Below are 144179 nucleotides of genomic sequence, written 5' to 3'. Positions count from 1 at the left end.
AAAGAAAAGAAAAAGAAATAAATAAGTACAGTGAGTAACAAGCAAATTAGTGAAAATTCTATCTCCAATAAGGTCATTGAGTCATTGGCAGAAGGTTTAGTAAGCTCTTGTTGCAAGCAGACCATTCTGTAATTTCATATTTTCCATATGTTAAGTGATCTCAGGTACACATTGGCATCTAAATTGGTGTGTTTGGAGGTTGGAGTGATAGCACAGCTATGATAGCACGAGGCAGACCTGAGATGGGCCCGGGTTCAATTCCCAGCATCCCATATGGTTCCCTGAACCTGCCAGGAGTGATTTTATTTTATTTTTTTTCTTTTTTTTTCTATTCCACTCAGACTGCATCCTCTCCCTCTATCCTTTCCAGAGGAAAGGGAGAATGATCATCAATGACCAAAAGGCAGTTGCAGAAACAACACCTCACAGTCAGGAGAGGACACTCTGACTTCTCGTGGCTTCGAGTGCTCTACACGATCAGAGAAACTTTTCTAGTTACATCAGGGGTCTCAAACTCGAGGCCCGTGAGCTGTTTGCGGCCCTCCGTACAACATTTTGTGGCCCGCGGCCAGCCTTCAAATATCGCAGTATTCGTGATTATTCGCTTACCAAATAATCTCAATAAAAATCGCATTAGTAAGGAAAAAAATCACATTAAACATTCGCATACCCCAAGCTGTTTCGTTCAGGGTATGCAAATGTTTGATGCGACTTTTTTTTTTTTTTTTGTGGTTTTTGCTCAGGGGTTACTCCTGGCTCCATGCTCAGAAATTGCTCCTGGCAGGCACAGGGGACCATATGGGACACTGGGATTCGAACCGATGACCTCTTGCATGAAAGGCAAACGCTTTACCTCCATGCTATCTCTCCAGCCCCTGATGCGACTTTTTGTGATTTTTTTTTCTTACTAAAGCGATTTTTTTATTGCGAATATTCGGTAAGCGAAATCCCTTATGCAGCCCTGCCTCACCCCGACTTTGCCTCCTGCGGCCCACAGGTAAATTGAGTTTGAGACCACTGAGTTACATACTATAGAAATGATCCCTGAAAATATAGTCCAGGGGCCGGGCAGTGGCGCTGGAGGTAAGGTGCCTGCCTTGCCTGCGCTAGCCTAGGACGGACCGCGGTTTGATCCCCCGGCGTCCCATATGGTCCCCCAAGAAGCCAGGAGCAACTTCTGAGCGCATAGCCAGGAGTAACCCTGAGCGTCACAGGGTGTGGCCCAAAAACCAAAAAAAAAAAGAAAAAGAAAAAAAAAAAGAAAATATAGTCCAAGGGTGGCGAACAAGTTTGACACAAAGAGCCAAAATTTTAAACTGTGAGAGTCAGAGAGCCACGCCACGCAGTGACCTGCCAAAACAGACAAACACTCACACAAAAACATCTGATTTTAACAATAATTTATTAAACACATATTGCATTTTGCCATTTTGAGTGAGGGTAAAAATCCTGCTGTGATGGTGAGGGTGTGCTGCATCCTCCACACTAAGAACTAACAGCAAGATGTGACACCACATGTGACACACGGGTCCATTCCCCCCACCTCGCTGGCCCGTGCCACTGTTTCCGAGGGATGGGAGACAGGATGACGCAGCCAGGGGGTGGGACTCCGTGCTCAGAGATCTCTCCTCAGAGGTCCCTCCTCAGAAGCAGTATAACAAAATCCAAACTTGGCAAAGAGCCACAGTATACAAAATGATAAGAGGCAAAGAGCTGCATTCATTTTGGCCGGGAGCCTCGTGTGTTCACCATCCCTGATATAGTCTTAGGAGTGATTTCTGAACCCAGAACCAGGAGTAATCCTTAAGCACCGCTGGATGTGACCACCCCCCCAAAAAAAAAACCCAAATAAATTGGTGTATTCCTATGGGAATGACAGCATCAAACTTATGAAATAAGCTAGGTACATGGCTCAGTGGTAAAACCATGCCTTGCATGTATGATGACCTGAATTTATAATATAATATATACTTATATATGTAATATAATATATATTATATATAATATAATAACCAGCACCATAGGGGAAAAATGATGGAAGTAAAAGAAAGTAATTATAAACCCCAGATTGGTACTGGATCAGCCAGGCAAATGGCCCTACCCTCTGTACTATCACTCCAGTCCCATATGTAACCTAGGCTCAATCCTTGCTTGCATTTGGTTCCCCAGGTACTGCCAGGAATAAGCCCTGAGCACTGCGGAGTGTGGCCCAAAAAACCAAAAAGAAAAGCCAAAACATTGAATAACCAGCATTGTTGTGATTCATTGTGATGTTACCTTTTTTTTGGGGGGGGGGGGGGTTTTGAGCCACACCTGGTGACCCTCCTGGCTATGTGTTCAAAAATCGGCCCTGGCTTGGGGAACCATATGGGACGCCAGGGGATCGAACCACATTCCTTCCTAGGTTAGTGTGTGCAAGGCAAATGCCCTACGGCTTGTGCCACCGCTCGGGCCTCTGATGTTACCCTTTTTAATATTTCTTTTTATTTATTTGGTCAGTTTTGCTGTTGTTGTTTGGTTAGTTGGTTTTGGACCATACCAGGCAATTCTCAGGAGTTAGGAATCCATTCCTGGCGGGCTTGGGGGACCATATAGAATGCCAGGATCGAACCTGAGTTGACTGTACCCAAAACCCTACCTGCTGTACTATTGCTCTGGCCCCACTATTTTTATTTTTAACAATTTACTTTTAAAATTTAAGATAAAAGTTTAAAAGATTTTTGGGCCGGAGAGATAGAACAGTGTTAGCCTTGCACACAGCTGATCCAGGATGGATGGTGGTTTGAATCTTGGTATCTCATATGGTCCCCTGTGCCTGCCAGGAGTAATCCCTGAACCCACTGCGTTTTGATACCCAAAAACCAAAAAAAAAAAAAAAAAAAAAAAAAAAAGAAAGTTTAAAAGATTTTTTTTTTAATTTAGTGGTTTTCTGTCTTTTGTCCTGTCTGTGCTCAGGGCTTATTCCTAGCTTTGTGCTCAAGGACCACTCCTAATGGTACTTATGCTGTGAGATCAAACCTGAATTGGCCATATACAAGGCAAGTGCTATATTAGCAGTACTGTCTCTTTAGCCTCTTTATGACCTAGAAGTTCAAGGTGAATACATAGCTCACTATTTTTCAGACTTTTTCATTTCAAATTGTGTGTTAGGGCTGGAGAGATAGCACAGTGGTAGGGCATTTGACTTGCACGCGACCGACCCAGGATGGACCTGAGTTCAATTTCTGGTATCCCATATGATCCCCTGAAACTGCCAGGAGCAATTTCTGAGTGCAGAGCTAGGAGTAACCCCTGAGCATCACCAGGTATGACCAAAACAAAACAAAACAAAACAAAACAAAACATCAGATGTGTCATACTAGGATATCTGTTTTGATTCAGTAAAATAGTATTGTTCAGGGTAGAGAAAGACTACAGAAATTAAGACTTACTTTGTGTGCACTTGGTCTGATCCTCAATGTTACATGTGGTCCCCAGAGCAGCAACCAGAAGCGATCTCTGAGCACAGAACCAGGAGTAAACCATTAGAACTACTGGGTATAGTCCCCAAAACAAAACGAAATATGTAATTTAGGACCACATTCATATACTACACTATGCCCCTAAGACTCAGATTCTTTTTTTTTGTTTGTTTGGGTCACACCCGATAGTGCTCCTGGCAGGTTATTCCTGGCTCTATGTTCAGAAATTGCCGCTGGCAGAGTCAAGGGACCATATGGGATGCCGGAATTCGAACCACCGTCTTTCTGCATGAAAGGCAAACGCCTTACCTCCATGCTATATCTCCGACCCAAGACTCTGATTCTTGAAGAACTTTTTTTTTGTGTGTGGTTTTTGGGTCACACCTGGCAGTGCTTAGGGAGCAAGGCTGTGGAGTTGGTAGATAAATGTTTCGACTTCAACTCTGAAGTTTTTTGTACTTCCAACTCCCAACTCCAGGTACCCAAAATTAATTTTATTTCATTTTTGGGTTTTTGGGCCACACCCGGGTGATGCTCAGGTTACTCCAGAAATCACTACTGGCTTGGGGGACCATATGGGACACCAGGGGATTGAAACCCGGTTCGTCCTGGGTCAGCCTTGTGCAAGGCAAACACCCTACCACTGCGCAGCACTCCAGCACCACAGTGGAATCATTTTACATTTTCTTCACATCCTCACCATTTTTTTCTCCTGCTTATATTTATTATAGCCATCTAGAGGATGTGAAATACTATCATGGTTTTGATTTAATTTTCCTAGGAAAGATGATCTTTAGAGTGTTATCATGTGCTTATTGAACATATGTAGATCTTTAGCAAAGTGCTTTAAATTCTTTACTTTTTGAGGGAGGGTACACCCAGTGATGCTCAGGGATTACTCCTGGCTATGCGCTCAGAAATCGCTCCTGGCTTGGGGGATCATCTGGGATGCTGGGGATTGGACTGAGGTCCGTCCTGGGTCAGCCGTGTGCAAGACCCCTAAATTCTTTACTCTTACATTGATGATATATACCTTTGTCTTTGAGTTGCAGTACTTCATTTGAATATGAAACTACCATCTATAAAGCTGCCGATGTTACTTCCAGTTACATGGGTTGCCTTATCACTCTTCTTTTGGTGTACAGAAAGAAATTCCTTTTCTCCCTCTTACCCTTTTTTCCTTTTGCTCTCTCCTTTTTTCTCTTCTTTCCTTCTCTCCCCTTCCCAACAATGTTCAAGGGTTACTCCTGGCTCTGCGATATGGTTGTGGTGTTTACGGGGTAGTGAGTTCTGCCCACATGTGTGCTGTCTCAGCCTCCTGCTGCATGACCTTAAGGTCACAGGGATCCCAAGATATCTTTTAATTTTTTTTTAATGATGGCAAATTTATGTTTTGTAATTTTCAGATTGTGTGTGTGGGGAGGGTTTGTTCTTTTGATGTCATATTCAAGAAACCGATGCCAAAATCAAGATCCTGAGGATTTATTCCTATGAGCCACCTAAAATTTTAGCTTTTAAATTTAGGTCTTTGATCCATTGTATATTTTTTTTGTTTTGTTTTTTTTTTTTTGTTTTGTTTTTTTAGTTTTTGGGTCACACCTGGCAGTGCTCAGGGGTTACTCCTGGCTGTCTGCTCAGAAATAGCTCCTGGCAGGCACAGGGGACCATATGGGACACCGGGATTCGAACCAACCACCTTTGGTCCTGGATCGGCTGCTTGCAAGGCAAACACCGCTGTGCTATCTCTCTGGGCCCGATCCATTGTATATTAATTAATTTTGTGAGGTAAGGTTGGTAGCTTGATTATTTTGCACATGAAAATAAGTTTTCTCAGCACAGTTTACTTCCTTTGTAAGTTGACAGGGCATCCTTATTTGAACCAATTGACCATAACTATAGCTCTATCTGTATAGACTCATTTTTGGATTTTTTGTGTCTGTTTTTGAATTGAAGTTTTTTTTTTTTTTTTTTTTTTTTTTTTGGTTTTTGGGCTACACCGGTCACGCTCAGGAATTACTCCTGGCTATGAGCTCAGAAATCGTGCCTGGCTTGGGGGACCATATGGGACAGCGGGGATCGTCCTAGGCTAGTGCAGGCAAGGCAGGCACCTTACCTCTAGCGCCACCACCCGGCCCTGAATCGAAGTTTTGTAATAAACTTTGTTATCAGTAAGGGAATTCTTTGCCTTTTCCCTTCCCTTCCCTCCCCTCCCCTCTCCTCCCTCCCCCCCTCTCTTTCTTTTTTGTTTTTTGGGTCACACCCAGCGGTGCTCAGGGGTTACTCCTGGCTGTCTGCTCAGAAATAGCTCCTGGCAGGCACGGGAACCACATGGGACACCGGGATTCGAACCAACCACCTTTGGTCCTGGATCGGCTGCTTGCAAGGCAAATGCCGCTGTGCTATCTTTCCGGGCCTCCCTCCCTCCCTCCCTCCCTTTCTTCCCTCCCTCCCTCCCTCCATCCATCTCTCTCTTTCTTTCTGTTTTTTTGTTTGTTTGTTTTTGGGTCACACTGGCAGTGCTCAGGGGTTACCCCTGGCTCTGTGATCAGAAATCGCTCCTGGCAGGCTCATATGGGATGCCGGGATTCGAACCACTGTCCTTCTGCATGAAAGGCAAATGCCTTACCTCCATGCTGTCTCTCTGGCTTTGGTTCTTCAGAACCTCTTGTAATTACATAAGAAATTGAGATTTGGATTTTCTGGTTTAACACACAGAGCTTTTGGAATTTTGTTAAGTATTGCATTGAGTCGCTCAATCACTTTAGATATGTTAGCATTAGTGGGGAGCACACTCAGCAGTGCTTGGGGTTATTCCTGGCTCTGTGCTCATAAATCACTCCTGGCAGGCTCAGGGATGCTGGGTTTGAACCCAAATCAGCTGCATGCAAGGCTGCAGCTGTTCCAGTCCCAAGATATGTTAGCTTTTTTGTTCGTTCTTATTTTCAGGCCATACCCGGTCTTCGGATAAGTGGCAAACTCCCCATCATGATAGGAATATGACCTAAATTTCTTACAAATTTTTTTCTCCCAAAGACAGTGATTTTTCTCTCCTGGGGAGCACAGCAGAATATGTACTCACCTCCATGTCATGCCCTCTGATATCAGATGAACTTTCTATGTGTAAAAGCAGAATCTGTGCAGTGGTTTTGAATTTCGGAGGATTGCCCATTAATTTAGGGAATGTTTTTTGACCACTCAAACCCATATCCTTGAAAAATAGTGAAACAAATACTTGTTACCTGAGTGAAAGGAAAGATAAAAATAGTATTATTTCAGTATTTTAATAAAATCTATAGTGATCATATATTTTAAATGTGTGGGCCAAAGAGATGGTGCTTCAGCAGAGGCAGGGTGCTTGCCTGCAAGCAGTTGATTCTGATTCAATCCCTAGTACCATCTATGGTACCCAAACCCTGTGTGGGATCATCCCTGAGATCACAGACCTCTGAGCACCACAGAGTGTTTTACCACCCTCTCCCCCCCGCCCCCCAAAATAGATGCAACTGGTAGAGTTTTCTCCCCATTCCCTGTGACTCATTGATTTTTTGTTTGTTTGTTTTTTTGGGCCTCACCCGTTTGATGCTCAGGGGTTACTCCTGGCTAAGTGCTCAGAATTTGCCTGACTCATTGATTTTTTTCAAAGGTATCACAAAAAGAGAAAGCCCAGGGGCCGGAGAGATAGCATTGGAGGCAAGGCGTTTATGGTCCCCCATGCCTGCCAGGAGCAATTTCTGAGCACTGCCGGGTGTGACCCAAAAACCAAAGAGAGAGAGAAAGAGAGAGAGGGGGGGAGGGGAGGGGGAGGGGGAGGGAGGGGGAGAGGGAGAGGGGGGGAGGAGAGAGGGGGAGAGAGAGAGGGAGAGCCCAATTTTTGGTATCTGGAACATAGAAGAAGAAATGAACATATTTTAATGACTGACTTCCACTTTAAATAAGTTTTCAAGTTCTCCATCAATTTTTAACATTTTGCTTCTGGAAGTTTAATGAAGTTAGTAATATGCTTTGTTTCTTTTTAATTTATCTGACAGGGTAATGTTCTTTACAAAGTTCGTTGGAAGGGTTATACTTCAGAGGACGACACCTGGGAACCAGAGGTCCACCTCCAAGACTGTAAAGAAGTTCTTCTTGAATTTAGGAATAGAATCGCAGAGAAAATGAAACCAGTCAAGAGAGACGTTCAGGTAGTAGATTTTTAATATCAATTTTTATTTTTATTGCAGTATTATTTTGGTTGATAAAGTATATAGTAAAGAACTTAAAATAGAAAGTATTTGTGTTATAAATTCCGCATCACCAGTTGGGTATCACTGACTGTATCTTTAAAGGCTGTTCTTGCATCACCAGGGTCACACATGGCTGTTCTTGAGGGACTGTCCTGTGTCTGGGATTGACTGCAGGGCCTCTACATACAAAGCACATCCTGGCCTCTTGAGTTCTCTTCTGGTCCCACAAGTTCTTTTATTTAAATTTTTTGCCACTTTTTTCTGTAGTATGCTGTGATTATAGCTAACACATCTGTGTGATTTATATATACTGGTTAATATTTTTCTTTAAGCATCACTGTAACCAGTATGACCCTACAGTAGGCCTGAGCAGTCTCTCATTTCTGAGTTCTTTTTTTTTTTTTTTTTGTTACCGGGCCACATCTGGCTGCACTCGGGTTTGTTTGTTTTTGGTTTTTGGTTTTTGGGCCACACCCGGCCACACAGCTCAGGGGTTACTCCTGGCTGTCTGCTCAGAAATAGCTCCTGGCAGGCACGGGGGACCATATGGGACACCGGGATTCGAACCAACCACCTTTGGTCCTGGATCGGCTGCTTGCAAGGCAAACACCACTCTGCTATCTCTCCGGGCCCAGTTTTAGTGTTTTTGCCATTTGAAATAAAAGAGATCAAAGGCACTCAGATAAATCAAACTTTTATCAATACTTTGTTTTTGTTGCTTTGGGAGCCCACGTGCATGCATCAGTGCTCAGTGGCTTGTCCCAGGAGTGTAGGAGGCTCATGTGTCTGAGATTGAACCAACCTCCTGCTTGTAGGACATGGACTGAGTCCTCTGAAAACTCTCTAGCCCATCATCAGTATTTTGGGAAAAAATTATAATGGGATAGTGTGTCCATTGTTTTTGCTTTGATTTTCTTTCACAAATAACTGAGTTGACTTGTCTAAAAATTTCTGTTTATTTTTCATGGACTGTTCTTTGAATTTTATTTATAAATTGAACAAACTCTTGATTCATAATGCTTGATTTTGCCATTTTTCATTAATCATATGTTAGGTTATTGGCAGATCTTGAATTTAGAACTATATAATTTTATTATTTTTTACATTCAAAAAGTGAACGTTTCTCATCAAAAATAAATTTCTATTCTTTAATTTAACAGAAATATATTGCTTTCCTAGTTGGGGAGAGAGAACAGGAGTTACAGCGCTTGCATTGCAAACACACAAATCCAGTTCAGTACCTGGCACACATATGGTCCCCTGAACTCTACCTGGATGATCCCAGAGAGCAGAGCCAGGAGTAAGCCCTGACTGGTGTTACCAATCCTCCCCACTAAAAAAACACACAACTGTTATTGTTGTTATGGAAGGTCATTCTGTGGCAAGGCACATACCTCACTCACATGCATAACAGCTTGCATTCTCTCTATTCCCAGCATTGGGAGGTGGGGGTTGGGGATTGGGGCCAGATGGATAAATTTTAAATTACCTTACCAATGTAAAGGCTGTTTCGATTGACTATGTATAATAGTTGTTAGTGATAGTAGCAATGTTGAATGTATGCACATGCCAACACTTCAATGGTCTGAAATCAGTATTGATGAGTAAACTCAGTAACTGATTTTACTTTCACCAGCAAGTAAAGATATTGCCAACTGTTCTCTTACCTATCCTAATAGGTCGCCTTTTAGTTTGGGCTTTAGTTTGATGTTAAATGGATAGCTTCTCGATATAAGAGAGGAATTACCTGGTTTTTAAATTTTATGTTGTAATTCTAGTATCTTTAATAAATGATGCTTTTTAATTTACTAATAAGCAAAATACTCAGAAAAAAATTAAATTCTTTACAGAATGAATTCAGTAACGAATGACCAAAAACAGTGGAAGCAAAGAACGTGAGAACTGGTCTTCAGTAGGAAACCTGCCACTTGGGACTGGGGAATATAAGGACAGGAAGGGGCAAGGACTGTGGTGGAGGGAAGCATTCAGCTGGGAGGAGGAGACAGTGCTGAAAGGTATTAAAGAGCTACATATGAAACCCTATCAGCAACAGTTCTGCAAACAGTACAAAAAAAATTTTTTTTTTATAAAATTTTTTTTTTATAAAGTACCTTAGAGGCAGACTGGTATTAGATGGGAGGCCAGGGAGGCCTTGGTGGAGGGATATGGACATTGTTGAAAGGATTGGTGCTGAAACATTGTACTCCTGAAATGCAATAATGAATAACTGTGATTTTATAGTGATTAAATAAAAATAAATAAAAATTTTAAGATGAATCTTTCAAAATGAATTAAGATGAAATTAAGATGAAACACTTCCTTGTCAGGCCCAAATTCTTTTGCTGTAGTAGTAACACTTTACTAGAAAGAATGTTTCTCTTTGCATGGGTTTGGATTTATGGCAGGTCCGTCCCCCTGGGCCTCTCATAGTGTTCCATGCCATAGCAAGCTGTGGCCCCGAACCATTGCCTGGCTCTATCAGTGGGCTTTGTGCACTGAAGCGGGTCACACAGTGGAAAAAAAAAAAAAAAGAATGTTTCTCCCTCATTCTCGGTTCTCCTTCAAATACACCTTTACCGAATGGTTCATATTAAAAATTAAGAGTTTTGGATTGAAAGCTTGACTATTTTCCACTTTACTTTGTTAGCTGTTGTTGAACCTTCTCCCAAGAAGTCTTCATTGTGTTCTTTTCACTTTATAAACCTCTGGTTGTACTTAGTGTTCTGTTCTTTTGTTTTAAAACTATTGGACCTTGGGGCCGGAGAGATAGCATGGAGGTAGGGTGTTTGCCTTGCATGCAGAAGGATGGTGGTTCAAATCCTGGTATCCCCTATGGTCCCCTGAGCCTGCCAGGAGTGATTTCTGAGCACTGCCGGGTGTGACCTGAAAACCAAAAAAAAAAAAAAAAAAACCCAAAAACTATTGGACCTGGCATATGACTCAAACAACTGGAGCTGATGCTTTCCATGTAGGAAGCCCACAGTTTTAATTCCTAGCACTTCATGGTCCCTTGAGCACCAAGCCAGGAAAGATCCCTTAATACTGCCATGCTAAAAAAAAAGAAAAAAAGCAAAAATGATTGATGAGAATGCTGCTTTATTGACTGATGTGTTTGAGACATATTCTTTATTATTTTTCCCCCCAGGGGCACACGTGTGTGTGTGTGTGTGTGTGTGTGTGTGTGTGTGCACGTGCGTGCGCGCGCAGGCAGGGTGGTGATGGCGGACTATACCAGGCAGTGTGCTCTGGCTATGCTCAGGAGTCAATGTTTTGGAATCATACATGATGCTGGGGATTGGAAATAGTCCCTGGTAAGCAGTGACATGCAAAATAAATGCCTTCTGCTCCTATGCTATCTTTCTATACCCTGAGATATTCTCAACACATTTATGCTGCAGTTAGTGTTAATTCAGCCACATTCAGGAGTGAACCATTAGTATACATGCAGATATTAATGTATTAAGCTTAAAAGGTTTTTTTGGGTTTATTTCAGGGGTCTCAAACTCTTGGCGGGCCACAAATGGCCCTTCGTACAACGTTTTGTGGCCCTGCCCTAGAGGAATCTTTTTTGTTTTATTTTAGTTGTTTGGGTCACACCCCCCTATATTCAAGGCTTACTACTGACTTTGCACTCAAGGATCATCCCGACTTTGCCTCCTACGGCCCCCAGGTAAATTGAGTTTGAGACCCCTGGTTTATTTGCTTGTTTGTTTTGGGTCACACCCAACAGTGCTCAGGAGTTACTCCTGGTTCTGTGCTCAGAAGTTGCTCGTGGCAGGCTCGGGGGACCATTTGCCATGTCGGGATTTGAAACAGGGTCTGTCCTGTGTTGGCCACATGCAAGGCAAAATGCCTTACCAATGTGCTATCGCTCTGGCCCCCAAGCCCTTTTTTTTTTTTTTTTTTGGTTTTTGGTTTTGGGGTCACATCCGGCAGTGCTCAGGGGTTACTCCTGGCTCTACACTCAGAAATTGCTTGTGGTAGGCTCAGGGGACCATATGGGATGCCAGAATTCGAACCACTGACCTTCTGCATGAGAGACAAACACCTTACCTCCATGCTATATCTCTGGTTCCCGCCCCCCCAAGCCTTTTAAATTTTTAAAAATCTTTTAAGGGGCCGGCGAAGTGGCGCTAGAGGTAAGGTGTCTGTCATGCAAGCGCTAGCCAAGAAAGGACTGAGGTTCGCTCCCCCAGCGTCCCATATGGTACCCCCAAGCCAGGGGCAATTACTGAGCACTTAGCCAGGAGTAACCCCTGAGTATCAAGCGGGTGTGGCCCAAGAAAAACAAAAAAAAAAAAACCACTTTTAATGTTTTGGTAAATATGTCTCTACTATAAAGACTTTTTCTCAGCAGTTTTTATATTACTTTATAACAAAATTACACAGTCTGATAAAATTGTGTGTGTCCCCATGTTAGACCTCTGATTGTACTTGTGCAACCATATGTGGTGCTAGTGATCTTACCAGGTTGGTAAGCATCTCAACTGCTATATCATTTCCCTAGCTGCTCGAGCATCGCTCTGCATTATCAGGCCCAAATGTCACGTGACTCTAAGCTACCTGAGTCTTGCTTGGAAAGTCCCAACATGAACACAGCACAAATTATAATTATATGATAAAGTGAGACATCTCAAAAGATAATAGATAAAATGAAATTGTTAAAACACAAACATTGGGCCTGGAGAGATAGCACAGCGGTGTTTGCCTTGCAAGCAGCCGATCCAGGACCAAAAGGTGGTTGGTTCGAATCCCGGTGTCCCACATGGTCCCTCGTGCCTGCCAGGAGCTATTTCTGAGCAGACAGCCAGGAGTAACCCCTGAGCACCGCCGGGTGTGACCCAAAAACCAAAAAAAAAAAAAAACCCCACAAACATTATAAACATTAGAGGGCCGAATCTACAGCACAGTGGGTAGGGCCTTGCAAGCAGTCAACCCAGGTTTGATACCCGGTAACCCGTATTGTCCTCTGCGCACATCAGGAGTTATTCCTGAGGGAAGAGCCAAGAAGTAATCCCTGAGAGCTGCTGGATATGGCACAAACAAACAAACAAACAAAACTCAAAACATGACTATTATTAACCCTCCTCAAAAGTTGATTCCTTACTTTCCAGTATGTTTACACTCTCTCCTATGTATCTCAAAAAGAACCACCCAAATAAAATTTGTCTGTTATTTGGGGGTTTTGGTGGGAGGTTTGTGGGGATGTAGGTACACTGGCAATGTAGAGGGTTACCCCTGGTTTAATGCTTGGGGGATCATGTGTCAGGGATAAGATACAGGGAGAAGTGTCATGATCTTTAAGGTCTTAGGAATGTGCTTTTTTCATCAGAACTTTGTGACTAGCCAGTTTGATATGGGCTGCAGGTATGGGTTGGGCTGTACCCTGTCTGCTCCGTGACCCCTGGCCATGCTTTAGTTTCATATGTGGTACCTAGATTTGTATCATGATTATTGCCTTCACAGCCATACGCAAAGCAATGGTACTTCTAGTATTTTCTCTCAGGTCCTTTTGTTTGTGTGTTTTGGGTCCATACCCAGTGGTGCCCAGGAGTAACCCTGGCTCTGGACTCCAGAATTACTCCTGGTGAGCCCGGGAGATCATATGAAGTGCCAGTTTCCAGTCAGGTCAGCTGCATCTGAGGCAGCTCCAACCCCTTCATTGTTTTCTGATTAAGGTAAGTTCTAAAGACTTACGACATTTCTTGTAGCTAACTTGAAACAAAGTAGGAAGGATGGAGAGATAATATAAGCGATCGTGCACTTAGCTTTACATGGATAACCAATCCATGTTTGGTTTCTGGCATCCTTTATTGTCCACCTTACCCCACCAGAAGTGGTTTCTGAACACCACTAGGTATGACCCAAAAAACAAACAAAATACAACAAAACCTTGAAGCTGGCACTTACTTTGCACACAGATGACCTGGATAAATCTCTGGGTTCTTTAAGAAATTGGAGCTGACTGAGTTCCTGCCTTGCCAAAGGCCTGTTCCACCCATCCGCATTTGGCCCTTGCTGCAGCTGGAGAAAAGAGGCCCAACTTCATAAGATTGATCTTGGGGAGCCTGAGCAATATCACAGCAGTAGGGCATTTGCCTTACATGCCATGCCGCTGACCCAAGAATGGACCTGTATTGGATCCCCAGCATCCCTTATGGTTCCCTGAGCCTGCCAGGAGTGATTCCTGGGAACAGAGCCAGGAGTAATCCGTGAATGCCACCAGGTGTGTCCCCAAAACCAAAAAAAAAAAAAAAAAAGACTGATCTTGGAAAGATGATGGCAGCTATCCCAGCTCCAAAGTCCTGACGCTCACAGCCACATAAACTGTACAACATGTCCAAACATCACAGAGCCAACAACCCAGTAGGAGCACAGAAAATTAGCTGGGAAAGTTGTTTGGGAACCAATTAAGTTCAGTGATCGAAAACAATAATACAGAGCCCTACACTTGCACCTAACAGCTATGTAAATCCTCAGATGTTGACTTTTTGTTGTTTAGGGGCCACATTTGAGGTGCTCCTGGCTCTGCACTCGGTTTCTTGCTTTGGTTATTCCTGGCTCTGCACTCAGGGATTACTCCTGGTAGTCTCAAAGGACCATATGGACTTCGGGGGATTGAACCCCGTTTGGCCGTGTTTAAGGCAAAAGCCCTACTTGATGTACTATTTCTCTGTGGACCTCCAGGTTCCATATAACGGTTTCCCTTTCCATTTCCACTTGCATTTCCTTTCTTTGGTGAGAGTCATACTGCTCTAATGTTAAGGGCTCTTAGTAATTTATCTCTACCTGCATATGTTTGGCTCCTTGGGGTACTTTGCAACTTTTTTTATTGTGAATGCTGTCTCTTGGGCTTTTCTTTTTTGGGGGGAAGAGGGATCACACCCAGCGGTGCTCAGGTGTTCCTCCTGGTTCTGCACTCAGAAGTCGCTCCTGGCAGGCTTGTGGGATGCCAGGAATTGAACTGGGTTTGCCTGGGTTTGGCTTCGTGCAATCTCTCCGGTTCCTCTTGGGCTTTCTTTTGGGGGGACACCAGATGGTGTTTAGAGGCTTATATGTGGCACCAGGGTAGGGCACATAACAGCAAACACTATCACTTCAGTGATAGACTCTGTACTCCAGCCCCAATCTGTTTTTGTTTTATTGTCCTAGTTTGCTTTATCTTTTGTTTTCAGTGGATTTTTTTAGTGGGATGGCACACCTGATAGTGCTTGGGGCTTATTCCAGGGATCACTCCTGGTGAGCTTGGAGACCATATGCGGTGCTGGGGATCGAAGCAAGGTTAGCCGGATCTAGGGGTAGGGGAAATGCCCTACCCACTGGTACTACCTCTCTGATCCCGCAGATATTTATTTGGTTTTGCCTCCATTTCTACACTGGACTACATTTTTTTAAAGTAGCAATTCAGGGAGATTTTACTGTAAGGAAGCTGATTTGTTTTAATAATTTTTCTGAGTCATTGAGAAAAGACTTTACTTTGTTTTGGGCTATACATGAGTAATTATAATTTTTTTTAAGTAGGAAAATATGGGGCCAGGTGGTATAGTGGGTAGGGTGCTTATCTTGCATATAGCTGACCCAGGTTTAATCCCTAGCACTCCATAGCCCAGCTATGAGTGATTCTTAAGCACAGAGCTGGGAATAAACCCTGAGTGTTCCCCCCTCCCCCAAGAAAAATAGGAAAATATTTTTCCATATGAACTATATAGATAACTATAGAATCTATCCATAGACTATATAGTACAAGTTATTAAAGTAAGACTTGTGTGCACTCCTGTTCATTTTATATATAATTGAAATATATTGATAAATCTGAGGACATTTTGAAATCCAGTGTGCCAGACGTTTATTTGGGAGTATGGTGGTACCTGAGTATGGTGGGTAAGGCACTTACTTGCCTTACACAACACACTTACTTGCCTTACACAACGCATCTGGACTTGGTACCTGTCATCCATACGGTTCCCAAACCTGCCAAAAATGATTCCAGAGTCTAGAGTTAGAAATAACCACTGAGTGCTGCCAGATATGGCCCCCAAACAACAACAACAACAACAACAACAAAATTTTAGATTAAAAATTCCTTGTTTGAGGGGCTGAAGAGATAGCATGAAGGTAGGATGTTTGCCTTGCATGCAGAAGGATGGTGATTCGAGCCCCAGCATCCCATATGGTCCTCTAAGCCTGTCAGGAGCGATTTCTGAACATAGAGCCAGGAGTAACCCCTGAGCTCTGGCAGGTGTGATCCAAAAACCCAAAAAAATAAAAATATTCATTGTTCGGGAGCTGGAGAGACAGTACAGTGGTAGGGTGTTTGTCTTACACAGGGCTGACTCAGGACAGACCTGGGTTCAATTCCCAGCATCCCATATGGTCCCCCAAGCCTGCAAGGAGCAATTTCTGAGTGCAGATCAAGGAGTAAGCCCTGAGCGGTGCTGGATGCGACCCAAAAACAAACAAAAATTTCCTCCTTTGGAAAAAAATAATTTTATAACTACTGTTATTTATTTATTTATTTATTTTGGGTTTTGGGTCACACCCAGCAGCGCTCAGGGGCTACTCCTTGCTCGATGCTCAGAAATTGCCCCAGGCAGGCTCGGGGGACCATATGGGATGCCGGGATTCGAACCACCATCCTTCAGCATGCAAGGCAAACGCCCTACCGCTATGCTATCTCTCCAGCCCCAGTAACTATTTTTATAGCCAGTAAGAGTCAGGACAGGGCTGGAATGATTGCACAGCTAATTGGACCTTGCATGTGGCCTTACTGGGTTCATTCCCTGGCATGGTCCCCTGAGCCCACCCCGAGTGATTCCTGAGTGCAGAGACTGGAGTAATCCCTGAGCATCGCTGGCTGTGGCCCAACCCCTCCGGCTACAAATAAAGAGTCAAGACAAATATTTTAAATGATGTTTTTAAACATTTTAAAGTTTAAATTATGCATTAGCTTCCACACACAGGATTGTAATTGTTCCTTTTTTAGTTGGGTACCTTTTTTTTTGGTTTTTGGGTCACACCCGGCAGAGCTCAGAGGTTGTTATTCTTGGCCCTATGCTCAGAAATCACTCCTGGCAGGCTGAGGGACCATATGGATGCCAGGATTTGAACCAGATCCTTCTACCTGCAAGGTAGATGCCCTATATCCATGCTATCTCTCCATTCCAGTTGGGTACCTTTAACCACACTGACATTTGCTGTCCATCATGTTTATCTGCTTTATTAAATTGATACTCATTCTTTTTGTTTGTTTGTTTTGGGGGGTCACACCCGCCGGTACTCGGGTTACTCCTGGCTGTCTGCTCAGAAATAGCTCCTGGCAGGCATGAGGGTCCATATGGGACACCGGGATTCGAACCAACCACCTTTGGTCCTGGATCGGCTGATTGCAAGGCAAACGCCGCAGTGCTATCTCTCCGGGCCTGATACTCATTCTTTTTAAAAAATTTTTTATATTATTTTATTGTGATCAAAGTGAATGACAAGTCTTTCAAATTGATACTGATTCTTATACCAAGACCTAGTTAATAAATCAGAGAAATTTAAGGAATATACAACTTCAATTTAGGAAAATGAGTTGAAAGGTGCTTTCCACCATATTTTATTAGAACTACTTTTTAAACCTTTTAAAACATTATGCATATCTTTTTTATATTTTCTAGAGACTCTCTTTAAATAATGACATCTTTGAGATAAACTCTGATAGTGATCAGAGTGAGACAGAAGATGATACTTCACCAAAAAAGAAAAAGAAAAAATTAAGGAATAAAGAAGAAAAAAGCCCAAATGAAGTGAAGAAGAAAAGAGCAAAGACTGGAAAATTGAAAGATAAATCTAAACCAGGTCTTGAGAGCCCCTGTAAAAGTCCTGTTTCTGATGTAAGGACAAAAAAAAGAAATTTGGAAGTCAGGGAAGAGATAAAGGTATCCAAAAAACAAAAAAAAGATGATACGAAAGAAACAAAGGAAGTTAAGAATGTTAAAAGGTGTGAAGTAAGAGACTCAAAGACTAAAGTAAAAGAAGTTTCCAAAGAAAATAGAAAAACACGGAAGGAAAAATGTGTGGACTCTCACTTGGACTCTGAGTCAAGTGTACTTAATGATTCCTCTGCTCAGGAGGACAGTGAAGATTTGCCTGTGGATAGCAGGGATCAAAGTAGAAAAAGTGCAAAAGAGAAAGATATAATTCATGAAAACATTTTTGAAAAACAGCTGTACATCTCCTTGAGTGCTGATGAGGATTTAAATAATAGAGCAAAAAGGAAAAATGCCAAACCCAGAAAGACTGAGGAGCTTAAAGAGAACAAAAAGCAAGAAAACAAGAGTGTTGTTTTAGAAAAGAGAAACATACAGAAGAAGCAGAAGATTCAAGAGAAAGGCAGAGGCATTCCAGAGGGAGATAAGGTTGCTCCTGTGGCTGCCCAGACTCCTAAAAGTGTGAGACCAGCTGGGGAAGAGAGAATCCTCCAGTCCTCAGACCCTACAGGGGAGGTGAGTACTTGGGGGCAGAATCATAATACAGTAAAGAACACAGAAATAGGGGCCGGGCGGTGGCGCTGGAGGTAAGGTGCCTGCCTTGCCTGCGCTAGCCTAGGACGGACCGCGGTTCGATCCCCAGGCGTCCCATATGGTCCCCCAAGAAGCCAGGAGCAACTTCTGAGCGCATAGCCAGGAGTAACCCCTGAGCGTCACAGGGTGTGGCCCAAAAACCAAAAAAAAAAAAAAAAAAAAGAACACAGAAATATTCAGATCCCTTCAGTACTCTAGGGAGTAGCCAAGAAATTTAGCATTTGAAGAGAAACATTGAAACAGGATTGTGCTCAGTGTGTCCTGTATTGAGAGGAGTAATAGATGCTAAAAATTCTGAAGGGGATTGAGCTTTAAGCCCAACTTCTTTGTCTTCACACTTGTTTTCAACTTTCTCTTTTAACTTTCTTTCCCCTTTTTTTTTGTTTTGGTTTTTGGGCCACACCCAGGGGTTGCTCCTAGGTATGCACTCAGAAATAACTTCTGGCTTGAGCGACCATATGGGACGCCCAGTATCAAACCGAGGTCTGTCCTGGGTCAGCCACATGCGAGGCAAACGCCCTACTGCTGTGCTATCGCTCTGGCTCGTTTTCAACTTTATTTGGAAACAGTCAGGCTTTCTGGTTTGAAATATTCAGATGGTATGTCACATAGAGTAGGCAAGCATTATCAACTTATTTTTTCGTCTTACTGTTCTATCCTAAATATATCCTGTTTGGGGATCAGAGATGGTATGTGCCATGCAGCTGTCCTCAGTTTGGAGTGGGGGCAAAGAGATGGTACAATGGGTAAAGCCAATCTGGGTTTCATCCCCAGCATCCCACATGTCCCCTAAGCAACATCAGGAGTAATTCTTGGGAATAGTTAGGATGCCAGGTATTCCCCACTTCCAAAAAAAGGGAGAGGAAAACGGATGAGAACAAAAGCACAGTGTATGCCAACACACAACATATCTGGGTTTGATCTCTGATATCCCCATATGGTCCCCTATGCCTGCCAGAAGTATTTTCTGAATGCAGAGCCAGGAGTATAACCTAAGCGCTGCTGGGTGTGACCTAATAAACAGTTTGGTCCCTGGTTCCTCATGGTCTCTCTAGGCCAGTGGTCAGCAAGCCACGACTCACGAGCCACATACGGCTCTTTATATTTTGGGGGGGGGGTTTGGGGGCCACACCTGGCAGTGCTCAGGGGTTACTCCTGGCTGTCTGCTCAGAAATAGCTCCTGGCAGGCACGGGGGACCATATGGGACACCGGGATTCGAAACAACCACCTTTGGTCCTGGATCGGCTGCTTGCAAGGCAAACGCCGCAGTGCTATCTCTCCGGGCCCTCTTTACACTTTTTAATGCAGCTCTTCTGTGTGCCGGGCGGCCACTCCAGGAGTCAGGACTCTGCTCCTAGCCTCTGTCAGTGCATGCCCTATATGGGGCTCAAAATAAATTTCAATTGTGGTTTTGGCGAGATTTGGCTCAGTTGAAAAAAAAAGGTTGCCCACCATTGCTCTAGGCATCTTGTAGTGCAATCCTGGAGGTTCCGAAAGGGTGCTATGGTGACTGTACAGGTCGAACCTTGTCCCCAGGGTCATTCATGAGGCCACCAGCCCTGTTGACTGAGTGGAATCGCACTCCGTTTTCCTCTCCCTTTTTTTGGAAGTGGGGAATACCTGGCAATGTTCAGGCTTTACTCCTAACTATTCTCAAGAATTACTCCTGATGTTGCTTAGGGGACATGTGGGATGCTGGGGATGAAACCCAGATTGGCCCTACCCAATAATAACATGGGGACCATGGAATGTACTAGCATTGTATATACTATTTCTTAAAAATACAGGGGCTGGAACAATAGCACAGTGTATGCCATGCACACAGCATATCTGGGTTTGATCTCTGATATCCCCATAAATAGGTTAGCCCATTATTACAAAAATTTTTTAAAATGTTCAGAATAGAAATATTCATCTTAAGAAAGTAATTATGGTATCAATCAAGGACTATTAAAAAGTTTTGTTTTTGTTTTGTACTTTGCCTTTTTTTTTTGGTTTTTGGGCCACACCCGGCAGTGCTCAGGGGTTACTCCTGGCTGTCTGCTCAGAAATAGCTCCTGGCAGGCACGGGGGACCATATGGGACACCGGGATTCGAACCAACCACCTTTGGTCCTGGATCGGCTGCTTGCGAGGCAAACGCCGCTGTGCTATCTCTCCGGGCCCCTGTACTTTGCTTTTCAATCCTATGTTTTTTATTAAACACTTAGCTCCCTTGCTTGTCTATTTCTCTACTTGCTTATTTCTACTCTGGAGAAGTCTTTCTCACCCCTAATATCTTTCTAAATAAATTTCACCGAGAATATTTTTTTAATCCAGTCCCTGGTGATGTGTCTTAAGGAAATGAGTTGAAAATATTTAATCATCATTCACCAGTTTAGAAAATATGCTTCCACAGTAGGTTGGTGCTTGTCTTTTCTATACTATTGCTCTTGTCCCTGGGTTTGGGTTTTGACTTTGATTTTTTTGTATGTCATTCTACTGGGGTTCATCTTAATTGAGGAAGGATCAGATATAATAACAGACTTGGCATTCAGGGGTCCCATGTCAAGGCATGTAGGAAGCACCAGGGACTGCAGAAGCACATCAGCTTGTGATATGTTGCAGTTTTGGGTCTTATGAATGAATATTTCAGGAGAAAGACATCAAAAAAAATGAAGCCCAAGAAAAATGTATACAGAAAAGGCATGACTTGGACAAGGAAGAAAAAGGAAAGAAAGAGCCAAAAGGATTGAAAGGTGAATGTGAATACTTAACACTTATTATTTATCATAGCCATCTTTTGTTTTGTTTGGGGTTTTATGTTTTGGGGGGCTACACCCAATGGTGCTCAGGTGTTGCTCCTGGATCTATGCTCAAAAATAACTCCTAAGAGGCTGCAGATGGGACCATGTGGGATGTCCGGGATCAAACCTGGGTTGGCCTTGTGGAAGGCAAACACCCTACCCACTGTGCTATCTCTCCAGCCCTTATAATAGTTTGTTTCTGGGCCACATGGGTGGCACACAGGAGTTACTCCTGGCACTGCACTCAGAAATCACTCCTGGGGGCCAGGCGGTGGCGCTAAAGTTAAGGTGCCTGCCTTGCCTGCGCTATCCTTGGACGGACCGCGGTTCGATCCCCCGGTGTCCCATATGGTCCCCCAAGCCAGGAGCAACTTCTGAGCGCATAGCCAGGAGTAACCCCTGTGCATTACCGGGTGTGGCCCAAAAACCAAAAAAAAAAAAAAAAAAAAAACAACCAAAAACCAGAAATCACTCCTGGCAATCTTGGGACGATATGGGATGCCGGGGATCAAACGGGATCGGCCATGTACAAATGCCCTACCTGCTGTGCTATCACTGTGGTCCTATTCTTTCAAATTGTTGAGTATAATGATGGTGGAGTACATTAGAATTCCAACGAAATGGGGCCCGGAGAGATAGCACTGCGGCGTTTGCCTTGCAAGCAGCTGATCCAGGACCTAAGATGGTTGGTTCGAATCCCTGTGTCCCATATGGTCCCCCGTGCCTGCCAGGAGCTATTTCTGAGCGGACAGCCAGGAGTAACCCCTGAGCACTGCCGGGTGTGACCCAAAAACCAAAAAAAAAAAAAAAAAAAGAATTCTAACGAAATGAGGGACTTGGAGCCGGAGTGATACAACAGCAGTAGGGTGTTTGCCTTGCACACAGACAACTGGCAACAGACTTGGGTTAAATACTCTGCATCCCATATGTCCTCCAAGCCTGACAGGAGTGATTTCTGAGTGCAGAGCCAGGGGTAACCCAGGAGCACTGTCCAGTATGGCCCAAAAACCAAAAAAAGAAAGAAGGGCGGGAGGAAGGGAGAAGGAGAGAGGGAGAAAGGGAGGGAGGGAGGAAAAAAATGAGGGGCAGAGAAATAATTTGGGAACTAGAATGCTTGTCTTGCATGTAGATATCCTCATTTCAAATTTTACAACCTCCACCAACACTACCACAGAGCCAGGAGTAAGTTCTGAGAATTGCTGATTATGTCCAGAAAACTAAAACAGGATATGGTGGGGCCAGAGAGAGAGCACAGTGGTGAGGCATTTGCCTTGCACACAGCTGATCCAGGACAAACAGCAGTTATAATCCCGGCATTTCATATGGTCCCCCTTTGCCGCCAGGAGTGATTTTTGAGTGCAGAGCCAGGAGTAACCCCTGAGCACTGCTGGGTGTGACCCAAAAACAAAACAAAACAAAAAAGAAAAGAAAAAAACTAAAACAAGAAATGGAATTACAGAGAAATTACATTAATTATGTTAGAAGATAGAAAAATGGTGTACCATAGTTGAAAATCTACAGCATATGTCAGTATTGGACTAACTGCTATACAAGTCACTTACCACTACATTGTTTGCATAAGTCTTAGTGGGTCAGAGATTTTTGTTTTTGTTTTGTTTTTGGACCACATCCCTCAGTGTTCAGGGGTTACTCAGGAATCACTCTTGACTTTGTACATAGGAATTACCTCTGTGCTACTGCTCTGACCCCAGCCAGGGTTATTATGTAAATTCTAATTTCCCCTGAGATTTTTTTTTTTGTTTTGTTTTTGGGCCACATCCATTTGACGCTCAGGGGTCACTCCTGGCTATGTGCTCAGAAATCACTCCCGGGGGGCCGGGCGGTGGCGCTAAAGGTAAAGTGCCTGCCTTGCCTGCGCTAACCTTGGACGGACCGCGGTTCGATCCCCCGGTGTCCCATATGGTCCCCCAAGCCAGGAGCAACTTCTGAGCACATAGCCAGGAGTAACCCCTGAGCGTTACCGGGTGTGGCCCAAAAACCAAAAAAAAAAAAAAAAAAAGAAATCACTCCTGGCTTGGGGGGGACCATATGGGATGCCGGGAGATCGAACCACTGTCCGTCCTAAGCTAGTGCTTGCAAGGCAGACACCTTACCTCTAGCGCCACCTTCCCAGCCCTTCCCCTGAGATATTAAAAGAATTTAGGACCAGAGCAATAGTACAATGGGTAGGGTTTTTGCCTTGAACATGGCCAACTCAGGTTTGATCCCCAGTATCCCATATAACCCCCCCCCACCAATTCATAAGGAATAATTCAAACCCCCCAAGCACTGCCGGTGTGGTCCAAAAACCAAACGAATAAATAAATAATAAATAAATAAATACGGTGGATTTTAATTCTGTTTCAGCCAAGACTTAAACATTAAGTAACAAAATAATGGAAGCTAAGAAGTAGCAGTTGTGGGCCCGGAGGGAGAGATAGATAGCACAGCCGTGTTTGCCTTGCAAGCAGCCGATCCAGGACCTAAGGTGGTTGGTTCGAATCCCAGTGTCCCATATGGTCCCCTGTGCCTGCCAGGAGCTATTTTTGAGCAGACAGCCAGGAGTAACCCCTGAGCACCGTCGGGTGAGGCCCAAAACCCCCCCCCCCCCCCAAAAAAAAAAAGAAGTAGCAGTTGTGTTAATGGATCATACATAGAGTGATATTTCTTCTTCTACCCATCCCCTTTTTGGGGGGTTAAGCCCCCATTTGGTCGTACTTAGGGTTTCCTCCTACTGTTCTTGAGGATTATTCCTGCTGGGACTAGAAGAGGTGCTGGGGAATGAACCTGGGTTGGTCATGTTTATTCTGTTCTTTTTAGTTTTCCTTTTTAGTTTGTTTGTTTAGGTTTTGGTTTTTTGGGCCACACCCAGTTGAGGTTAAGGGTTACTCCTGGCTGTCTGCTCAGAAATAGCTCCTGGCAGGCACAGGGGACCATATGGGACGCTGGGATTTTAACCAACTACCTTAGGTCCTGGGTTGGCTGCTTGCAAGGCAAACACTACTGTGCTATCTCTCCGACCCCTAGTTTTGCATTTTTGCCAGCGTTGAACCCACACTTTCAGTGTGCAGAGCATATTCTCGGCCCATTGAGCCAAATTAAGCCCATAATTATTCTTTTTATTTTTTTTGCACTTGGGTTACTCCTGGGTCTGTGCTCATAAATCGCCCCTGGCAGGCACAGGGGACCAAATGGGATGCCGGGATTTGAACCACCGACTGTCCTAGATTGACTGCATGCAAGGCAAATACCCTACCATTGTGCTATCGGGCTCCCCATAATTATTCTGTTCTTTATTTAATTTTATTATTTTTTGGGTTTTGTATCACACTCCAGGATGGTAAGGGCTCACTCCTTGCTCTGCACTCAAGAATCATTCCTGTTGGTACTCTGGGGACCTATGGGATTTCAGAGGTTGAACTCTGGTTGGCTAGGTGCAAGGCATGGATTCTTCCTACTGTACTACTGCTCCAGGCCTAATCATTGCATTCTTCTTTGTTTTTTGTTTTTGGATCACACCCAGCAGTGCTCAGGGATTAATCCTGGCTCTGTGCTCAGAAATCGCTCCTCTCAGCCTTGGGGGACCATATGGGATGCTAGGATCAGCTATGTGCAAGGCAATTGCCTACCACTGTGCTATCTCTCCAGCCCCCAATCATTGCATTCTTAATGATTCTCTGAGATTCTAAATCCTAGCATTCCCTTTAATAAAAAACCTATGTGCTCTGTACCCAGTTTATCATGAACTTTTTTCTACTTTTGTCTTTTTCTACATGGTTAGTTTTTCACTGTATCTGATTGCTAGTCTGTCTTCTCTGCACTTCCAGTTCTAATTAACAGCCGGGTGGGGAAATTTTCATTTCCCCAGACTCTTTTTTTTTGTTTTTTTGTTTTTGGGGGGGGGGGGTCACATCCAGCAGCGCTCAGGGGTAACTCCTGGCTCTATGCTCAGAAATCGCTCCTGGCAAGCTCGGGGGACCGACCACATGGGATGCCGAGGTTCGAACCACTGTCCTTCTGCATGCAAGGCAAACACCCTACCTACCTCCATGCTATCTTTCCGTCCCTCCCCAGACTCTCTCAGTGTGCTGATAGGCTCTCATTTCTCCTACTCACCACCAAAAATTGTTTGCTATAAACAAGGTTAACTTCAGGATAAAGTTAGCTGCTGATGGCATCACTAAAGTTCTTCTGAGACACATTGTCTTCAGTAGGACTAGATCAAAACAGGAAATTATTTGGGATGCCTGGGTTATTAGCTGCTCACTTTGACCTTTATAAATATTGAATAGCTGCAGAAAGAGAATTCAGTAGATTTGATAGTAAATCTAATAATGTTTTTCTAACCACTGAATATTTTAATAAAAATCAAACAACCTGTTTAACACTTAAGACTTTCTTTAGGTTGCAACAAAAACCTTTGAATCATATCTACCTTTGATTTTTTTTTTAAATAGCATATAAGGAAATCAGAAATGCATTTGATTTATTTAAATTAACTCCAGAAGACAAAACTGATTTTTTGGAGAGTGATCAAAAAAAAGAAGATACATCACTGGATTCTAAAGTCACAGAAGATCACAAAACCAAGGAAAATAAGCTGTTACTTAAGGAAAAAAGGAATTCAAGAGAAGAAACAAATACATGGGCATTTATAGCTGCAGAGGGTGACCAAGAGGCTCTAGACAGAGCATGCCAAGCAGAAGAAAATGCTGGTGAGTCTATTTGTGGTCATGTAGAATTTCTTCAGGATAATAATAAGATGTACTGATGGCATCTCCCATTCTAATTTTGATCTCAGCATCACAAAACAATGAAATAAAGATTTTATTTGAATCTTACAAATGAAGAATTTCTTTATATTGAAAACAAGTGTCCTAAAAATTCCTTAAATATTGTTTTAGTTTTAAATTGCATGTTCATTAAATTTCTAACTCAGAATCTACTGTTATAGAAGCATTCCAAACAAGTTTTTGGAGGTAGAATGAGTAGGTGTGGGCCACAATAGCATTGCACAGGGGCTGTTCTGGCTCTGCCCAGAAGTGATCCCTTGTAGCGCCCAGGGATGCTGGGAGTGAAACCGGGTAGGCCACATGCAATGCAGGTGTCTTTATTGAATAATACCTGAGTAATAGAGGAGTACTGTCTCCCTGACCTTCCCATCCCTGCCTCAATTGATAAAAAACAGGATTTGAATTCTCCCTTTTAACTTGGAATAAGCAGACAGTTACATATATATTGAAACCATTGTGATTTACAAAGTCCTTCTTAGTTGGGTTTCAGATATGAATCAGGATCAATCCCACCACCAGTGTCCACCTCCCTCCACCAATGTTCCTTAAGTTCCCCAATGTTCCCATACCATTCCTCTGCCTCCCTGCGATTATAACAGGCCCGTTTTAAGTTTAGGTTACTAGTTTGGGTCTCTTGATTCCATTGTTGTTGCCTTTGGCTTGAATATTAAGTTCTGTCCTTTTTTTATTCTTTCCTTCTTGCTATACTCTGGTGTCAAATTATTATTATTATTATTATCATCATCATCATCATCATCATCATCATTATTATTTTGGCTTTTGGGTCACACCTGGCAGCGCTCAGGGGTTCCACCTGGCTCTACGCTCAGAAATCGCTCCTGGCAGGCTCGGGGGACCATATGGGATGCCGGGATTTGAACCACCGTCCTTCTGCATGCAAGGCAAATGCCTTACCTCCATGCTATCTCTCTGGTCCCTGGGGCCAAATTTTTTTCTCTCTTTTTTTTTTTCAAATTATTTATATATTTAATTATATTATACTTCATAAGCACATTGTAAGCGTCTTCCTCAGGATATTGTGATTGGCTGTGAACCACTGGGTGGGAGTAAAAACCTAGGCTAGCAGAATACAGAGGTGATGCTGAAAGAACTTATAATTTGTGAGACACGAGAAAGAGAAAAGAATTCCAAATAGGGGCTGGAGAGATAGCACAGTGGTAGGGCATTTGCCCTCCATGCAGCTGATCCTTGGCTGACAGTGGTTCGAATCCTGGCCTCCCATATGGTCCCCGGTGCCTGCCAGGAGCGATTTCTGAGCACTGAGCCAGGAATAACCCTTGAGTGCCGCTGGGTGTGACCCAAAAAACCCAAAAACAAACAAAAGAAGAATTTCACATACAATACCTATTGTATGAGGTACATAGGAGATTGGTATTTTGTATGAGATAGGCAAATATAATACCTATTAGTACAAAGAATGAGCTGGTTAGTTGGGATGCTGAGAAATCAGTCCCACAGAGACCCTGGAGACCTGGAAAGCTGGTGGTGCAGCCGCACTGGAGGGCCAAAAAACGTGGGTTTGAATTTTTTTTTCTTGGCTCAGAATGGGTTTGGTCTTTTCTGCTGATTCTTTTTTTTTGGGGGGGGGGCACACCCAGCGGTGCTCCTGGCAGGCACGGGGGAACCATATGGGACACCAGGATTCGAACCAACCACCTTTGGTCCTGGATCAGCTGCTTGCAAGGCAAGCTATCTCTCCGGGCCCTTTTCTGCTGATTCTAATGCCAATCTTCTGAACCTTCAACACACCTGGAAAACAGCTCCTGGGTCTAGTCAGCACTGAAAATTAGCTGCAAGGTTACTGAAAAACCAACAAAATAGCAGACTGGGGTTGGGGTTAATATGTTTCCTTATCAAAATGCTTTTCAGAAAATGAGGAATTACAGCTCCAAATTCTGGGTCTCCTTGGTCTGATTTCTTGGAGCTGTTAAACCGGAAGGGTGGAGGATCAAATTGCTCTGTTATGGGGTAAGGGAAGGGGCCATTGCTGGGGAAATTAACATCCTGATGAGTTTGACCTTTCTGAGCTCCTTCCCAAGCCCCAGGGGGAGGAAGTAGCTCTGTGGGTTGGTTTAGTCTGTGACCCTGGATTTAATCCTGGCTGGTTTTGTAAAGAAGTCACTCTAAAAGTTCCAAAGGAATGAGGGCCAGAGTTTCCCGCCCTATGCACCGGAGCATTCAGGGGAGCCATGCCCAGCAGCCCTCTTCCTGGGCCAGGCGTGTGACTTCATGGGCTGCACCTGAACCATCACCGCTTGTAGCAAATCCGTGGTCCAGTAAGTAAGATGTTCAGGCTAATCAGCCAGTCCCCCCAGCAATGGGCTGTGAGGTGCACAGGGGTCCCCTGCACTTGGGGCTCTCTTCTGGACGGGGCCTGGGAGGGACTGGGCGCACCAAGGCCCCCTCCCCCATGTCCTGAAATTTGATGCCAGCGTTTGGGGTATGTTTGTGTTGGGCTGTGTCAGAACTGTTGTAACTTTCACCAAACCTGCTGGTTGTCTTAGTGTTTTCTGTTGAATGTGAGTGATTAGCGGCCCCAAAGAAAGGAGACATGGGTGAAGGGCCACAGGGAGACTCGAGTTCACAAGGATTTCTCTTAAAAATGTTAGCATGTGTCTAGTAGTTTTTATCATAGAGGAAGTATTAGAAGTTGAATCTAGGCGATTGTGAATCAGAGAGTTAAGATAACACCTGGGTGAAGACTAAGACCAAGTGGTAGTTCAGTACATGGCGGGGCTGGCTCCAGAGCAGAAACAACAAAACAGTAAAGCTTTGAATTCTCAGTCAAAGATCTGAAGCACTGAACCAAACTCCTGTTGAGTGAGGGCTTGGACGCCGTTATCCTGCTACTTTGAACTGGTCTGAGTTTCCCTGAATCCTCCCCTGGATTTTCTTTAATTGTGGTGTTGCTTGCGGTGTTGCTTGCTGATGTGGAGTCACATCTTGCAGTATAGATATGGCTTGTGGTCATATCATCTTTTGTGGTCCCTAGGTAGGGAGGAGAGGGTCAGCTGGGTAGAGTTAGGATTAAGTCTGCTGTGAGCCTCTGCTGGGCAAATATCAAGTCCTGCCAGTCCCACTATAGCTGCATTTGTTGTGCTCCATGCTGGGCTTAATACCCAGCACCCATGAGATTTCTCTCAGAAAGGCTGGATCGAGAAATTGCTCTTTGTAGAAAGGTATCAGTCTTAGACCTTACTTACCCAGGTGGTCACCTTCCCTCACAAAAGAATTTCAGAAAGGGATGGGCATTGGAACAAAAATAGATGATTCAGTATTGAGGAAGGAGACAGAACGGATGAATGTCAAGGGAGAAAGAAAGCCCTGGCCGTACATACCCTGGAGTTAAAGTCTGAAAGTCCACCTCTCAAGAGAGAAGGTGAGACGAATGTATCCAGGCAACACCTGTGCACCTCTCTTTTGTTCCAAGTTGGCTTTTCTAATGTTTCTCCCAGCATGCACTTGGATTTTTGATCACACCCGGTGATGTTCATGACTTGTACCTGGCAGGCTAGGGGGATCATATAGGATGCCAGGGATCAAACCCGGGTTCGTCCAGATCATCTGTGTACAATGCAAATGCCCTACTGCTATGCTAGCACTCCAGCCCCGGCACTATATATTTTTACAGTCCAGAAAAATTTGTCGAAATAAGTCTCCTCTGTATTCCAGATGGTAAACAACAGATTTTGAGTTTGGGCATGGACTTGCAGCTGGAGTGGATGAAGCTGGAAGATTTTCAGAAGCATCTTGTTGGTGAAGATGAGCAGCTTCCAGTGACATACACAGTTCCAAGTAGTGGGTAGTTTTGAAGTTGTAAGTGCATCCTTTCTAACTACAAAAATCTAACTACAAAAACTTACTTGCTTTTTCTTTTCTTTTAGATTTGTTAAGAGATGCTGTGAAAAATGGAGATTACATTACCGTGAAGATTGCTCTTAATTCAAATGAAGACTTTAACCTAGACCAAGAGGTAATCTTTTGAAAGATAGAAAGTAGCCCATTTAAATGAAATTTTTTTCTCTTAATTTTTAAATCTATGTTCACCTTAGAGAACTAGAAATGTAGTGTAGAAAATTGAGGACCCCATAGTTTCAGCCCACATGGATACGCACCATGTGGTTAAGATATGTCTGCTTTGGGAGCTGGAGCAATAGCAAAGCAGGTTGGGTGTTTGCCTTACATGTGTCTGGCTGGAGTTCTGTCCCCTCCATCCCAGATAGTCCCCCATGCCTGCCAGGAATCCAAAGTAGCGTTAATCGAATTTCTTAATTCCTAATTAACTCATTAAAAATGTTCCTAGTAGCACAGTGGGTAGGGGGTTTGCTTTGCTTGTGGCTGACCCCAGGTTCGATCCCTGGCATCCCATATGGTCCCTGTGTCCCTTTTTTTGGTGATGGTGGTGGTGGTGGTGGTGGTGGTGAGGGTGAGGTCACACCCAGCAGCACTCAGAAATTGCTCCTGGCAGACTCAGGGGACCCTATGGGTTGCTGGGGTTGAACCCAGATCTGTTTCGGGTTGGCCGCATGCAAAACAAACACCCTCTCTTGCTGTGCTATCACTCTGGCCCTCCAGGAATAATTTCTGAGCACAAAGCCAGGAGTAACTGAGTGCTGCAGGGTATGACCCTCCAAAAAAAAAAAGAAAAGAAAAGAAAACAACCCTCAAAATTCTGCTTTTGTGTATGGTTTATCTGCAGCTTGACAAATGGTTGTTTTAGTGTCACTGTTTATGTTTCTGAAATAGTTACCTCCTTCCAGCCAGCTCCTCTTCCTTTCATTGCTATTGGTTTTATAGTATTCACTTTTAAAATATATGACTTTCTGGGCTGGAGCGGTGGCCCAAGCAGTAGGTCGTTTGCCTTGCACACATACCCCCTCACCCGCTTCCCAGTGTAGCAGGCTGGCACATTAACCCTTGAACTACCTTTCCAAATCCTACTCTGATCATTTTTAATTGATTGACTTTGGACTTTCTAGATAAAGAATTTGATTATCAAAAAAACAAAATAAGAATTTTGGGGCCAGAGTGATAGCATGGAGGTAGGGCATTGGCCTTGCATGCAGAAGGATGGAGGTTCCAATCCCGGCATCCCATATGGTCCGTCAAGCCTGTCAAGAGCGATTTCTGAGCGTAGAGCCAGGAAGAACCCTGCCGGGCGTGACCCAAAAACCACACACACAAAAAAAAAGAATTATTATACCACTTTTTCCCCATGATAGATATCTTCAAGCCTTTTAAGATCTTTGATTAACAGAGATGCTACATTTGATTATATTGTTACTTATTGGTATTGGTATTCAATTCTGATTCACTGATAAGACTATCTTTATTCTAGTACCAGGCAGTTTTTTTTTTTTTTTTTTTTGGTTTTTGGGCCATACCCAGCGGTGCTCAGGGGTTACTCCTGGCTGTCTGCTCAGAAATAGCTCCTGGCAGGCACGAGGGACCATATGGGACACCGGGATTCGAACCAACCACCTTTGGTCCTGGATCGGCTGCTTGCAAGGCAAACGCCGCTGTGCTATCTCTCCAGGCCCATACCAGGCAGTTTTAATACAGTTCCAAATAAGGTAATGATACCTCTGCATTTCTTTTTTTTTTCTCTCTCTCGTTTTTGGGTCACACCTGGCGGTGCTCCAGTTACTACTGACTCTGTGCTCAGAAATCACTCGTGGCAGGCACAGGGAACCATATGGGATGCCGGGATTCGAACCACGGTCTTTCTACATGCAAGGCAAATGCCCTACCTCCATGCTCCATGCAGAGGCCCCACTTCTGCATTTCTTACATTTCATATGGCTTTGGCTATTCATAGTCTCTTCTAATTCCATACAAACTTTATTACTGACTTTACTAGGTCCTCGAAGAGTGTATTTGGATGGGGATTGCATTGAATCTATATAATAATAGCTTAGGTGGGATAGTTGAATAATACTGGCTTTTATTGGGGCAGGAGTGGTAGCGCAAGTGGTAACGGACTGTGATTCCCTTGGTATTCCATATGGTTCCCCAAGCCAGGAGCAATTTCTGAACACAAGCCAGGAATAGACACTGAGCATCACCAGGATGGCCCAAAAGCAAAAAAAAAAAAAAAAAAAACCCACCAAAAAACAATACTGTTTTTTTCAGCCCAGGGGAATGCAATATTTTTCCATTTCCTAAGATCTATCGCAAAAGTTATCTTTTTTTGGGGGGGGGTGGGGGCACACCCTGGGTTACTCCTGGCTGTCTACTCAGAAATAGCTCCAGCTCCTGGCAGGCACAGGGGACCATATGGGACACTGGGATTCGAACCAACCACCTTAGGTCCTGGATCGGCTGCTTGCAAGGCAAACACCGCTGTGCTATATCTCTGCTATATCTCTGGACCCTCAAAAGTTATCTTAAGGTGCCGGAGAGAGAGCACAGCGGTAAGACGTTTGCCTTGCATGGAGAAGAACAGTGGTTTGAATCCTGGCATCCCATATGGTCCCCCGCACTTGCGTAGAAGTAACCCCTGAGCGCTGCTAGGTGTGACCCAAAAACCAAAAAAAAAAAGTTATCTTAGAGTTATCATGGTATAGATCTATCAGATTTTTATTTCTAGATGCTTAGTGTTTTTGGATACTATTTAATGGAATAGATTCATCTCTTCTGATTCACTTTTTGTACATAAGAATGCTGCTGATTTTTCTTGTTTTGTTTTTTTTGGGTCACACCCGGCAGTGCTCAGGGGTTATTCCTGGCTCCAGGCTCAGAAATTGCTCCTGGCAGGCACGGGGGACCATATGGGACACCGGGAATCGAACCGATGACCTCCTGCATGAAAGGCAAACGCCTTACCTCCATGCTATCTCTCCGGCCCCTGATTTTTCTATATGTACTGTTTAAGTATGTACTGACTTTGGAACCTTCTAATTTGCTGTAATTTATTGTTTCTAGGAGGATTTGGGGTGGATTCTAGGGTTTTTTATGTATATTATGTCATCTGCAAATAGTGATAGACTTCTTTTCCAACTTACTTTAATTGGATTCCTTTAATTTCTCATTTTTGCTTGATTGCTCTAGCCAGGACTTCTAGTACTTTATTGAATAAAAGTAGAGTTTGTGGACATCCTTTGCTTGTGCCTCAAAGGAAATAGTTTTCTTTTTTTCACCATTAAGAATGATGCTGGGGACGGGCAGTGGCGCTAAAGGTAAGGTGCCTGCCTTGCCTGCGCTAGCCTTGGATGGACCGTGGTTCGATCCCCTGGTGTCCCATATGGTCCCCCAAGCCAGGAGCAACTTCTGAGCGCATAGCCAGGAGTAACCCCTGAGCATCACCGGGTGTGGCCCAAAACCAAAAAAAAAGGAATGATACTGGTTGTGGGTTTCTTATAAATCCATGGTTGAAGAATGTTTTGGTTTGTTTTGGTTTGGTTTTGGGGCCACACCCAGTGATGCTCAGGGGTTACTCCTGGCTCTGCGCTCAGAAATCCTGACTTGGGGGACTATTTAGGATGCCTGGGCAGATAGACACCTTATGACTGTGCCACTGCTTTGGCTCCCATGGTTAAAGAATGTTCCATCCACTCCTGTTTTGTTTTGTTTTTGAGTCACACCCGGCAGCGCCCAAGGGTTACTCCTGGCTCTACGCTCAGAAATCACTCCTGGCAGGCTCGAGGGACCATATGGGATGCCAGGATTCGAACCACCATCCTGTGTCTAAGGCAAACGCCCTACCACTGTGCTATCTCTCCGGCCTCCTGGATGTTGAATCTTATCAAAAAGCTTTTCCTGTGGTGGCAGAGAGATAGTATGGAGGTAAGGAGTTTGCCTTGTATGCAGAAGGACAGTGGTTTCAATCCCTGCATCCCATATGGTCTCCCATGCCTGCCAGGAGTAACCCCTGAGCGCTGCCGGGTGTGACCCAAAAACCAAAAAATAAAATAAAATAAAAGCTTTCTCTGCATAGATAAGTATAATCATATGGTTCCTATCTTTCCTTTTATGTGGTTTATATGTTGAACCACTCATTTACGGGTATTGAACCACCAGATTGAACATTAGTGTATTTCTTTTTATTGTTATTTTGTTGGATTCAATTAGCTAAGATTTTGTTAAGGATTTTGGCACTGATGTTCGTAACAGATATCTGAAAACTTCTTTTCTGGAAATGCCTCTGTCTGCTTTGGATATTAGTGTAATGTTAGCTTCATAGGTGTTAGGAGGATTCCCGTGTCTTCAGAGTCTTGGAACTGCTTAACAAGTAAAAGTTGTAAATTTTCTTTGAAGGGTTGATAGAACTCAAGAGTCCATCAGTCCAGGACTTTTGTTCTTTTGTGTGGGGGGTGGGGGGGTAGGGAGTGGGGGGCGGTTTGAGTTTTTGGGCCACACCTGGTGATGCTCAGGGGTTACTCCTGGCTATGTGCTCAGAAAACGCCCCTGGCTTGGGGGACCATATGGGATGCTGGGAGGTCAAACCGTGGGCTTTCCTAGGTTAGCACTTGCAAGGAAGAAGCTTTACCTGCAAGGCAGAAGCTTTACCTGTAGTGCCACCTCTGCTCTCTGCCCCAGAACTTTTGTTCTTGAGATTTTTTTTTTTGTTTTTTTTGGGCCACACCCGTTTGACACTCAGGGATTACTCCTGGCTATGCGTTCAGAAATTGCCCCTGGCCACAAAAAAAAAAGAAAAAAGAAAAGGGGCTGGAGAGATTGCATGGAGGTAAGGCATTTGCCTTTCTTGCAGGAGGTTGAATCCCAGCGTGCCCCATATGGTCCCCCGTGCCTGCCAGGAGCAATTTCTGAGCCTGGAGCCAGGAATAATCCCTGAGCACTGCCGGGTGTGACCCAAAAACCACAAAAAGAAAAAAAAGAAAAAAAAGAAATTGCCCCTGGCTTGGGGGACCATATGGGGTGGAACCGCTGTTTGTCCTACGCTAGCGCTTGCAAGGCAGACACCTTACCTCTAGTGCCACCTTCCAGGCCCTGAGAAAAAATTTAATTACTGTTATAATTTCCTTGTGGTTGGCCTGTTCAGGCCTTTTACTTCCTTATTCAGCTTTGAGAGAATATATTACTTCTATCCATTTTTTTTTTAGGTTCTCCAGTTTAAAATCGTAAAGTTGTTCATAGTAACCTTGCATTTTATTTTAAATTAATGAAGGATTATCTTAATGAAGTGTCCATTGTAATTTTTTCCCTTTCATCTCTGGTTTATTGGAACATTTCACTTCTATTTTTCTTGTGAGTCTACTATTTTATTTTTATTTATTTATTTATTTTGTATTTTGGGCCACACCCAGCGGTGCTCATGTTACTCTTGTCTCTGTTCTCAGAAATCGCTCCTGGCGGGCACAGGGGTCCATATGGTATGCCGGGATTCAAACCACCTTCCTTCCTGGGTCGGCCGCGTCCTACTGCTGTGTTATCTCTTTGGCTCCAATTTTTTTTTTGGTCACACGGGGCAGCGCTCAGGGGTTAATCCTGGCTCTATGCTCAGAAATCGCTCCTGGCATGCTCAGGGGACCATATGGGATGCGGAGATTCAAACCACTGTCCTTCTGCATGCAAGGCAAACAAATGCCTTAACTCCATGCTATCTCTTCGGCCCCTCCAGCTCCAATTTTTATATATTTTTTAAGAAACAACCCCTATTTTCATTGATTATTTGAATTGCTATATTGTTAATTTTTGATTTCCTTTCTACTATGTCTCTCCTGTTACCTTTTGGGTTTGTTTGCTGTTTTGTCTCCAGATTTTTGAGATATATATATTTAGGTTGTTTTGGAATTTTTCTTTCTTCTCTTTCAGTGCTATGAATTTCCTCCATAGTACAGCTTTTGCTGTATCTGTCATAGACTCTGCCAGTTTGTATCTTCATTGTCATTAGTTTCAAGTAAATCTTTTCAAGTATTCCTTGAGTTCCTCTTTGATCCAGTTGCTGTTTAATAGTGTTCTGTTCTGCTTTCACATGTTGGAAGTTTTGTCCATCTTCTGTGGTTAATTTCTACTTTCCTGGTATTATAGTCCGAAAAGGTACTTTGTATAATTTCTGTATTGTAAATTTACATAGTTATGCTCTAATTTGTAGAGTATCTTAGAGAATGTTCCACGTGTGCTAGAGATCAGTGTGTTTTCTTAGAGTTCTGGGGGATGCCATTCTGTCTATCAATTCCAGTTCTTTTAGTTCCTCCTTTAGGGCTCTTGTCTCTTCACTGATAACCACTGGTTTGTTAAGTGGTGAAAGGAGAGTGTTGATGTGTCCACCACTGGTGTGTTCCACATGTTTAAGATTTGCCAGAAGCTTTATGAACTTTGTTCAAGCTAAGTGTTGATGATGGCATTTCTCGATCTATTGTTCCCTTAACTAATATGTAATATCACTGTCTCTATTTAGCTTCTTTATATTGAATGCTGTTCAATAGTCTGGTATAAGTATGACTGGCCAAGCCTTTTATTTTCTTTTGGCTTAGGTGGATTGTTTCCCATCCTTTCACTCTGAATCTATATTTTTATCCTTTAAGTGTCGGTGTTTCCTGTCAGCAGCAGATGAATGGATTTCCTTTTCTGATACTCTGAGCCCTTTTTAGGGTAATTCAGTCCACTAACATTGAGAAAGATTAATGATGTATAGGTCTGTGTTGCCATCTTTGTATATGTGTGTGTATGTCTATTTTTGTTTTGACTTGATTTTAGTAATTCTTGGAGGATTGGGTTAGTTGTTGCAAATACTTACATTTCTTGTTTGTTTGAAAAGAATCTTATACCGCCCTAAAGTCTAAAATGATATCTTCACAAGGTAGTGAGTGGACTCTAGGTTGGAAAACATTTTTTCCTTTCAATACTTTGAATATGCTGTTCTTCTCTTCTGGTTTGTAAGGTAATATATGCATGGTACATTGCTGGCCTTATATTGTTTCCCTTATATGTGTAGGGCATTTATTTTCCTCTCTTGCTGCTTTAAGTAGTCTATCTTTCGATTTTGCCATTTTGATTACTGTGTGTCTTGGTGTTGTTTTATTTACTTTATTTTGTTTGATACTCTTTGGACCTCTTGAATCTGTAAAGATCAGGAAAGTTCTCGGTGATCATTTGTTCTGCCAATCCGCCTCCTTTCCATTTTTCCTCTAATTCTGATATTCCTATGACTCATGATCCCCTTTGCCTAGAGGGTCATTTGGAGTTAGTAGGTAAAAGAGATGAAATTGTCACATCTGTACAAGTTTTATTTATTAATCTTTTTTTGGTGTGGTGGGGGCATACCTGGTGTTGCTCAGGGCTTACTCTTGGCTCTGCACTCAGGAATCATTCCTGGCGGGCACAAGATGCCGGGGATTGAACCCAGGTCTGTTTTATGCAAGGAAAATGCCCTACCTGCTGTGCTATCACTCCAGCCCTGTCAACTGTTTTGATTTTGTCAGTTTTTTACAGATTTATTCTTTTGGGTGTTTGGGCCATACCAAGTGATGCTCAGGAGTCACTCCTTGGGGTTCTGGGTACTCAAGCACACTACCCATTTTACCAGCTGGACACACTGGCCCCTTACGCAGATGTTAACCTTAGTCAAAGTGCTTTCTTGGGGCTGGAGAGATGGCACAGTGGTAGGGCATTTGCCTTGAATGCAGAAGGATGGTGGTTCGAGTCCCATATGGTCCCTCGAGTTTGCTGGGGGCGATTTCTGAGCGTTGAGCTGGGTGTGACCCAAAAACAAACAAAAGTGCATTCCTGCAAATTTCATTACATTGTGCTTGCTTGACATAACATATGGGTTCTGTTTCTCGCCTGAATTCTCTAAGAGGTCACTTAGCAACAGCTGCAACCTCTACCCATTGTTTTGTCTTTAATTTTGGATCATACTGAGCACATACAGTATTTATAGGCCAACATTTATTGAGTCCAAGAGTTAACCTTTAAGATTAATTTTCTTGGGGCCGGGCTGTGGCGCTAAAGGTAAGGTGCGCCTGCCTTGCCTGCGCTAGCCTTGGACGGACCGTGGTTCGATCCCCCGGTGTCCCATATGGTCCCCCAAGCCAGGAGCAACTTCTGAGCGCATAGCCAGGAGTAACCCCTGAGCATTACCGGGTGTGGCCCAAAAACCAAAAAAAAAAAAAAAAAAAAAAGATTAAGTTTCTTTATCTGCACAGTGTCTTTGGACACCTAAATGGAGATGATTAGATTGTGAATTTGACCTTTACCTTGAATACAGGGAGACTTTTGAATGAAATAGAAGATAGATAAGTACCTTTAGCCTACTTTACCTTGACTATCCACTTTGTATTATGCTTGTGATTGCGGGGGTGTTGGGCCACGCTGGGGGGAGCACTCAGATTACTCCTGGCAGGCACAGGGGGACCATATGGGATGGCCTGGATTTGAAACACTGTTTGTCCTGGGTGGACTGCTTGTAAGGCAAATATGCCCTACCACTGTCTCTCCCACATCTCTCAGGTCCATGCATGTGATATTTTAAGACTTAAAACGTGGGAGCTATAAAATTTTCATGGCATTATACGGGGTAAAAAGGGTGTTTCAGAGTTGTCACTGAGCTTCAGGGATTACACAGTGGAGTCTGCTATGTGGAGACATTATTTCTAAAATGTTTCTGGAGCTAGAGAAATTACATAGAGGTTAAGGCCTAGCATGTGGCTGTGACCATTATCCTGGTTTGTATATCAATACCACACTTGACTTCCAAGCACCACTAGCTATTGGAATAATTAGTCATCTCCTGAATCAGTATGGCATATTAGACTTCACCTATCAAAAATCCACTGGGCAGGAAGAACCTCTGGATAGGCTCTTTTCCTCAGCCTGTTCTCCACCATGGGCTGGTTCTCTTTTCCCAATAAAGACCATGGGTCTTGTGGGCATTTTTCTTTTTCTCTCCACCTGGTGGGCAGGTCCCCAAACCTTTCTCCAGCTGGTTTGGATTATTTCCTTCATAGACCCTGTTCTGTTTTACCCCAGGCATGGCCCAAAACAACTACAGTTTCTGGACTAGGGCTTGAATACCTGTCAATCCAGACTCAGATCTCTAGCACCATACATGGTTCCCTGAGTACCACCGGATATATATAGTCCTATATCCCACCCCCCCAATAGGTAAATAAAATTTTTTGTTTTTGTTTTTGGGCCATACCCATTTGACGCTCAGGGGTTACTCCTGGCTACATGCTCAGAAATTGCCCCTGGCTTGGGGGGGGGGGGGGAACCATGTGAGATGCTGGGGGATCAAACCATGGTCCGTCCTACGCTAGTGCTTGCAAAGCAGACACCTTACCTCTAGCACCACCTTCCCGGCCCCAAATAAAAATTTTTAATAATATGCATTTTATTTATTTATTTATTTTGGTTTTGGGGCCACACCTGGCAGTGTTCAGGCAATTCTCCTGACTGCGCTTAGAAATTGCTCCTGGCAGGCATGAGGGACCCTATGGGATCCCGGGATTCAAACCTGGGCCCATCCAAGTCAGCCACATGCAAGGAAAATGCCCTACTACTGTGCTCTATCTCTGGCTCTCGTAAAATTTTTCTAATTAAAGGCTGACATGTTTCCTTAAACAAAATTAAGGATTCCAGTGGGATGACACTGGTGATGCTCGCAGCTGCAGGGGGCCAAGATGATCTGCTCCGACTCCTCATCAAAAAAGGGGCCCAGGTGAACGGGCGACAGAAGAATGGGACCACAGCCCTCATCCACGCCGCTGAGAAGGTTGGTACTGCCATGTCTTGGCCCTGTCTAGTGAAGCACAGCCAGGTCTTGTTTGGTTTGGAGCCACGCCTGCAGTGCTCAGGGCTCACCCCAACTGTGTGTTAAGCCATGTCTCAGCCACATGCGAGGCAAGCTTCTGTCCACTGTATTACCACTCTGGCTTCTGTGTAATTTTTTGTGTCTAGTTTGGGGAGGTGCTCAGGGAAGACACAGTGCTGAGATGCAGCCCAAGGCTCCTTGTGGCCTGGCCCACAAAGCTCTTTGCCCTGCCTTTCTGTTCAGAAAGGGCTGGGGGCCCCGAGGGAACCAGTGTTCAGTCTTTCCCTACAGAGTGGCAAAGCCTGTGTGACTGTGGTGTGTAGCAGGGTGCTGGAGGGCACTGGCAGCTCTTAACACTCATAGCACCGGTGTCCAAGGTGTTTGGGAATTACAGTTGATTTCCTTTCCTTTGTCAGAACTTTTTGACGACAGTGGCTATTCTCTTGGAGGCAGGCGCGTTTGTCAACGCTCAGCAGAGCAATGGTGAGACAGCCCTGATGAAGGTAAAGGCCTGCTTGATTGTCACCCTGTCAAGTCTTCAAGGTTCCATGCCAGGAGCAGAACAGTCTGGTTTCAGCATGTCTGCCCTAAACAAGTCCTCTAGGGCTAATTCATGTGTAGCTGACCTTGGTGCCACCCACTGCAGGGTCAGTTGGGAAGGGAGGAGCTGAGCTTGATAATGGAGGTGACAGTGGTGATAGGAAGCCAGCAGAGGGCTGAACTGTCCTCAGAACTGGGCTTGGTGAAGGCTTTGAATACTTGCTATCCCCTGCCAGTCAGTGCCTTCTCAAGTTTCCAATGTTGGATGAAGATGGTTGTGGGTGTGTGCTTTATTTTTTTTAAATAAGTTGAAGTCTTCTATTCTCTGCCCAAGCTCCCTCCACCCACTTCAAACTGACAACTTACTTTACTTTTTAGAGGTAGAGCCAGCAGAGCCCAGGGCTTACTTTTGTCTCTGTGCTACGGAGTCACTCCTGGTGGAATTCAGGAATAGGGAATACTGAGGGTTGAGCTGGGCATTGCCTTCCCTCCTTTACTGTCTCCCTGGCCTCCATTACCCTCTTCTCAACTTCCCTTGGTGGTATCCTTGCATTTGATCCCTGGGAGGTTTCTGGTTCCTCCCATGATTACTCCTTTGAAGGACTTTCCCTCCCCATCCTCCTCCTTCCCCCTCAATCACTCCTAGCAGGCTTAGGGATCATTTGGGATGCTGGGGATTAAACCTAAGTCCTTCCTGATCGGCTGCATGCAAGCTGTGCTATCACTCAAGCCCCCAGAGATAACAAATTTTCAAGTGTCGGGCCCCTTTAATTGTCTGGGGCCTCTGCCACAGGAGGACTCAGAAAGGCTTGTTTGTATTCTTCTATGAAAGAATCTTTAGTGATTTATTTGATTTTGTTTTTGTTTTCTTTTTAGTTTGTTTTGTTTTTGGGGGGGTCACACCTGTTTGATGCTTAGGGGTTACTCCTGGCTATGCAATCGGAAATCACCCCTGGCTTGGGGGGAACCATAGCTCTTGCAAGGCAGATGCCTTAACTCTAGCGTTACCTCTCTGGCCCCTTTTTTGGTTTATTTTTGTTTATAATCAAATATTCATGATCTAGTTAGTCATACAACTACATCTAGAGGTGCTCAGGGCTTATTCCTGGCTCTGCTTTCAGTAATCACTGTATGTTACCACTGCCAGAGTGCCCAAGGTCTCACCCACTTTGTTTTGTTTTGGTGTGGCACCTAACAGTAATCAGAGGTTCCTTCTGGCTCTCCTCAGAGATTATTCCTGGCAGGCTCCTATGACCAGAGGAGGCAAGCACCCACCTGCTGTACTCCAGTCCCAGAAATACCTTTTTCAATAGCAGCTCTTCATGCAGCAATGAGTTGCATGTAGGTGGTGGTTTTCAATATCAAAATCAGTGAACTCTGTCTGACCCTGGGACCCTCTTCCACTAGCCCTGACTCAGGCCGAGAAAGGATGGGCACTGATGCCAGTTGTCTTATTCTACAGTGAAGAAGTCCTGTTTTCTTGTTTCTTGTTGTAACTGTTTTTCTTGGCACAGGCTTGCAAAAGAGGGAATTCAGACATTGTGCGACTTGTAATTGAATGCGGAGCTGACTGCAATATTCTCTCAAAGCACCAGAATAGCGCGTTGCATTTTGCCAAGCAGTGTAACAATGTGCTGGTGTATGACTTGCTCAAGAGTCATTTAGAAACGTAAGTCTGACATGCATGTGCCATGGTTGAGTCACAAAGTCTGAGATAACTGTAGCAGGACACATAAGTCCAGAGTGACTCATGTGTTATTTGTTTAAAAAAAGAAGCTCAGAAAAGGGGCTGGAGTGATAACTCAGTGGGTAGGATGTCTCAGATGGTCCACCGAGCCCACCAGGAATGATTTATGAGCACAGAGGAAGGAATAACTCCAGAGCATCACCAGGTATGGCTCAAAATAATAATTAAAAAAAATGCTTAAAAGGATTTGTGAACTCGGGCTGGAGAGATAGCATGGAGGTAAGGCCTTTGCCTTTCATGCAGAAGGACGATGGGTTCGAATAGTGGCATCCTATATGGTCCCTTGTGCCTGCCAGGGGCGATTTCTGAGCGTAGAGCCAGGAGAAACCCGAGTACTGCCGGGTGTGATCCAAAAACAAAAAAAAAGAAAAGAAAAAGAAAAAAAAAGATTCTGAACTAAACGTCCTAGTGATCTGTCCTCATGAACTTAGTATGTGGCATAAATTTGTCCGCAAGTTGTTGACATATTGGACACATCATTGTATGTAGAAAGTATTTTTTTTTTTTTTTTTTTTTTTTTTTGGTTTTTGGGCCACACCCGGCGGTGCTCAGGGGTTAGTCCTGGCTGTCTGCTCAGAAACAGCTCCTGGCAGGCATGGGGGACCATATGGGACGCCGGGATTTGAACCAACCACCTTTGGTCCTGGATCGGCTGCTTGCAAGGCAAACGCCGCTGTGCTATCTCTCCGAGCCCAGAAAGTATTTTTTTTTTATACTATCCTGTCATGAACAAGGATTGTACTTCCTGGTATGCTGCACACCCATCTGTTTTCAAGTGCAGTACTTTATTGAGGACTCCTCTCATACTCAGACATACCTTGCTTCAGTGTCAGAAATGCTGCCAGAGGTTTGGTCATGTAGTTGAGTTCGTGTGCAGCTAGTTTGTGAGCAGAGCATGAAGCTGAGGGCTGTCCCTGCCATAGATTGAAAGATCTCCCTATCTAACTCATGAATTTCTTAACTATAGTTTTTCCCTAAATCCCAAAGTATGAGACATGTCTCATATATATATAAGAACCCATTCTGCCAGTGGACTAAATGCAGAACCATTGGAAAGAACATCCTTTAAGACTCATAACTTGACACCAGCTCTTTCAAGGGTCAACTATTTACTTTTACCTTAGCTTTTGGTGTTTTTCTCCTGGGATTTGTTGGTTAGAGGTGTGCGCACCCAGCAATGCAATTATTCCTGCTCAGAGATTACTACTGGCAAGCTCTGGGACCTTATGGGATGCCCAGGATTGAATCAGGGTTGGCCATACACAAGGCAAGAGCTGCACCCATTGTGCTATTGTTCTGACCCCTCCCTTGGTTTTACTATAAATTTATTCAGAGGTTTTTTTATATCTGTATTTTCATGTTTTAGTAGCTCATTTCTCTTTTAGTTAGTGGTGCTAGGTTTTTGTTTTTATTTTTGGTGTGTGGGGCCACACCCTGCATGACTCAAGTTCTGCGCTCAGAAATCTTTCCTGTCAGTCTTGGGGGACCATATGGGATGCCGGGACTTGAACCCAGGTTAGTCCCGGGTTGGCTGCATTCAAGGCAGACTTCCTACCATTGTACTATCACTCTGGGCTCTACAGTTAGAGTTGTTGTACCAATTCTCTGGGGACATTGTGGTGTTGGGATTTTCTGCATGCAATGCAAAGGATCTTTCCAGCCCAGTTAAGGCAGTCTGGGAGGAGGGAGGTTGCTGGGGTGTGGGGGTGGGGCTACATCCACCACTGCTCAAGGCTGACTTATAGCTCTGCTCATTGAATGTATGTTCTCAAACATTCACAGGAGTAATGTATGCAGCTTTTTATCCATGAATTATTTTGGTACCAGAGTAATATTTGCTTAACAGTAGAGAAAATAGTTTGTCTTTTTGTGATATGGTAAAGGTGTGTTTCGCAGTGTAAATTTTTTGTTTTTTTGGGGGGTCACACCCGGCAGCGCTCAGGGGTTACTCCTGGCTATCTCTCCGGCCCCTCGGAGTGTAAATTTTATTTTTTTTAATATCTATAAAACAATTCACTCTATATTAGACTTTCAAGAGTAGCAGAAGAAACCATAAGGGATTACTTTGAAGCTCGCCTTGCTCTTCTGGAGCCTGTCTTCCCAATAGCATGTCACCGTCTCTGTGAGGGGCCTGATTTCTCCACTGATTTTAATTACAGACCCCCACAGAACATACCAGAAGGTAAGCTTGTTTTTGTGTGGTAAATGTGACACTATAAATATTTGTTGGTTTTTTTTTGGGGGGGTGGGCGGGTCACACCTGGCAGCGCTCAGGGGTTATTCCTGGCTCTATTCAGAAATTGCTCCTGGAAGGCTTGGGGGACCACCATATGGGATGCCGAGATTCGAACTAATGACCTGCATGAAAGGCAAAGGCCTTACCTCCATGCTATCTCCATCTCTCTTCTTCCTCTCCTGTCTCTCCTTTCTCTGGCTCTGTCTCTTTCCCCCTCCATCTCTGTCTCTTCCTCTCCTACCCCCCCCCCCCCGTCTCCCTCTTCATCCTCTTCTCCCTCTCTATCTCTATCTCTGTCTGCCTTCCTCTCCTCCCCACTCTATCCTCTCCTTTCTCGGTCTCTCTTCAAAAAAAAAAAGAAAAAAGAAAAAAAAAGATTCCCCTCTAGATTAATGCTCTCAACCATCCAATAGCAGAGCCTTCTATCTTGCTTCCTTTCTTTGGCTCCCCCATCCTAGTTTCAGACGCCCCATTGTCACAGTATCATTGCAGTAATATATAAGATGTGTGATATGTTAAGTAACATAAGATGTGCTATTAGCCTCCAATAGAAAAACACTTGCAGGGCTGGAGTGGTGATGCAAGCTGTAATGCCTCGCATGCCCTAGCTTAGGACAGACCGTGCTTCGATCCCCCAGAGTCCCATATGACTCCGAAGCCAGGAGCGATTTCTGAGCACAGAGCCAGGAATGACCCCAGAGTGTCACAGGGTGTGGCCCAAAAAGCGAAAAAAAGAAAAATAAATTTACATGTAAGAGCCCAAATAGCGGGGCCGGGCGGTGGCGCTAGAGGTAAGGTGCCTGCCTTGCCTGCGCTAGCCTAGGACGGACAGCGGTTCGATCCCCCGGTGTCCCATATGGTCCCCCAAGCCAGGAGCAACTTCTGAGCGCATAGCCAGGAGTAACCCCTGAGTGTCACCGGGTGTGGCCCAAAAACCAAAAAAAAAAAAAAAAAAAAAAAAAGAGCCCAAATAGCTTGAAATAAACTCATATTTAGCACCAACAAGTTTTACACACCTGCACATCTCTTTACGGAACCACCTGTGAGCACCACCAGGTATGGGTCCCTCCAACACAAAAAGTCATGATCTTTTTACATCTTCCTTAGGTTCAGGGATCCTGCTTTTTATTTTTCATGCAAACTTCTCTGGAAGAGAAGTTATTGCTCGGCTTTGTGGACCATGCTGCGTGCGAGCTGTAGTTTTAAATGATAAATTTCAACTGCCTGTTTTCCTGGTAAGATGTTCATTATTTTCAGTGGTCTTTAAATAATGTTCTTTATAATTCGGTTATATGAAGTAAAACTGTTGACTAAACTCTAAAAGGTAGTATTTTTTTATTTTCAATAAAACTAATATGTGCCACCACCACCACCACCGCCAAAATAACAGAGGAAAAAAAAAAGAAAAAAAACTAATATGTGGTACAATATATTTCCTGGTTTTAATACTGGTGGCTTTTGTCCTTACCATTAGAACTACAGGTATCTGGGCCAGAGATAATATGGAGGTAAGGCGTTTGCCTTGCTTTCAGAAGGTTGGTGGTTCGAATCCCAGCATCCCATATGGTCCCCCGAGCCTGCCAGGAGCAATTTCTGAGTGTGGAGCCAAGAGTGACCCCTGAGCACTGCCGGGTATGACCCAAAAACAAAAAAACAGAAAAAAAAAAGGGAAAGAAAAAGAAAAAAAGGAACTACAAATATCTGGGGCCTGAGAGATAGCAAGAAGGTAGGACTACAAATAACTAATTATAGTCCTATATAAGCTGAACCATCTATTATAGGTAGCCTAGAAACTGCATGTGATTTTTTGTTTTTGGGTCACACCCAAGAACTCGGGGGACCATATGGGATGCCACCAACCTTCTGCATGCAAGGCCTTACCTCCATGCCATCTCTCCGGCCCCGCATGTGAATTTTCTGCCTCTTTCAGAATTCGTAGGTTGAAATGACTGAATAACATTAACTGGTTATTGGCATTTATTTGGCTGTTAATTTGGAACCTTGCTTTATCCAGATTCTATCCTTAATAATTCAGAGGTAAATCATAGCATACTTCCTTATTAAATTTAGAATTTGTGAATCAGTTTTCTTTCATGCCATTGGACGGTTTGTGCTGATTAAAGTAACTGCATATTATCTCCTCCCATGCAGGACAGCCACTTTGTTTACTCCTTCAGCCCTGTCCCAGGCCTTAATAAACTGTTTGTAAGGCTAACAGAAGCACCCGAAGCTAAGGTGAGAACCTCTCCTTGTTGATGATGTCATCTCTGTAGCTCATGAGTGGCTTGGCTGATCCACAAAAGAGCTAAAGCAACATGTCATCATATGCCTTTGTACTGAACCACTAGTTCACTAGTCAACCACTAGTTGACTAGTTTTCCTGGGCGAGCTCCGGGAACAGTTGCTTGGGACCCTGAAAAAAAAGAAAATACTAGAGTGGCTAAGGTACTTGCCTTGCACATGGCCTCCCTAGCTTCGATCACTGGCCACATTAGTTCTCAAAGCATACCACGAGTAGAGTGACAGATGAATTTTTAATAAAAGAAAATGAGGGAGCCAGTACAATATAATTTGCCTTGCAAACCCTGCCAGGGGCGATTTCTGAGCTTATAGCCAGGGGTAACCTTAAGCGTCACACGGTGTGGCCCAAAAAAGAAAAGAAAAATGAAGTCTGGTGTGTCTGTTCTACAAAGTACTTACCAGTTCACCTGAATCAAAGATGTTAAAAGACTAGGTGGAAGCAAGTCTTGAAAGAAGGAGGCTCCAAGTTTGACCTAAAGTTCCACTGTGTCAAGCCCATATACTTGTGCTAATTGTTTCCCTTAACCACTACCAGGGCATTGTCCTGTCCCTCCCCTTGGGCAGAGTGCAGAGTGCTTGTTTTACATGTGGCTGACCAGGGCTCAATCCCTGGCACCACATAAGGTCATTATCCCACCCCACCCCCACATACAGTTCCTGAAGGAGTGAAATGACACCAGAGCCAGGAACAAGTCCTAAACATTGTAGGTCTTGTGAAGAATAGGAAAAGTGTCATTCTGGATTGTGGAATTACCAAGCAAAGTAGGGTTATTATTAGCAAACATGCAAAACCAGAGAAATGTGAGCCAAACTGATAATACAGCAATTGCATAGGGTGTTTTGGCCTTGCATGTAGCTAGCCCAGGTTTCATCCTCAGCATTCTATAAAGTCCCTCATGTGTCACCAGGCACGTGATTCCCTGATTATAACTGGATGTGGACCCCACCCAAAAAACAAAATTTTAAATACTTGCTAACAAATAAGATTTAGGGCCATAGCACAATTTGCTTGCACATGGCTCACCCAGGGTGGACCTTGGCTTTGATCCCCAGCATCCCATATGGTCCCAGGAGTAACCCGAGTGATACTTGGTGTGACCAGAAACCACCCTACCCCCCCCAGCTCCCCCCCAAAAATGTCTTTTTGGGGGGGACGGGGAGGGTTGGGCCACACCCAGCAGCGCTCAGGGGTTCGTCCTGGCTCTACGCTCAGAAATCGCCCCCAGGCATGGGGGACCTTATGGGATGCTGGGATTTGAACCACTGTCCTGCATGCCTTACTTACCTCCATGCTATCTCTCTGGCCCCATCTTAGATCCTGAAGTTGTTTTCTTTTTCCTTTCACTAGGTCAAGTTGCTAATCGGTGCATACCGAGTGCAGCTGCAGTAACCATACAGAACTGGAATGGGGTTATTTCTAAGTGCCCTGTTTGGAGCAGTTTGGAATTCTTGCCTAGTAATACTGCTGGTATTTGATTTTCACCTGAGAACAACTGTCAATTTGAGCCTGTCATCTTGTCGTCTAAGAGAAGACCGTGATCTGAATATTATAAAATACTAGATGAATCTGCTGCAGCGTTCTTCAATCTCAATGTTGTGTCCAGACTACATACTTGTATTTTTCCACAATGTGGGATCCTTATAAAAATGACATTAAAGGTTGTTTTCTAACTTAAAATTTTCTACTAACCAAACATTACTTTTACAGCCAAGGAAATGTTAGGCCCAGCCAAAGGGGAGAAATGGATAGTGGTGGCCATGGGTCACCTTGAAAAATAACAAATGGGGCCCGGAGAGATAGCACAGCGGCGTTTGCCTTGCAAGCAGCCGATCCAGGACCAAAGGTGGTTGGTTCGAATCCCGGTGTCCCATATGGTCCCCCGTGCCTGCCAGGAGCTATTTCTGAGCAGAAAGCCAGGAGTAACCCCTGAGCACTGCCGGGTGTGGCCCCCCCCCCCCAAAAAAAAGAAGAAAAATAACAAATGACCGTCAAGAGCCTTAGAGTTCTGCAGGTTGTTCATAGGTCTAAATTTTCACTTCCATACACTTTGAAGAAAATCTGAGGGGCCTGAGACATCAGGGAGACTGAGAGTGGTTCCTCTGAAGCGATGCCTGGGACACAAGAAAAAGGAAGTCTGACCTAAATTCCAGAAATACATAGTTTTATTCTCAATGTCACATTACCATGAGCCAACTTTTCCTGTCTGATTCTTCCTCAAATCTTTTTTTTTTTTTTTTGGTTTTTGGGCCACACCCAGTAATGCTCAGGGGTTACTCCTGGCTATGAGCTCAGAAGTTGCTCCTGGCTTGGGGGACCATATGGGACGCCGGGGATCGAACCGTGGTCCGTCAAGGCTAGCGCAGGCAAGGCAGGCACCTTACCTCTAGCACCACCGCCCGGCCCCCTTCCTCAAATCTTAACGCAGATAAGGAGGCAACTTTTTTGACTGAAGCAGATCATATGTAAACATATGAATGTGAAACGTAGGAAATTTCTAGGCTATTAAAGTCATTTAATATGCTGGTCCAAGAATCCCATACTGCACTGATACACCAAGTATTTGCATCAATTTTCTGGAACCCAGGTTGCAGTGTTGTAACCCCCATCCTGCACAACCATTGGGCTTTATCGCCCTTCTCAGGAACTAGGATCACTCCGGCAGACCTACTGACTCATTAAAGCAGTTATTGGGACCATTCAGGTATTGCCTGCCCTACTAAGAGACAAGTAACTCTGGGGTGGTGGGGAGAAAGAAGGAATCATTTTGTTTGCTCTGTTTTGATTCTCAATTATGGTTCAGTAGGATCAATTTAGAATATATAAGACTAAACACTCAGCATCCAAAGTGTTAAATTGCCAAATAGCAGGCCTGGATTCAATCTCTTCACCCCTCTTGGTCCCACTCATGAGCATCACTGAAAATCAGGTTGTAAAGGGACACGGTAAGAGGGGCCGGTGAGGTGGCGCTAGAGGTAAGGTGTCTGCCTTGCAAGTGCTAGCCAAGGAAGGACCGCGGTTCCATCCCTGGCTTCGCATATGGTCCCCCCCAAGCCAGGGGCAATTTCTGAGCTCTTAGCCAGGAGTAACCTCTGAACATCAAATGGATGTGACCCTCCCCCCAAAAAAGACTTACCATAAAAACAAGGAAATGATTGGTAGACTAGAGGAAATTAGATATCAACTTTATTTTGTACACAATATAGCAGTCATCCTGAACTAAAAATCCCCCAAACATTGTGTGCTGGGTTTCCTCCAAAACTTGCTGCTGGAGGTGGGCAGAGAAAGAAGTAGATTGTGTTCTGTGTTTGAGCTGTTCCAAGTCCACTTCACTGGCACAGATAATAATATAGCCATGGTTCTGATTATCAATTCTGTTTTCTGGCTTTCTCCTGAATCAGCATTTCTCCCCACAAAATGATCTGGGCGAGGGGGAGAAGAAGTCTAAATTAGTAAATATATTCATATTGCATTTTCTTTTATTTTTTTGTTTTTTGGGTCCCACTCGGCTGCTCTCAGTGGTTACTCCTGGCTCTATGCTCAGAAATCGCCCCCCGCAGGCTGGGGACCATGTGGGATGCCAGGATTCAAACCACTGACCTGCATGCAAGGCAAACCCCCTACCTCCATGATACCCAGGCCCAAACCCCCTCCCCCAAAATGCTGAGGATCAAACTCAGGTTGGCCAAGTGCAAGGACGCGCCCTACCCACAATCTACCAGTCCTTTGAAATCAACAAGCTACAGCTGCCTCTCGCATTATGTCCACTCACTACTTCACAGGAAGATGATTTTATGTATGAATAAGTCTGGAGGAGCTGAAGAGAGCACATAAACCTATGATCTCTGGGATATGTGTGACCAGATATTAGAAGTATAACCAAAAACTCTGCTCAAAACGTTACCAAAAAAGGAGAATTGCCATTTACTGATTAATTTCTAAGGGAGTGAATCATCTGAAGTGAGCTTTTTTTCCACATAAAATACATAATGAAAGGTGGTTTAGGTTCCAGCTTGAAAACCATGTTACTAACATTGGTTTAGAGAAGCCCAGGGTTAACAGCACACAACAGCTTTCCCATCAATGTTCTGCCTAAGGCCTCTGAGGTAAAACTTTGGCAACATACAGGGCACAAATAAAATGTGCCTACAGATTTCTTACATAATGTGTCGATAATTTGTTAATGCCAGAAAAGAGAAATGGAGTTGATCTTTTTCTTTTGGTTTTTGGACCATACCCAAAGTACTAGCTCTGAACAGGGATTATATGGTGGTAGGGATCAAACCCCAGGTGAGCCTGTGCAAGCCAAGTGCACTTCCTGCTGTACTAGTACTCAGGAATGAATGCCAATGATCAATCTGTCTATGGCTAACCTGGTCATTGGTCATTTCTACTTGCAGATAGTTTCACCTAGACAAACTGACGTGCATTATTAATCAGTGCACAAAGTTGTTTCATGCCAAACATTCTCCAGGTCTTCATGAGAAACAACTTTCAACTTTCCACTAATTCCGTGAGCATCAGAAAGAACACACATAAAAGGGAGATCCTGGGGCCAGCGTGGTAGCGCTAGAGGTAAGGTGTCTGCCTTGCCAGCGCTAGCCTAGGATGGACCATGGTTCAATCCCCGGGCATCCCATATGGTACCCCAAGCCAGGAGTGAATAGCCAGGAGTAACCCCTGAGCATCACCAGGTGTGGCCCATAAACCTAAATAAATAAAAATAAAAGGGAGGTCCTTTACCTTGTCCTTTACCTTATTTGTGTAGTAGCTTTATGAGTCTATATTTAACATCAACTAATAAACTTCACACTTTAAAAAAAAGTAACAGATTAAGAGCAAGAGACAATGTCCATTTAGAACATGCTAACCTGAATGGGTATGACATCCTCATTTTCCAGTTTCCAGACTTCTGGCTTATCCTGGAAGCTGAATTTCAAGTAGCTTCATCCATGCTTTCTTTTATCTTCCTAGAAATAGAATAAAATCAGAAACACTTTAGTGATAAAAGAAATATTTATCTCTTAAGAGTCTCTGGTAATCACTAAATGCCACTAAAGTAAAAGGCCAGGGCCGGAGATGGTATAGCTGATAGAGTGCTTGCATTGCACACAATGGAGACTGGGTTCAATCCCCAGCGGTTCCCCTTATCCAAGCACCAACAAGAATGATTCTTGATGCAGAGCCAGGAGTCAGTCCTGAGCAGAACCAGAAGTCCTCCTCTCCTAATAATTGGACCTGCATGATCCAGCACTAAACTGGGTGTATAGAAGTAAATAAGTAAAACCAAAACATTTCAGAATAACTTATAGGGGATATTATTAATTTCTCTGATTTAGATATGTTGGACAGTTTTAAGATAAGCCACAATTTTACATATTTCTCACATTTTCTATGTAAGAAGTCTTTGAACACTTGAATTCAAGGAAGTTGAAGTAATTGGGTTTATTAAACACAGTTATGGGGCTGGACAGATAGCACGGAGGTAGGTTGTTTGCATGCAGAAGGATGATGGTTCAAATCCCGACATCCCATATGGTCCCCGAGCCTGCCAGGAGCCATTTCTGAGTGCAGAGCCAGGAGTAACCTGAGTGCTGCCGGTATGACCCAAAAACCAAACCAAACCAAAACCAAGACTAACAATTACAGTGAGTTACTGGAGTTACATCAAGTACTCCACTTCCATTCATAACTATGAGTAGATCATCAGATTTTAAAACAGGAAGTACAAGAAAGCTGCTAGTCTTTGTAATAGTTGTCCACAGGGTCTGGAGAGTGAGGAAGGTGCTTGAGTTGATAACCAGCAATCCATATACTATGTTCCATGCTATTATAGGAATAACCTCTAAAAACACACAAAAAAGTTTTTAAAGGAATAACCTCTGAGCATCACCAGATGTGATGGGCCAATCTCCACCCGACCCACAAAATAGCTGTTCCCAGTGATGTTTCATTTGGGGGGAGGGTCAAACCAATAATCACATTAAATGTTCTTCCCCTGCCGGGACAACAGGACAGCAGAAAGGGCAACTGTCTTGCACACAGCTGATCTGGGTTCGATCTGCGGCCATATGGTACCCACAGCCTGCCAGGAGTAACCTGACTGCTGCCAGATATGTCCCAAAATCTTTTTAAAAAGTTTTCACCCTAACCAAACACTAAAACCCAAGGGAACAATATCAATCACCAGGTTTAAACTGGTTCTAAAGTAAAGAACATATATAAAGTGAAGTTTGATGGAAAGCTCAGCAGCTCCAGCCCACCACCTCTTCTAAGCACAAAACCAGCCCTGCTCTTGCCCTTCCATCAAGCTCCAAAAGAAAAGTCAGGTAATCCTGGCTGGTGTCTTCTGGCATTCTCAAGGGGGAGAGAGAGATTGCAGGTAGATTCCCCCTTTCTACAGCAGCTGAAAGCCACCCCTGCGCGGACAGAAACAGCACTTAGCTTTATCAGACTTCCAGGCCACCAGACTTGTTTCAGAGCTATGAATCCTCACTCACACTCATGGCTGCATGATACTGCAGGACTGCATGATACAGCGTCAGCCCAGTAGTATCGCATTTATTTCCCAAACTCAGGAGAAGGCTCAAGTTGCGCCAACCACAGCACCGTAAATCCTTAGACACTGACTTGAGGAACATCACTGTGAGTTACAGCCATCATTTCAAATTCACTTGCATTGATCTAACTTTTTATAATTCCATTTGCCTTCATGCAGTAACTTTGTACTTGCATGGAGGCAAGCCGTGGTGGTACTATTGAGGGTACTTGTGAACAGAAGGTGGTAGGATTTACATTTGAATATTTAAAGTCTGAAATGACTGTATATGAGCAACTTGGTAAAATATGGTTTTAAAATAAAAATAAGGGGGAAGAAGTGATGTTTGATTTTTACTTTCATGCCAAATGGTTCAAAAACTCCAGATGATAGAGGCAACTGGATTGTGGCAGAGCTACAGAAGTTCTGTGCTCAAGGTCCACCACCAGACTGACATCAATGGTGCCAACTCAAGAGATAATCCAGGGCCTGGCATCATTCTGCCACCTGAACTATCTCCTTACTCTGTCCCTCTTTTTGCATCATGTTATACCATAGGTTGATTATTATGTTTTTGTTTTTTTTTTTAATTTTTGAGTCACACCCAGCAGTGCTCAGGGGCTACTCCTGGCTCTACGCTCAGAAATCGCCCCCAGCAGGCACGGGGGACCATCTGGAATGCTGGGATTTGAACCACCGTCCTTCTGCATGCAAGGCAAATGCCTTACCACCATGCTATCTCTCAAGCCTCCATATGTTGAATTTTTACATCATATAATAATACCCGTGTTATTGTATAATAATCATCTAGTTATAAAATAATATATTCTTTAAAAATCACTTAAGTATCTGCACGGTAAGGATTGTTTGTGGAGGGGCCGGGGCGGTGGTGCAAGCTGTAGGACATCTGCCCTGCACAAGCTAACCTAGGACGGACCGTGGTTTGATCCCCAGGCGTCCCCCATGTAAGGAATGATTTCTGAGCGCATAGCCAGGAGTAAACCCCTGAGTGTCACTAGGTATAGCCCAAGAAGCAAAAAAAAAAAAAAAAAAAAGATTACAGTACTGTAAGTTAAAGCCACAATCAGTTACAGTTCCATATATTCCACACACAACTGCTAATTTAATGATTAAAACCAAAGCACTACTCCCAGAACCAAGTACCACGGTTTCTACAGAAACCATGGCACAGACAATGCTCATGGAGTATTGAGAGAACACCTTGGAAGACTATCCGTTCCACAAATGAATTATACAAGAATGTTTATAGCAGTTTTAGTCATAGTAATCATAAACCAGAAAGTACTCCTATAGTAGAGGCTTGAGAGAATCTGGAATTTCTATGTAATGATATACTATTGTCCATCTAAAGAAAGAAAACCTACTGATGAAGGAAACATAGATCAGGGCTGCAGAGAGAGCACAACAGTAGGGCGTTTGCCTTGTGGGCAGCCGATCCAGGATGGACAGTGGTTCGAATCCCGGCATCTTATATAGTCCCCTAAAGATAGAGATCATGTAAATTGGTGGGGGAGGAGGGAGAATGGGAGTAGGCACTAGATGAGGGAGACCACTGGAAAGAAAAGAACAAAGTCCGGAGGAGGCCTTAGCTGGAAAGAGGGTGAGGAACAGGTCTCTGCATGGATCTCGAATCATGATCTCAAAACACTACAGAGTGAAATAAATCCGAGAGTGGGTGAAATAAACGCTAGGCCTTAACAATGTTAATTCTGAATCAAGATTCTGAGAACGAAAACTACACCAATGTGATCAAACAGAATGAAATTACTTCTGATGACAATGGGTCACCTAGAAAGGAGCTCTAAAATGTAGTATCTTAAAACTGAGGTAAGCTGTCAAGCCAAACACAAATTTTTAAACAACTTAAAAAAATATGAAAGATTTTTAAGAAATTGGGACCGGCGAGGTGGCGCTAGAGGTAAGGTAGCGCCTTGCAAGCACTAACCAAGGAAAGATCGCGACCGCGGTTCGATACCCCCGGTGTCCCATATGATCCCCCCAAGCCAGGGACAATTTCTGAGCGCTTAGCCAGGAGTAACCCCTGAGCATCAAATGGGTGTGGCCTGAAAAACCAAAAAAACAAATTTTTTTAAAGAAATTAAAATACATAGGAACTGGAGTATAGACTTGTACATAGATAAGCCTGGTTTAATTCAGAGACACAGCATGGAGATAGAGAGCATAAGGCACTTTCTATCCATGAGTCTGACCTAGGAGTGGCTCTGAGCACTGAGCAGCCCAGTTGGATGTGACACAAGATGGAAAATGCAGGATGAGAGTAAGAGATGAATCAAAGGGTGCACGTGCATTCTATGGATTGTCTGTATGAGGGTACCCCAAACTGCAGGAAGCACTGACTTGCTTTATTTAGAAAAAGTTGTGGCCAGAGAGATAGCATGGAAGTAGGGCGCTTGCCTTGCATGCAGAAGGATGGTGGTTCGAATCCTGGCACCCCATGTGTTCCCGAGCCTGCCAGGAGTGATTTCTGAGTGTAGAGCCAGGAGTAACCCCTGAGCGCTGCCGGGTGTGACCCAAAAAAAAAAAGGAGGGGCTTGAGCAATAGCACAGGAGTAGAGTGTTTGCCTTGCATGTGGCTGACCCAGGACAGACCTGGGTTTGATCCCCAGCACCCCACCCACACCCACACCCCCAAGACTGCCAGGAATGATTTCTGAGCGTAGAGTCAGTAGTAACCCACGGTCCCAAACACAAAAAAAGTAAAAAGAAAAAAAAAAAATCAAAGAAACTTACCCTTGATCAGTGCATCATAAGTTCTTCACAACAATAAACTCTTTCCAGTTTAATATAATGTGATCACTATTTTTTAGTTCTTCACAACAATAAACTCTTTCCAGTTTAATATAATGTGATCACTATTTTTTAGTTCTTCACAACAATAAACTCTTTCCAGTTTAATATAATGTGATCACTATTTTTTTTTTTTGGTTTTTGGGCCACACCCAGTGGTGCTCAGGGGTTACTCCTGGCTGTCTGCTCAGAAATAGCTCCTGGCAGGCACGGGGGACCATATGGGACACCGGGATTCGAACCAACCACCTTTGGTCCTGGATCAGCTGCTTGCAAGGCAAACGCCGCTGTGCTATCTCTCCGGGCCCTAATGTGATCACTATTAACATTACCTACACAGCCTCAATTAGGTCTAAAGTTCAATGTGTCAAGCCAACTACTCCCACATCCAATAATCCTTTGGTATTTTACCAACCAGATTCATGTATTGACATGGGTATTGAATTGTAAATAATTCTCAACTATTTTTGACATTCATTAGTTATAGGTTTAATCATCTATTAAAGATGTACAAGCCAGGGTCTGAAATGACAGTACAGTGGGTAGGGCACTTATCTTGCTTGCAGATGAGTTGGGTTCTATCTCCAGATCCTATATGGTCCATTGGGCAATACCAGTAGTAATTCCTGAGCACAGAGCAAAGAGCAGAGCACTACCAGATGTGGCCCAAAACACAAAAATAAAAACATACAAGCCAGATTGGCAGAAAACAAATATAAGGCATAAAAAGAACAAAACTTTTGTAGTAATAAAATGTAGTTAATGCTGCACCGTCTTGCTATTTGTCAAGAAGATGTCAAACACTTCCCTTGCCTTTTGCTAATTGTCTCACCAATTCTCCTGCTCTTATACTGTCTCTCATTAAATCAGTTCTCCATTAAGACACAAAATCCTTTTCTAAAACATGAACCAATATCCTCATAACCAATCAATTTTGACTTTACATTCTTCAATAAAGAAATTGTTTACTAGGAATATGTCCAGTTTCTTGCATGAGGAAGTACCTCTCTCCAGAGAGAGAAAAAAAATTGGAGTTGGGATAACGGGAGATTTAAAATCTCTACAAAGGCGCCAAAGATAGCACAGCAGTAGGGCGCGTGACTTGAATACAGCCAATCCAGGATGGACAGCGGTTTGAATCCTGGCATCCCTTATGGTCCCTTGAGCCTGCCAAGGTGATTTCTGAGCCAAGAGTAACCCCTGAGCGCTGCCTGGTGTGACCCCAAAACAAAAATCTCCACAAATACATATATTTATAAGTATAATATAAATTAAAAAATATATACATTACCTGTGGTGCTAAAATTTCATTGGAGGATTAAGATACTTCCTTTCCTAGCACGTATCTAATCCAGGTTCAGTTCCCAAAACAAATCACGGTACCCCGAGACCCCCAAAAGTGCCTCTAAGCAGTCAGGAGAGGCTCTGAGGACCAAAGGGTATGTTTCCCAAAACCAAAAGGAAAAAAAAAAGAAAAAGAAAAAGGTTAAGCTCTTCTGCATTATTCATTCAAGCTCCATCTTAATTACTCCCCTTGTTTTCAATACCTGACTTTTTTTTTTTTTTTTTTTTTTTTTGTGGTTTTTGGGTCACACCCGGCAGTGCTCAGGGGTTATTCCTGGCTCCAGGCTCAGAAATTGCTCCTGGCAGGCATGGGGGACCATATGGGACGCCGGGATTCGAACCGATGACCTCCTGCATGAAAGGCAAATGCCTTACCTCCATGCTATCTCTCCGGCCCCGCAATACCTGACTTTTAAGTTCCTTTTAATAATTCACACATTGGCTCAAAGAAGCTATCCCCAACCATCCCAGCTAAAGTAGACAATATTTTCCCCAGACAGTAATAGAAATTGCACAGGGTTTAAGGAGATTGTCTTGCATATGGCCTAACCAGGTTTAATTCTCAGTACCTGAGGGTAAATAAAACCAATAGACAATCAGGTATAAAAACCAAAATAAGGGGCCTGAGAGATAGCACGGAGGTAAGGCGTTTGGCTTCCATGCAGAAGAGTGGTGGTTCGAATCCTGGCGTCCCTTATGGTCCCCCGAGCCTGCCAGGAGCCATTTCTGAGTAGAGCCAGGAGGAACACGAACGCTGGCAGGTGAGACCCAAAAACTAAAACTAAACAAAACGCATCTGCTTTATAGACAACCAAACTGGATTCATTATCTAGAATCCCAGGTCTCTAAAGAACTGTCAGAAGCCAGCCCTGCTCATAGCCAGGTGTGAACACAAAACAAATAACCCATAATAAAGTATAGGTGGAGATCCTTTTCCAGTTCATAACCAAGGTGATTGGGTTTTCACATGCCTGTGTGTGCCTCCCTTCCATCTTCATGTCAGCAGATGACCCTTATGGCATTAAAACAAAACAAAACAAAAAAAAAAAAAAACAAAAAAACCAACAACATACAAGGTATAGGTGAATTTTATTCGCTTTGGTTTGGGAGTCACTATCAGTTCTGCACTCAGGAATCAAACCAAGGACTATATCAGATACCAAAGATAAAGCCCAGGTTGATCTCATGCAAGATAAAATTTAAAACCCATTTTTTTTTTTTTTTTTTTGGTTTTTCGGACCACACCCGTTTGATGCTCAGGGGTTAATCCTGGCTAAACGCTCAGGAATTGCCCCTGGCTTGGGGGAAACCATATGGGACTCCGGGGATCGAACCACGGTCCTACCTTGGCTAGTGCTTGCAAGGCAGACACCTTACCTCTAGTGCCACCTCGCTGGCCCCTGAAGAATATTTTTAACAGTATTCATTCAATTCCTTGGGTATAAAATACATAATTTTTATAAAATGTTTTGGTTTTGAGGTCACACCCAGTTGCACTCAGGGGTTAATCCTGGCTATGCACTCAGAAAGCGATTGCTCTTGGCTCGGGGGACCAGATGGGATGCTGGGGATCTGACCCAGGTCCATCCTGGGTCAGCCGCATGCAAGGCAAACATCCTACCACTGTGCGATGGCCCCCTACATAATAATTTAATTTCTAAAATTTATATGGATAGTTGGACAGGGAAGTGGAATGTATTTATCTTGCATTCTGCCAGGTACAGGTTCAAATTCCCTGTATCTCATGTGCAGCTAAGTACAAGTGGGTACAGGAGCTCAGGAACAGCATTGCACATACAGTCCCTAGCACATGAGATCTCCGAGGTTAGTGGCAGGACTAAACCCCGAAGGATGTAACCCAAAATAACTCCCAAATATATAAAAGAACCATATTTAAAGTTAGTTTTTATTTTGCAACGAAATCCTGAAATTTATGTAATTTGCTGAATAACAAATCACAATTCTTTGGGCATTAACACAGTATTTTACCTTTATTTAAATAAAATAAATCTGGGGCCAGAGGAATAAGTACAGTGTACAGAAAACAGTATATAGTGTGGCCCAAAAACCAAAAAAATAAAAGTAATAATTATGCAGGCACTTTTACCCAAGGAATTTAATGAATACTGTTAAAAATATGTGGCCAACCTGAATTTGATCCCCAACACCACATATGATCCCTTTAGCCCACCAGGAGTGATCTCTGAACACTGCTAGGAAGAGCCGGCACCCTCCCCCATGCCCCGAAAAAAGGGAACCTAAAATATACTCCCTCCAGTAATGTCTCCGAAACTGCTTGCTCACACTAATTCCAAATAAAAAAAAAATAAAAAAATCAGAAGGCTTGGTTTAAGAGTGAAAGTATACTGGTAGAGTGTTTACTTTCCATGAAGCTGCCTTGGGTTTAATACCTCGCACCCCATAGCATCTGCCAAACCCCACCAGAAGTGATCCCAAAATGCAGAGGCAGAAGAAAACTCTATCACTGCTAGATGTGCCCCCACAGCCAAAATAAAAGAAAAATTAAAACTGACATTAGCTCTTTGAAACCTCTAGCATAGGACAATTATAGAATTCTCTAAGAACAAGTATCCTGGGGGCCAAGAGATAGATAAGGCATTTGCCTTTCATGCAGAAGGACAGTGGTTCGAATCCCGGCTTCCCATATGGTCCCCCCTTGCCTGCCAGGAGTGATTTCTGAGCGTAGAGCTAGGATTAACTCCTGAGCACTGTGTGTGTGACCCAAAAACCAAAAACCAAAAACCAAAAAAAAAAAAAAAAAAAAAAGAATCCTGGTGGCCAAAGTAATAGCACAGCGGTAGAAAGTTTGCCTTGCGCACAGCTGACCCAGGACCGACTTGGGATCAATCTCCAGCATTCCATATGGTCCTCTGAGCAACTTCTGATTTGGGGGCCCCAAAAAATAAGCAAAGGGGGGGGGCAAGAAATATGATCATTCACTGAGTTCACAGAAGAGGATCTGAGCAAAAAGACACTCAGAGGACAGCAGAACTTTCAGCAAGGAAACTCCATGTCAATAGGTAGCACAAGTTTCTTTTCAATGATGTACATACAAATTTCAATCAACAAAAATTTATAAAACATGGGCCAGAGAGATAGCATGGAGGAAAGGCGTTTGCCTTGTATACAGATTTGTGGTTCAAATCCTGGCATCCCATGTGGTCCCCTGGGCTTGCAAGTAGTGATTTCTGAGCATAGAGCCAGGAGTAAGCCCTGACCACTGCAAAGTGTGACCCAAAAACCAAAAAAAAAAAAAAAAAAAAAAAAAAAACCACGTGATCACTATTTTTTTTTGTTTTTGGACCACACCCAGTGGTGTTCAGGGGTTACTCCTGGCTGTCTGCTCAGAAATAGCTCCTGGTAGGCACGGGGGACCATATGGGACACCGGGATTCGAACCAATCACCTTTGGTTCTGGATCGGCTGCTTGCAAGGCAAACGCCACTGTGCTATCTCTCCGGGCCCTAATGTGATCACTATTAACATTACCTACACAGCCTCAATTAGGTCTAAAGTTCAATGTGTCAAGCCAACTACTCCCACATCCAATAATCCTTTGGTATTTTACCAACCAGATTCATGTATTGACATGGGTATTGAATTGTAAATAATTCTCAACTATTTTTGACATTCATTAGTTATAGGTTTAATCATCTATTAAAGATGTACAAGCCAGGGTCTGAAATGACAGTACAGTGGGTAGGGCACTTATCTTGCTTGCAGACGAATTATGCCCTTCTCCAAAAGCAAAAAAAAAGAAAAAAGAAAAAAGAAAAAAAAGGCATTTTCAAACTTTGTGTAAAAGATTTTGCATGACAAATTGTTAATGCTCACCTCAAACCACTCTCAAAAGAGCTAGGGATAGAGCTCGAAAACTGACAGACAGGCTTGCAGAGACCTAGGATGGATCAACAGGAGGCACCACTTCCAGTATTGTCACTCGGCTCTTGGCAGGGAGCCACTGTCCCTGGATCTGCAAGTCATTTAACAGGCCATAACATACTGACAAACTGGAATATTAAGTTTATTCCAAAAAACATTTTACTAAATCCAATGTAATACTTAGCATAACAATGTTTAGATCTTATTCTTGAAATCTGGGGGCTTTAAAGTTTCTTGTGGGGGTACACCTGTTGGTGCTCAGGGTTTACTCCTGGCAGGCTTGGGGGATCATATAGGATGCTGGGGATCAAACCAGGTCAGCCATGAGCAAGGCGAATGCCCTACCCACACTGTACTACTGCTCTGGCCTCAGTATAGGAAAAATTTAAATGAGTTAATTAGGAATTAATAAATTCCATTAATGCTACTTTAGATTCCTTAAATGGAATTTAAAGACCCAGAAAAGCATTTTTCAAATGATGAATCACGTCTTTTCTCCTCTCATTTCTACAGAATACAGAAGTCTTTTCCTAAACCCCAAAAAGCCAGTGATATCTTTAGTTATCCCCTTCACAATATAGTGATTTATTCTTCTGGTTGGGGATCATAACCTTTGAGTGATTTTATAGAGTTCAGTGACTAGAAGAATGTCCATACTGAGAATGTCATTTTCTATATGAAATACATGATTCAAACATGTAAGACGTGTGTAAAGGCAATCATCACAACAAAGGAGAACAGTTTCTGCATGTTTACTTGAATATTCCTCTTTAACTCTTTGTTAACTGCTCTTAGATCCCAACCTGTCCAACATTTACATTTGGCCCCTCCAGTATTTCTCTTCAATGCAATGATCAAAAACCCCAAACCCAGTGCAAAATCCAAAGTGAAATTAAGAAGGAAAAAGCAGTTGCCTTCATCTCAAAACAGATTAACAGAATGGTCTGTGGCAAGGCTGTAGCTTTCAGACCTAGGGCTGGATCTCCCTCATGGAACCACACACACAGGCTACATTTTGAAGACAAAACAGGGCTGTTTTAAACACTCCAGGAAGTTGTTCTTTCCCTTGCAAGAAGGGTTGCTTAGGGACCACGGTGATAGCACACCCTTGCATGCGGCCAACCTCAGATGGACTCCGATTCGATCCCCAGCGTCCTTTATGGTCCCCCAAACCTGCCAGGAACAATTTCTGAGCGCAAAGCCAGGAGAAACCCCTGAAAGCTACTGAGTGTGACCCCCCCCCCAAAAAAAAGAGGGGAAAAAAAAGAAAAATGTTTTTTTTAATTTGGGCGTCATACTGAGGATACAAAAATTTTTTCTTTGCAGTACATCAAAATTCAAGCTTCACACATATAAGGTAACCAAAGTCTTCTGCACTTGATAGTTTCTTGAACTATATGTAGAGTTCCAGCATCAAGACAGTCAATACACATTTAATTTTCTTCCAGCTATTATCAAATATCTTCTATTAGTGCCAATCTGTCTCTAGTCTCAAAGTTCTGATTCTCATTCATCCATTTCACATTATTCTCTATACATTTTTTAGACTTCCACGCTCCTTTTCCAATACTTATCAAAAAAAGGTAAAGACATGATCTTCTAAATACTGTTAATTGCTAAATTGCAATATTTCCTACTGGCTCTATATGTCCTGAGTTTACCACAAAGTAACAGATATTCTACTTATAAATTTGATATCTATAATCACTTATAGACTTTATTGTTCCACTACCAATATTTGTTATATTTTCAAGCTCAAATAATACAATGACCAGCACAATTTTCAAAAATGTTACATGCAGACTGAAACAAAATAAAGAAATTGAATTTTCACCCATGTCCTTTATTAAGTGGTCCTGGAAACTATTTTCAAGTCTGAGTCATCACTCCGTGAGTCTTCTTCAGATTGGCATAAGAAATTGGGTGGCAAATACTGTGCTAAAATAATTTGGAATAATAATAAATGAGACATTAAAATGCTCCCTTAGCAAGAACATAAACATTTATTCTGATCGAGTGATCTAAAATGGAAAGAGGTGATATCACATTTTACTGGATTTAAGACTGATCAAAGCATGTGGCAGACATATAAGCCTTAAGGAAAGCAAAGAGAGAAACATGAGGTTGGAAAGACACAAGAGATCATTTCAAATATATTCATAATTTAAGACTGAACCACTGAGGCCAGAGAGATAGTACAGTGGGTAGGGTGCTTGCCTTGCACTCAGATGGCCAGAAGGATCCTAGAGTGCAAAACAAAAGAGCAAGTAAGTCCTGAATGCTGCCAGGTGTACAGCCCAGAAACAAACGAAATCAACAAAACTTCCTCACTAATCTTAGTTTACTCAGCCTCTGATTCCAGTAGCATAAAATTACTAGGTCATACATTAAGCTTAATAAAACAAAGTAAATTTGTGCCTGTATGGAAGCAGACTATGGTGACTGTGGGGGATAAGGGACATTGGTAAAGGACAGTTATACTGATGACGGGATTGAGGTTTGAACATTTAATGCCTAAAACAACCGCATTATGAACTTGGTAAATCAGTGATAAATTGGGAAAATTAAGCTACAATTATTTGGGAGGAGCACCCGATGGTGCTCAGGGATTACTCATGGCTCTGCGCTCAGAAATCAATTCTGGCTGGCTATGGGATGCCAGCAATCAAACCCAGGTCCGTCCTGGGTCAGCCACATGCAAGGTAAACGCCCTACTGCTGTGCAATCGCTCTGGCCAAAGCTTACAATTCTTTTTTTGTTTTAAACTTACATATAGAATGCTGGGAATTGAACTGGGTCCCTCCCAAGTCAGCCGCATGCAAGGCAAATTCCCTTATAAGCTCCAAAGCTTATAATTCTTAAATATAAGCACATTATACATGTAAGGCAAAAATTAAGGACCAAAACCATTTTGGGGGTCTTGACTTAGGGGGGTGGGGCCAAACCTGGAGATTGAGGTCACTCCTAACTATGCACGCTGGAGTCACTTCTAGTGGTGCTTGGCGGGAGTTGGGGAGGGATGGACTATATGAGGTGTAAGGATGGACCACGGGTCAATCACTTCCAATATAAACACCCTACCCATTGTACTATTGCTCTGCCCCCAAAGACTACTTTCTATATTGCATTTTTCTGTCTCAATATTGAAGTTCATCACTTTTTTTTAATTTGTTTTTTTGGGTCACACTCGGCGGTGCTCAGAAATCACTACTGGCAGAAACAAAGGACCATATATGGGACAGCAGGAATCAAAATGCCCTACCACTGTGCTCTCTCCAGCTCCAAGTTTATCACTTTTAATAAATTCAAGATTATCAACAGTAATAAACTGAGGACAGTGGGGGTGTAAATAAAATGTAATGGTTTCCGATCAGTTAATATAAGATAATGTGCAACTATTAAAAAACGACATTTTCTTAAACAGGTATCACTGTTAATAACAGACCAAGTATATAAACCTTTCAAGAGCTTCTTAATGGCCTGTGTGTGTGTGTGTGTGTGTGTGTGTGTGTGTGTGTGTGTGTGTTTCTGCTTTTGCTGGGGTCAGGTGGTTTAGAAGGTAATGAAACAGATGTGGACACCATAACCTGAATCAAAAAAGTCAGTGCTAGGGCTGGAGACATAGCATGGAGGTAAGGCGTTTGCCTTTCATGCAGAAGGTTGTGGTTCGAATCCTGGCATCTGATAGGGTCCCCCGAGTCTGCCAGGAGCGATTTCTGAGCACAGAGCCAGGAGCAACCCCTGAGCGCTGCTGGGTGTGACACCCCCCCCCCCCCACAAAAAAGGAGTCAGTGCTGGGCAAGATAACTAGCAGGATTTCACACTTCAATCTGGGTTCAATCCCTCGCATCCCACACGCCCCCCCCACCCCAACACCATGGGGAGTTAATTTCTGAGTGCACAGCCAGGAATAAAATCCTGTGCATTGCTGGGTATGGGTCCCTCACACTGCTCTAAAAGGAAAGAGTTTGTGTTTTAAGTTATGGGTGGATGTAATACCCACAGAAGTTTTCATGTGTCATCAAAGGAGGGAATATATAATCATCTTTTGGCTGAAGGAAATTCTAAAAGCAGGAAAAACATGTCAAAAAATTTACTCATTCTTGGGGCCGACGCGATAGCACAGTGGGCAGGATGTTTTGACTTGCACATGGCAGGCTCAGGTTTGATCCTGGCACCTCATATTGTCTCCCGAGCCTGCCAGAGCCAGGAGTGATGCTGGGTGTGCTCTCCCTCCAATAAATAAATAAATAAATAAATAAATAAATAAATAAATAAATAAATAAATAACCAGTCATACCTCAAAGAAGATAGTATCAATCTATTCATCTTTGCAAGGAAATTAAGACCAGAACAGTTTTCTAGTATCTTCACTCTGAAGAACAGGTATGCATGTCCAAATATACTGATAGAAATTATTTGCATTGTTTCATCTCATTTTGTGGAAGAGGTAAAGCAAAGTGATAATCCTGTATCAAATATTTAAAATTTATGTTTTTTTTTTTCCTAGACTTGAATTTATAAAGTCAGGGGCCAGAGCCATAGCACAACACATATTCAATTCTCAGCATCATAGATGGTATACTGAAATCCCTTGGTGCACTCAGGAGTAATTCCTGAGCACACTGGGTATAGCTTTAAAAAAAAAAAAAAAAAAACAACTAAAAAAAAAAAAAACATTGTAAGTAAAAGAGCCAGGGAGGGTAGGGGGAGGTAGCACAGCAGTAAGGTGTTCGCCGGACATGCAGCACACACAGGACAGACCCTAGTTCGAACCCTATGCTTCCCACGCCTGCCAGGAGCAACTTCTGAGCGCAGAGGCAGTCACCCTGAGCACAGCTGGGTGTGAAGCCCACCCCACCCAAATAGTGCCAAGGAAGTAGCTAGAGATAGTATAAAGGGCTGAGCACTTGCCTTGCATACTGACCAGGTTAGAGCCCCTGCAGACCATCTGGTCCTATAGCCTGCCAGGAGTGAACCCTGAGCACCACTGGGTGTGGCCCCTCCAAATAATACTAATACTAGGTAGTAATACTAGTAGTAAATAAAGTGCCAAGGAAGTGAAGCCCCAATTCATTATTACTATAACCTGGGTACTAGTCAGAAATGCACAATTAATGAGACCTCAAACGAGTACCCTAGATTTTGGTGCAGTTATGAGGACCACTGACATAAGAGTTCATATCTCCTATCCTTTACTTACACAAGATGCTTTGCCACTCATTTGTCCTTGAAAAGGGTCTAGGATATACTGAAACATATGAATCCTACAGCTCCAAATGAAATAGAAGGCCCAGGGAGATCCTACATCAGCACCAGGGGAAAGCAATTGCTTCCTTGCAAACATCTGACCCATGTAAGATCCTTGGTACCCAACATGGTCCCCCAAGTGACACCCAAGTGATCCTGAGCACCACATTGCTCCCCCAAATTGAGAAACAAGATTTCTCTCACAAAATCTATGTATCAAATAAAGTAACTTTTTAAATTCATTTGGGATTTTTTTGGTTTGTTTTGATGATGCACAGAGATTACTCTTAGCTCTGTGCTCAGGAATCATTCCTGGCAGTGTTCAGAGGTCCATATGGGATATTGGGAATTGAACCCACATCAGTCACATACGAGGCAAGATCGTTACCACCCACCCTCTAGCCCGAGTAATACTTTTTTTTTTTTTTTTTTTTGGTTTTTGGGCCACACCCGTTTGACGCTCAGGGGTTACTCCTGGCTATGTGCTCAGAAATCGCCCCTGGCTTGGGGGAACCATATGGGACGCCGGGGGATCGAACCGCTGTCTGTTCCTTGGCTAGCGCTTGTAAGGCAGGCACCTTACCTCCAGCGCCACCGCCCGGCCCCCCGAGTAATACTTTTAAAATCAATATTCCACAAGCTAAATTTGCTAAACTATTATCTACAAAGGAATTTTATTTTATTTTTTTTTTGGGGGGGGGCACATCCAGCGGTGTTCAGGGGTTACTCCTGGCTATCTGCTCAAAATAGCTCCTGGCAGGCACGGGGGACCATATGGGACGCCGGGATTCGAATCAACCACCTTAGGTCCTGGATCGGCTGCTTGCAAGGCAAACACTGTTGTGCTATCTACAAAGTAATTTTAATGCTTAAAAATCTAATCAAGTTCATGAGTATATCTTCTGCCAAACTTAAGTATTCAATACAAATTAAGAAAACACTATCTCTATACAAAAAAGTTAAAAAAAAATTCAGGGCAGAAGGGTTAGGGGGCAGGCTGGCAAACACCAGTGGGATTAATAAGGTGGAAGGGTCATAACCAAATGCTAATACCTAATAGTCTTTGTAATACCTCTCTGGTTCCTAGTCAGAAACTATTAAAAGAGAACTGAACATGCAAGTTTTCAATTTACTAGGAAAAAAAGCAATATTTGTCCACCTCTGAAACAATAGGTTTGAAATATTTGTTCTTTTAATAACAAGGAAACATTAAGTATTCTGGCAAGATATAACAGAAAATGCTTTATTTTCACATAACATTTTTACATTCACAAAAATAAGTTGACATTTCACATTAAAAATAACTAAAAACCTTTTTTCTGGGCAGTCAGTGTTAAATATGAAATTACTCATGGAAGCTGATACTATTTAACAAAAAATTTCCCCAACCTTAGGCTAAAAAACAGTAAGTAACGTTAGCTCAGTAATGTTTAATAATCAAAAACTAATTTTACATGTTAGCACTGATTTCAAAGATTCCACCATCAATACCCCACTCCTAAGGTCCAGATTGACAAAGGCCTTCCTTGTATGCAGTAAAGTCAGACTCTGACCTCAGCCACCACCCACAGCCCCCAAGTGCTGCCAAACACAACCCCGAGCATTGCTAGGGGGGACACAAAAGTAGAGTGTAGAACTGTTTATTGATGAATACCAATATAATTGACATTACTGATAACTTGAGAAACTGAAAAAAAATTCTACCTAAAAGAATTCTCAATTCTACCTATACACAAATTCGTATCTTAATCTTTTTATTTTTTCATTTTGTTTTTGCCTTATACAGTGGCATGCAGGGGGTTGGATACTCCTGGCAAACTCAGGGGAAGCGGTTCATACAAGAAGATGAAGAGCGAATGTGAATCAGCTGCATGCAAGGTAAACGCCCTATCAGTTGTGCTATTGCTCCAGGCCCTCATATTTTAATCTTAACTTCTCAGAAAATGTTGTTCATTTTATGGTACAAGAACATCAAGCTTATTGACCAAAAAATGGGCAGAATTGGTTTAAAGAAATATTTTCATTTTCCTGGTTTTTGGGTCACACTTGGTGATGCTCAGGTTATTCCTGGCTAGGCACTCAGAAATTGCGATTGGCCAGGCTGGACAGAGCACGAGGTAGGGCTTTTGCCTTTCATGCGGCTGATCCAGGGCGGACCTTGGCTGGATCTCCAGCGTCCCATATAGTCCCTCCAGCTTGCCAGGAGTCACCCCTGAGCACCGCAGGGTATGACCCAACCCACCTCCCCAAATAACTCCTGGCTTTAAGGACTATACGGGGCACACCCAGGTCTGTCCTGGGTCAACCGCAAGCAAGGCAAATGCCCTACTACTGCACTACTGCTCCACCCACCCCAAATATTTTAACTGACATTACAAACAGAAATTCTTTGAAAGGTCACATCTCAAAAAAAAAGAAACAACTTTTTTTTTTGTTTTAGTTTTGGATCACATCCGGCAGCACTACGGTTACTCTAGGCTCTGGTCAGAAATCAGTCCAGGCAGAAACAGGGGACCATATGCGATGCCGGGATTCAAACCACCGTAAAACGCCCTACTGTTGTACTATCTCTACAGTCCCTTTAAAAAAATTTTTTTTAAAAAATCCCAGCATCCCATATGATCCCGTCCCCCGAGCCTGCCAGGAGCGATTTCTGAGCTTAGAGCCAGGAGTAACCCCTGAGCACTGCCTGGTGTGAGCCAAAAACCAAAAAAAAAAAAAAAAAAGATTCTGAATTATTTCAGAAATATTTTTAAAAGTCAATATTTATTTGCAACACAGAGTGATAATTCAAGTCATACAAAATGTACATTAAAAAATTCTCTACTGCTGGCTAAATTAAAAATCTACTATCCTTCATCTAAAATTTTCAAGTTTACTATTATAAAAGTAAACTAAATGTATTTTAACAAAGAAAGGGTATACAGCTTTATTCTAAGAGTAAATAAAAATATAATCAAAAAACAAGTACCAATCAAAGAAACGTAGAAGAAATGGTCATAGTCCAAACTTGGTTCAAAAGATTAGTCAGCCCTTAAATTAAAATGCTAATAATTTAATAATAATTCAACTTAAATAAGAAAATAAAACTTCAACTGTTTCAAAGTGTTTTCAATATAAAAATTTAAGTTAACATAGAATGCATACAAATTTTAAAAATCAGGTGTTATATAATAAGCTTTTAAGATAGTATCCGTATTTCTCCCAAAGTAAATTGTACATTACATATTAAGTATAATGTGTATTCAGATTATTCCTGACCACATTTATTTTGTAAACTACAAGCATACATCATTTTTACACAAAAACACATACAGTATACAAAGTGCACACAAAGTGTATTGTAGGAAATGGAACTACTTTATGCAAAACTTTTACAATGAAAGAAAATAGATCCAAACAATACGTGATTAAAAAATGGCAATTAAATTTCCTTAAAAATTTAGCCATCTACCACACCCTGGCCAAAATCTATATATTGTATGAAATACAACAGAATAATTCACAACGATTAAATCTGGAACAAGATAGAAAAAATTTATTATCTTATTCACAACTACTCATGACTTTTATTTATTTTTGTTTGCTTCTTGGTCATACCCATAGATGCTCAGAGCAAACCTGGCTCTGAATCAAGAATTATCTTGGGGGTGAATAGGGGATGACATGAATACCAGGAATGAATGTAGACTGACCACATGCAAGGCAAATAAATACCCTATATTTTTTTTAAATTCATTTATTTAAAGAAAATGTAACACATAGTTGACATACTATTCATAATACAATTGTTTCAGGAAAGCAGAAAGCAAAGTCATTAAAAGAAAGAAAACAGAAAAACTAAAACAATAATAAAAATAAATAATAATATGGAAAAAAGAAAATATCATTAGCAAGTATATTAGTGAAAATTATTTTATCTCCAATAAAGCCATTAATACAATAGCAGAAGGTTTGGTAAGCTCTTTTTTTTAAGATAGGAGATACAAAAATACACTAAAAAAAGAAAAAAAAGATGTGTGTGTGTGTGACAGTTGTTATTTACATAGGCACAGCCAAATATCGGAGACGTGGAAAGGGAAAACCTTTGGCCTAAAAACAGGGATACCTTACCCCTGAACAAATACCCTACATTTTTAAAAAGCATTGTTGCATGTCAAGTCTACTGTAGATGCCAAATTCCACCAACTAATAGCCACATATTAGTTATTGAAAACAAAAATATTTAAGCACCATACTGATTCCCAGGAAACTTCCTCTCATTATTACAAATTATAACCCTTTTATTTTTTGCCTATAATCACTGACAATATACTTCCAACGTTGAACTTCTTTTGGTCATTTTATTTTAAAAAGTCACTTCATTTTTAAAATACTCTTCATTATTATTAACTCCATTTTAGCTATTATTAGGCACATACACTAAAATTAAACAACCACAATGTTTATATATAAAGAGGTATTAAATAGTGAATATAATATAAACAGAAAAAAAAACCAATTAGTATTCAATAACAAGAGCCAGCATTTCAATAACTAATCTTTAATCTTGTTCAGAAATCTTTTTTATTAAATGGCAAATATAGCTAAAACAGATATTCTCTTCTCTCTCTCTCTCTCACACACACACACACACCACACACCAGTATTACAGGGATTTTATTTACTAGTTTTGGTTTGTGGGACCATATGTGTAGCTGGGGATGAAACACAGGTCAGTCCTGGGTCAGCTATGTGCAAGGCAAGGCAAACACCTTACCCACTGTGCTATCACTCCAGCCCAGCACTGATTTTTAAATTTAAAATTTTTTAATTTCATAATTAACAAATTGGATTTTACTAAGTATGATCAAACTGAAAGTTTGTTTAATATATGAAATATAAAAATGTTTATTTTCAAAACAAGTAAATTCAGATATAATATACTGCCTAAAATGTAACTGAAAAAAATAAGTGTTCCTTTATTTTATATATTAATCACAAACATGAAATCTAAATCCTAGACTTTTAACCTTAGTGTTTCAAATGATAACACAAAACATATTAAAATCTGAAAATCATTTTAATATCACCTTTTAAATGATTACTGAAGCATATATGACAAATTCACTTCCTTTTTAGAAATGCTAATACTATTTTTATTTCTATCAGTTTTATGCAAAGCACATTTAAAAATCTTTTGTGGCATAATTAATTCACAAGGAAAATTACTGACTAAAGCAATCACAAAATTGTTTAAATATATAAAAGAAACTAAAAACTGAAAACTAGGAGTTCACAGATGCTCCACTTGACTCTTACTCAGAAGCTGACTGATCCCCCAGGGAAACTTGCAAGTACTGGAACAAGAATTTTCTTGATGCAGGGGGAAAGCTGTGGGTGGAGAATTCTGTTCTTGGAGCCAGAATTGAACCGGAGATTAAGACATCTCTTTGTGCATATGCTTTCAAATATTCTTGGATAAATCTAAAGAGAATTTCACAGCCTTGACCAAATAGTTTGATATTAACATCAAAAGATCAAGTTTCTCCCCAATAACAGTTCAGCTAATATTCACCCGGAGATTATACGAGTAAAGATGATGGGACAGTATATTTAAGTGCAATAAATACCACGTAAAGTATTAGCTAATGTTAAATTTTACCACACCACATCATCAAATTACATCAACTTTCTCTTAAAACAAACTCATTAATCATGGAAAACATAATGGGAACACCTTTTGATTAATTTACAATCTCCAGATGTTTTCAAAAACTGCTGAAAAATAAACTATGAATACTGAAAGTTTTATAAAATTCCATTCATGCTGTTTAAAATGTACCATCCTATAGTGCATACAAAAAACTTAGTATGTGTAAAAGAATGCATGTCAATTGCTTTAAAAATCAACTATTTTAGGCCTATTCTCTATTAACTTGGTTTTTTTGGACCACACCCGATGTCGCTCAGGGGTTACTCCTGGCTATGCGCTCAGAAATGTCTCCTGGCTTTGGAGACCATATGGGACACCCGGGATCAAACCCAGATTCGTCCTGGATCAACCTAAGGCAAACCACCTACCTCTCTCTCTACACTATCACTCCAGCTCCTATTTTAGACCTATTTTTAATTATCCAAATTAATTAAATTTCAAAAGTATGCCCCCCAAAAAACACCAAAAAACATATCCACATAAAAGAGGTAATATTTTAAAAGTTTATTTTAAAACAAAACATAACTTCATAAAAATGCTAAAAAGAATGCTAAACTGAAATGTTACATGAGAGCTATTTTGATCTAAGACTGATACTTTCGATTTCTGATGGTAAATTATTTCAGAAACTGAATTTTATATTAAACACAGTTGATATGACATATTTAAGCATATAGTGACAAATTTGTTTTTGAAACAAACATGATGCGATTAAACCATTTTTGTCCTAGCACTCAAAACCAAAATATTTATCTGCCAGTAGAAGGGCTGATCTGATTCCAATGACCTTAGCTTTAAAAAAAAAAAAAATCACCACTTAAATGATACTCATTGTGAAAAAATACAACTATGGAACAAGTTTTACTGGAAAGAACCAAATCAGAATAAAAACAAATAAAACAATTACAAAACTGCAGAGTTAAGCCAACTTTAATACTTCTAGATATTAACATTTTCAAGAAATGTCTTGATTCTTTTAAATCAAACAGCAAATCCTTCACATTCAACCTAACCATAAGTTCATTTTAAAGAAAACTTAAAAGGCAAGATCTACATATAGAAATCTAATTTAAAATGGCAGATAAAATTAAAAACATCTTAAAGCAAAAGGTTTGCTTCCAGGCAGATACTCCCCATCAAGATTCAGTAGGTTTATTTGGAAAAGAAAATTTGTACAGGATAGGGATTATCCTTATTATTCCTCCTCAGAATATTAAATATTCAGTCTCTAAATAAGATGCAGACAAACAATAACTGATTTTACAGAACATTCACGGTTATACAATTAAAAGCACCCATATCCCACCCTCCCCAAAGAATGATCTACACTTGATTGACGTAAGTTCCCACTACATTGCTACATGCCGCTTGCACAACCGTAAAACATCATTTTCTTTGTCAAATGGATGGGATTAAAGGAAGTATTACTGCTATATCAAGGTTAAATAAAACTGTAAGAGAATACCACTAGTAACATTTTTAAATTATTCAAAATTATTTCTTTATTGAGATTAAGTAACTACATAGATTTCACAGTACTATGGCATACTTCTATTTAGCTTAAGTCACAACAATATTTAACATTCACAATGATGAACATCATCATTACCATTCTAATCTACAAAGTTATGAATAAAGGAAAATACAAAACCTCAAGTTTTACAAAAAAAAACTTTAAAGTCTACATACATTAACAATAAAACCAATTCTTCCAAGTAACAGGTAAAAGTTGAAAAGGCATACCACTAATTTTTTTCTCTAAATATTCAGTGAGTAAAGAATATTTAATATCTACGACGCTTATTAGGGCCTTCAAAGTTGCCCCCTTGGCTTCCTCTACCAAAACCACCAGGACCACCACTGACAGGACCTACACCACTCATTGGTGCTTGAGGAGTCTCAGAACCTGTTCTACTGCCCATAGGCGATCCCATCTGTGATGGTGGTCCTTGCGGGAATCTATCATTATGCTACATAATATCACATAATAGCATGAAGTCCATTTGGAACACGCCAAAAATAAGTGACAAGAAAAATTGGCAAAATCCCAAGTGGTGATGTCATGAAGTTCAGCGGAAAGTCCAGCAGAATCAGGATCATACATAAAGGGAAGAAAGGAGCAATTTAATTAGTTACTATGTTTTTTTTTTAAATCTTTAAGAAGCATCTGAAGAAATACATATTGCTAATGCAATGCCCCATTTTCACGAATAAGTGCTATTATAAAGTGAATCTTCAACCTAATCAGTTTTACAGTACTGTTCTGCTTTCTGCTGTTAAGGTTTATAATTGCATTGTACATAATAAAATTTCTTAGAATAAACAGAAAAAAATGGGGAGCATCTTCATGTTATTTATTTTTTGGTTTTTGGGCCACACCCGGCGATGCTCAGGGGTTACACCTGACTGTCTGCTCAGAAATAGCTCCTGGCAGGCATGGGGGGACCATATTGGACACCGGAATTCGAACCAACCACCTTTGGTCCTGGATCGGATCGGCTGCTTGCAAGGCAAACGCCGCTGTGCTATCTCTCCGGGCCCAGTTTCATGTTATTTTAAACGACATTCTTAAATTTTAACAGCAAAGATTTTAATGTAAAAAGTATTAATATAAACAAAGTTTAAATTTCAATACAGAAACTTCCAAGATACTTTTCTAAAATGCCTATTGAGAAAAGTTCTAAAAAAATACTGTACATTTACAATGTACTGCTGAATGAAGTTTTAAAACCCTATAAAATGACCACATATTTTATATCAAAGAAAAAACACAAGAATTCCCTAAGCACAGTACGAAAGTGTCAGTGCAAATAAACCCACGAAGTTAACACAGTAAAGCAGACAGATAAAAAAGGAAAAGGGGGGGGTGTCAGTTTATCTTACTTTTTTAAAACTTATTTCTCAAGATTCATCTTCCAAAAAAATTTGTAGTATTAAATTTTTAATAACTTTCATACAGTTCACTATAAAATACAACCTTCACTAAAGAATGTGCATATAATTACAGTAAGCATAATGGCACTGCCCAACCTCTCTGTGTAAATGTATTTTAAAAAATGAATAACAAGGGGCTGGAGAGATAGCATGGAGGTAAGGCATTTGCCTTTCATGCAGGTCATTGGTTTGAATCCCGGCATCCCAGATGGTCCCCCGAACCTGTCAGGAGTGATTTCTGAGCGTGGAGCCAAGAATAACCCCTGAGCACTGCCTGGTGTGACCCAAAAACCAAAAACCAAAAACCAAAAAAAAAAAAAAAAAAAAAAAAAAGATAACAAGAGCATATACACAATTTTTCCAAATTCTTAAAATATTTGCTTTATTGTGTTCTGTTTTGGGGGGGTCACCCACACAGCAGCACTCATGTTTTATTCTTGGCTCTCTCCTCAGAAATCACTCCTGGCAGGCTCTGTGGACCATGTGGAATGTTGGGGATTAATCCTGTCTGTTGCATTTAAGCCTAATGCGCTACCTGCTGTGCTATCACTCAGGCCCCAGGACTGCATTTAAAAAAAATAAAATAAAGTTAGATTGATAAAACTAAAATCCATGATTTCTAAGATTAATGTTCACTTTTATCATCTGGATCAGTATTGATTTACAACTAATGCCATGTTTACTTGGCCATAGTACTTCCTTCTTTCTTAACAGCACTGGCACCTAAGATTTATTATGGTCAATTCAAAAACCCTAAGTAACTTTTCAAAACACAAATAACCAATTTTCTTTTCCTAAACAAACAAGCAACTATTAACAAAAGGCAAATAAAAACAACATTGTGTTAATATAGGCCTCATATATAAAAGAGAAGATCTAAGGGAAATTAGCAAGCCTTTTACTAATAATCAAGTCTAATAAATTATTATTTAAACCACGCAAAGATATCTTCACACTCAGTCCCCCAAATATACTACACATTATAAACTTAGTTACAAATTAAATTCTGTATGAATAATGCAACAATTAAGTTATAAAGAAATTTTAAAATTCAGTAATTTTAGTTATCTGAAATTAACACGAGACCTTTGTACATAAAATGTGTAACCAAAATTCAGCTACAAACACTAAAGTTTTGCCTCCCACTAAAGGTATGAGTTAACACAGAACAGGATATAGAGACCAAAATACATTGCTGGAAGATACACACTGAAAGTTAACTGCAATCAGCATATTATATTCACTATAAACTTCATAAAGAAAGCATGCAGCAGACATTAATCCTAACTGTGGACATTAATTCTCATGTATCCATGTTTATCAAGAAAATTACTTTTCTTCATAAATAATCACTGCCAAACCATGTTGAGTGTGAAGTTATCTTTGAGGCAGGAATATATATTATAGAGTATAATTAAAATAATGTTCATGATACATTACCACTGCTCCATTATCTGGCATCATTGGAGTTCCCATACTTGCAGCTCCTTCTGGTCCCATGGCAGGACCAGGACCCATTGGTGGGCCAGTTATACTTCCTCTGTTGTTCATATTCATACCCATCATTGGAGGAGGACCTTGGTTACCAGCTGGTGCTGGGCTAAACGCATCTATGCAAAACAATCTATACTTAGAGCTGTCCTATCTTAGTTTAGTAGACATTAAAAATTTAACAACACTTAATTTTAGAACAAAATTAATAAAATTAATTTTCCTTCAGAAAGGAACACCCAAATATCACTATGTAAGAATACCACCTATACTACATATCATTCCCCCAAAAAATATATATATTAAACAAATAAAATATCTATCAATTATTTAAGGAATTTTAAACTACAAAAGCACAAGTTATCTTAGAAGTGTTATCTATATTTTTTAGTTTGCTCTTTATTCAAATATTCCCATTCACCAACACTGCAGACCACTCTACCAGTTTAAATAACAAAAATATTTTTAAAAACTTAGTAAAGCACTTAGAACAACTTTATTATATTTAGTCTTGACTAAAAATATTAAAATGTATTAAGTTCTATTAATTTGTGATAGGGGAATCTAATCAATTACATAGTTTTACTGTAAGCTCTTGAATTTGAAGATAACCAATAACTTCCCCAAGCTGTAAAAGGTTCATTTTTTAAGTTTTAAGTTTATAAATAAGTAAAATAAACAAAAGAACTGAATTATACCATAAAACTTATTTTTAAATTTATAATGGCATAAAATGTTTTAGTTATCTCTGGTCATTTTTCTTATTTAGACTTAGCTTATCATTTAAAAATTCAATGAAAAAACACTAATTCCATTTCAGCATTTACTAGAATGAACCTAGTATGTAACCATGTAGGTCAATTATAGTAGTAACACAAAAACTAACATGACTGAATTGTGCATGGCTGTGCTGAGTCCAGGGAGCAGCAGAGACTTCACTCTTAAACAATTCCTCAGCAATATTCAGCTCTTTATCTATCCTAATCAGCCAAGAATCTAGCAACTTTGAACGTAACAACTTCTTAGAAAATCAGTATTTGTGGGCCCGGAGAGATAGCACAGAGGTGTTTGCCTTGCAAGCAGCCGATCCAGGACCAAAGGTGGTTGGTTCAAATCCCGGTGTCCCATATGGTCCCCCGTGCCTGCCAGGAGCTATTTCTGAGCAGACAGCTAGGAGTAACCCCTGAGCACTGCCGGTTGTGACCCAAAAACCAAAAACCAAAAAAAAAAAAAAAAAGGAAAAAGGAAAAAAAGAAAATCAGTATTTCTTTAATATAAAACTGTTTTTGCTGATAAATCTACACTACCCAAGAAAATTTCAGTTTCTTCAGCAAGCCTGTAAGGAACAATTCTTTCTAGACTTCAACAATATATCCCACAATAAAAATGAGGCAGGAGGCAGACAGGATTGATAAGAAATCTTATCAACTTTCCTCAGGAAGAACAGAATGAGAATTAGTGTTTTTTTTTCCCTTTCTTTTTACTAACAACGTAACAGTTATTTTCAATATATTTTTAAAATAGAATTTTCAATTATCAATATAACAATCTGTCTTGATATCATCTATTTACATAACTAACTACTATTAAGTTGAGACTTAGGATGTAAGTTATTTGGGAATTTTTGCTATAAGGTTTTATAATCAGTTAATCTAGTATGAAACAAGGTAACAGACCTAAAATAAAAAGTCATCTGGTACATTTAATATAATGATATAACTTTACAGCACTGACATTCAACTGTATGAAAATGCTTCCTATATCCACAAAAATCTTTTAAGAGAAACTCTTGTATTGATTAAAATATAAAGGACAAAACTTAATGAACTGCAATTTAGGGTCATTGATATTAGCAACAAAATATTATTCTAATGAATATGACATCAAAGTTTCTTAATTTCCCCTATGGGTGGGGAAATTTGTGCCACACCTGTCAGTGTTCAGGGGTTATTCTCATCTCTGAGCTCAGGAATCACTCTTGGCCATGCTCAGGGGACGATCTGAAGGCCAGGGCTCGAACCTGGGTCTGCCACAGGCAAAGCAAGTGCTCTATCTACTGTAACTATCACTCTGGGCCCCGAGTTCCCTAAATTTTTTTTTTTTTTGGTTTTTGGGCCACACCCGGGAACGCTCAGGGGTTACTCCTTGCTATGTGCTCAGAAGTCGCTCCTGGCTTGGGGGACCATATGGGACACCGGGGGATCGAACCGCGGTCCGTCCAAGGCTAGCGCAGGCAAGGCAGGCACCTTACCTTTAGCGCCACCGCCCAGCCCGAGTTCCCTAAATTCTTAACAATAAAAATTTTGATTGTTTTTGGGCCACACCCGGCTGTGCTCAAGGTTAACTCCTGGCTCTCTGCACTCATAAATTACTCTTAGCAGATTCAGGGAACCATATGAGATGTCAAGGATTAAATCTGAGTTGGCCACATGCAAAGTAAATGCTCTACACTATTGCTTCAGTCCCCTCCTGAACATTGAAATACTGATAAAATTACAAATCAACCCAGTATTTTGAATTTGAGGTTTATGTTGTCATTGTAATTGCATTTCAAAATAGCTATTATCTTCAATTTCATATAATCCTAATAAACTAAATTTTAATTAGAAACTGTCTCAAAGACATACTTGTATACTATCATATTCAACTATGCTTCACAATTTAGAACTTATAAAATATTAGGTGATTATTTCACTAGAAATATTATCTCATAATAACTTCACAATGATATTTGTTTCCTTCCGGTGCTCTCAGGGCTTAATCCTGGATCACTGCTCACGGATCACTCCTGCCAAGGCTTGGCCACAAAGATCAGGGATAAGACGAAAACACGTTACAAACTGTCTACTATTTGTCGGGGCCTGGAGAGATAGCACAGTGGCGTTTGCCTTGCAAGCAGCCGATCCAGGACCAAAGGTGGTTGGTTTGAATCCCGGTGTCCCATATGGTCCCCTGGCATGCCAGGAGCTATTTCTGAGCAGACAGCCAGGAGTAACCCCTGAGCACCACTGGGTGTGACCCAAAAACCAAAAACCAAAAAAAAAAAAAAAGGTCATTTGTCATATCCCATTTGCATACCAGAGATCGTATCTATATACTGCTGAGGGGGAGGGGAAAAACAAACAAAAAACCTAATATACTGGTAGCAAAAAAGGTGACCGAGTAAAGAGCAAGTGATTCAAATTCAAGAAAACCTGACGGGAAAAACACTGATCCTAGAAAATGCTTATGCAACATATTAGCATGTTAAGATTCTTTTATTCCATTCATCTTTGGAAAAAGTACTCTATAAATTTTCTGTAGATTTTATACCATACACGATAATATAATCTTTGCAACAAAATCTATAGCTGACTTGTGTGAAGATTTTAACAGGAAAGTGGCACTAGAGGTAAGGTGTCTGCCTTGCAAGCGCTAGCGTAGGAAGGACCGCAGTTCGATCCCCCGGTGTCCCATATGGTCCCCCCAAGCCAGGAGCGATTTCTGAGCGCATAGCCAGGAGTAACCCCTGAGCATTACTGGGTGTGGCCCAAAAATCAAAAAAAAAAAAAAAAAAAAAGATACTTTCTCTGGGACAAAATTAAGTCCATGACATTTTAAATTTCAAATTAAGACCTATCTTACAATCAAACACTGTTGACACTTCGGTTTATTTGATTTATTTCCCAACAACCTAGTTATATAGCCAATATTGGAAACGTTAATCTAAGAGCATTTTTAAAATTTTACATGAAAACAAAAGATAGGATCCAAGTGATAGCACAGCAGTAGGGCATTTGCCTTGCACGCTGACCTGGGACCAACCAGGGTTCAATTCCCGGCATCCCATATGGTCCCCCAAGCTTGCCAAGAGTGATTTCTGAGCACAGAGCAAGGAGTAACCACTGAGAATTACCGGGCATAGCCCAAAACCAAAAGAAAAAAACCCAAAAACCATAACCTAAAGATAAATTTTGGTCTAAATATGCAAAGCAGGAGCCTCAGCAATAGCACAGCAGGGAAGTGTTTGCCTTGCACATAGCTGACCTGGAAATGGCAAAACAGAATTTTTTTTCCCTAAAAGATTTAGATATCCCCAAATAGTTCATTTCTGTGCAGAGTATCACAGGTTAAGGAAAAATACCCAATACCAATAGTGTAAATTTAAGGATAGATTTTGAATTACAAAGTGGTTTGAAACAAAAATTTACATTAGTCCTCTCAAAGTTTTTAAAACAACCCAGAAATAAACAATTCTGTGACATAATTCAACACTAGTTTTAGATTGTAACAAAACCTGGCTACAGGTCTCTTTCATTAAAGCATTTTAACCTTTTAAAAAAAAGTTCTTCCTAGGAATATATTTTTAATTCTATTTCAATCTAATATATGTAAGAGACTCCACTATTATAAATTCCTTGGGTTTTTTTTCTGATACAGATAGATATCACAAACAGCATATACAGTTCCCCAAAAGAATCACAATTAAGTCACCAAAGTCTTTGCTTTGAATCCCTACCTCCCATGTTTATTGCTCCACGGGGACCCATATCACCCATTCTCATTTCCTGTTCTCTCTGTAAGTAAGCATAGTTGGCACAGTCAACCTAGCGATCTTATGACTTTACATTTCCCATCTAAAATCAAAAAGAAAAGAATAAATTGGGACATCACTTTCCATTAAATTTCTTTTTAAATTTCCAACTGTCATTTACACTTCAAAGGTCAGTCTCCCAAGATTAAATACAAATGATAAAATGTACACAACTTACAACACTGAATTACAAATAAACCGAAGTATGAATATCTACTGTAAAAGTTATCAAATTTTATAATAGATAAAATACAGATCACTAGCAATAGAAACTTAGGAATAATAACCACCATGATTGATGTTTTTTCCTTTTAAAAAAGACTTAAAAACACTACCATTTTTCCTGTTCAAATATATTCAATCATACAATACAAACAACTATTAAAACTAAGTTTAAAAAACTTTAAAATAAAAAAACTTGGGGCCGGGAAGGTGGCGCTAGAGCTAAGGTGTCTGCCTTACTAGCGCTAGCCAAGGAACGGACCGCGGTTCGATCCCCCGGCGTCCCATATGGTCCCCCCAAGCCAGGGGCGATTTCTGAGCACATAGCCAGGAGTAACCCCTGAGCGTCAAACGGGTGTGGCCCAAAAACCAAAAAAAAAAAAAAAAAAAAAAAAAAAAAAAAAAAAAAAAAACTTTAAAATGTTCATCTTGAAATTTGGCGATTCATGTTTGCACAGTTTATTCAAATATCCAATTCTCCTGACCTTTACCATAAACCAAAAGCACTGAAAAGTTGACATAATGCTGTTATGCCTTACTTTACAAAGATTTTACTTGAAAACTTAAGAAAAGTGTTATGGACAGTTGACAATTTTTGAAGCAAAATTCTAGAGATTAACTATTACCAAAGGAAAATTATAGAAAAATTCCAAGTGTTTTAAATCCCAATACAGAAACAGTTTGCTATAAATTTTATTATTAAATAAAATATACTTAGTTAAAATAAAATCTCATATAAAATTATTCAACACATTATAAATGAAATTTTCACTATTCTTTATGATCAATGCTCAATACCTGATAAGTACAGCAATCATAAGACATGAAAGCAACAAAAACCAGATCAAAAGAGTAAGTTTTCTACTTTAAACGGCAATTTCAGGACTTAGAACTCTAGTTAATACAAAATATTGTTGAAAGCAGTGAAGAAAATGAAACACTATCAGTGATAAATGCCATTATCAGTAAATCAACTTCCCACATAATGAAGAGACATCAAGTTAAGTCTTAAATAACAACAAAATGATCACTTACACTACATTATACAAAAGAATTTTGTACTAATATTTAGGAATTTTCAATGTCAGAACTTCCTCAAAACTATTTTTTCAAAATCACAAATAAATAGGACTCACTTGCAAAGCTTTCATTAACAACTGAGTAGCAAATCTTATTAAATCTTCTAAGTCATGCAATTTTTAAATTATACAATGTTATTTTATAATTTTACCTAGCAACATAACAAATCAAACTGCTAGTTTTGTCTCATCATAGATTCTAAAAATATAAATTACTTCAGCATAAGCAATCTCTTCCAGGTACTTGTTAATAGAAAAAGATGACCATATTCTAACACCAGAATAAAACACAAATTTTATGCTACTGGTTATCAGGGGGAAAAGGCATAAGGAGGAAAAACAGGAGTTTTATAGCTGTATTGTTACAATTAGGATCTCCCCATTTATAGATTAGAAAAGCAATACCTAACTACTAAGAGATTATTAGTCTTACTGTTTGAAGAAACTGGATTTTCCTAAAATATCTTGTTCTAAATAAGAAAATCAAAATGTTTTACAATAGCACACTAATGTTTCACTATGCTAAAATGTCAGTGGTATATTACAACACTTTCCCCAATAAAAGTAAATATCCTTTATTTAGTAATGTTGATACTTCCTTAATGAAAATTAAATGATTTTATATAGCTTTACTCCTAAGATTAAGTAGAGAATAGGAGTCTTCAAGTGTCAGGGAAAAATAATTAATGAAAATGAATAGGATAAATTGTTTTTAAACAGTGTAACTAGATGAGGCAGTCAAACTGAAGTGTGCCCTTCTAATGGCATGTCTTAACACTGCAATTAACTTTCTGTAAATACAAAGCTACATACTTTTCTAATAAAATGAGAGGGGCTGAGATGACATGGGAGTAGTCCGGTGGGGTTTTCTGGTCATATCTAGAGGGCATTCTGAACCATAGAATGGCAAATATCGAACTACCGTGTTATATTACCTACCGTATTATATTATCTTTCTAGCCCCTGAGGATAGTTTTAAAGAAAAGAAACCTTAAGACAGTACTTATACAAAAAGTAATACACATGATCATTTCTTTTATTAATTGCTTAAATATTTTAAATCGGGTTGGGAAAGAATGGTTATTCTAGGAACCCAAACTTTTTAATAACGCATCAGTAGTTGAAGAACTGTAGTGTAACAAACTGATAGCTTAGATTATGAAAACCTTACAGTTTAATAAAAGGCAACTGAATGCAACTGTAATTTAACTAATTTCTACAATAATCCTGTAAAGTATTCCCACTGTTCTTCATTCTATGATAGAGATTGTAAAACTGAAGCAAAGAACTGTTCAAAAACTTACTCAAGGTCTGATGAGACTGATCAGATTGGTTGGAGCTAAAGCTGTGAATTTAGATCCCAGAAAAGCAGGAAGAGATTCACCAAGCACTGAGATAAAATAGTTCCCAAAGGCCAAAACAATATATAACTTATTCAAGGTCATACATATTTAGCAGTTAATATCAAACCCAGGTCAGCGGCATGTAAGGCAACCATTCTACCAGTATACGCTGTCTCTCTAGCCCCATAATAATAAAATTTTCTTTTGGAACAATTATGTAATAGACTCCTTAAAATTGTATTTAATGTGCTTAAATTCACGTGAACAAAAAGAGAGAAGCAAAGTATGGCTAATATCAAAGTGGCATTCCATTGAAACAATTTTCAATACTATGCATTCCCACCCACCTTGCAGGAAGCCCATAAAACGCAAAACAAATTCAAGTCTTATAACAACAGAATTTAGTTATAGACATTTCACTCTCAAAAATCCCTCAAAATGGAACGACCGCTAGAAAACGGGCTGAAATTCCTTAGCATATATTAAGGCATTTCCATCCCTTTTTAATATTATCCTATTCTTCATATACCAACCACAATTAAAATTTTATCTAGATAAAATTAAATCACAATGCATTTTATCAAAAAATGCTTCATGCCATATTTCTTTTGCCATACAGAACCTTTTTGGTTTGATATAGTCCTATATGCCATCAATAATCTATGCAAAAGGGGGGGAGGATATATATACTTATATACACGTGAAAGTGGTTTTTTTTTTTCCCCCGTTTTTGGCTTTTGGGTCACACCCTGTGACGTGCAGAGGTTACTCCTGACTATGCACTCAGAAATCACTTCTGGCTTGGGAGACCAAATGAGACACTGGAGGATCAAACCAAGGTCCACTGTAAGTTAGAGCGCCCAAGGCAGATGCCTTACCACTTGTGGCATGGCTCCGGCCCCTACACACGAGAGTTCTTATGCTGGGAGTGAGGCAATAATATATTAGGTAGGGCACTTGCCTTTTATAAACTGATGACAAGGGATAGGTCTGAGCACCGACCCCACAGCTTACAGAAGTTATCCCTGAGCACATAGGGAGGAATAAGCTCTGAACGTAACTGAATGAGCCCACCCAATACCCAACAAGGTTTTATGCACCCTTATGAAGTAAGGTAATTTCAAGAAGTCTCTCTCTCTTTTTTTTTTAATGGACTGAAAGTTGGAAGCTAAAATTCCAATGTGGAAGACACATTTAAACATGGGGCCAAATAAACAGTACACCCAGCAGGACATTTGCCTTGTACACAAATCAACCCAAGTTTAATCCCCAGCATCCGATATCCCGCGAGTCCATCAGGATTAATTCCTGAGCGCAGAAACAGGAATAACACCCTGAGCATAGTCAGGTATGACCCAAAACAAAATTTAATTTAAAAAAAAAAAAGCATTTGATAAATTAAACTTATTTCATTGGGTATCTGACAGGGATTTGCTGACGAATAATGCATATTAAGAGAGAGGAGTCAAAAAGATAGTATAGGGGCCGAAGAGATAGCATGGAGGTAAGGGATTTGCCTTGCATGCAGGACAGTGGTAGCGGTTCAAATCCTGGCATCCTAGATGGTCCCCCGAGCCTGCCAGGAGCAATTTCTGAGCGTAGAGCCAGGAGTAACCCCTGAACACTGCCGGGTGTGACCCAAAAACCAAAAAGAAAAAAAGCTAGTATAACTCAATAGGTATTGCATATGGTCCCCTGCATGGGGATCACTTCTGAAGACAGTATCAGGAGGAGTAGCCAGACCCTCAGCACTGTTAAGTGTAGTTAAATCTCCAATGCCAAATAAGGAACTATGATATTTTAACTCTAATAAAAATTTAACTCTATATAAAATATATATTGTGATCAGTATTATTGGATCAGTATAATAAATAAGATTGGTAGTATTCTAAAGTTGATACCTGGCATCATAAAATCACAAGTTAAAAAACAAAACACAGTATTTTGGGCTAGAACAATAGCACAGCAGGTAGACTGTTTACCTTGCACATGGCTCTTCTGAATTTGATCCCTGTTATCCCATAGATTATCCCACCAGGCATCACCAGGAGTAATTTCTGAGCAGAGAACCAGTAGTAACTGGTTATCTGCTAAGTATGGCCCAAACCCCATCCCCAAAAAAACTACACCAGTATTTGAGGTTCAATATAAACCAAAGTATTTATAAGTGGGAAAAGAAATTTTAAGATAGTGCAGCTTATTTTATTGTATTATCAAAGAACATCAACATTCTGAGAAAAGTAAAACATAACTCCAATTCCTTATCTATGTGAATTATGGATAACATTACACATGTACTTTATTAACCAAAAACATTTTACAATAGATGGAATATTAGGTCAAACAGAAAAGATGAATGAAGAAAAATACTTAATTTAAAAATAGGTATAACACATTTTTTTCCGATCAGTAAAGTTGAACATTAAAGAGATCTGCCCATCCCTAAAAAGCTTACCCTATTCCCCCGAAAGACAGTGTCATATTAATTTTTGCTCCCAAAAATGCAGTAGGTCTTATTTTCAGGGGATGGTCTTATTTTTTCAATGAAGAATAGGATTCAAGTTTATTGTTAAATTAAAATAAAGGAAATGTATGACCTGTATACAGGAAGGTAGTTGTTAACACAAACCAGACAAACTGAATCCTACAGATGCCAGTCGGGGAGGCCCTAGCAATCAGTTCACAGTAAATTAATTTTCATTCCAAAACAGAGCCAGAGGGGACTTATTTTCAGGGGATGCCTTATATTTCACCCAGAAGGAAAACTGCAAGTAGGTTTTACTTTCGAAGGATGTTATTTTCAGAAAAACACGGTAAGATTCTACTCACTGTAAGTTTCTTAGATATTTATTTTAATTATAATATGGTAAACACCAAAATACATAAGCGTGTATGTGTGTGGAGAGAGAGAAAAGAAAGTTCCATTAACTTAAAAATTCCATAAGGCAATTTAAAACCAAAAGTTGAGAACCACTATTCTTACAATCCAAGTAATATACTCTTAATTTTATTTTTCTTGACGCATATTTGGTGGTGGCAAGCACCTTCCCCCACTGTACTATCTCTCCAGATTCCCTAATCAATATTCTTTCATGGAAAAATAAAATAGCAGGGGCCGGCGAGGTGGCGCTAGAGGTAAGGTGTCTGCCTTGCAGGCGCTAGCCAATGAAGGACCGAAGGACCGCAGTTCGATCCCCCGGCGTCCCATATGGTCCCCCCAAGCCAGGGGACGATTTCTGAGCGCTTAGCCAGGAGTAACCCCTGAGCATCAAACAGGTGTGGCCAAAACAAACAAACAAACAAAAAACAAAAAAAAGGAAAGAAAATGGAAAATTTGCATTCATACTCTTTCAGTGAATGGCATTAATGGCCATGATCATTAGTCTATAATCTAAGATTTTTTTGTTTTACAAAAGATTTTAAGAACTGTCAGAGCACTTCATTAATCACTCAGATACCAAAAAGAAAATAATTATTCATTTTAAAATGTTAAAAGCTAGAAAAACATAAATTAGCTTATAAATCTTTTCCTTAATTTAAACTACAAATAAACATTTCCCCACATATAATACTAAAATGACAGCATGTAAATTTAGTACTATAATAGAGAACACTCAGAAGACTTAACATCTTAAATTTAGGCAGTCATAAATAGTAATTTCCAGAGCATTCTTTTGCTCATCAATGTAACAGGTATAACATTAAGACAAACTTCTAATGTATATGATCTATATGTAGTAGATTTTCCCGTCTGAATATCTGCTCTTCATTTTGTTCCATATAAATGCTAGGAAAATGTTATTTCACTTTATGGCTGCAAATAAAATATTTTATCATATATCATTAGGAAACAAATTAAGCAACATAACATACCAATGACAATGACTATCTTAAACACTATCAAGATGAAATTCTGGCAAGTGAGAAACAAGTAGTTCTCATTCACTGTTGGTAGAAAAAAAATTGAATAGCCTCTAAAAGACAATTCAAGTTTCACACAAAATTACAAATTCTTACCATAAGATGCAGCATCTTGCTCCTCAATATTTACACAAAGGATTTGAAACTTGTCCATACAAAAGCCTACAGGCTGATACTTACAGCAGCTTTATTCAGAATTAATTGATGAAACTTGGAAGCAACCAAAATATCCTTTAGTAGCAAAGAGTGATATATCAAAAACAATGGAACAATGCTAAGTATTAAAAAGAAATGAGCTATCAAGTCAAGAAAAGATCTAGAGGACACTTGAAGACTAAAAAAAAAAACTCCGTAATATGTAAATCTCAGTTTAAGAAATTATGTAGAAGTGAGCAGGAGCGATGATATAACTGGTAGGGCACTTGCCTTACATACATGCTTGCATCACCGGTATCCCATATTACCTGAGCATCACCAAGAGTAATTCCTGAATATCACCAAGGATTGCAACAAAAAATAAGAGAAGGAAGGAAAGGAAGGAAAGAGGGAGGGAGGGAGGGAGGGAGGGAGGGAGGGAGGGAGGGAGGGAGGGAGGGGGGGAGGGGGGCTGGAGCAATGGCACTAGAGGTAAGGAGTCTGCCTTGCAAACACCTAGCAAGCGATAACCTAGGACAGACCGTGGTTTGATCCCCCTGAAAGCCAGGAGCAATTTCTGAGCGCATAGCTAGGAGTAAACCCTGAGCATCAACAGGTGTGGCAGGCACGCGATGAAGAGAGGGAGTGGGGGAGAGGGAGAGAGAAAGGGGAAGGGGGAGGGGGAGAGAAAGGGGAAGGGGGAGGGGGAGAAGGGAGAAGAAAAAAGAGAAAAGAAAAAGAAATTCTGAAAAAGGAAAACCAATAGGGATAATTAAAGGCATCAGTGGTTCCAAAGGGTTTGAGGAGAAGTAGGGGTAGCATATGCAGAACATAATGGATTTTCAGGGAAGCTAACTATTCTGCAAGAATCCAGAGCAGTGAATAAATGTCATTATCAAATCCCAGTTTGTTTGCAATTAATCCCAAGAGTGGCACTTCATGTAAAGTATGATGATGAGTTTTTGTCTATGTAGATTTACTTTTTGTTTTTTTTTTTTTTTTTTTTGGTTTTTGGGCCATACCTGGCGATGCTCAGATGTTACTCCTGGCTGTCTGCTCAGAAATAGCTCCTGGCAGGCACGGGGGACCGTATGGGATGCCGGGATTCGAACCAAACACCTTAGGTCCTGGATTGGCTGCTTGCAAGGCAAACACCGCTGTGCTATTTCTCAGGCCCCAGATTTAGCAATTTTAACATATGCCAAACGGTGTTATGGAATTCAGATCATAAAGCACTAGTAGACTATACAGGAAATATCCATTTCTCCTCTATTTTGCTCTATAAAACTGTTCTTTAATGTATCCTTATGAATAAATTAAGTTCTAATTATTATTAAAGTTGTGAATAATAAAATTTATTACTTTATAAACATATCAGAAATAAGGACCAATAAATACTACAAAGGTGACTCTTGACTCACTATCAAAAATAAATGTGTACCTCTTAAACTAGATTCACTCAACAGTGGAATTTTTGAGTCTGTCTCGGATTATTTTTGGTACCATGGACCACAGTCTCATACATATTTTATATATATATATATATATATATATATATATATATATATATATATATATATATATATATATATATAGCTGATTTATATAACCTAGGAACAATATTCTGGGACCATGAAAATTTGTTCTTAAATCGTATCACTTAGACTTGGCAAAATCAAGGATCGCAAAAAAGGTGGCTTTCTAACTAAAGGCAAATTGTATTTTGTTGCATATAACACCAGAAGGGAGTATCAAGACAAAAAATTTTCAAACAAATATATTCAACTGAGAATTTTGTATTTAATCAATATACCTGAAGAATGTTTCAAGATCATCATTGTCAACTGTCATGGTAAATTCAATGAAGAAATACTTTTTGTTTTTTTTCTTTTTTATTTTTTGGGACAGATTGATGACGCTCAGGGGTTACTCTGGCTATGTGCTCAGAAATTGCTCCTGGCTTGAAGGACCATATGGGACGCCGTGGAAATCAAACCTTGGTCGGTCCTTCCTAGACGAGCATTTGCAAGGTAGATCCCCTACCTCTTGACCTACGGCTCCAGTCCTGAAGAAACTTTTAAAAACTGAGTAATTAGAACTACTAAATTAGGGCTGGAGAGATAGCACAGTGGTAAGGCCTTGCGTGCAGCCGATCCAGGACCAATGATGTTTCGAATCCCGGCATCCCTTATGGTCCTCTGTGCCTGTCAGAAATAATTTATGAGCATAGAGCCAGGAGTAATTCCTGAGCACTGCCGAGTATGACACCCCCCCCCCAAAAATAAAACAACAAAAAAAAAAGAAATACTAAATTATCCCTTAAATGTAGTTATCGCATCCTAAACTCACAAAAACATCAGCATCAGCCATAAACACAAACAACAGTTTTAATATTTTCTTACCGAAGTTCTGTTAGCATTTCTTTTATCTACTATCTCATTATATCAGTCAAAATACCTATCATGACCAGAGGATGTGAAAGTATGAAAATACTGAAACAAAAAAACAAATATGAATTGTACTACAACCAATTACAAACTAGTCCAATGGAAAGAAGAAAATAACAGTGTATCTGGCTAAAGAATTACATGCTATTTAATAGATAAAACTGTCTTACTGCATGTGATAGTTTATCAAAAGCTCTGAAATTATAAAAAGTTACATATTTCTTAGTTAACTAAATTAAATTCAAAATCATATAAGAGGAAAAAACTACAATGCAGCTGTACATCACTTATTTGAAATCAGGATTTAAAGAAAACCATAATTACCAATAAAGAAAAAGGGAAAATACAAAAATAGACATTATTTAAGGTGGTTACAATATAGAAGATATCAAGAGATAAAATAAAAACTTACCCATAGGTTTTCAATTAATTATTAGAAATTATAAGAAATCTTTGGAAGCTGTCATGTTTATACTGATTAAAACTGAAAAAAAAGCACTTTGTCAGCAGAGCACATATACAACCACACATTAGAAATCTGAGATTAACATCTTGCAGATATATATAAAATTATTTCAGGAGATAATATGAAGTTCCATGTCCTTCATATGAAATACAGATACCGATTAGCCTAAAAATATTTTCTATATACAATCTCTTAACCCTATAGGGTATCTCCTAAGACAGGCTCCAAGTATAAAGTCAAGAAAGAATTCATAAAATAGAAGTAACAAGTTATTTTGAGTCCTCCCATTCCCAGAAATTGAAAATACTAAATTAAAAATTTTATTGAATTATAATTTCAACCCCTCAAAAAAGGTGAATACTAAAAGATAATCCTCAATCCACACTGATTAGAACTTACCATATTAAATTAAAACATGAGTTAAACCTATATCCTGCAATCACAATCCATTCATATCAATCATAAGCAAAAATAATAGCAATAATTTTAACAATTGTGTGACTACTCAGTTAATATCTCAACTCTACATAGTACAAATTCTTCTTGAAATTTTCCAGTCTTTCAACTCTCTCTAACTGCACTCAAAATACTCCAAAATCAGGGCCAGATCAGTGGCGCAGCAGAAGGGTGTTTTCCTTGCACGAGGCTGACCCAGGAGAAACCATAGCTCAATCCCCTGTGTCCCATATGGTCCCCCAAGTCAGGAGAAACCCTTAAGTGTTACCGGTGTGGAACAAAAACCAACCCCCCACCCCCAAAACAAAAAAAAACTCCAAAATCCTAAAGAGCAGAACATTGGGGCTTAATTCACTTAATTCCTCTATTCAGTTCTAGTAGATATTAGGATGTTGTTCATTTTTTTCAATAGGAACCACAGTCAAATGTGTAAGTGGATTACGAAGTGCCGGGCATCAAGCTAAGGCCTCATCGCATAACTCTAATAATCTCAATTACCTTTTAGCTCCCCAATCCCAACACTGTTTATTCTAAATGGAAACTTAAAGTATGTTATGATATAAATGACAAAGTATAAGGATATCAATAATGATTTTAACCTGGTTAAGACAGAAAACTTTTAAATATGAATGAAAGGAACCAGAGATCGTAAAGCATATACCGTACAAATACCCTGGTCCCCAATTGCTGGGTACAGTGTAAAGGCCCCAAACAACCACTTGGGAGGGAGGAGAGGTGATCCCTAGCACATGTCCTAGGAAGCACCAAAGGTCCTGCAACATACAGATGTATAATCTTAAGATATAAGTCAGCAAGTTCACCTGAAAGTCCACTTTACATCTATTATAAAACAGGAATTAAAATAGTGAGTATATTCATTTTGCCGCCTTCATAAAAAATTTAAGTTCACCCTACATAACTATTATTAAATAACCTATATTGAATTATAAAAAAAAAATACCCACAGCTGGTAAAATTATCAACCCAAATACCCCAAGTTGCAACAATATTAAAGACTTTAGAGTTTATGTAATTATGAACATTTGCTTTATATTTTTCAACTACAAGTTATTCCAAAAATTTCTCTAGTCTGTAAGTCAATTATTTCAGTAAATAAATGTAACTACATTAACAAAAAATTTCACAGAAGTACAAATATGCAAGGTTACCACATTTTACTTATTTTCCCTTCAGTTTGCACCATCATGACCAAACGCTGGAACTGACATGCTGAATAAATAACCTGCCAAGCAGGTCACAGATAAATCAGATTACCAAAATGTAAAGCAAAATATTTATCAATAAATCTCATAAAATGAGGATGACAAAGAGGCTATAAAAGTCCCCTAAGAAATTTGACTGTTTCATATTAAAATTTTCAAAAAATAAAATCTACAGAAACAGAAACTAGTTTTCTTTTTCTTTCCTTTTTGAGCCACACCCTGTGATGCTCAGGAGTTACTCCTGGCTATGGGCTCAGAAATTGCTGCTGGCTGGGGGGACCATATGGGACGCCAGGGGATCAAACCAAGGTCTCTCCTAGACAGGCTGCATACAAGGCAAATAGCCTATTGCTGTGCTACCTCTCTTGCCCCTAAACCAACAACTTTTGTTTGTTTGTTTGTTTGTTATTTTTGGGCCACACCCAGTGTTGCTCAGGGGTTACTCCTGGCTGTCTGCTCAGAAATAGCTCCTGGCAGGCACAGGGGACCATATGGGACACCGGGATTTGAACCAACCACCTTTGGTCCTGGATCGGCTGCTTGCAAGGCAAACACCGCTGTGCTATCTCTCCGGGCCCTAAAAACCAACAACTTTTAGGAGCCAATTTGTAGAAAAGAACTACCAAAGAGATGTGCATATGGGATGCTGGAAATCGAACCAAGGTTCAGCCTGGGTCAGCCAAGGACAAGGCAAACGCCCTACCGCTGTGCTATCGTTCCAGCCCCTTAAAAACACATATTTATTTATTTATTTTGGTTTTGGGGTCACATCCGTCTGTGCTCAGGGGTTTCTCCTGGCTCTACACTCAGAAATCACTACTGGCAGGCTCAGGGAACCATAGGGGATGCCAGGATTCGAACCACTGTCCTTCTGCATGCAAAGCAAACGTCCTAGCTCCACGGTATCTCTCCGGCCCTAAAAATACATTTTTAACAAACCCTCAAAAACGTTACTAAGAAAGGGGCATTACCTAGACTCTGGTTAATTCCCTTAATACTTTTTGCAGCACTTTTATTTAAACACCCCAGGAAGCTACAATGCAATAGCTCAACAAAGAAGCATAACCACCAAGGCAAATTAAAGGGACAACATAAAAATAATAACAAAAAATAACAACAACAATAATAATCCTTGAGGTCTATTTTTATAATAAATAAAAAATGACTTCTAAAAATATTTTTTCGGGGGGATGTCACATCTGGCAGTGCTCAGGGGACCATATGGGATGCCTGGATTCAAACCACTGTCCTTCTTCATGCAAGGCAAACGCCCTACGTCCATGCAATCTCTCCGGCCCCTGAAGGATTATTTTTATTTAAAATGGAACATTAATATTTATTCCAGCAGAAAGACCTCTCAAGTTTTAAAACAATTTGATGTCCAATTTTCCTAAGTAAAGTTTACAACTAATAAAACTAAAATAAATGCTTATTTTATTTTATTTTTTTGGTTTTTGGGCCAAACCCGGCGGTGCTCAGGGGTAAGTTACTCCTGGCTGTCTGCTCAGAAATAGCTCCTGGCAGGCACGGGGGACCATATGGGACACCGGGATTCGAATCAACCACCTTTGGTCCTGGATCGGCTGCTTGCAAGGCAAATGCCGCTGTGCTATCTCTCCGGGCCCTAAATGCTTATTTTTTACATTAATGTTTTTCCCAAAGAGCAAAGTATATAATACAAAACTTCATTAAGTATTTCTCCTTTACTCCAAGGACACTATATCCACAGAACGAGAGATACACTTTGGTACTTGAGTATTTAAAATAGTATTCCACAGTATTAGAGCAATCTTTTTTGAAAAACAATCACAAGACAATAGTAAAATTCTTGTAACATTCAGATTCACCTTGTAAGACAGGGAGATTAAAGTAAAAATTTCAAACCAGAAACTATTATCTAAAACATAGTTCAGGGGCCGGGAAGGTGGCGCTAGACATAAGGTATCTGCCTTGTAAGCGCTAGCCAAGGAACAGACCGTGGTTCGATCCCCCCCCCCCCCCCCCGGCGTCCCATATGGTTCCCCCAAGCCAGGGGCAATTTCTGAGCGCTTAGCCAGGAGTATCCCCTGAGCGTCAAACGGGTGTGGCCCAAAAACCAAAAAAAAAAAAAAAAAACATAGTTCAAATACATTTTGATAAAAATTAATTTCTAGAGCACAGGGAGAGAGTATAATGGATAAGGCATGTGCATAGTACAAGGCTGACCTGGGTTGGATCCGATCCCAAGCACTGCACATAATGCCCTAAGCACAGAGCTGAAGTAACTGAGCAATTCCAAATGTGGCCCCCAAATTAATAAACCAAACATATGTATTTACATGTATTTAAATGTATTATAAAGTCTCCAGGTAAAAAATGCATCTTTTAAGATAGTTTAAAAATGTTAGGTGGTAGGGGCCCGGGCGGTGGCGCTAAAGGTAAGGTGCCTGCCTTGCCTGCGCTAGCCTAGGACGGACCGCGGTTCGATCCCCCGGTGTCCCATATGGTCCCCCAAGCCAGGAGCAACTTCTGAGCACATAGCCAGGAGTAACCCCTGAGCGTTATCGGGTGTGGCCCAAAAACCAAAAACCAAAAAAAAAAAAAAAAAAAAAAGTTAGGTGGTAGTCATAAAGGCAATACCCTCAATTTATAATCAAAAAAGATTACCACCAATCAGTTTAAAGTCTAACGTAACCAAATAAAAACGGGAACTTCCAGCTGTTAAGGACTGATATGATAGAAACTCTTCTCTTTCAACCTTCGTTACATTAAAAATACAGATCTCTCGGGCTGGAGAGATAGCATGGAGGTAAGGCGTTTGCCTTTCATGCAAGAGGTCATCGGTTCGAATCCCAGCATCCCATATGGTCCCCCGTGCCTGCCAGGAGCAATTTCTGAGCATGGAGCCAGGAGTAACCCCTGAGCACTGCCGGGTGTGACCCAAAAACCACAAAAAAAAAAAAAAATACAGATCTCAGCTGCTCATAGTTAACAACAAAGGAATATTTCTAATAGGAATTGCTAGAAAGAAAAGAGATGAAAAAAAAATAGAATCATTACTACTTGGGCAAGATAAACACTTACCATTCTGATTCCTTCCTATAAACTGAACAATGGAAAAGAGAAAGCACATAAAAGGGCCTAATTTCAAAGATTTCAAAAGCAAACATTAAGATTGTTTTACATTTTATTGGAGGCAATTTACAAAGTAACTGATAAGCAACTGACGCAATACTTTTATCCAGTAACACAGGCAGTTCAGACCTGCAAAGTGTTTGTGTCAAAAAAATTTTTACTTGATTTATTGATATGAACAAACATTATAAAATTAGAAAGCAAATGATAACAAAATGAGAAAATGTTAAGTAAATTCACAATTTATAATGGCAAAAATAAAATCTAAAAATAGAATACTATTTCCTTAGGAAATTTAAATTCATTATTACATAATACCTTAAATATGGTAATTCCAGAAATCTAAGAACACATAGGTAACTTTTCAGTTTAAAAAAATTGAAAGCACAATCTTTCCAGCACAAAGTGCAGCCAAAGTTTCCTGTAAGAAGCCAAAGAGTCAAATATTTTAGGTTTTGTGGATCACAAATACTTCTGCAACTTGTTTATTTTAACACTTTTTCCATCAAAACCTTTAAAAATATACACACCATTTTAAAACTGTTTGGTATGGTAATTAAAAATGGGTTGCAGCCTGTAGTACAGTCTGCACACCGCTATTCTAGTTAAATTTACTCTAAGCATTAAATACTCAACATATGCTTTAAACAACTGATTGAAAATATTTTTAAACATTTCAAATACATAACTATGTACTTATCATCTAATTTTCATAATCTACTTTTGAAATGCTATAAATAGAGTACTTTTACATCTGTAAATTCAATGTACATTCAAAAACTATCCACTGCTGAAAGTTGGGGATTATGACCACATCTGGCTGTGTACTCAGAAGTTATTCCTGACAGAGGTAGGGGTCCATATAGTATGCCGGATATTGAATTTAGGCCAGCAGCTTTCAAGGTAAATAACCTCTGGCTGTATACTCAATCTCTAAAACCTAAAATTAGTTTTAAATATACAACTGTCTTTAAATTAAAATTAAGTCAAGTTGTAGCAACATTTCCAAATAGTCTTGAATAAAATGTTACTAATACTGTATCTTTAAATGACAATAATCATTAAAAAAATAGATGTCTTGGGCCCGGAGAGATAGCACAGAGGCGTTTGCCTTGCAAGCAGCCGATCCAGGACCAATGGTTGGTTCGAATCCCGATGTCCCATATGGTCCCCTGTGCCTGCCAGGAGCTATTTCTGAGCATAGAGCCAGGAGTAACCCCTGAGCACCGTGGGGTGTGGCCCAAAAACCAAAAAAAAAAAAAAGATGTCTTAAAAGCTAGAGAATAATTTCAAAGACTAGAGTCTAATAAAGTTTAAGATACTAAGCCAACTAACCATTCTTAGCAGAATATAAATGTCAATATTTTTATCTAATTCCCTTATCTATGACATTATGAACAATGTAAAATCTATGCCAAAAAAAATTCTAAAACTTAAAACCATCAACAATAGGCATTTTAGTGTTACTGCTCTTTTAGAATTTGTCTAGTAGGCTTTCTGATCTCTACCGGAAGGCCCCCCTACAAAAAGAAAAAAAATGCATTTTATATAAAATATTCAAGTAAATAAAATGTTTAATTTTAGTTCCTTAAAGATAAAGCATCTTTATGAAATATCACAGGTAACATCATTTTGCTTTAATTTGATGATGAAATTACTTTCCAGTAATGTTCAAGTATGTTTTGTACATGGCTCCATTCCACTTTTTATAACAACCTCACCAAAAAGACTTCTATTCAAATGTAAACCAAAAGATTTATATTCAAATAACATATCCAAAACCACAGGTTCAAAAAGTCAATTACGTTGATATTCTATATTAAAGGGAAAAAAAGAATGCAAAAATACTTTAAAAGTGTGTCTAAAATTTCATCTTCAAAAGTTTTGTAATAGAATTCAAAAGTCGGGGCCAGAGAGGTAATACAGCAACAGGAAAGGCAATTGCCTAGCACAAAGCCAACCCAGGTTGGACCCCCTGCATCACATATTATCCCCCAGCACCTCTAGGAATGATGAACGCAAAGCCAGGATTAACCACAGAATATAACGAGGGATAGGGACCCCTCCTCCAAAAAAAAAAAAATCAAGGGCTAAAGGATAGCACAGTGGTAGGGCATTTGCTTTGCATGTAGATAACCCGGGACAGATCCAGGTTCAATCCCCAGCATCCCAAATGGTCCTTTGAGTCTTACCATGATCCATTTCTGAGCACAGAGACGGGAGTAACCCAAGTGCCACCAAGTATGGCCCCAAAACAAAACAAAAAATTAAATTAGAAAAAAATAACTTCCAGGGGTCAAAGAGATAGCACAGTGGGTAGGGTGCTGGTCTTTCAGGTGACTGACCCAGGTTCAATCCCTGGCATCCCATATAGTGCCCTGAGCCCACCAGATGTGATCCCTGAGCGCAGAGCCCGGAGTATCCCCTGAGAATTGCTAGGTGTAGCCCCAAAACCTAAATACATACATACATACATACAAAAATCTATTCCAAACTATATACATATAAAATCAAATTAAACTTTAATGATATAACAAATTAAAAATGAGTTTAAATGCCACATTCAACAAGGTTAATGGAAGGCAAGAAAATAATTTGTAGCTTCTCCAGTAAGGATTAACATTTCTGTGTTTTACTTTCTGGCATTTTAGGGAGAGGAGAGGAGGGAAGAGAGTGGGCAAGCAGTGACCTAGGACACTGAGAGTCTTACTCCTACACCAGACTCTGTAGGCTGACCACTGCCACAGTCCACAAAATAGTGGTGCTATTTGGAAGCCACCAAGGGAAGCCAGGAATTAAATCTAATTAATTCAACACATATTAGACATGTGTTCCAGGTCTTTAGCCATCTCTACCTCTTTCTTTCAACTAAAATAATTGGGGGCCTTGTATGTTTGTTTTTGGGGGTGGGAACCACTACAACAAACCAGCTGAACTCAGGGCTACAGAACCTTGAGGGATGCCCGGGATCAAATCCATGTTGGCTTCATGCAAGGCAAGCACCTTAACCACTGTATTCTCCAGCCCCTAGTAAAAATGTTTAAAATCTTTCTGGATAGAAAAACAAAAGCAAAGGAGGTCAAAAGGGAACTGATAACTTGAATCCAAAATATACTTAATCTGAAAAATTATTCAACAGATACCCCCCCCAAAAAGTATCACTAAAATATTTTTCAAGAAGATGAAGATTGTATATTACGATTGCCTTTCACACAGCCAACTGACACCACATATGGCTACCCAAGTTTTCCCTGAGCACAGTCAAGAACAAGCTTTAAGCACTGCTTGAGTGTGCCTACAAATGAAAAATTCTCACCCACCTCCAGTATAATTATTTATAAACTTATATTAAATCTAAATGAACAACAGAATTAGTAATTATGATTCAGACCTGAATAGTTTTTAGCATGGCTGAAGTATTCTTGTTAGATCCACTATTTTGCCTCCCCTAAATAAAACATGAGTTAGATAGCATTTCATGTTCACATATTACAACAATTTTAGGTAACAATAAATCTCTAAAACTTAGGATATGAGATAGTCTATAAGATGGTGTTTCCTTTTTTTTCTCCTTTTTGGGTCCTGAACAGCAGTACTCATTGTTTTTTCTTGCCTCTGAGCTCAGGGAATCATGAACAGTGTCAAGGGCCAATCCAGAGTTGGCTGTGTGCAAGGCAAATACCTTAACCCCATACTATCACTCTGACTTAAGATGTTTCCTTGGGGGCCGGCGTGGTGGCGCTAGAGGTAAGGTGTCTGCCTTCTCAGCGCTAGCCTAGGACAGACCACAGTTCGATCCCCCGGTGTCCCATATGGTCCCCAAAGCCAGGAGTGACTTCTAAGCGCATAGCCAGGAGTAACCCCTGAGTGTTACCGGGTGTGGCCCAAAAACCCAAATGCCCCCCCAAAAAAAAGATGTTTCCTTAAAAATTAATTAAAAAAAAACCCAACAACCTCAAATTCAAAGGCTAGAAAGATACAAAGATTAAGATGCATGCTTTAAGGCAGGGGTCCTCAAACTTTTTAAACAGGGGGCCAGTTCACTGTCCCTCAGACCATTGGAGGGTCTGACTATAGTAAAAACAAAACTTATGAACGAATTCTTATGCATACTGCATAATATATCTTATTTTGCAATGAAGAAACAAAACAGATACAAATACAATACGTGGCCCACCACAGGGATCGTTTAGAGTAGTCACAGAAATAATTACACTGAGAACTATCATAACAAAATGTGACTGAATAAGGGAAGTTTTGAAAGCCTGTCTAGAGTACAAGCCCATGTGGGGTGGCGAGGAAGGACACTTGGGATATTGGTCATGGGAATGTTGCACTGGTGAAAGGTTTTTTATATATATAAAATCGAAAAAAAAAAAAAAAAAAGATAAGGCCTCCCAATTCTTATCACAGTCTGTGTTCTTTACACTGACTGTATAGAGGTACAGTAAATGCACCCCTTTGCCTGGTCTGTATTGTGAATTGGAGGACCAAATAAATAAATAAAAGATGCATGCTTTATATACAACCCCACCTACCTGACACCATATCTGGTTCCTGAAAACTGCCAGAGACCACTCCTGAGCACAGAGTCAAAACTACTAGTGAGCACTGATGGGTATGGCCCAAAAAACCAAATGGGGAGCTTTTATTTTAAATAAATTGTAAATTTAATAAACCCGAGTGTTTAAAATGAGGAAATACTGTATTTATACAATGTTAAAAATTTGGAGGCTTTAACTAGTTTTAAAGATATAATGAAGTAGGGGGCTGGAGAGATGGTATAGCGATTGCCTTGCAAGCAGCCAATCCAGGACTGACAGTGGTTCGAATCCCAGCATTCCATATGGTCCCCCGAGCCTGACAAGAGTGATTTCTGAGCAGAGCCAGGAGTAACCCCTGAGTGCTTCTGGGTGTGGCCCCAATACAAACCAAACAAACAAAATGATACAAAGAAGTCAGTGTTCTTTAGAGATAGGCACTGAAATAATTTTTTGTTGTTGTTTGTCCATACCCATTAGTGTTGTGGAGTTATTCCTGGCTCTGCACTCAGAAATCATTCCTGGCAGGCTAGGGACCATATGGAATGCTAGGAATCTAATCTAGATCAGCCTCATGCAAAGTAAATGTCCTATCAGGTGTGCTATTCTCCCAGCCCCTGAAATACTTTGACATCATAGGAACCTAATAGGGTTTTAAATAAAAATTCACAGAAAGTATACTTAAAGATAAAAAGGCTATATATTGATAATTATTAGCACATTAATGGCCTACTTCTATGATAACAGATGTTTTCTATCAAGAAATGGTGAAAAATCAGATGGAAGTGATGAATTGGTCAAATTATTTAATCTAAGGAATATATATATATAAAGACTAATGGGGAAAATTTATGAAAAAACAATACTTTCTCAGAAACTTATTATATTCACACCTATGAGGTTAAAAAAAGTTTAGTCTAACAGACATGACAAATGCAGAAAGGTTTTAAAACAACCATAAATAGCAAAACCCAAGAAATTCTAAATATATACGATCTGCCTTGAGAATATAAAATTATTTTAGTTTACTAACACTTTACTTACATTTTCCATATAGTTTGGCTTAAAGCCCTCTTGCTGTCGCCTGAGTTCTTCCTGTTCTCTGTGTCTAATCATTTCTTCCTCTCGACGACGATGTTCTTCCTCGTGTCTAAAATATTTTTTAATTAAAATTTTAGCTTACTTGAAATGTAAGCCATATCAATTATTTTATTTCAAGCTAAAAAAATCATTCATGTTACAGTTACATAATGACAAACATATGGCTAATGATTGTCTTACTAAACTTTTATTTCTTCAACTAGCATCAATCCTTTATAACAAATTAAAGAAATCAAAACAACAGCACAGCGGGAGGGCATTTGCCTTGAGGACAGTGGACCCAAAACGAACTTGAGGACAGTGGACCCAAGACGAACTTCGGTTTGATCCCCAGTATCTCATATGGTCCCCTGAGCTTACTAGGAGTGATTTTTGAGCACAGAGTCAAGAATAGCCCCTGAGCACCACTGAGTGTGGCCCAAAAACCCAACTCACCCCCTCCAAAAATACAGTACAAAAGTATAGTGGGGTAAGGTGATTGCCTGCACGCTTGCACATGGCCAACCAGGTTCAATCCCCAACATCCCTTAAGATTCCCCAGAGCTCTGCCAGGAGTGACTAATGCATGAGCTCAGAACCAAGGATAACATCTGGGCAGGATTGAGTATGCCCTCCCCACCAAAGGCAAGAAACAAAACAAAAAAACAACAACAACCACCAAAAAAAAAAAAACCCAAACTATCAAAACAGGATTGTAAAAAGTATGGAACAGGGAAGCACTAATCAACTTTAGCACCCATTGCTAAAATCTAACAAATCTTACTGCAGTGTTTCGCTATTGATAATTTTCTCTCACTGATCCAATACTAATTAAAAAAGCTGGTCTTTTGCCTCTATTTAGATACTCAATTCGGTAGAAAGTCATTAACATTTAACATTAACATTTAATTAAATGTTTAATTAAATTTAATTAATTAAACATTTAAATTAAAGTCTAATTTTGTGATTTTTTTTCACTCTCAAAATTCAGTGAACTATGATTATGATCTCTTTCAAACTGGCTCCTACCTTCTTTATGTTCTAACGTCTTTGAGACATATCCAGCACTATCTTGATTTTTTTCATTCCCCTATAATCAGTCACTCTCCTCAAAGCTTCGTGTGTGTGTGTGTGTGTGTGTGTGTGTGTCTGTAGGAATCTTGTGCCACACAGCAATGTTAAGGAAGAGTCTATTACTGGCTGTGCTAAAGGGACCATGAGTGAAGCAGTGTGTGTGTGTGTGTGTGTGTGTGTGTGTGTGTGTGTGTGTGTGTGTGTGTGTGTGTGTGTGTGTGTGTGTCTATTACTGGCTGTGCTAAAGGGACCATGAGTGAAGCAGTGTGTGTGTGTGTGTGTGTGTGTGTGTGTGTGTGTCTATTACTGGCTGTGCTAAAGGGACCATGAGTGAAGCAGTGTGTGTGTGTGTGTGTGTGTGTGTGTCTATTACTGGCTGTGCTAAAGGGACCATGAGTGAAGCAGTGTGTGTGTGTGTGTGTGTGTGTGTGTGTAGGAGTCTTGTGCCACACAGCAATGTTAAGGAAGAGTCTATTACTGGCTGTGCTAAAGGGACCATGAGTGAAGCACAGAGGAACGAAACGGACAACCTTCACAATGTCCTTCTGAACCGCCCTACCGCCTTTAAAATTTTTCTCTGTAATTTACTACACTACCTTCTTTTATGTTGAGGCACACAGGACACAATGCTATATTGAAATAAATAGCTGTTAAATATTATATCAAGGGATATAGAGAGATATATATAGATAGATATATATAGATATATATAGAGATAGCACAGCGGCATTTGCCTTGCAAGCAGCCGATCCAGAACCAAAGGTGGTTGGTTCGAATCCCGGTGTCCCATATGGTACCCCGTGCCTGCCAGGAGCTATTTCTGAGCAGACAGCCAGGAGTAACCCGAGCACCGCCGGGTGTGGCCCAAAAACAAAACAAAACAAAACAAAAATTTGTATCAAGGGCCGGAGAGATAATCTGCATAGAGGTAGGGCATTTGCCTTGCATGCAGAAGGTTGGTGGTTCAAATCCTGTCATCCCATATGGCCCCTGAGCAATTTCTGAGCATGGAGCAGGAGTAAACCCTGAGTATTGCCAGGTGTGACCCAAAACCCCCCCAAAAAAGTGTAATATCAAGAGTAAAAAGCATGGGCCGGGAAGGTGGCGCTACAGGTTAGGTGTCTGCCTTGCAAGCGGATGGACCGCAGTTCGATCCCCCGGTGTCCCATATGGTCCCCCCAAGCCAGGGGTGATTTCTGAGCGCATAGCCAGGAGTAACCCCTGAGCTTCAAATGGGTGTGGCCCAAAAACCAAAAAAAAAAAGAGTAAAAAGTATAATATAAGTAAGTTATTTGGGCGGGTTTGGGCCACACCCAATGCTGCTGATTGGGTAAGTTACACCTGGCCCTGTGCTCCGGAATTGCTCCTGGAGATACTTGGGGGACCATATAGGATGCCGAAGATTGAACCCGAACAAGTCTTGTGCAAGGCAAACACACTACCAACTATACTATCGCCCAGGCCCCTTAAATAAGATTTTATATTGTAAGAAAGAAAAGAAAAAAAAAAAAAGAAAAGAAAAAAAAAAGATTTTATATTGAAAGAACAAAGAAGTTGAAGTTTCACCAAAGCAAGTAGGTTTTCAGTAGTGATTTGTAAGTGCAAAGGCAAGAATAATCCCTGGGCATCAACAATCATAACACCCTCACCCCCCAAAATGGTGTTAAAAAGTAGGCTATATTAGAACTACTGAGAAGATTTAGAAAACAATAAATGTCACTCAATACAGTTTCTGACTTGTAGTTCTGGAGAATTTTTTTATTTTTCCAGTACAAAAATGTTGCCTGCTCAGTCATCAAATTTTAAATTAGGCTTGAAAAAAATAACCATTGTACCAAGACAATGTGTTCCAATATATTGTTCCAAATCATTGATATATTAAATGAGATATAAAAATAGGTGAAGCAGGGGGCCGGAGAGATAGCATGGAGGTAAGGCGTTTGCTCTTCATGCAGGAGGTCATCGGTTCGAATCCTGGCGCCCCATATGGTCCCCCGTGCCTGCCAGGAGCAGTTTCTGAGCCTGGAGCCAGGAATAACCCCTGAGCACTGCTGGGTGTGACCCAAAAACCATAAAAAAAAAAAAAAAAATAGGTGAAGCGATACTGATGATCATACTGTGAAGAAACTTTTTGGGCTTTGTTTTTCCCCTATTTCTACTATTTCCCATGAGAAACTTACATCCTACACAAGAAAAACTAATTTTGTATCTTTTCCCAAAACACATTTGTAGTTTGGCTATGTTTATATTTCCAAATTAAAGTCTGGGAAATGATTATTCTTTTTCTTTTCTTTCCCTTTTTTTTTTTTTTTTTTTAATTTTGGTTTTTGGGTAATACCCAGCAGCGCTCAGGGGTTTCTCCTGGCTGCTATGCTCAGAAATCGCTCCTGGCAGGTTCAGGGCACAATATGGGATGCCCAGATTCAATCCACAGTCCTTCTGCATGCAAGGCAAACATCCTACCTCCATGCTATCTCTCCAGCCCCAGATTTTTTTTCTCTTTTTTAAAGTTCTTAGGCCAAATGCATAAGTATTCAGGGCTTATTCCAGGTTCTACATTCAGAAAAACATATGAGATGCTAGCATTGAACGGAGTCAATTACATGGCTACAGGCAAATACCCTACCTCACTACAGAATCTTTTTGACCCAGAGAAATAGTACAGAGGTAGGGCATTCGCCATGCATGTGGCCAACCAGGATAGACCCAATTCTATTCCTGGAAACAGATATGCTTGTCCCTCAGCCTGCCAAGGGTGATTTCTGAGTGCAGACTCAAGAGTAACCCGAGTACCTCTGGGTGTCGCTCAACAACCAATCCATCAATTAATTAATAAATAAAGTTTAAAAAAAAAAAAAAAAAGAATCTGGGCCAGGAGAGATAGCACAGTTAGTGTTTGCCTTGCAAGCAGCCAATCCAGGACCAAAGATGGTTGGTTCAAATCCCGGTGTCCCATATGCCCCCCCCCCCCCCCCCCCCCGTGCCTGCCAGGAGCTATTTCTGAGCAGACAGCCAGGAGCCAGGAGTAACCCCTGAGCACCGCCGGGTGTGGCCCAAAAACCAAAAACCAAAAAAAAAAAAAAAAGAATCTCTCTGGCCCTGGAAAAATTTAAAGAATAGGGCCAGAGTGATAGTGCAACAGTATGGTATTTGTGTTCCATGTAGATGGACCTTGGTTTGATCCTCGGTGTCCCATATGGTCCCCTAAGCCAGGAGCAATTTCTGAGCGCAGAGCAGGAGTAACCCCTGAGTGTTATCAGGTGTGGCCCCAAAACAAAAAAAATTATTTAAAAAATAACGAGTTGGGGCCAGTGAGGTGGCACTAGAGGTAAAGGTGTCTACCTTGCAAGCGCTAGCCAAGGAAGGAACGCGGTTCGATCCCCCAGTGTCCAATAAGGTCCCCCCAAGCCAGGGACGATTTCTGAGCACTTAGCCAGGAGTAACCCCTGAGCATCAAACAGGTGTGGCCCCAAAAAAACAAACAAACAAACAAAAAATAATGAGTCATTATTTCACAATTAAATATTGCTGATCTAAGTACAGCTAATCTTCCTTACAAAACTATTAAGTTGACCACCCAGGTACCTCTATTTAGTACTAAGATTTTATTTCGCTGTTTGAGTTTTCTCTGCCTCACCCCAGTGTCACGGATCAATCATAGGGTCTTAGCTACATGAGGCTTGCACTCAGCACTGAATCTCATCTCAAGCCTAATTCTGTAATTTTCAATGCCCAGGCCATTTTCTCTCTTTTTAAATATGCTCCTGGCTGGCTTGGGGGACCATATTCATAAAAATAAATAATAAGCAATAATGTAAAAAATTCCTTATTTAAAAATTATATACATATGCAAACAAATTGTAAATACTGAACTAAATAACTGTACAATAATCACAGACCAAATTCCACATATAGGCAAAAGAAATTTTTGATATTTTTCCCTCTGTATTTTTTAACTTATACAAATTTTTTTTTGGGGGGGGGCCACACCCGGTAACGCTCAGGGGTTACTCCTGGCTATGCGCTCAGAAGTTGCTCCTGGCTTGGGGGACCATATGGGACACCGGGGGATCGAACCGCGGTCCGTCCAAGGCTAGCGCAGGCAAGGCAGGCACCTTACCTTTAGCGCCACCACCCGGCCCCACAAATTCTTTATAATATCAATAGTAAGGTTTTTTTAAATAACATAAAATGAAAACACCACAATTTTATGTGTTAGCATTGACTTTGTGTGTGGGGGATGGTAAAACACAGCCAGTGATATTTAGGAGCTCCTCATGCTTCCAGAGGATCTACAGTGTCCAGGAATAAACATGGTGTTCCAAAATGCAAACAATGTTCTCCACTACTTTACAGTCCAACACTAAGATTTTTTTTCTTACCTCAGCTGTATTTGCTTTCGTTTTTGTAGCTCTTGGTTTCTGAGTTCTTCCAAGCGTCTGAGTTCTTCTTGACGACGCATAAGATCTAAAAATATATTAATTAAACATTAATATTTTAGTTCCCCTTCTGATTTTTTTTTTGAGGGGGAGGGCCACACCTTGCAATGCTCAGGGGTTATTCCTGGCTTTGTGCTCAGAAATCACACTTGGCAGGCCCAAAGGACATGGTATGCCAGGAATTGAACCCAGGTCCGACCTTGGTAGGTTGTGTGCAAGGCAAAAGCCCTATTGCTGAGCTATCTATTTCTCTGGCCCCTCTTACAGTATGCATGAATGTGTGTGTATGTGTGTATGTATGTATGTATGTATGTATGTATGTATATATTTGTTTTTTTGGTTCAGATATGGTGGTGCTCAGGGGTTACTCCTGGTTCTGCTCTCAGAAATCGCCCCCTTGGGGCCGGAGCGATCGCATGGAGGTAAGGCGTTTGCCTTTCATGCAGAAGGTCATCGGTTCAAATCCCAGCATCCCATATGGTCCCCCGTGCCTGCCAGGAGCAATTTCTGAGCATGGAGCCAGGAGTAACCCCTGAGCACTGCCGGGTGTGACCCAAAAACCACAAAAAAAAAAAAAAAAGAAAAAAGAAATAGCCCCTGCAGGCTCCGGGGAACATATGGCTGGACAGGGATCAAACCCGAGGTTCATCAGGGTTGGCTATGTGCAAGGCAAATGCCCTACTGCTGTGCTATCTGGTCCAGGCCCTTCTTGCAATTTTATTTTATTTTATTTTTGGTTTTGGGCCACACCTGGTGACTCCTAGGGGTTACTCCTGGCTATGTACATGGTCAGAAATCGCTCCTGGTTTGAGGGACCATATGGGACACTGGGTAATCGAAACGTGGTCCATCCTGGGTCAGGCGCGTGCAAGGCAAATACCCAACTGCTGCACCAATGCACTGCAGTATTTAAAAAAAAAAAATCTCCTATTTTTAGCAGCCGATGTTAATAAAAAAAATTCGTTCTTAGGTTAAGAACTACATAGCGTCTTTCATCATAATTATCATAGGACTCCTCCAGTACCGAGTAATTACCTTAAGAAGGAAGATGATGCAGAGTTCATTATTAAAAGGTAGCAAGGCCTGGGGGTAATATAGTGGGGTAGGGTGTTTTGCCTTTCAAGTAGCTGCTCAGATTTGATTCACGGAACCATCAGGAGAGTTCCCTGAGTTTGCCAAGAGTATGGGATGGTGGGTGGGGGGCTCCTATATTTACTAATCTTTAATTTCTTTTTTTTTTCTTGGTTTTTCGAACCACACCCATTTGATGCTCAGGGGTTACTCCTGGCTAATCGCTCAGAAATTGCCCCTGGCTTGGGAGGACCATATGGGACACTGGGAGATCGAACAGCGGTCTTTCCCTGGCTAGCGCTTGCAAGGCAGACACCTTACCTCTAGCGCCACCTCGCAGGCCCCAATCTTTAATTTCTTATCAATAAAGGTTCCTAGGGGCCGGAGAGATAGGATGGAGATAAGGTGTTTGCCTTGCATACAGAAGGTTCGATTTCCCGGTATCCCATATGGTCCCCTGAGCCTGCCAGGAGCAATTTCTGAGCCTAGAGCCGGAGTAACCCCTAATCACTGTCAGGTATGAACCAAAAATAACAACAACAACAACAACAACAACAAATAAAGGTTCCACAATAGAGTAAAACATACAATCTGTCTTACACAGGAGCAGAATCAAACATTTCAAGTGTTATAACTTTAAAAAAAAATCCTTCACAAGGACCCGAAGAGATAGCACAGGGGTAGGGCATTTGCCTTGCATGCAGCCAAACCAGGACACATAGTGGTTTGAATCCTGACATCCCGTATGGTCCTACGAGCCTGCCAGGAGCGATTTCTGAGCGTAGAGCCAGGAGTAATCCCTGAGATCAATGCCTGGTGTGACCCAAAAACTAAAAAAAAAAAAAAAAAAAAAAAAAGATCCTTCACAAATGCTAAAAATCTTAGTATCTTTGAAAACTGTGTGCTTTAGGGGCCATAGCAATAGCGCAGAAGTGAGGCATTTTTTTGGGCCCTGAGAGATAGCCCAGCGGCATTTGCCTTGCAAGCAGCCGATCCAGGACCAAAGGTGGTTGGTTCGAATCCCAGTGTCCCATATGGTCCCCCGTGCCTGCCAGGAGCTATTTCTGAGCAGACAGCCAGGAGTATCCCCTGAGCACCGCCGGGTGTGGCCCAAAAACCAAAAAAAAAAAAAAAGAAGTGAGGCATTTTTGCCTTGCAGGTCGCTGAGCCAGGAGGACCTAGATTCGATCCCTGGCATCCCATGTGGTCCCCAGGAGGAATTTCTGTGTGCATAGCCAGGAGTAACCCCTGAAAGTCACTAGTGTGGCCCAAACACCCCCCAAAAAGGAAAAATAGTGTGCTTTCCAATTTATAGCAAGTTATGCACTTTGTATTTTGTGCAAGGTTGTGTAATAATGATTTTAAATAAGGAGATCAGAGCAATAGCACAGTAGCAGGGTGTTTGCCTTGCACTCAGCTGACCTGAGATGGACCCAGGTTTGATCCCCAGCATCCCATATAGTACCCCGAGCCTGCTAGTAGCGATTAACAAAGAGGCTTTCATAATCCCTTAATTATAAAGTTTAATTGGAAAAGAATATTGCTGTCGCTAAAACATCTATGAACATTCCAACTATCAGAAATTCAGAATATGCAAATACAGTAGTAATACATAACTCATGAAAAGTAAAAATTAGGGCCCAGAGAGATAGCACAGCAGCGTTTGCCTTGCAAGCAGCTGATCCAGAACCTAAGGTGGTTGGTTCGAATCCCAGTGTCCCATATGGTCCCCCGTGCCTGCCAGGAGCCCAAAAACCAAAAAAAAAAAAAAAAGAAAAGTAAAAATTATATAACATCTAAGTGAAAATGCATTTTTACCTTGTCTCATAAGCATTAACTGGTGTTCATGCCTAGCTGCTTCCATTTCTGCCTCCAGCTTCTCTTTGGCTTCTCTTATGTTTCTATCAACCTGTTCACGCTGCTGCTTCTCCATTTCATCGAGAGCCTTCCATCGAGATGCATACTCAAATTCAAATGTCCCAGGTTGAGCAAATCGTGGTGGCTGTTCTCTTTCCCTATTTTTTCATTTAAAATTGCAAGTTCAAATAATGGCGATAAAACAAAAGAAAAAATAAAAGCTACTATTTGCCAAGCAAATAACAATATTCAGAGCACTGTGTTAAGCAAGTACTTTTGCAAATATTATCATACAGAATATAAAAGCCCAAATTTTGGAAATCAGCATTCAAAGCTGAGTGATCACTTCCAATAAGACATTTTCTGGTCTTAATGTAGCAATTAGATAAAGTAGCCTACAACATATACACTAAATTCTATACAGAGTATTTTTTTTCCTCTAAAAGTTTTAACTTTTGCTCTATGGGCAACATCCTGTTTTTTTTTAAGCTCAGAGGCCAGAGAATCATACAGTCTTAGGAATCAAATCAGGGACCAAACACAAGTGCCTCACCAGCACAACTATCTCTCTGGTGTGTTAAAGAAATTCTTGAAACATCACAAAAAAATTATTAAAAAAAAAAAAGAAATTCTTGAAAAGAATTATTGAAGGAACACAGCACTGAGCGATAGCACTGAAAATACACTGTTTCACTACACACAGCTTAGCCTGTCAGGAGCGATTTCTGAGTGCAGAGCCAGGAGTAACATCACCGTGCATGTATGACCCAAAAAGCAAAGATCAATTTATTTCATAATCATAATAATCATATTTTCATAATTATTCTCAATAATAATTATTTCAGATTGTTATATAATGACATCTTATTAGAAAGTTGTATAAAAAAAAGAAAAAGAAAGAAAATTATATAAAGTAACTTCTTTTGGGGGTTGTTTTTGGGTCATACCCGGTGGTGCTCAGGGGTTACTCCTGGCTCTTTGCTCAGAAATAAGCTCCTGGCAGTCACGAGGGACCATACGGAATGCCGGGATTAGAACCACCATCTGTTTGAATCAGCTGCGTGCAAGTCATACCTCTGTGCTGTCTCTCTGGCCCCATAATTTATAATCAAAGTAACTTTAAGAACTAATAATATAAAGCACTAAGAGTTCCTGAACATTATGTGTCACATTAAACTAGTTAAATCAAAACACAAAAAACAAATTTACTGTAGCTGTGTAGTTTTTGTTTTGTTTTGTTTTTTTTTGGTTTTTGGGCCACACCTGGCGGTGCTCAGGGGTTACTCCTGGCTGTCTGCTCAGAAATAGCTCCTGGCAGGCAAGGGGGACCATATGGGACACCGGGATTCGAACCAACCACCTTTGGTCCTGGATCAGCTGCTTGCAAGGCAAATGCTGCTGTGCTATCTCTCCGGGCACATAGCTGTGGTTTTTTTGTTTGTTTGTTTTTTGGGCCACACCCAGCGCTGCTCAGGGGTTACTCCTGGCTGTCTGCTCAGAAATAGCTCCTGGCAGGCACAGGGGACCATAGGGGACACCGGAATTCGAACCAACCACCTTTGGTCCTGGATCATCTGCTTGCAAGGCAAAGGCCACTGTGCTATCTCTCCGGGCCCGTAGCTGTGGCTTTTTAACAATTATTTCTCTTGCTTTGTCAGATCTTCATGTTAAGGACATGAATACTGGTGACAGGATGTACAGTGATGAAGCGATAGGTGTTGGAATATTGTATAAAAGGAACTCAACCAAGAACAACTTGTAATTATAAATCTCAATTGATTCGGTTAAAAAAAATTTAATTTTTAAAATATTAACTGTCATATTTTTAACTCTATAAGATGCACCTGACCGTAAGACACATAGTTTTTAGACAAAGAAAACAAGAAAAAATAAAAGTCACTGCAACAATCAAATCTCTTTGTTTTTGGTGGGGGGGGGGGGGTCAGGCCACACCCAGTGACGCTCAGGGGTTACTCCTGATTATGTCCTCAGAAATCAATCCTGGCTTGGGGCACCATATGGGATGCCAGGGACTGAACCGAGGTCCAGCCTGGATCAGCCGCATGCAAGGCAGCCCCATTATTTGTCATATGTTTCATTATTCATTGAAGATATAAAATTAAGTATGTACATTATGCCCAGCACTTTGTTGAAGTATACCTTATTTTTAGTACTGTAAGATGCACCCCCCAGAGGGGGGGGTCTGTATGTTTTATGAAGCAGATGCCTTCTTGATATCCGTAGTGTTACGCACCTTTTATTGCTCAGACATTACACAGGATGAGCAATCAATCAGGTTGAAAAACTTTCACGGTCACATATAGAGCTTTCGTTTAAGATTATTTGGGTATCCGGAGCGATAGCACATCGGTAGGCCGTTTGCCTTGAACACAGCTGACCCAGGACGGATCTCAGTTAGATCCCAGTGTCCCATACTGTGCCCCAAGCCAGGATTGATTTCTGAGCGCATAGTCAGGGAGTAACCGCTGAGTATCATAGGTTCTGGCCCCAAAACCAAAAAACCAAACAAAACACAAATGACAAAAATTAATTTCTTACAAATAAAGACATCTGAATGTACATGAAAATCAAAGAAATTCTTCAATTTTCCATGCATATCATAACTTCCACAGCATAGAATTAATCCTGGCTGGGAAGATAGCTCATCATAGTGAAACACATGATTGGTATCCTGGAGTCAGTTCCTAGGATTGTATTAACCTCAAGGGGCAGGTGTGGTCCCAAAACAAAATATTTGGGCCAGAGTCACAATATAGCAGGTAGGACATTTGCCTCACAAGAGGACAACCTGGGTTTAATCCCAATTCCATAGGGGTACCAAAGTACCACCACGAATGATCCCTGAGGACAGTCAGGAGTAACCTCTAAAGATCATCAAACAGCCAAAAAACAGTGGTAGTGTTTTTGCTTTGCATGCCTTGCATGCGACCGGGGACTGATGGGATTCGACTACCTGGATCCCATCTGGTCCCCTGAGCCTGCCAGGAGCGATTTCTAAGCGCAGAGTCAAGAGTAACCACTGAGCACCGCCGGTTATGGCCCAAAATAATAAAATAAATAAAAATAAAACATTAAAAAAGAAAAAGTAGGGCCCGGAGAGATAGCACAGCGGCGTTTGCCTTGCAAGCAGCCGAACCAGGACCTAAGGTGGTTGGTTAGAATCCCGGTGTCCCATATGGTCACCCGTGCCTGCTAGGAGCTATTTCTGAGAAGACAGCCAGGAGTAACCCCTGAGCACCGCGGGGTGTGGCCAAAAAAAAAAAAAAAAAAAAACCAAAAAAAAAATGTACTGATGGGACTAGAGTGAAAACAAAACACTTTTAAGATATTTATGAGTATAGTCAAAAAGTTAGTTATAGGGCCAGTGACAGCACAACCGTAGGGCATTTGCCTTGCATGCAGTCAATCCAGGATAGACGGTGGTTTGAATCCCCGCATTCCATATGGTTCACCATGCCTGCCAGGAATAACCCCTGTGCCCTGCCGGGTGTGACCCAAAAACCAAAACCCAAAAAAGCTATAATTTAGGTATTCAATAATTCCTGAAAAAGAAGTTTGGATATTTTCTCCTTTTTTTTTTGGTTTTTGGGCCACACCCAGCCGAACCAACCACCTTTGGTCCTGGATGGGCTGCTTGCAAGGCAAACGCTGTTGTGCTATCTCTTTGGGCCCATATTTTCTCCTTTTTGTGAACACTGGGCAGAGAGAGCTGAAAGGGTTGAAGCACAAGCTTTGCATGTAGGAAATCTGGATTTGATCTCTGTACCCTTGATCATTGCCAGGAGTGATTCCTTAGTGCAAAGCCAGAAGCCAGGAGTAACTGAGCATTGCTGGGTATGGCCCCTCCCAATCAAAAAGGTAGTGAGTGAGAGAAATAAGAGTGCCTGTCTTGATTATAGGCAGGAGGTTGGGGAGGAGGAAAATGGGGAGCATTGGTGGTGGGAAGGTTGTGCTGGTGAAGGAGGGTGTTCTTTTTTATAACTGAAATTCAACTACAAACATGTTTATAATCATGGTGCTTAAATAAACATATTAATTCAATAATAATAATAGGGCCGGAGCAGTGGTGCAGCAGTAAGGCATCTGCCTTGCACGTGCTAACCTAAGACTGACCACGGTTCTATCACCCAGTGTCCCATATGGTTCCCCAAGCCAGGAGTGATTTCTGAGCGCATAGCCAAGAGTAACCCCTGAGCGTCACCAGGTGTGGCCCAAAACAAAACAAAAAATAAAAATAACAATAATGACAACAAAATTGTCCCCCAAAAAGGGAACCTACCACAAATTAATAACCACTTTATGGGGCCGGAGAGATAGCATGGAGGTAAAGTGTTTGCCTTTCATGCAGGAGGTCATCGGTTCGAATCCCGGCGTCCCATATGGTCCCCCGTGCCTGCCAGGAGCAATTTCTGAGCCTGGAGCCAGGAATAACCCCTGAGCACTGCCTGGTGTGACCCAAAAACCAAAAAAAAAAAAAAAAAAAAAAAAAAAAAAATAACCACTTTATTATCTTTGTTTCACTAATTACTGAGTATCTACACCACTAATAATATATTTGCATCATGAATGAAGACAATTCAAAGTTATAATAGAACTGTACCTAAACTACCACCAATTACAAAGGCATTTAAATATCTGTCAAATTCATGCCTGCAAAATGTCATTCTTTATTTGTTGTTTTTGTTTTGGGTCAAACCCAGCCCCAAATTATTCAGGAATTACTCCTGGCTGTCTCAGGGGCCCAAGAAGGGTGTCAGGGAGTGAACCCAGTTAAGGCTGCATTTAAGACAAACGCCTGGGGCCCTTGAGCACCACCGGGTGTGGCCCAAAAAACAAAAACAAACAAACAAACAAAAAAACAAGACAAGGGGCCGGGCGGTGGCGCTCGAGGTAAGGTGCCTGCCTTACCTGCGCTAGCCTAGGAGACGGACCGCGGTTCGATCCCCCGGCGTCCCATATGGTCCCCCAAGCCAGGAGCGACTTCTGAGCGCATAGCCAGGAGTAACCCCTGAGCGTCACCGGGTGTGGCCCAAAAACCAAAAAAAAAAAAAAAAAAAAAAACAAGACAAACGCCTTACTGGTATATTATTGCTGTAGCCCCCCAAAACGCGTTACTCTTACCATTAAACAAGAGATTGTTAAAAAAAAAAAGTGTACCCAATACAAATATTTGCAACACACTACATGAAAACGCCAACAAGGAAAAAAACATGCAACTTTTGTAAATAACCAAATTTTTCACTTTTCATCTAGGAGTACTTATTCTGCCAGCTTAACTAAGATCCTCCTTACCACTTTTATTTTTTCTTTCCCTCCTACTTTTTTTTTTTTTTTTTTTTTGGTTTTTGGGCCACACCCGGTAACGCTCAGGGGTTACTCCTGGCTATATGCTCAGAAGTTGCTCCTGGCTTGGGGGACCATATGGGACACGGGGGATCGAACCGCGGTCCGTCCAAAGTTAGCGCAGGCAAGGCAGGCACCTTACCTTTAGCGCCACCGCCCGGCCCTCCCTCCTACTTTTCTTTCAACTTACATCTACTAAAGTAAGCATTTCATAATACACAGATTTCACTTTCTCTACATTATTGACCTTTTATGAGTTATATCCTTGCTCAGTTATAAAGTTTAAGAGTAATGGTTTGATCATGTAAGAAAAAATATCAGTACTCAATGTAGACAATGTCGTATTTATAAACTGGACTATATGATTAAAACGAACACTCAAAAGCTAATACTTACTAACCAATGTGACACTAGATAAGCACCCTGAATACATTTATCTAATAAAATCTTACTTATGATATTGTTGAGTTTTCTGCATCAACTTCTCTGGCAAGCCATCTTCATCATCAAATTGCTCCATAGGCTCAACAATGACTGGACGAGGTGTCCTAATAGATTAAAAGAATAATAGTTAAAACAGAGTATAGAACCAATGTACTCTAATAACACTTTGGCCACATTTCCACAGAACATACTTAGAAAGTTTCTATTCATAAAAATGTTTCATAAGGGGCTGGGGCGATAGACAGCACAACAGGGAAGGCATTTGTGTTAGATCCCCGGCATCCTAAACAGTCCTCCAAGACTGCTAGGAGTAATTTCTGAGTACATATAGGCCAGGAGTAATTTGAGCTGCTGGATACAGACCCCAAAAGTTTCAATGCTATTATTACACAGACTGACAAAGCAAGTCAAAGATTTATTGCATCAAATACAGGTGACAGGGCCCAGAGAGATAGCACAGCGGTGTTTGCCTTGCAAGCAGCCGATCCAGGACCAAAGGTCGTTGGTTCGAATCCCGGTGTCCCATATGGTCCCCCGTGCCTGCCAGGAGCTATTTCTGAGCAGACAGCCAGGAGTAACCCCTGAGCACCGCCGGGTGTGCCCCCCCACCCCAAAAAAAATACAGGTGACAGTCAAAGTTAAAGTTATATATATATAAAACCTCTAAGATTCTCCAAAAAAAAAAAAAAAGGGGGGGGGGGCCCCCGGAGAGATAGCACAGCGGCGTTTGCCTTGCAAGCAGCCGGTCCAGGACCAAAGGTGGTTGGTTCGAATCCCGGTGTTCCATATGGTCCCCCGTGCCTGCCAGGAGCTATTTCTGAGCAGACAGCCAGGAGTAACCCTGAGCACCGCCCGGTGTGGCCCAAAAATCCAAAAAAAAAAAAAAAAAAAAAAACCTCTAAGATTCTAAGTTTTTTGGTTTTTTTTGTTTGTTTGTTTGTTTGCTTTGGTTTTTGGGTCACACCCAGCAGTGATCAGGGGTTACTCCTGGCTCTGCTCAGAAATCGCTCCTGGCAGGCTCAAGGGACCATATGGGATGCCAGGATTCGAACCACCGACCTGCATGCAAGGCAAACGCCTTGCCTCCGTGCTATCTCTTAGGCCCCTGATATTCTAAGATCTTAATTACAGGAAAATAAAATATTACCATCCCATTTATCCCATTCCTTTAGTTAACTTTATAAAGTACAAAGGAAGGCTGAGGAGGTAGCTTCATGAACTGAGCACATGCGTTGCATTCATGAGGCCCAGATTCAAAACCCAGTACATGGTTTTCCTAGTAAGAGAGAGAGAACCTAGTCCCTATTTCCTACATGGTATATGAGCAACCCCATACCCCAGACCACTGCAAACTCGACCTCAGCACACATGACAATATTCCTTCTGTTTCTGATTAGGTTTGTTCAGTCTTTTTGAAAACTAAGAGGCCTAAATGTTATGAATCTAGAGGGGCCAAAGTGACAGTACAGCAAGTGGCAAATTTGCCTTATATGCAGCCAGCCCAGGTTTCATCCCCAGCATCTCATATGGTCCTTAAGCATGGCAGACATCATCCATGAGTGCAGAGCAAGTAATCAGCACTAAGCACAGCCAGATGTGGGGGGAAAAAAAAGTTTTGACCAATGACAACACATTCAAAGAAATTAGAGAAAACTATGAGGTATTTGACTTGGGCTATGCAAACAGAATGCCTGGGTTTAATCCCTAGAATTACAAAGTCTGGACATTAACAGTAGCAAACCACCCAGTGCTGCTAGGTATGTCGCAAAAAGGAAGGAAGGAAGGAGGGAGGAAAGGAAAGGGAAAGGAAAGGGAAAGGGAAAGGGAAAGGGAAAGGGAAAGGGAAAGGAAAGGAAGGAAGGAAGGAAGGAAGGAAGGAAGGAAGGAAGGAAGGAAGGAAGGAAGGAAGGAAGGAAGGAAGGAAGGAAGAAAGAAAGAAAGAAGAAAGAAAGAAAAGAAAGAAAGAAAGAAAGGAAAGAAAGGAAAGAAAGAAAGAAAGAAAGAAAGAAAGAAAGAAAGAAAGAAAGAAACTATTAGAAATGCCAGAGTAATATTACAGAAAGTAAGAGCAATAACAGAACAGTAAGTAGGGTATTTGCCTTGCACGGGGCCAATCTCGGTTTGATACCCAGCATCTCATATGGTTTCCTAAATCTGCCAGGAGTAATTCCTGAGTATAGAGCTAACAGTAAGCACAGAGCATCATTGGGCAGTACCCTAAAACAAAATACAACACAAATTAAATATACATACATATTTATTAAAGCTACAAATGTGGGGCCAGAGTGATAGCACAATGGTATGGTGTTTGTCTTGCATACAGGCAATGAGGCGGGCCTGGATTCAATCTCTGGCATCCCATATGGTACCCCACCCCCCAGCCTGCCAGGAGCGATTTCTGAGCACAGAGCCAGCAGTAACCCCTGAGTACCTCCAGGTGTGGCCCAAAAACAAAACAAATAAAAATAAATAAATAAAACTTCAAATGTCTTTCTCAAATGAAAAGCAGGAAAAAGAATCAACAAGGGCCGGAGAGATAGCATGGAGGTAAGGCATTTGCCTTGCATGCAGAAGGACGGTGGTTTGAATCCCGGCATCCCATATGATCCCCTGAGCATGGATTTCTGAGCATAGAGCCAGAAGTAGCTCCTGAGTGCTGCCGGGTGTGACCCAAAAATCAAAAACCAAAAAAAAAAAGGGGGGGGGGGGGTTCAGAGAGATAGCATGAAGGTAAGGCATTTGCCTTTCATGCAGAAGGATGGTGGTTCGAATCCCAGCATCCCATATGGTTCCCTGTGCCTGCCAGGAGCGATTTCTGAGTGTAGAGCCAGGAGTAACCCCTGAGCTGCCGGGTGTGACCCCCCCCCCAAAAAAAAAAAAAGAGAAAGAGAATCAACAAATTTAACTGAGGCAGAAAATAACTGATAAGAGAAGCAGCAAATGACATGTCACCCCATAATAAATTTAGTTTTGTTTTGGGGCCATACCTGGCAGGGCTCAGGTATTACTTCCTGGCATCTAGGGGAAACATATGGGATGCCAGGGATGGAACCCAAGATGGCTGCATGAAAAACAAACACCCTCCCCAATGTTATCGCTCCAGCAACCCATAATAAATTTTAAAAAGATGAGAAGTAGAGGATAAGTGGAGGGGAGGGGAGGGTAAGGAAAGACGAAAAGTGATGTATAAACTCTATACTGAAGCCCTGAGTTTTCTTTTCTTTTTTCTTTTCTTTTTTTTATTTCTGGGCCATACCAGGCTGTGTTCAGGGCTTACTCTGGGCTGTGTAATGAAAGATCACTCTTGGCAGGGTCAAAGGGACCATCTAAGGGGCAAGGGATCAAACTCTGGCTATGTACAAAGCAAGTATCCCATTCCCACTGTACTCTCTTCAGCTCCAAGAACCCAAGTTAGATCTCTGGAACTGCATGGTTGGCCAGGCCAAAATCAAAATAAAATTGGGGCCGGAGCAGTGGCACAAGCGGTAAGGCATCTATCTGTCTTGCCCATGCCTAGGACGGACAGCAGTTCAATCCCCCGGCATCCCACATGGTCCCCAAGTAGCTCCCACCCATCCCTCAAAAAATATTAAAACGGTGGCACAGGGCATAAGGCATCAGCCTTGCACGTGCTAGTCTAGGATGGACTATGATTCAATCCCCCAGCGTCCCATATGGTCCCCCAACCCAGGAGTGATTTCTGAGCACATAGCCAGGAGTAACCTCTGAGTGTCACTGGGTGTGGCCCCCAAAAAAATAAATAAATAAATAAATAAATAAATAAATAAATAAATAAATAAATAAAAGGGAAAGGGAGAGACAAAAAGCAATGAACTAGGGCACATGTTTGGCTTGCAGAGACCTAAATTCAATCCATAGCATATATAGTCCTCTAAGAATCACCAAAAGTGCTCTAAACCATCACTAGGTGTGGCTGAAGAAGATGAAAAAAACTGAAGAGGGCTCGGAGAGATAGCACAGCGTCCTTTGCCTTGCAAGCAGCCGATCCAGGACCTAAGGTGGTTGGTTTGAATCCCAGTGTCCCATATGGTCCCCCGTGCCTGCCAGGAGCTATTTCTGAGCAGACAGCCAGGAGTAACCCCTGAGCATCACCGGGTGTGGCCCAAAAACAAAAAACAAAACAAAACAAAACATATATATATTTATATTTATATACAACATATCTATATTTATATATAAATAAAAATAAAAGTTTTGTCTTTGACTTACATGTATTATATTAATTATGTTATGTTACTATATTATGTTATGTCAGTTTACCTCAATATGTTAATCAATTTTGTCTCTTGAATAAATTCTTACAATAAAAAATAAATAAATAAATAAAAGTTTTGTAACCTTCGAAAAGCCAGCTTCTTAGCAAAAGCAGAGAACAAAGAGACAGTACAAAGCATACCTGGGTTCAATCCCCAGCAGCCCATATAGACCTCAGAGTCTGCAGTGATTTCTGAGTGCAGAGCTAGGAATAACCCTGAATACTACTGATTGTGGTTCAAAACTCAAAACCAACAACAACAAAAGCTCCACAATACCAAACCCAGACATTCATGCTAGGCAAAAGAAAATAGACATAGGCCCAGAATGATAATATAACAGGTAGGGCTATATTAATGTGTGCAAATGTCTTACACAGAGCATCCCACCATATGAACCTGAGCCCCACCAGGAGTAACTCTGAATAGAGAGCCAGGAATAATCCCTGAGCAGTTCTAGGTATGGCAACAACAACAACAACTACAACAACAACAAAATCCAGACAAAAAAAAAGACTAAATCACAACTATAAAAATACCAATATTTGGGGCTGGAGAGATAGCATGGAGGTAAGGGATTTGCCTTTCATGCAGAAGGTCCATCGGTCCGAATCCCAGCATCCCATATGGTCCCCCGTGCCATGGAGCGAGTAACCCCTAAGCACTGCTGGGTGTGACCCAAAAACCAAACCCCCCCACACACACACACCCAAAAACCAACCCCCCTACACACACACCAACCACACACACACACACACACACACACACACACACACACACAAAATACTTCCTATAAAGGAAATGGGTAGTTTATGGGAACTTTAAACCCATAATGCTGGTACCTAGAGGTAGAATGCTGTCATGGGGGGGGGGGGGGGTCCTTTTAGGGAACATACATAACTTATTACAATAGCCTATTACAAAGATACTAAATTCCTCAGAAGTATTAAAGTCTAACCTGAATAGATTAAAACAGGAATTTGAGCAAAGAATACTGTTCCTGGTTCTAAACTGGTTTGGGTTCTCTTTCTTTTGTTTCTTTCTTTCCTTCCTTCCTTCCCTCTCTTCTTTCTTTCTTTTCTTTCTTTCTTTCTTTTTCTTCCTTCCTTCCTTCCTTCCTTCCTTCCTCCCTCCCTCCCTCCCTCCCTCCCTTCCTCTCTCTCTCTCTCTCTCTCTCTCTCTCTCTCTCTCTCTCTCTCTCTCTCTCTCTCTCTCTCTCTCTCTCTCTCTCTCTCTCTTTCTTTCTTTCTTTCTTTCTTTTTTTGGTGGGGGATGTATGGGCCATACCCAGTGCTCAGGAGGATTTTATGGGATGCAGGAGACTGAACCTGTGTCAAATACATGCAAGGCAGAGCCGTAAATATTGATCATGGAGAACAGTTGAGGCTCTCATTCTACAAAACTGTACGCATCCTGACCATACCCGCACACTTTTTCACAATTAATTGTCTCTTCCCTCCCTTTTTTTGGGAGGGTGGGTACATATCCATCAGTACTCAGATATTATCCCTGGCTCTGCACTCAGGAACCAGTTGTGAAGTGCTCCAGGGAACAGATAGGATACCAGTACTCAAACCTCAGTCATCCAAATTCAAGGCAAGCGGATGATGATTCTGACCTCTGTCTCTTTTCATTTACTTTTTTTGGGGGGAGGATTGGACCACACCCAACCGTGCTCTGGGGTCCATACGGAATGCCAGGGTCAAACCTGAGTGGGCCACATGCAAGGCAAACACCCTACTCGCTGTACTATCACTACTGCCCCTGTCTCTGATTAATTCTCATAATGTACTTCTTCAGGCTGTTTACCCAGGACCAGTTCTCAGCAAAGGGACAGAAAAAATTATGTCCTTGGTTGAGATGACGCAAATGTTCTCTCTATCCTATTCATCTGCTAGATTGTTTCTAGAGTGCAGAGAATCAAACACAGGCCTCCTCAACCAGATGTATCTTGATTGTGTTGACAGGTTAAACTGATCAGGGCTTCTTTAAACTTTCTCCACCAATGACCACAACCAGCCTGAGAAATAAGGGCTTCTAACTGCCACAAATACTTTGGTTTCTTTCATTACAACATTGATAATAAATTTCATTTTTGGTCATTGCACACTGAGAAACCTTTTACTGTTGTCAATGTTTTCAAGAACTTTGCATTCAGTTATACAACACCACACAGGATCACAAGCAAATTTAAGAGAATATGTTAGGGTATGGTGTTATAATACAGTAAAAGGGAGTTTTCCTTGCACATGGCCAATCAGGTTCAATTCCTGGCATCTCATTTATAACAACAACAATAATAATAAATAACTAGGAGTTATTTTTTATTGAAAACCAGGAGTAACCTATGCGTCTGACCAAAAATAAAAAAGCAGCAGCAGCTAGTTAAATCACCTACAAAGATTTGTTCACTTAATGAGTACTATAGTTAAAAATGGATGCAAAATACACAATACATATCAATTAATTAAAAAAAAAACCCACACTAAACCCTTGGAAACAGCAAGGAGTTGCTTTCAGGGCATCGCCACCTGCGTCGCTACATAATGGTGAGATGAAACCAAAAGATGCTTCATTACACCCTGACTTCAACATAGGATATATGCCAAAAACCAAGATCTCTAATTACAGAAACCTGACTACAAAAATCGTGATTGAGAAGGACTTTTACTGGGACCATGAAGAAAGACTTTGGAATAAGACAACTTAGTATGCCTGAAGCCTGAAGTTGGTCTTATGGCAGGTTGCTTCATAGGTAGGGTCTCCCTATTTTTAGGTAAAAGGTTTTTCCTTTCTATTTTCCCCCAATTTTTACTGTGCCTATGCAAAATAATGTCACCGTCCCTTTTTCCTTCTTTTTTATTTATTATCTTTAAATAGGGGCGTCCACCTTTTCATAGAACCTTGGGACATGGGTTACTTTGTTTTACCTCATATTTCTGCATTTTTCTATAAAATTAAGAAGAAATGGAGACCAGGAGGCAATTGGTCTCAGGTGCATTGGTGGAGAAAAAAAGAGCAGAATTAAATATCCAAGCCAGAGTCATCAAGAGAATGAAGAGACCTAAAATTTTAACAACCTAAACTTAAATGGACCTGTTATATTGACAGGCCAGGTCGAAAAGGGTGGTGGGAACATTGCTGGAGGAGGATCAACAGCTGGTGGTGGGATAGCCCTGATTCACTGCTATCTGAAATTCATGTATGAAGAACTTTGTACATCACAATGGTTACAATAAAATTAAATTAAATTAAAAATTTTAAATAAAAAAATTAAACAAAAAACTAAAATGCCGGGCCAGAGTGGTGGTGCTAGAGGTAAGGCGTCTGCCTTGCAAGCGCTAGCCTAGGATTGCTGTTCGATCCCCTGACGTCCCATATGGTCTCCCGAAGCCAGGAGCAATTTCTGAACGTATAGCCAGGAGTAACCAGTCTGAGTGTCAACGGGTGTCGCCCAAAAACAAAAAATAAACCAAAAAACTAAAATGCCATTCATTCAAATAAAATTAACTGCATATACTAGCAAGATGAATAAAAATCACAATAGAAAATATCCTAAAAAGAGACTAGAGTGATAGTACAGGGGCAGGGTGTCTGCCTTGCATGAGCTGACCCAGTACGGACCCAGGTTCAATCCCCAGCATCCCACGTGATCCCTGGAGCCTGCCAAGAGTGATTTCTGAGCACAGAGCCAGGAGTAATATGAGTGCTGCCAAGTGTGGCCCAAAAAGGAAAAAAAATATCCTAAGAGCTATGAAGATGGTGCAAAGGGTCAGAACACAGAACACAGGCTTGGCAACAGAAAAGCCCTAACTAAGTTTGATCCCTACAGATCCCTGAGGATGACCCAGAACAACCCAAGAAGGATCATCCATCATCATCAGGTGTAGCCCAAAAATCCAAAGAACAAAAGAAAAGAAACTTCCCTGAGATTCAAAAATCATTAGCGGTGCCGGAGAGATAGCATAGAGGTAAGGCATGCAGAAGGAAGGTGGTTCAAATCCTGGCATCCCATATGGTCCCCCGTGCCTGCCAGGAGCTATTTCTGAGCGTAGAGCCAGGAGTAACCCCTGAGCACTTCCGGGTGTGACCCAAACCCTCCCCACAAAAAATCACTAGTGGCCAGGCGGTGGCGCTAGAGTAAGGTGCCTGCCTTGCCTGCGCTAGCCTTGGATGAACCGCGGTTCGATCCCCCGGTGTCCCATATGGTCCCCCAAGCCAGGAGCGACTTCTGAGCGCATAGCCAGGAGTAACCCCTGAGCATCACCAGGTGTGGCCCAAAAAACCAAAAAAAAAAAAAAAAAAAAAAAAAAAAAAAACACTAGTGAATTTAAAAATGGGGTGCTTGGTTTGCACATAACAGATTCAATCTACTGCACCTCAGATGATCCTTTTTGAGCAATGCGGAGTGATTCTGACAAAGCCAGTAGTAAGCCCTGAGCACAGACAAGTGTGGTTCCAACACACAAACATACCAAAATGTTCACTATTGACTAGTATTCAGATACACAAAAATTGATTATTAACAAATAATTAAGTATTTACCTGACACATATTAAGAACTAAAAGTAAAGTTAGGAATTCCAGTACAGAGAGAAAATATAACATGCAAGTGAACAGAAGACAGGTAAAACTTACGTTGTCAGTAAAAATGCCCCATCACCACATCTTTCCAGGGCCTTTCTTGCAGGAGGTTTCGCTGCAAATTCGACAAAACCTTTTCCTGTGGCTCTACCTCGGTCATCCACAACCACAACAGCTTTCTCAACTGGACCAAACTGGGAAAACGCTTGCTCCAGCAGCTCATTAGAAACAACCGGAGAAAGGTTCTTAACAGTTAAGGCTGCTCCATGTGTAGCGAAACGAATTCTGAGAGGTCTGCTTTTCAAAATGGTGCCATCCAGTTCTGCTTTTGCAATTTCAGCCAATGTTCTGGATTCCTTTTTAAGAAAAAAAAAATCATTTGTTACAAAGAAAACAGTGAACAGTTAAAATAACATTTTGCTAAAAATAACCAGATGGCTATTATATTATATTATATACTTGGCTCAACAGCCAAGTATAGGAAAACTACACTCTCTTCTAAAAGCCCTGTGTTCCAAGGCTTAAAGCCTCGGTTCCTATTTTCCAATTCTTTTTTTGTTTTGTTTTGTTTTAGTTTTTGTTTTTGAGACTACACCCGTTTGATGCTCAGGGGTTACTCCTGGCTAAGGGCTCAGAAATTACCCCTGGCTTGAGGGGACCATATGGGACGCCAGGGGATCAAACCGAGGTCCTTCCTTGGCTAGCGTCACCTCACCGGCCCCCTATTTTCCAATTCTTTTATATCTGTTTTATTAGCACATTACCTAAAATATCCTGATGAACTACATATTTCTGTTATTCCAAAAGCACCAAATGCTCACCTTTGCAGATTCTAATTTAACTCCATTGTAAATATGTATAACTATAAAATTTCTAAATTTTTAATGCTGAAAATGATAAAAATAAGACAACTTCAAAAGCAATACAATCCAAAACCAAAAAAAAAAAAAAGGGAGACCGGAGAGATAGCACAGCAGTGTTTGCCTTGCAAGCAGCCAATCCAGGACCTAAGGTGGTTGGTTCGAATTCCAGTGTCCCTATTGGTGCCCCATGCCTGCCAGGAGCTATTTCTGAGCAGATAGCCAGAAGTAACCCCTGAGCACAGCAGGGTGTGGTCCAAAAACCAAAAAAAAAAAAAAAATACAGTTCAGTCTATTGGATACAATGTGGTATCAAGACAATAAAATAAAGCTGATAGCATGCAAAGCATGTACTCAATTTCTAGAACTATCTCTTCATTCCTAGACAAGAACTTTTATATGTATAAGATTACTTTAAGTACCCTGGTTACAAAATTGTTCATGGTTGAGTTTCAGTCATAGAATGTAATCCACCAGCACACATTCCCTGCTACCAATGTTCTCAGTTTCACATTCCTCCTACAATTCTCTCTACTTTTTTGACTCATTTGCGCTACTGCTAATGAAAGGGTACCACACCATGCACAGCACTTTCTTTATCCCCTTTTCAGCACACAATTCTTTAGACCAGGGCTTCTTAAACTTTGGGTGGGAGGGCTTGGGGCACATCTGGGGACACTCAGGGATAATAATGGCTCTACTCTCAGAAATCACTCCTGGCAGGCACTGGGGACCATATGGGATGCCTGGAATCTAACCCAGGTCCGTCCTGGGTAAGCCATGTACAAGGCAAATGCCCTACTACCATTGTGCTATTGCTCTGGCCCCTTCTTAAACTATTTTGAGTTGCAATACCTTTATGCCAAATTTTCATTTCATGTATACAAAAAAATTTTACTGATATTTTATCTAATTGAACCTGAATATTCAAGAGTACTGAAATACAGGGGCCGGAGAAATAGCATGGAGGTAAGGCATTTGCCTTGCGTCCAGGACGACAGTGGTTCGAATCACGGCATCCCATATGGTCCCCGTGCCTGCCAGGGGCGATTTCTGAGTGTAGAGCCAGGAGTGACCATTGAGCGCTACAGGGTGTGACCCAAAAATTAAAAAAAAAAAAAATACTGAAATACTAAGGGTATTTCTAGAGTAAGACAGACTTACTCAGAAGACTATGACTTACTCATTAGAGCTAGTTCATCCCTTTACTCCTAAAAAAAAATCTTGCTAACCTTGTTTGAAATTTTTTACAATAAAATATCTGAGTATGGGAAAACAAAATTTAAGCACTTTTTGACTGAAGCAATGAATGCAATTTTTAATGCCTTTGAGTCCAAATGAAATGTTTATGCTATGAGGAATTTTCAGTATCCTAATCCATTTTTATTGTACTTTTAAAATGTAATTAATTCTAAATCGGGCCAAGAGATAGTACATGGGCCCGGAGAGATAGCACAGCGGCGTTTGCCTTGCAAGCAGCCTATCCAGGACCAAAGGTGGTTGGTTCGAATCCCGGTGTCCCATATGGTCCCCGTGCCTGCCAGGAGCTATTTCTGAGCAGATAGCCAGGAGTAACCCCTAAGCACAGCCGAGTGTGACCCAAAAAAAAAAAAAAAAAAAGATAGCACAGCCTTCCGACAGTGGTTCTTTTTTTTTTTTTTTTGGTTTTTGGGTCACACCCGGCAGCGCTCAGGGGTTACTCCTGGCTTCATGCTCAGAAATCGCTCCTGGCAGGCTCGGGGGACCATATGGGATGCCGGGATTTGAACCGATGACCTTCTGCATGAAAGGCAAACGCCTTACCTCCATGCTATCTCTCCGGCCCCCGACAGTGGTTCTAATCCCGACATCCCATTTGGTCCCCAAAGCCTGCCAGAGCAATTTCTAAGTGCAGAGGAGCACTACCTGAGCACTACCGGGTGTGACCCCCCCCCAATAAAAACAAAATAAATAATTCTAAATCAATTTGTATTAACCTCAACACCATTGCTGTTATAAGATAAATATTTAGGGATTATGAACTCTGATGCCAATAAACTCCAGTTTTGACAAAGATGTCTCCAGACAGTATAGAAAACCGGTAGGGTGCTTGGCCTTGAATGTGGCTGACCTAAGATGAACCAAGGTTTGATCCCCCAGTGTCCCATATGGTCCCCCAAGCATAGCCAGGAGTAATCCGAGTGTCACCGGGTGTGGCCTCAAATCCAAAACAAAAACAAAAACAAAAAACCTCTAGAAATCAAGATCACCCTGAGAACCAATGCTATAAAAGTCCCCTTGAATAATACAGAGGCAGGAATAACAAATGAACACCGCTGGGTGTGGCCCCAAAACCAAAAAAAAAAAAAAAAAAATCACAACGTATAAATTATGGCTTGACTCGCACACAGCGAATCCAGGACAGATAGTGGTTGGAATCCTGGCATCCCATTTGGTCTTCTGTGCTTGCCAGGAGTGATTTCTGAGCGCAGAGCCAGGAGAAACCCCTGAGTGCTGCTGGGTATAACCCAGAAACCAAAAAAAAAAAAAACAAAAATTATGGCTTGACTATGTGAAAAATTATAGGTTAATAATGATCAGTTTTAGTAATCATGTTTAGATCATGCTGGAGGAGGGAAAGAATTTTTATTTATGTTAAAACTTTTATTTACGTTCAGTTTGGGGCTGAAGAGATAGCATGGAGGTAGGGCGCTTGCCTTGCATGCAGAAGGACAGTGGTTCGAATCCCAGCATCCCATATGGTTCCTGGAGCCTGCCAGGAGCGATTTCTGAGCATAGAGCCAGGAGTAACCCTTGAATGCTGCCAGGTGTGACCCAAAATACAATACAATACAATACAATACAATACAATACAATACAATAAAAACTGGGGGCCCCTTGGGCCTGGAGAGATAGCACAGCGTCCTTTGCCTTGCAAGCAGCCAATCCAGGATAAAAGGTGGTTGGTTCGAATCCCGGTGTCCCATATGGTCCCCAGTGCCTGCCAGGAGCTATTTCTGAACAGACAGCCAGGAGTAACCCCTGAGCAGCGCCGGGTGTGGCCCAAAAACCAAAAAAAAAAAAAAGAAAAGAAAAACTGGGGGCCGGAGAGATAGCATGGAGGTAAGGTGTTTGCTTCGCAATCAGAAGGTTGTGGTTCAAATCCCAGCATCCCAAAGGTCCCCTGAGCCTGCCAGGAGCGATTTCTGAGCATAGAGCCAAGAGTAACCCCTGAGCATTGCTGGTTGTGACCCAAAAACCAAAAACCAAAAACCAAAAAAAAAAAAAAAAAAAACACACCCAAAAACTGTACAAGTTTTATATTTATATTTATATTTAAAATATAAAATGAGGCCAATGGGAGCCTAGCAGTATGGGGTTCGGGAGGCCTCCGCCATGCTGGAGGCCTTCTTAACCAGGCCTAGGGGGGGTGCGGGACTTGGGTAACCCCAGCACCCCTCTGCTGCCTTGCTCCAGATCTCCAGGGCTTCCCCGGGCCACATGCCTGGGCAAGCCGGTGAGTTGGGTCCCTTGGCGGAGCTTGAAGGTACCCTAGGCTTTCCCCCATTATCCATTCAGTTCCTTAGGGAGGGTCTGGGTGGGGCCCTGAACTTCTGGCCTCCCAGCTTCACTAGTAACTAGTAGTCTCTTTTCAGTGTATATTTTCAAAATCGCTGTGCACAAGATACATTAATAGTACTCCCTATCATTGAATTATGTATTATGTATGCAGAATGTTCATTTTGTACTCTGCCCTTTTGTACACCCCTACAAAAAGATCGTTTTTCTCTTTAACTTCCTTAACCCCTATCATCTACTCCTCATTTACACTTTCTAACTTAAGTACTGTAGAGTCCTAAGTCACAGACCAAAGTGGAGCCCTGGAGTTAACACCCACCCAACTATTCCAAAAGGCATAAAAAGGACACGTATGTCTTTTCAACATTTTATGGGTGTTTTCTTTGACGGCTATAACTTTTGCTGAATATTTTCTTATACAGTGACGATTCCCCCCCCCCTTTTTTTTATCTTCTCTGTGATCTGCTCAATATGGAATTTGGTGTGAAAGAATCCCTCAGTTTAATGCTTATGTTTGAACCAAGTCATGGGTATTGTTGGACGTGTTTTTACGCCCCCATATACTCTGATAACGCCTTAGGCACACTAAAACGGGAAAATACTATACATACCAATAAGTTCTTATCTAATAGAGATGGGAACATGCTAATCTTGTAGTGCAATGGGATTTTACACCCTGAACATTGACATGGCAATGACCTGGCACAGGCCTCAGAAGAATGGGCATTCTCCATTCACCCCTGATCTAGGGAAGACATCTACAAAACATCCAAGGTTGTCTATAACATCACCTGGAGACAATCCTCTACCAGGGAAGACCCTACAGCTGCTCTGACATGGATCTACTCAAAAGAGACTTCCCCCCAAAAAAATAAAATAAAATAAAATAAAAAAATAAAAAAAAAGACCTCCCTTAACACTGAAAAGACTTAACAAGAACAATGACCTCCTTACTGGACAGGGCTTGCTATACTGCCCCTTAATTGTGAGGTGAAACTAGAAGATACTCCACACCAGCCTGATGTCAATGTAGGATGTGCAGATTCCAGGATCTTTAATACAGAAACCTGATGCCAACAATAGGACTGCGTGAAAAATAAAACTGTATTGGCACTACAGACAATGACTTGGATTGAATAAACTACTTTGCCTGGAGCCTAGATTTGGTCTTATGCCAAGAAAGTTCAGGGGTAGGGTCTCCTTGTATTTAGACCAAAGCTATTCCTTTCTATGACCCCCATATTTTGGTGGGCCTATGCAAACAATATTTGCCACTCTAACACCGTTTTGACTGTGCCCTTTTGAATAACCCAAAAAAAAAAACAAACTTTTGATGTTAACTTAAACTAATATGTATGCGCATGAATATATAAAATATATAAAAATACTATGCCTTCAAAGTTAAGGAGTCACATAAACTAATATGTATGTGCATGAATATATGCCTTCAAAGTTAAGGAGTCACATAAATCTCATGGCTTTACCTTGCTTTGTGTACTGCTAAGAAATGTTATAATGTCCTACAATCTGGGGACTTGTGGACAAAGTAATTGTACATGGGTTCTGCCTTATTTTTCTTAATGTTTTTTTTGAATGTACGTTCAATATTTAGGCGTCAGCAAGGGGATTTCTTCTGAGAACTCTGTTTATGGGCGATTGTTCTTTCACTATAACTTTACCTTGTCCTCTTTGCATCGTTGTTTCTCAATGAAATTGGTGGTGGGAATCCTGCACTGGTGAAGTGGGGTGTTCTTTACATGACTGTAACCATACAACTACAATTATATTTGTTATCACGGTGTTTAAATAAAGATAATTTTAAAAAATGGGGCCAGAGATATAACAGCAGATAAGGCACTTACATAAACAACCCAGATTCAATCTACAGGTACCTAAAATATGATCCAAAGACTGCCAGAAGTGGTCCCTTATTCAGAGCCAGGAGTAAGTAAAGCACAGCGATATGACCCAAAACCTAAAATTTTTGAGCTTTATTCATGTTGGGGAGGGTTTTTGGGCGATACCCAGCAGCACTCAGAGGTTACTCCTGGCTCTTTGTTCACAAGTTTGTTCTCATGGCAGTCTCAGAACCATACTGGGTGCCAGAGATCAAATCTGGATAGGCCGTGTACAAGGCAAACACCTTTCCTCTGTGTTATTGATCTGGCCCCCGCCTTTTTTTTTAAGTTTCACACACTCACACACACAACACAGGGTTATGGGAGCTTGCCTTATATGCAGTCAATCCCTATTCAAAGTACAGAAACTACAACGAGTTTCTTAAGCACTACAAGGCAATGCACTTAGCCATTACAGAATGCCTAGGGGCCAGGCGGTGGCGCTAGAGGTAAGGTGCCTGCGCGGACCACGGTTTGATCCCCCGGCATCCCATATGGTCCCCCAAGCCAGGAGCAACTTCTGAGCGCATAGCCAGGAGTAACCCCTGAGCAGTACCGGGTGTGGCCCAAAAACCAAAAAAAAGAAAAAAAAAAAGAATGCCTAAAATATTAAATACAACTAACGCCTAAATCTTTTTTTTTTTTTTTTGGGGGGGGGGTTGGGTCACACCCAGCAGCGCTCAGGGGTTACTCCTGGCTCTATGCTCAGAAATCGTCCCTGGCAAGCACAAGAACCACCATCCTTCTGCATAAAAGGCAAACGACTAACCTCCAAGCTATCTCTCCAGCCCCAAAAATTCTCAATTCTTTAATTAAAACTGGTCTCTCCTGGCCCAGAGCAGTTGTGTGGAGCAATAAGACATCTGCATTGCCGGTGCTAGCGTAGGACGGACCGTATGTCCCATATGGCCCCCAAGCCTGGAGCGATTTCTGAGCGCATAGCCAGGAGTAACCCCTGAACATCACCAGGTGTGGCCCGCCCCCCCCCCCCAAGAAAAATAAAACCCTGGTCTCTCCAACTTTAGCAAGCATACATATAACATGGATTGGCTAAAAAAAATTGTCCCACCCACCAAATTTTCTGGTTCAGTAAATCAAGCGTGGGGCCTATGTATTTGTACTTCTAACCAACTTCCAATTTAACTGATTAAATGAATGATTATTAGCCTGAATATTAAGAAAAAGAATTTAAGTGGACTTTTTCCTACACTAGGAAGAGATCTAAAGCTGTTCCACAGGAATCATATTTTGCAAATACCTGGTTTGCTAAAGCAGGAATAAAGACTAGAAAAAAGGCCAAAGAGATAATACAATGAATACTTGCCTTGCACATTGCTTGATGCCCTATTGACATCCATATGATCCCCTGAAACCAGTAGGAGTGATACCACAGCACAAGGCAGGAGCAAAACCTAAGCATGAGCATGATAAAACATGTACCACCCCTAATTCCACAACTTTCTTTTATCTCATTTAAATTATCAGTAAGTAGTCAAAACCTAAAAAACTTTAGTGCCTAAACTTCACAAAAGGAGGCTTAAGGTGATAATACAGCTTGGAGGCACTTGGGTAGCAGAAAGCAGTCCCAGTCCTTAGCACCACATACGGTTCCCCCATAGGAGTGATAAGGTATAAAAACCAATATAAAATTTCACAGAGGCCAGAAGGAAAGTGTAGAGGGTAGGGCATTTGCCTTAAACATATAGACAACCCGGGTACAAACCCTGGCATCCCATAATTATAGGAGAACCACCTGATGCAATTCCTGAATGAAGAACAAGGAGTAACCTTTGAGCATCACAAGATATGCACCCCCCCCAAAATATTTCTTAATTTTAAAAATTCTATTTCACAAAGTGGAGCTCAGGGACCAGTGATAGCACAGTGGGTAAGGCATTTGCCTTGCACTTGGCCAACCTGGGATAGACCCAAGTTTGATTCTAGCATCCCATATAGTCTCCCGAGTCTGCCAGAAGTAACCTGAGCACTGCTGGTGTGACCAAAAAACAAAGTGGATCTGAAAGGGCCAGAGACAGTCATGTGGGCAGGGTGCTTGCCTTGAACATGGCCAACCCAGATTCAATGCTCTGAGTAATACCAGTAGAAGTACTACTAAAAGCCTAAAAACCAGAGAAGGGTGAGAAAAAAATAAAAGAAAAATGGTGGAGCTCAATAAACTGTTAAGTGCATGCTGTAGTTTGAAACCCTTAGCAAAGCCAAAAGCAACCCCTGTGTATCATACCAGGTGTAAGCCCTGAGAAACACAGCCTGTGGCCCAAAAACTAAATATAAATATTCACCAAAATTGTCAAAAATAAACATTTCTAAATGTTTCAGGACTCATAAAAGGATCAGAATGTTAAATGAACTCCACTTAAAATTATTTCTCTTTGGGGCCGGAGAGATAGCATGGAGGTAAGGCATTTACCTTTCATGCAGAAGGTCATCGGTTCGAATCCCGGCGTCCCATATGGTCCCCCGTGCATGCCAGGAGCAATTTCTGAGCACAGAGCCAGGAAAAACCCCTGAGCATTGCCGGGTGTGACCCAAAAACCACAAAAAAAAAAAAAAAAAAAAAATTATTTCTCTTTTACATACTACCAATGCTGACTCCTTACCATTTAAAAATGTTCTCATCTGGGGCTGGAGTGATAGCACAGTGGTATGGCAGGGATGATTTCTGAGCCCAAAGCCAGGAGTAACCCCTGAGCATTGCCAGGTGTGACACACAACCTCCCGCCCCACAATGTCCTCATCTAGGACCAGAGAAATAGTACAGTATATAGGGACCTTGCTTTGCATGTGGTCAACCTGGGTTTGTTCAATATGACCTATAAACCCACCAACAATATTCCTGACTGCAGAGCAGGTGTGACAGAAAACAAAGCAAAAAAATCTCAGGGTAGGAGAGACAGCACAGTGGTAGACCTGGGAGGAAGCCAGTTCAATCCCTGGCATCCATATGGCCCCCCAGCCTGTCGGGGGTGATTTCTGAATGCAGAGCCAGGAGGACCCCTGAGAGCTCCACCGGGTGTGGTCCAGAAACCAATCAATCAATCAATGAATCAATTAATAGTTTAAAAAAAAACTCATCAATCGAAAATTTCCAACTACTGGCCTAAGAAATGCATTTACGGGGCCGGGAAGGTGGCGCTAGAGGTAAGGTGTCTGCCTTGCAAGCGCTAGCGTAGGACGGACTGCGGTTAGATCCCCGGGGTCCCATATGGTCCCCCCAAGCCAGGGGCGATTTCTGAGCGCATAGCCAGGAGTAACCCCTGAGCATCAAACGGGTGTGGCTCAAAAACAAAACAAAACAAAAAAGAAATGCATTTACATTTTAAAGACGAACTACTTAAAATTACTTCTAAAAACACTAAAATGACACAAACTCAATTCAGATAAGCTAAAGACAGCTTATGTAGAAAAAACCAACTATGCTACTCCCAGCTCAGTGCTCTGCAGTGGCAACTGGCAGTGCTCAGAAAGAGCAAATTGAGAACTCAAATGTTCAAAGCAAATGCTCCACAGAGAATAGTAGACAGGGCCAGGAGTGATCCCTGAGCAGAGCTAAGAGTAGGTGCTCCAGTGCACAGAGCTCGCTCCAACCCCTTTGTGGCTTTTTTTTTCTTTTGGAGTCACAATCACAGTGATGCTCAAGCATCATTCCTGGAAGGGCTTGGGGACTATATGGGGTGCCAGGCATTGAAATAGGTCAGCCAGCCACAAACAAGGCCAGAGAAATAACTCAGCAAGGATCAACAAGCCTCACCTGCATGAGGCCCTGGGTTCAATCCCCGGCACCAAAAAAAACAAATAGTAAATAGTAAACATTTTTATTTAACACCTTAAGGTTCAATAGTCATGAATCCCAAGAAATTGAGGCAGACTTCTCTGATGTACTACTATCTCACTGATCCCCACATCTTTTATTTTTTTATCTTTTTATTTTTACAGTGATTCAATTCCACAGTAGCTTTTGGGGGGGGGGTATTTTTGTTTTGTTTTGGTTTGGTTTTTGGGTCATACCCGGCAGCGCTCAGGGGATTACTCCTGGCTCTATGCTCAGAAATCGCTCCTGGCAGGGTCGGGGACCTATGAGATGCCGGAATTCTAACCACTACATGCATGTAGGTACGTGCATATCGTATTTGTAAACTAAAGTCTAATAGGACAATAGATTTGTTTTGACCAAAATTTTACATGGATACGTTTGGAGGCAGGAACCAAAGAATAAAACATGCAGCTCTTTTCACCTTCACATTTTATAACCCGGGGCCAGAGAGATAGCATGGAGGTAAGGCGTTTGCCTTGCATGCAGAAGGTCATCGGTTCGAATCCTGGCGTCCCATTTGGTCCCCCGTGCCTGCCAGGAGCAATTTCTGAGCATGGAGCCAGGAATAACCCCTGAGCACTGCCAGGTGTGACCCAAAAACCACACACAAAAAAAAATTTTTATAACCCAGTGAGCTTTGCTGGTCTTCTCTCCCACTCAAGGAGGGGACCTCCCAAAGCAGTACTGGAAAAGAAGTGCCACCGGTGATTGTCCAGTCTGGAGGTTCAAGGGCTCAAGAAACTGCACCTGAAAATGCTGGGGGACCAGATGTAGTACTGGGTATCAAGCATGGGTCAATCACAAGCAAGGCAAACAAACACCTCCTCAACTATAAAGCCAGTAATTTTATACAGAACAAGTGAGCTGTATTGCATATAAAATTCACTAGGCCATATGTGAGTATTTAAATTTAAATAGGGCCAGTGCCAGTAAAGGAAGGGGCAAGGGCACATAACCAGTTGGATCCCAAGTACCACAAATGGGCCCGGAGAGAGCACAGCGGCATTTGCCTTGCAAGCAGCCAATCCAGGACCAAAGGTGGTTGGTTTGAATCCCGGTGTCCCATATGGTCCCCCGTGCCTGCCAGGAGCTATTTCTGAGCACACAGCCAGGAGTAACCCCTGAGCAATGCTGGGTGTGACCCAAAAACAACAACAACAACAACAAAAAAAAAAACCCCAAGTACCACAAACACTGACAGAGATATAGTCCTGAGGTCCCCAGTACTGAGGCCCAGGCAGCACTCCACCTGGCCACTGAACTACTGAACCACCAGGAGCAGCCCCTTTCTCTTGAAGATACTTGAGAGGGTCCCCATATATAAGTAAAATCTGGGATCAATTATACCTCACTTACATGAAGCCCTGGTTCAATCACCAGCCCCTCCCCAGAAAGTAGTAAATAGTAAACGTTTTTTTTAATTTAACGCCTTAAGGTGGGGGCAGGAGCAATAGAGTGTCTGCCTTGCACGCAGGACGTACCCCAGTTCGTACCCCAGTTCGATTCCCAACATCCTGTCCCCAGGGCCTGACAGGAGCGATTATTGAGCTCAGAGCCAGGAGTAACCCCTGAGCCCCATTGAGTGTGACCCCAGAACAACAACCAAAAACTCTAAGGTTCAACAGTCATGAATCCCAAGAAATTGAGGCAGGATTCTTTCTGATGCAGAAGCACCATTTTTCTGAGGTCCTGAGCAATAGGACAGTGAGGAGGGCGTTTGCACGAAGCCAACCGGGTTTGATCCCCTGTATCCTCTATGGTCCCCTGAGTTTGCCAGAAGTGATTTCTGAGAGCAGACACAGGAGTAACCACTGAGCAACACAAGTATGACCCCCACCAAAATAAAAAGGGCACTATTTTCACACCCAAGTCAGTGCATGCTGAGGGGAAAGAGAAGCACCATGAAAGCATGTTGGAAATGCTGTTAGAATGCACAGTATGGGCGGCACTTTCACAAGTTAAGAGTAAACGAAGGGGGGGGGGGCCTAAGAGCGATAGCACAGCAATTGGGGGGGGGCGTTTGCCTTGCACGCAGATACACCAGGAATGACCCAGGTTTAATCCCCCGCATCCCATATGGTCCACAGAGCCTCTGCCAGGAGTGATTTCTGAGTGCAGATCCAGGAGTAACCTCTGAGCGCTTTAAGGGTGTGCCCCCCCCAAAAAGAGGGGGTATGCTGGTTCCATAAGGTGTAATAAGTAGGCAATACAATTGGGAGAAAGAGCATTCTTTCTCTACTTAAAATAGTGCGGGTAGGCTGAGAAAGGGACTATTTTCCCCCTGAAAAACAGAAGGCAGGAAAATATCCGACAACTTCTTCACCACTCACTCAATACAAACCAAGACAGTGCCAAAAGCTAAAAATGATTAAAACGGCATAGAATCACCTTTTGGGAATTTTACGAAGTTTACTATTGTCTTTTAGATACGAGTCTACCTTCTTCAGTTTATCGTAACTTGAACTTACATCCATTATATCTAGGGGAAAAGATAATAAAGTGGGACCAACGCTTGCCTTGTAAGCAGAACCGACTTCGATCTCCAGCACCGATTGTGATTTGTTCCCCCAAGCTCCCCTGGAAGCGATCCCTAAGCAGAGGCAGGAGTAAGCCCTGAGCACCTCCACTTGTGACACCTAGTGCCCCGAAAAGAATTAGGAAGGGACTGCAGAGGCAGAGATCAGGACTAGGGCACTGCTTGCCTTGAGCTCAGCCAGGAGCTGGCTCCCCAAACACACCAAAATAATTAAAGAAATAGAAACTAGGGCCAAAGAGATAGCATGAAGGTAAAGCGTTTGCCTAGCATGCAGAAGGAAGGTGGTTCGAATCCCGGCACCCCATATGGTGCCCCGTGCCTGCCAGGACCGATTTTTGAGCGTGGAGTCAGAAGGAACCTCTGAGCATCGCCGGGTGTGACCCAAAAATCTAAATAATAACAATAATAATAATAATAATAAAATAAAGGAGACACCATGTCTGCTTGTTACTGGAATCATTTACACTTTCTAAGGAGGCAGGCGCGTGCTATCTAGCATCGGATAAAGAAGGCACAGCCCCGTCCTACAGACTTCATTTCTCTCGGGCAAGAAAGTCGGGGAGCTCGGGGAGTGGGGTGGGGTGGGGTGGGGTGGCGGACCGGGGTAAGGGTCCGAGTCCGGGAGAAGCATCGCAATGACCCACTGCGGCAGTGATGCTGCGGCGTCTCGACCAGGTAGGTCAGCCAGACGCGCGCCCGCCGCCGGAAGCCAATCCAAACAGAGGGTGTCCAAGAACCGAGCGCGCTGATTGGGCGCCGCGCGCAAAAGGCCCGCCTCCCCGGACTCGGTCTTCCGGAAGCCGAACCCGACGGTCCCGGCGGCGGGTACAGTAGACTTCCTTCCACCGAGGCCTAGAGGCGCGAGGGTGCGAGCCGGAGGGGGCCGGTTCGGGTCGGGCTGAGCAGAGGCAAACCGGAAGCAGGCCGAGCGCGGCGTGCTGCAGGGGAAGGGGGCGGGCGTGCGGAGGGGCCGGGAGCCAATCAAAAGGGAGCGCCTCAAAGAACCGAGCGCGCTGATTGGGCGCCGCGCGCAAAGGGCCCGCCTCCTCGGCCACGGCCTTCCGGAAGCCGGCCCCGAAGGCCCCGGCGGCGGGCACGGCGCGGCCTCCACAGATCCACAGAGGCGGAGAGAGGCGCGAGGATGGGGCTGGGAGAAGCCGGTTCGGGCCGGGCTGCGGAGAGGCAGAGCGGAAGCGGCCGAGCGCGGCGCGCTGCGGGGGAAGGGGGCGGGGAGGCGGGCCTCACCAGGCGGATGAAGCCGAAGCCGCGGTCGCGGTTGATGAAGACCTCGCTGGGCTCGCCGTAGCGCTCGAAGAGGCGCTTGAAGTCCTCCTCGGTGATGTCGGTGGGCAGGTTGCCCACGAAGAGGCGGCAGCGCTGCGTGTACGTCTTCTCGCCCGGCTTGAGGAAGCTCTTGATGTCGATGGTGAAGCCCAGCTCCTCCTCGGGCCGCTCCTCGGGGGCGGCGGCGGCGGAGGGCACGGGAGGCCCCGCCGCCGCCTCCCCGGCCGCCAGCGCCAGCGCCATGGCGGCCGCCGGCTCCGTCTCCCCCGGCGCCGCGTCGAGCGCGCGGAGGCGGACCGGGTTCTTCTCGATGCGCACTTGCTTCAGGTTGCCCCGCAGCATCATCTGGGCGGCGGCCTGGCCTGGGAGCCGGGAGCGAGCGTGAGCCCGGGCGCGGCGCTGCGGACGCCGGGGCGGGTCGAGGCGGAGGCGGAGGCTCTGGAGGCCGAACCCGCGAGCGCGCCCAGCAGCACCGGCCGCCGCGCGTCCAAAATGGCGCCGCCAGCAGCCGCAGCCCGAGAGACGCGAGCGACGCCGGCGCGGGACACGCCCCCGGCCACGCCCCTCCCGGCGCCCGCCAGCGCGCGTGCGCGTCCCCGGCGCTAACGGCCGCCGGTCGGGCTCAGACGAACGGCGCGTGCGCTCCGCGTCTCACGTACTCCGCCCCGCCCGTCACCTCCCCCGGGGGTCATTGCTCAGCGTCGACGTAGAGCATCTCAGCTGGTTAGATGGATAGATCTCCCAGGCCCATCTCCCGGAAGTCTGAGTCTGTGCTATTTATGGCCTGGCGTGCAGTTGAGCTTTTGGGCCAAAGCATGGTTTGGTGTAGTTTGGGGTTCCTCCCGGCTCTGTGCCCAGAAATCGCTCCTGGCAGGCTTAAGGGAGGGACCCAATGGGATGCCCTATGGGATTCGAACCACCGTCCTTCAGCATGCCAGGCAAACGCCCTACCTACCTCCACGCTCTCTCACCGGCCCCTCCAAAAATAATATCTTTAAGCACCATGACTACAAACATGACTGTAGTGGGTTTCAGTCATTATCCAGCTCTTTCTTTCGGAACCCCCTCTATCCCCTCTTTAGCACCCCTCTGCATCCCCCCAATTGCAGCTCTCCTTTAAAAAAAAAAATATATATATATACAAGGATAAAAAATAATATATATAAATATATTTTGGGTCACACCCGGTAGCTCTCAGGAGTTGACTCCTGACTACGCTCAGAAATCGCTCCTGGCAGGCTCGGGGGACCACATGGAATGCCGGGGATCGAAAACGGTTTGGCTGCATGCAAAGCTAATCACTCTGCCCCTAAAGCACGTTTTGACCTCCTTTTGCTTATGTAAGTTTAGCCAGATCATGAGCTAGCAACCATATGGCAAGGGTCAACAAACCTTTTTCTTTTTTTTTTAGTGATTTTTATTGTGACCAAAGTGAATTACGAATCTTTCACAGTGATATTTAAGGTACAGAGTGACAATCAGGTCCATTCCCACCACCAGTGTTGCCTCCTTCCACCTCTGTTCCCAGCATGCATCCCATGTCGCCCTCCTTTGCCCCCTGGACTGCTAGTGTAACTGATCATCCCCTCTTGTATAGCAAACTTTTTTCTTTTTAAAGAAGCCTGAATCTAAGCCCTAAATAGTAAAGGGATTAAGTAGCTTGTCTTGAATCCCATCCCGCTCCTGGTTTAGTCTGTCTCTGTCTCTCTGAGTTATATTGTAAATATTTTAAACGGAAATGAAAACTTGTGTGCCCACGAAAACCAGTCTACAAATTACTTGTATTCAACCGATGCTGAAAAATGAAATGTCCAACTGATTAGTTGGTTGGAGTAACAGTACTGCAGATCAAGTGTTAGATTTAAATACAACTGACCTGGGTTCAATCCCTACCACCCTATATGATCCCCCAAAAACTACCAAAAAGTGATCCCTCTCAAGAAAGTGAGATAAATATCTACTCTAGGAGTCCGGAGAGATAGCACAGAGGTAAGGTTTGCTTTGCATGCGGCCTACCTGGGACGGACCCTGATTCAAATCTGGCATCCCATATGGTTCCCCAAGCCTGACAGGAGCTACTTCTGAGTGAAGAGCCAGGAGTAACTGGAGTGCAGCCGGGTGTGTGACCCAGAAACAAAACAAAACAAAAATGGTAGCTATTAATATGGTTCATAATATAACAAAAAAAAATTGGGTTTTTTTTGGACACAACCAGTGATGTTCATGGGATACTCCTGAGTGCTCAGAAATCGCTCGTGGTTTGGGTAACCATAGGGGACAATGGGGATCGAACTGAGTTCTATCCTGGGTCAGCCGCATACAAGGCAATCACTGCTGCGCCACCACTCCGGACCCAATAACACATTTTTTTTTTGGTTTTTCGGGCCACACTCCTTTGCTCAGGGGTTACTCCTGGCTAAGCACTCAGAAATTGCCCCTGGCTTGGGGGGACCATGTGGGACGCAGGGGGATCAAACCACGGTCGCGATCTTTCCTTGGCTTCCTTGGCTAGCGCTTGCAAGGCAGACACCTTACTTCTAGCGCCACCTCACCGGCCCCTCAATAACAATTCTTAATTCCATAGGGTCTGTCGTGCTCTTTGATTTCTGCTTCTAAAGTGTGTCCTCTCATTTTTTCCTAGTTTGCTACGAGCTTATTTTATTAATCTTTTGTTTTAGGCCACATTAGTGTTGCTCAGGGATCAAACCCAGGTCTCCTGACAAAAGAGCTCAGTGTAGTGGATGGAGCATGCTGTTCATTAAAGAGATGCAGAGTAGGTCCTGGGAACACAGTTCCCTGAGCATTACTAGGAGTAAACCTTGAACACTAAGCTGATCACTGTCCCCTGGCCAAAAGCCAAAAAAATGAAGCAAAACTACCGTATTTTCCAGCATATAAGACGACCCCCTAATTTTGCAGTTAAAACATGGGTTTAGGCCTATATTCGCTGTATCAGAACGTTCCTGTGCTGCAACTGTATGTACCACAGTGAGCCAATCACAACAAGCAAAGGTTCAAAGGTTCTACTGTAACAGACTTCCTCTCTGACTCTGGCCAATCTGAGGAGGCTTTTGACAGTGTAGATTCGGGTCCAGAACATTGTCTAATTTCAATGCATCAAAAGCCTACTTGGATTGGCTGAGTGAGAGAGGCGGTCCGAGCAGCCTGGCAGTGATTGGTGCAGGATCGAGTTGGAAAATTTGTTTTGTGGCAATATTCAGACAGTTCTCGTTTAGCGGCATATTGAGACATTTTTCAGGATATACTCAGACTCAGTGTATAAGATGACCCTGATTTTCGGTTGACTTTTTTTTGTTGTTGTTTCAAAAGTCGTCTTATATGCCGGAAAATATGGTACTTAAGGCTCAGCATACCGCTTGTGGCTGACATCTCCAGGAATGATTTGAAGCCAAAGCAGGCCTGTTACACCACGCCTCTGTATTTCCAAGTTACCTCAGCTACATCCATGATCCAGAGTCATGTCTGTGTAAATGGCCCAAGCCATAGACTTTGGTATGCGCCTCAGAAAAATAAATAAAAAAGAACAAAGAAATAAATTGGAAGAGGGCCTGGAGAGATAGCACAGTGGTGGGGTGTTTGCCCTGCACACAGCTGATTCCATAAGAACCCAGGTTCTATCCCCATCATCCCATATGGTCCCTTGAGCCTGCCAAGAGCGGCTTCTTTTTTTGTTTTTAAGGCCACACCCGGTGTGACCCCCCCCAAAAAAAGACATTTATTGTATCTCCAATGAAGTAATAAGTACAGTGGTAGGTTTAGTAAGCTCTTGTGGTTGTCCATTCTGTTTAATTGAGGTGTTCTTTTAGAGATGCCAGCATCAAATTAAGTTGTCCAGAAATTAAAAGCATTATTACTGATGCTATGACCTTGAGGAGCATGTACTCAGCTGTCAAGTCTCCTGAAAAAAGGAAGATAAGAGGGAGGGTGTCTACACTTGCTCCCAAAATACCTGGTGATATCAACCCAAAAACCAGTGCTCCTAAAACGTGATCATGTTGGTGTTCCTGAAGAGGGTCAGTGATAAGGCAGGGCCGTGGGGAAATGGTGATTATAAGTGATAGAGCAAGCATGCTTCAGCAGGGTGGTGGCTTGGCCCATTCCCTCCTCCCAAGATGACCAGCTTTCTGCTAAATTGGCCTATGTAGCCATAATCTTTCATGGCTCCGGTTATATCTTGTTCCAGAAGAGTGTATCTATGGACATGGGGACTCTTGTTTTGTTTATTCACAGAAACAAAGCTATTCATGATTGAGTTTATTATATCATACAATGTACAACACCCTTCACCTTCACCACTGCATGATTCCTGCCACCAATGTCCCGTTTCCCTCCTGCCCTCCTCTGTCTACCTGTAGAGCAGACTTTTTTGGTTTTTTGGGCCACACCCGTTTGATGCTCAGGGGTTACTCCTGGCTAAGGGCTCAGAAATCACTCCTGGCTTGGGGGGACCATATGGGACACCAGGGGATCTAACTGCGGTCCTTCCTTAGCTAGCACTTGCAAGGTAGATACCTTACCACGAGAAACCACCTCGCCGGCCCCTAGAGCAGACCTTTTTCTTCTCTCTTCCTATCTCCCCACCCCTACAGTGTACAATATGGTTACTGAGAGATATCATGCCTATCATCTCCTTTCAGCACTCAATTCATTTTCAATTATAATTGTCGTAGTTAGTGATCTTCTCTGCCCGAACAGCACTCCTCTATTTGTGACAAACTTTTTTTTTGTTTTTTTTTTTTTTGGGGGGGGGGGGGGCCACACCCTGTGACGCTCAGGGGTTACTCCTGGCTATGCGCTCAGAAGTTGCTCCTGGCTTCTTGGGGGACCATATGGGACGCCGGGGGATCGAACCGCGGTCCGTCCTAGGCTAGCGCAGGCAAGGCAGGTACCTTACCTCCAGCGCCACCGCCCGGCCCCTGTGACAAACTTTATAACATGACTGAGTCCTCTTGACCCTTGTCTCTGGGCATTATAACAATACTATAATTTTTTTTTTGTTTGTTTTTTGTTTTTTGGGCCACACCGGCGTTGCTCAGGGGTTACTCCTGGCTATCTGCTCAGAAATAGCTCCTGGCAAGCACGGGGGACCATATGGGACACGGGGATTCGAACCAACCACCTTTGGTCCTGGATCGGCTGCTTGCAAGGCAAACGCCGCTGTGCTATCTCTCCGGGCCCAACAATACTATAATTTTTATATTTATTATACAATACATATATCCTACAAAAGTGTGATACCCATCCTATGTCAATCCCTCTCCTGATTCATTTCACTCACTACAATACTCTCCATGTATAAATTTATCATTTCATTTTTTCATAACTATGTAGAAAACAGCTTATTCCATTGTGTAATCTACATTTATTGGGGGGGGTTGGGGCCACACCCAGTGATACTCAGGGGTTATTTCTGGCTATGCACTCATAAATTGTCCCTGGCTTTGGGGACCATATGGATGCTTGGGGGATCAAACTGTGCTCCGTCCTAGGCTAGTGTGTGAAAGGCAGACGCCTTATGCCCTGCACCACCGCTTTGGCCCCAGATGTACATTTCTTTACTCATTTGTTCTTGAGCATTTGGGTTGTTCCAGATTCTAACTATTGTGAATAGTGCTGCGATGAACATAGAAACTTTTCTACATTGTGTTTCTGGACTTAGGTTATTGGAGTGGTATTGCTGAGTCATATGGAAGTTCAATTACTAGTTTTTTGAAGAATATCCATATTTTTTTTCCAAAAAGGCCAGACCAGTCGGCATTTCCACCAGCAGTGAATGAGAGTCCCTTTCTCCCTGCATCTCCACCAGCTCTGGTTGTTCTCTGATGTGTGCCAATCTCTGTGGTATGAGATGGTATCTCACTGTTGATTTGAAATGCATTTCCCTGATTAGTGATGTGGAGTATATTTTCATGTGTCTTTGGCCATCTTGTATTTCTTCCTCGAGGAAATGTCTGAGCACCTAGAAGTGCTCAAGGCTTAATGCATATGAACGTCAGAGATTAAACCTGGGTTGGTTGAATGCAAGACAAGCACCCTGACCACTGTCTGGCCCCAACCTCTCTGTGGCAACCTGCACTGTATTTATTGAAAAGGCTTACTCTTCTCCACTGCATA

The 144179-nt window shown here is 41.9% G+C and overlaps 2 protein-coding genes, 2 non-coding genes and 2 pseudogenes across 4 annotated transcripts in view; 4 read left to right on the top strand and 2 right to left on the bottom strand.

Moving 5' to 3' along the window:
- MPHOSPH8 (M-phase phosphoprotein 8) overlaps positions 1-48054 on the top strand; it is a 52455-nt gene extending 4401 nt beyond the window's left edge. The window contains exons 2-14 of the mRNA XM_049781638.1: positions 7490-7642; positions 17344-18171; positions 20885-20987; positions 25493-25750; positions 29522-29647; positions 29734-29822; positions 39384-39524; positions 39980-40066; positions 41618-41772; positions 43878-44032; positions 45194-45321; positions 46238-46321; positions 47736-48054. Of these exons, the coding sequence (XP_049637595.1) occupies positions 7490-7642; positions 17344-18171; positions 20885-20987; positions 25493-25750; positions 29522-29647; positions 29734-29822; positions 39384-39524; positions 39980-40066; positions 41618-41772; positions 43878-44032; positions 45194-45321; positions 46238-46321; positions 47736-47777 (2349 nt within the window). The 3' untranslated portion in view covers positions 47778-48054. The remainder of the gene's footprint in view (positions 1-7489; positions 7643-17343; positions 18172-20884; positions 20988-25492; positions 25751-29521; positions 29648-29733; positions 29823-39383; positions 39525-39979; positions 40067-41617; positions 41773-43877; positions 44033-45193; positions 45322-46237; positions 46322-47735) is intronic.
- On the bottom strand, positions 333-517 carry LOC126021384 (uncharacterized; annotated as a pseudogene).
- On the top strand, positions 10067-10199 carry LOC126021051 (small nucleolar RNA SNORA42/SNORA80 family). The gene has a single exon (XR_007499667.1). It is a non-coding gene; the product is annotated as a small nucleolar RNA SNORA42/SNORA80 family (small nucleolar RNA).
- A 9969-nt stretch (positions 48055-58023) lies between the features above and the next one.
- On the top strand, positions 58024-58117 carry LOC126021282 (uncharacterized; annotated as a pseudogene).
- Positions 58118-73420: 15303 nt separating this feature from the next.
- PSPC1 (paraspeckle component 1) lies at positions 73421-138389 on the bottom strand. Its single transcript, XM_049782568.1, has 9 exons — positions 138006-138389; positions 124131-124432; positions 115227-115322; positions 109372-109568; positions 106426-106510; positions 100934-101039; positions 80868-80925; positions 76319-76488; positions 73421-73914 (listed from the first exon to the last, which is right to left on the bottom strand). Exons 1-9 carry the CDS (start codon positions 138387-138389, stop codon positions 73729-73731), a joined length of 1584 nt encoding a protein of 527 aa, XP_049638525.1. The 3' UTR covers positions 73421-73728.
- On the top strand, positions 96807-96868 carry LOC126021005 (U7 small nuclear RNA). Its single transcript, XR_007499633.1, has one exon. It is a non-coding gene; the product is annotated as a U7 small nuclear RNA (small nuclear RNA).
- Positions 138390-144179: the final 5790 nt, after the last annotated feature.

The sequence above is a fragment of the Suncus etruscus genome, chromosome 10, assembly GCF_024139225.1.
Source record: "Suncus etruscus isolate mSunEtr1 chromosome 10, mSunEtr1.pri.cur, whole genome shotgun sequence".
NCBI lineage: Eukaryota > Metazoa > Chordata > Mammalia > Eulipotyphla > Soricidae > Suncus > Suncus etruscus.
Note: the sequence above shows the minus strand (reverse complement) of the source record. Positions and strands in the feature narration are given on the sequence as shown.

Excerpts from the sequence above, each read along its gene's own strand:
- PSPC1 (XM_049782568.1), bottom strand. The coding sequence starts at position 138,389 with ATGATGCTGCGGGGCAACCTGAAGCAAGTGCGCATCGAGAAGAACCCG. Across the intron at positions 124,433-138,005 it reads GCTTCGGCTTCATCCGCCTG|GAATCCAGAACATTGGCTGA; the intron begins GTGAGGCCCGCC and ends TTTCTTAAAAAG. Across the intron at positions 106,511-109,371 it reads GTTAATGCTTATGAGACAAG|ATCTTATGCGTCGTCAAGAA; the intron begins GTAAAAATGCAT and ends ATATATTTTTAG.